Raw genomic sequence first — 143,392 nt, 5'->3', positions numbered from 1 at the left:
GGTGGAGAGAGCCCCTACCTGGTAGTGCTCAGGGCTTATTCCTGACTGTGCTCAGGGATCACTCCTGCTGGGGCTTGGAGTGCCATATGTGGTACCAGGGACTGAACCCAGGTTGGCCATATGCAAGGCAGTGCCCCAGCCACTGTACTATCTCTTCAGCTCCAGAAACAGAATTTTTAAAAATAATTTTTATTAGTGAAACACCATGAGGTACAGTTGTAGACTTACAAATTTTTGTGCTTGGGTTTCAATTATATGATGATCAAATACCCATCCCTCCACCAGTGCCCACCCTCCACCACCATGTATCCCAGTATCCCTCCTACCCCCATCCTCCCCATCCCACCATGCCTCTGTGGCAGGGCATTCCCTTTTGTTCTCTCTCTCTCCTTTTGGGTGCTGTGGTTTGCAAAAGAGGCATTGAGTGGCAATCATGTTTGGTTTATAGTCTACATTCAGCATGCTTCTCCCATCCTGGGAGAATCCTCCCAACACCCTTTTTTTGGTGCTCCCTTTTCTATCTGAGCTCCCTTTTCCCTTAGCATGTGTAGCTGGCCTCCAGGTCATGGAGCAAAATTCCTGGTACTAATATTAGGCACTCTTGGATGTTAGTCTCCTATTTTGTTACTTTATGTTCCCCAGATGAATGCAATCTTTCTATGTCTATCCCACTCTTTCTGACTCATTTTACTTAATATGATACTTTTCATGTAGTACCACTTGTGTGTAAAACAGAAATTTAACCCGAGAATAAAGCCCGAGAGCCTACACTTTTAATCACTTGACTACATCTCTGGTCCTTACGAAGGCCAACCGTGTGGCTGGTGGTGAGAGCAAATTATCTGTGTGGTACACTGAATTGACTCGCTGATCCCCACCTCCCTCCTTAACTCCTACCCCACGACTTCCCACCATTCCACCAGTTTCTGGGAAATAGTTGAAGGTTAAGAATAAAACATGGCACACAGTTCGTATCCAGAGTGATCATTTCCAACTATCTTTGTCATAGTGGCCCCTTCTCTATTCCAGCTGTTAGGTAAAGGAACAAACAGGATAACCTCTCAGTATCTGTATTGCAAACCATAATGCCCAAAAGGACAGAGAAGGAGACAGAGAGAGAAGGAAAGTGTCTGCCATAGAGACAGGCTGAGGGGAGGGTGTTGGGAGGGAAAATGGGAACATTGGTGGTGGGAAATGTACACTGGTGGAGGGATGGTGGAGGGATGGGTGTTGGAACACTGTACGACTGAAACCCTATGGTGAACGACTTTGTAACTGTGTATCTCATGGGGAAGGAAGGAAGGAAGGTAGGAAGGAAGGAAGGAAGGAAGGAGGGAGGGAGGGAGGGAGGGAGGGAGGGAGGGAGGGAGGGAGGGGACAGAGGGAGGGAGGGAGGGAGGGAGGGAGGGAGGGAGGGAGGGAGGTGGTGTGACTCATGAAAACTACAGTATCATCCCTTTGAGATGCAAATATTCAGATCTTTGGAAGAGAAACTGAGGCACCACCCAGAGAAAGGTGAACCTCTTCAGACAAGAAATTGCAAAAGAATCTAAAGGTCCTGATAATATGGAAAAGACCATCAACAATCCGTAACTCTTGCCCCGGACAACACCTCAGGCTACGCAGACAGTCTGGGAAAGGCCCTACTATAAAACCAAACTTCAAAAGCACACGGCGTTCATTCTCCACCTTGGAGGTTTGCCCACTTCTCAACCAAAGATATGCCGTTCGCTCATTTTACTTTGTGGTGGAATCACTAGCTTGGAGATGTGTCCACATTTGAACCTGAGGTATTTACTCCTGGCTTTGCCCCCTCTGGACAAGCCCCTGTTTGCTCTTGAACACTCTTCTCTTTTATCTCCCCACCCCTATAAATTCCTCGAAATAAATTATAAATTTCTCTCTCTCTCTGTCTCTGCCTCTGTCTCTGTTTCTCTCTCTGTCTCTCTCTCTCCCTCATCCTCTCTCCCACTAAATAAATTTCTTCAAAAGCAAACAAAGGTGATGCCGTTTCCTCAGATGCCTTGAGTGGAAATATTACAGATGTACAGATGGAGCCTTGCAAAATGGGGCAAGGCCAGGAAAAGAGGCAACAGTGTTAGAGTCCAAGGCACCAGAGCGATAGTCAATGAGTAGGGTGTTTGCCTTGCACGTAGCCAATCCGTGTTCAATCCCCAGCATCCCATATGATCCCCCATGCACAGCCAAGAACAATTCCTGAATGCAGAGGCAGGAGTAAACCATGAACATGGTCAGATGTGGCCCCCAAACAAAAGTCAAAACTAAACAGTGTTAGAGCCTGACACCTCACTTCTTTTTACTGCGACCTGTGGAATGGATCTCACTCACGTGAAAAAGAAGGAAAATACAACTTCTGGATTATTCTAGGGAAATAAAGCTGCCTCATAACTAATACTTCTTGGGGGGAGGGGCATCGGGGAAGAGAAAAAAGCAAAAGCAAATTCACTCCCAAATTCAAAACGGCAAAAAGCTTTATGAACAGGAGTGCACGCAGAGACAAAACCTCGAACAGGGGGTCCAAACAGAACAAGATTGGGGGTGCCCGGGCAGGGCTCTGTCTTGTTAAAGTTGGCCACCCCCACCACTGCTCTCGGGAGTCATTAACTCCTAGTCCTTCTCATCCAAAGCCGCAGGCACGTTCCTCTCTCAATTACAGCTCGAGAGGCCCAAGTCGTTCCTGAGACGCCAGGGCTCCAAAGTCTATTTGAAAATTAATAACACCTAAACGGAAGAGGGTTTGGAGTGGTTTGAAATGTGAAGCTGCCAACTCCGGCTGTTCTCAAATATTGTCCCATCCCTGCCCTAGAAAGCAGAGAGGACAAAATCCATCACCACAGAAGGACTTGGCTTTCTGCGAGTTATTTGAACAAGAAGCTGCACATCTTAGGAAATACAGCGAGGTAACAAGGCCCCATTGGTGGGTATGTGGCACAAAGCACCCATCCTGATCTTCTGTGTTGACTGTGGTGGATGACCTGTTTGCTAGGGAGAATCAGGGTGAGAGAGTCTTGACACGGAAGGGAAAGCACCAGGAATGCTGCTTTGTGCATTGGAGAAGGGCCCACCCCCCACCCCCTGACCCATCACACCCAATGACGCTCAGAGGTTTCTCCTAGCTCTGCACTCAGGAATCACTCCTGGCAGTGCTTGGGGACCACATGGGATGCCGGGGATTGAACCCAGGTCGGCCATATGCAAAGCAAACACCCTACCCGCTATACCATCGCTCTGGCCCCGAAAATGGAAGCATTCTTACCCACATGGAAGAAGTCTGTGTTCCAAGTCAACACCCAGCTCGGGGTTTCTAATGAAGCGGGCACAGTCTCATGTGCCCAGAAGGCTCGGGGGGAAACCAGAGGCCGCCAATTAGAGTGCTTAGAGGGGGGAGGGAGGAAAAGCAAACTGGTCCCGGCTAGGGTGGGAAGGCAGTCACGAAGTCACCCACACTCCATCAGAGCAAATGGGGGGGTGGACAGAGCTGCCCGAGCAGCAGGAAGAGAATCAGCCCTGGCAAGGCGGCACCGGTGCCTGCGGGCTGGGGGTGGCGTGGGGGTGGAAGGAACAGAGACTAACGAGACAAGGCACACCCAGCAGCCAGCCGGCCTGGAAACGCGGCTGAAGGAGCCAAGCCATCCGTGCAGGGGCTGGGAGATGGATGGCTCAGAGGGCTGGAGCTCAGGCTTTGCACACGGGAGCCCCGGGTTCAAACCCCAGATGGTTTCCTAGGCACCACGGAGTATGCAAACACCCGGCCCGAACAAATAAGCAATTGGGGGCTGGAGTGATAGCACAGCGGGTAGGGCATTTGCCTTGCACATGACCGACCCACTTTCGATTCCCGGCATCCCATATGGTCTCCCGAGCACCGCCAGGAGTAATTCCCGAGTGCAGAGCTGGGAGTAACCCCTGTGCATTGCTGGGTGTGACCCAAAAAGCAAAAAAATAAATAAATAAAACAAAAACAAATAAGCAATTGTTCCTTTCAGAGTCTCAAGAGCAAGGCAGAGTTCCCTGGGGGTCAGGACCCCCAGGAGATACTGTCATGGGGGGAGTGACCGAAGCCAATGGGAGAAGCCTTGGGAGAATGTGTCCTTCACCTTGCTTGCAAAGTTGGGGGTCTTGTTCCTTTGGTTCAAGGGAGCTAGCCAACTTGCTGCAGCCTCCCAGAGAGAACCATTGGGAACCATTCGCTCTTGGCCTCTGAACTCTTCCCATTCATTCCTGCCTACCAACCTGTAAGACTGACACTGTTATCCCATTTGACAGATCAAACAACTTTCACCCCAGGGGACTCAGCTGGTGTGGATGGTCCCCAGGTGGTACAGATCCATATTTATCCATTTCGTTTATCCGTTATGTTCCCCAAATCTCTCCCTCCCTCCCCCACTCCCCATCCCAAATGCTTTCACTTCCTCTAGTACCACAAATGCCCATTGGATTTGCAAGGTAGACAGGACCCACCAGGGTCCACCCAGCCCAGGTGACCATGAAGATTCTCAGGTCCTCCATTCCCCTCCTGCCCTGCCGAGGGCAGCTGAGCGGGAAGAGAATGGTGGGAACTTTCTCCAGGCCAATCACCAACCGAGAAGAAACTGCTCTCTACGAAGCATTTAGATCTTTTCGCTTAAGAGATGAAAATCCCTTCACCAACAGGTTTGGCTTCCCAGGCTCTAGACGACACCCATACATAAAACACCCACACAGACGCACACAGCAGTGTTTTAACACAGACATAACCATGAGTCACAAATAAGCATGGCTGGGGCAGAAAGCGCTCACCCAGAAGTTACATAAGCCGAGACGCTATGTGTGTCTTTGCTGAACCTGACGCGGGGTGTAGTGGAGATGAAGGGAACACGAGGCAGCATGGGTCGTTGCTTGGAACTAATTCCTGAAAGGAAGTTGGGAGGGGGAGTTGGGGGGGGGTCCCATCTTATCATCTTGAGGACACTGTGAGAGTATAATATTCCTCTCATTAACCATGGGCTCAATGATAGAGCCCAAAGGCATCCCACATGGCCTCCCCCAAGCACCACCAGGAGTCATTTTGGAGTGCAGGGCCAGGAATAACCCTTGAACACCTCCAGGTGTGCCCCCACCCCCCCAAAAAAAGATTGACATAAGGCACTGGAGAAATAGTACAGGGGTTAAGGCACTTGCCTTACACATGGCAAACTGCGCTTCAATTCCAGGACCATGTATAATCCCCCAGCACTACCAGAAGTAAGCCCTGGGCACTGTGTGTAGCTCACACACACACACACACACACACACACGGTGTCAAATAATTATGTTTCACTTGTATCACTTGTCGTCCTGTTGTTCATCGATTTGCTTGAGCGGGGTGCCAGTAATGTCCCCATTTGTCCCAGCCCTGAGATTTCAGTAGTCTCTCCTTACTCGCCCTTCTCAATGCTGCCGCATTGGGGGCTCTTTTGGGGTCAGGGGAATGTGACCCATTATTGTTACTGTTTTTGGCATATCGAATACATCATGGGGAGCTTGCCAGGCTCTGCCATGCGGGTGGGATACCCTTGGTAGCTTGCCGGGCTCTCCAAGAGGGACGGAGTAAAGAGATTCTGCCAGATTTCTGGAATTGTTTCACTGTCACTGTCACTGTCCTTCTGTTGTTCTTCGATTTGTTTGAGCAGGCCCAGTAACGTCTCCATTGTGAGATTCGTTGTTACTGTGTTTGGCATATCAAATACGTCATGGGGAGCTTGACAGGCTTTGCAGTGTGGGCGAGATACTCTCGGTATCTTGCCAGTCTCTCCGAGAGGGGCAGACGAATCAAACTTGGCTCAGTCTGGCCAGCCGCACGCAAGGCAAATGCCCTACCGCTGTGCCATCTCTCCAGCCCTGGAATTGTTTCAATTCTTAAAAAAAATATCCTTTGGAACCCTACACATCTGCCTCCTTCCCTCCTAACCACTGTTTTCCCCCACTAGATGCCCTCTGAGCTTTTTTGCTCTCCACCAACTGCTGCCACTGCCTGTCTATACCCGCAGACCCTCAGAGCGAGTCTTCACCCTGCAGTGTGAGCTCAGTGTTCTCAATCCCGCAAAGAACCATCGCATCCGAGTCCACGGCGCAGCTGATCCGTTCTGCTCTGAAGTTGGCAACTCTCCCCTCACCGTGATTCAACGATTTCCCACACGAGAAGCCTGTGAGCCCTCTGTGCCGGCCCCTCCATTCACCCTCTTTACCAGTTTGAGACTTACCCCCAGAGGGTGCCGTCTCTTTCTCAAGTCCATCATTCCTTTCCCGGCCTGAGTGCCAACACCTCATTCCCCCCGCCCCCCCATCATTCCTCTAGATGCCCCTAGCTCCAAAAGCAAAGCGTTTCCTGAGAGCCCACTTACATGAGATGCCAACTGACTCCTGTGCGGCTCTGCTTAAGTTTCCTCCCTAACCCCAGTGACGGGGGACCCTGTGCCAGTCTCAGAGTCATTTTACTCGGGGTTCTCTAAAACGGTGATCAGATCCTTCCTGCCAGCCCCACTTCCACCCTCAATACTGTGGACATTGTCCTGTTAGTTTTATTGGTTTGGTCTGGGAGCCACGCCTGGCAGTGCTCAGAGGCTGTGGGCGGGGAGTGAACGTGCGGGCTCCCTGCCAATCTTTTTTTTTTCCCTTTATTTTATTTTTTTTTTAAGTTGTAGATTTATAATTTTTTGTGCTTTGGTTTCAATTATACAATGATCAGATACCCATCCCTCCACCAGTGCCCATTTTCTACCACCATGGATAATATCCCTCCCACCCCCATCCCCCCATCCCCCCTGTCTCTGTGGCAGGGCAATCCCCTGTGTTCTCTCTCTCCTTTTGGGTGTTGTGGTCTGCAAAAGAGGCATTGAGTGGCAAACATGTTCAGTCCATAGTCTACTTTCGACATGCATCTCCCCTCCTGGGAGGATCCTCCAAACATCCTTTATTTGTTGTTTCCTTCTCTATCTGAGCTGCCCTTTCCTCTAGGATACCCGGCTGGCCTCTAAGTTATGGAGTAATCCTCCTGGTGCTGATCTCAGCTATTCTTGGGTATTAATCTCATACTTTGTTACTTTATATCCCCCAGATGAATGCAATCTTTCTATGTCTATCCCTCTCTTTCTGACTCATTTCGCTTAGCATGATACTTTCCATATTGTACCACTTGTATGTAAATTTCATGACTTCATCTTTTCTAACAGCTACATAGTACTCCATTGTGTCGATGTACCAAAGTTTCTTTAACCAGTCATCTGTTCTTGGGCATTCAGGTTTCTTCCAGTTTCTGGCTATTGTAAAGAGTGCTGCAATGAACAAACAAGTGCAGATGTCACTTCGACTATACATTTTTGCCTGTCTGGGATATATTCCCAGGAGTGGTATTGCTGGGTCAAATGGGAGCTCAATTTCTAATTTTTTGAGAATCGTCCATACTGTTTTCCAGAAGGGCTGAACCAGTGGACATTCCCACCAACAGTGAAGGAGTGTCCCTTTCTCGCCACATCCACGCCAGCATCGGTTGCTTTTGTTCTTTTGAATGTGGGCCAGTCTCTGAGGTGTGAGATGGTATCTCCCTGCCAATCTTAGGGAACCAGTGAGGGCCTGGGCTGGGGCTTGAACCAGGGCCTCCCGCAATGCGAAGCCTGCGTGCAGCCTGTTGAGCTATCTCTCCAGCCCCTTCGTAGAATTATTTTTGCTCAGACAGGTGAACAATTCTCAGAATAGAGCGAGCACGCAAGAGTCGCTCCTGTAGAAAACGCAGAGCAATTCCATCACAGGCAATTCCATCACAGAGTATCAGTCACGGTGTTTTTTGCAACATGCTGATGTTCGGAGGGATTTGTCAGAGGGATTTGCGGGATCCCTTTCATTCACAGGTCCCGATGCAGTCCAATCTCTTTCCCCTTCCTACTCCAAGAAGGTGATGGGTTGACTGACTTCACCTACGGGATTCCTCTCTCACCTGGTGGATGGGGGCATGTGGAGCAATCAGGTGAGGACTTCTACCTGGCCAGCTTGCCATTGGCTGACTCGCCCCGGAGGCCACGCCCCCTCAGGAAGCGCCTCTCCTAATGCTTCTATCTCTCCCCAAATTTTCTTGAAGTACTTGCTCAGCACTTCAATTGGCGTGTTTGGGAGCTGGTCCTCACTCTCTTTTTAAGCCTAGCGGTGGTACTGGATTTCAGGAGTGTTTGCTTTAAGATGTGCCACTCATCCATGGTGTTTGCCTAAAGCTCTCTGTATATGCCTAAAGCCCTCTCTCCCAATTACCCAGTTTGAAGAGCTATCTATTTTCGGCTAGTACCCTGACACAAGGACACCTTTTCTACCTCTGTAGATTCTCATCCAGCAGGTGAATTGCAAAAAATCTAGATGCGCTGTAATGAGTGGATAGATAAACATCTCACCCCATTGCATTCGCCAAGGCAGACCCAATGGTTTGAGATAACAGGAAGTCCTGGTCATCCACAAACTCACTGACCTTGTGTTCTAGAGGAGCTTAAAGTAACTGTGTCCAAAAGCAGAGGTAGGGGATAGAGAGAGTACAGGGACTAAGGCACTTGCCTTGCATGTGACTGATCTCAGGGCACCAACTGGAGCGACCCCTGAGCACAGAGCAAGGCATAGCCCCTGAGTGCCAATTGCTATAATGGAATCACCCCCCAATCCCCAAATTTTCTTTTTTATTATGTTTGGTTTTTTAGGTCACACCTGTAAGGTCACACCTGGCTCTGCACTCAGGAATTACTTCTGGCAGTGCTCGAGGGACCATAAAGGATGCCAGAAATCAAAGCTGGGTCAGCCGTGTGCAAGGTAAATGCCCTACTCGTTGTACTATCTCTCAGACCCCCCAAATGTTCTTGAAAAATATTTAAAATTAAATAATCACAGCAGGGGACCAGAGATATAGTACAGGGGTTAAGACACATGCACCAGACCCAGATTTCACCCCTACATCAACTACAGGTCCCCAAGCAACCAAAGTAGTGATCCCTGAGCACAGAGGCAGGAGTAAAATATAAGCACCACAGGGTGTGGTCCCAAAACTAAAATGCAGAAATTAAAAAAAACCCAAAAAGGTTAGAATTGGGAAAAAAAGGAGGCTCTAACAGCAGCTCACCTTTGAAATATGAAGACAGTAAGAATAATTGATGTGAAAAAATAGAATTAGATGTGAAAGATATGAAAGAAAAACTGTCCATTACCAGAGAAAGTTGGGAAAATGCTGTTATTTATTTGCATTTGCATATGTATCTGTTGTTTGTTTGCATTTGCATAAATGTTATATGCCAGAGCAGAATTTCTCTGATTTGGATGCAGGAATGGAAAATAATGTTGGGTGCAGGAAGCCCCGTGTGTCAGACTGGTGAAATTTGGAGACTGACTAATGAACGAATCAGACATAATTCCTCTCTTTTTATGGGGGGGATTGGGGTGGGCCTGGCAGGCAACAGAGCACCTGGGCTTGAACCCAGGGTAGTAAGGAAGTGTTATATTCTTCCATTAAGCTACACCCTCACCTACAACCCCAAGACAAACTTGTTTCTCTCCTCTTTCTGATATCATAGGAGGTCAAATCCAGAGCCTCACACATCAAAGTAATTGCATGACCACTGAGCCCCATTCCCAGCCCATGACATATTTATTTTTTATTAGTGAAACACCATGAGGTACAGTTATAGACTTACAAAGTTTTGTGCTTGGGTTTCAGTTATACAATGATCAAGTACCCATCCCTCCACCAGTGCCCATCCTCCACCACCACGGGTCCCAGTATCCCTCCCACCCCCTGTCCCCCCCATCCCACCCTGCCTCTGGGGCAGGGCATTCTTCTTGTTCTCTCTCTCTCTTCTCTTGGGTCCTGTGTTTTGCAAGAGAGGCATTGAGTGGCAATCATGTTTGGTCTATAGTCTACTTTCAACATGGCTCTCCCACCTTGGGAGGATCTCCCAATACCCTTTACTTGGTGCTCCCTTCTCTATCTGAGCTTCCTTTTCCCCTAACACGTGTGGCTGGCCTCCAAGTCATGGAGCAAAATTCCTGGTACTAATCTCAGCCACTCCTGGGTGTTATCTTCCCATTTTGTTGCTTTATGTTCCCCAGATGAATGCAATCTTTCTGTGTCTATCCTGCTCTTTCTGACTCATTTCACTTAATATGATATTTTCCATGTAGTACCACTTGTATGGCATATTTTTTTTATCCTCCAAAAGTTCACAGTAGAGAGGGAAGGACAGACCATTCGCTTCCAGGTCACCCGGTGATGCACTAGGGCTGGGCTGAGGTAGGGGACTGGGATAGGCGAGCACCCACAGACTCACAGAGGGCACTGTGGAGTAGCCAGGGGGGAGAGATTGGCTTTCTGGGCATCCAAAAGGACTCTGGGAGGTGTCCTGAAAGACTCAAAGAGATGAAGCAAGGCAGCTTAGCCCTGCATCCACAGTGAGGGGGGCAGACAAGGGGATTGTGAGTGCAGAATCCATACATGCAGGCCTGCTTGCGACAGCCTGGGTGGAAAACTGTTGCTATTTCATCATTAGTTTTCATTCCTGAAGACGTCATTAAAGCCTGTCTCTAAATAATTCAAAGACACCAAAACAGGTTTTCAGAGCAAAAATAGCAAGACGCTTCCACTTTACTATCAATCCCCCTCCTTGTCTTGAAGTGAGCCCTGCTAACAGTTAGGCAGGTTTCCCAGATTCTCTGTGTGTGGAATGGTAATATTTTGGCATATGAATCAGTGTGGTTTCATCTTTGATACGTTTATTTCCCGGATATTCTACTTTTTTGGTAAATCATGATTGTTTGTGTTTACATATATATGAATGTCTGTATTTTTACACCACCAATCATATTCCCCACATACACAGATACCACTCATTCAGGCCCAGGAGACATGGGAATTGCAGAAAGGTGATTTATGGCTTCTGAGTCCAAAGACCTGAAAAGAAGACATTGGCAGTGCCCGATCTTGAAGTTGTGGATCGAAATCAGAGCTCTGAAATACTGGGGCTTTTAACTCATGCTACAAATAGCCAAGTATAGAGACATTTTGATAGGTATTATCGAGTTCATCTCTTCAAGGAGCTGGAGTGATAGTACAGTGGGTAGGACATTTGCCTTGCATGTGGCTGACCCACGTTCAATCCTCAGCATCCCACATGGTTCCCCGAGCACCACCAGGAGTAATTCTGAGTGCAGAGTCAGTAGTAACCCCTGAGCATCACGAAATGTGACCCCCAAAACAAAACAAAACAAAACTCATGTCCCCCAAAGGTCCTATGTGCATTTGATGATCTGTTTTATTTGAGGCCACACCAGGTGTTTGGGGAGCCCATGCATGCTCCATGCTTCGTGGTGGTTCTCCTCTGTCACAGAGGAGCCCCATTCCCAGAATGCTCTAGTGCCGAGGCTGCCATGAATTCACTTTCGTCAAAGCATCTTCCCCAAATTTGGAGAGAGGACCAGAGAGATTGCTCAGCGTGGGCTGAGCACGCACTTTGATGCAGAAGGTCTGAGTTTGATCCCCAGCACTGGGTGGTCACTGACCCCAGCCAGGAGCTACCACCTAGCAGAGAGCCAGGAGAAGCCCCTGAGCATTGCCAGGTGTGGCCCCCCCAAACAAAACCAAACAAAACAACACACAAAAACCAAATTTAAAACTTGGATGCAGAGGCCGGAGCAATAGTAGAGCAGGTAGGGCATTTGCCTTGCACGCGGCCAATCCAAGTTCAATCCCCGGCAGCCCATATGGTCCCCCAAGCACTGTCAGGAATGATTCCTGAGTGCAGAGCCAGGAGTAACCCCTGAGCATCGCTGAGTGTGACCAAAAAAGAAAAAAAAAATTGGATGCAAGAAAAGACCCACTTCCTTTGTCATCTGAGACTAGCTAGGAACTGAGTGGTAAAAAGGCCTGGCTTGCAGGAGGCTCTGTGTGGCTCAGGCTGTGGACGAGACTTGAAGGACTCACCTCTATGGAAGAGGAAAGTGATACCTCCTAAGAGAGCAGCAGGACCACCAGGGATCCAGGCTGAAAGCAGAAAGCACAGCCCCCATATGGGGAAGCAGAGCCAAACTGGTTGCACAGAGGTAAAATCTTCCTATGAACAGCCGCTTGTAGGACAACCATTCATTTGTCATTTCTTTAGGGGCAGTGTGGGGGCTTCCTCAATGGTTCTGGACTGCACTTGGCAGTATTCAGGAGGCCATCTGGTGCCAAGGATAGAACTTGGGGCCTCATGCATGCCAAGCATGTACTCCAGCCCTGTGAGTTAGCTCCCTGGTCCAGAAAAATCATTCTTTGACTGGCAGATATAATTCCTGATTGTGGTCCTGACTTTCCCAAGGCCTTTGCAGAGACGGAGAGTAGAGTAGAGAGAGATGCAGCGGTGACATGGCAGAGCAGGTCCCAGCATCTGTATCCCAGCATCACAAGAGAGCCAGATTGAGACATTTCTATGACCAGAACAGAAAAGAGCACAACTCAATATGTATCTGTGCAAGGATATGGATTATTGATCACTCTTCACTCACACTACTTGGTTCATAATTACAGTCAGGACAAAACAGTCCCTTAGTGAATATTTGTTCAAGAGATAATCTCATCAACAGCCATGATCCAGGGACTTATTATAAGTCTCTCGAAAGAGAGCGCAAAATGACATGCCATAGCCGTGCTGCTGGACCCCACACCAGGCCGTTTCATTCGGGGCAACCCGGAAGGGGGTGGGGGTGCCCCTCCACACCCCAATTGACCCAGTCCCAGCAGCCAAAAGCCTCCAAAACTCAACCTCTGCCATGTTCACGGCCGCTCCCCACTGGCTTGGTGAACCTATTCCTGGACATTTAATATTCCTAGTGTAGTGTACCACATTTGATGAGGTTTAAAGTAGAAGGCAACCAATCTTAGAGGAAAATATACTTTTACAGATAGATATAGATAGAAAATAGATATAGGTATATAGGTATATATACCATACATATCTCTATATATGTATATATAGAAATATATATATATAAGCATATATATCTATATCGATGAACAACGGGAGGACAGTGACAGGTATATAGATAATAGATATAGGTATATATATACATATGTATGGCATATATACCTATATCTATTATCTATCTATATACCTGTCACTGTCTTCCCGTTGTTCATCGATTTGCTTGAGCAGGCCCAGTAATACTGTGAGACTTGTTACTGTGTTTGGCATATCGAATACGTCACAGGTAGCTTGCCAGGCTTTGCCGTGCGGGTGAAATACTCTCAGTAGCTTGCCGGACTCTCTGAGAGGGGCGGAGGAATCAAACTCTGTTCGGCCATGTTGGCTGCATGCAAGGCAAATGCCCTACCCACTGTGCTATCGCTCCAGCCCATCTATCTCTCTCTCTCTCTCTCTCTATATATATATAGTATACATATATATGTGCACACAAGGCTCAATATTTAACAACTTGTTAGTGATCTCTTATAGGAGGTCTTAATGGTCCCTGTGTGTAATACAACAATCTTCACACAATTGCCTCTAAAGAAACTTTTTTTAAAATCATCTTCAGTGGTTTATTCATAAACAATACAAAATAAATTATTTTGGGTCTGCTTTGGTGCAGGGGTTCATGTTCAGGATGGCAACATTTGAAATATGGTGTTGGGAAGGTGTAATGGTGGTGGAATTGGTGGAATATTTGTAATTACATTTAATTACAAATATTAAATGTAATCAAATATTGTGAACTAATGTATTAAAATTAAATTTAAAATAAATAAATATTTTTTCAATAGATGAATGACAGATGGATAATATTTTCATGCAAAACACACAGACTGCTACTTTTTCTTTAAAAAATATTCTATATATTTATTTAATCATTGTAACCCCAACATAATACATCAACACGTTTTCATGCATTTAGAGGGGAAATATTTCCTAGTTAGGTAGAAAATTGTGCAATGGCTTCTTCTGCAAGACCTTCATTTTAAGCAGTTTCGCAGATCTAACACTTTGTTTATAAGTCTGGACCTCCTTTCTTCAATTTGCTGTAATCTACAGACACTGCAAACACTTGTATTGACCATTTGGACCCAGTTTGTTCCAGGACTCTGTGTTACTCTTTCTGTCCCAACTGACATCCAGCTTGAACAATGTTAGGGAATGCCAGACAGTGCCACGCCACTACCCCCAGCTCCAGAAAAGATAAAGCAGACGAATCAAGCTTGGATGCTTCTTAGTCCAGCTGAAGATCTAGTGGAACATGGCTGTGGCAAAGGCTTCAAACTGGGAAGAAGAGAAGGGAAAATTCCCAATGCCTGAAGCCACGCACGCTCCCAGATCTCCACTTCTATTTGTTTGTTTTGAGTCCATACTGATGGTGCTCATGGGTGGGTGCTTGTGGGACTATGGGATGCTAGGGATCAAAACTAGGCCTCTCACATGCAAATCACAGGCTCTATTCCCTTCAGTCCTCTCTTCTGCCCCTTCATCATTCTCTTTATTGATGAACAGTACCTGATCACGTGATAGAGTGTTTCGGGCTTTTTTTTGGGGGGGGGGATTGTTTGCTTGTTTGTTTGTTTGCTTTTGGGATCCCACCCGGCAATGCTCAGGGGTTGCTCCTGGCTCTGCTCTTAGGAATTACCCCTCGCGGTGCTTGGGGGACCATATGGGATGCCAAGGTTGGCCGTGTGCAAAGCAAATGTTCTACCTGCTGCATTATCACTCTGGCCATGTGACAGAGTATTTTGAATCATTATTAATGGACATTTGGGCAAGTATTGTCCCATTCTTTAGATGCAAAGTACAACCGCTGAGCAGAGTATAGACATAATTTTGAAACTGCCAAGTTGCCCCCCCCCCCAAAGGATATGTCAATATATACTCTTGTTTAAAAAATTAATGGGAGTGGGGGGATTGGGCCACACCCAGCGATGCTCAGGGGTTACTCTTGGCTCTGCGCTCAGGAATTACTCCTCGTGGTGCTCCCGGTGCAGGTGATCATACCTAGATCCGCTGCGTGCAAGGCCAGAGCTTCTGTATTATTGCTCAGACCCCCTCAATATATATTCTTATCAAATGTAAGGGCTGAAGTGATAGCACAGTGGGGAGGGTGTTTCCCTTCCACACTGCCAACCAGGGTTCGATTCCTTCATCCCTCTCAGAGAGCCTGGCAAGCTACCAAGAGTATTCCACCCGCAAGGCAGAGCCTGGTGAGCTACCCATGGTGTGTTCGATATGCCAAAAACAGTAACAAGTCTCACATTGGAGTCGTTACTGGTGCCCGCTCGAGCAAATCGATGAACAATGGGAGGACAGTGCTACAGTGCTATCAAAGGTAAACACATTTGATGGTAAATGATATCCAGCGTTGATGAGTTGCAGCCAAAGTTCCTTCCCAAATACTCTGCATGAGTTGGTTTGTTTATCCTTTAAAAAAGCCAACTCTTTAAGTAAAGTGCTTTTCACAAGGTTCAACCTTTGACAACACATTAGTAATTCTCTTCTACAAGAGCTTAATGGCTCCAGGGTGAAATACAACAATCTTCACACACTTTCCTCTAGGGAAACTTTGGGGGATCTTTTTTAGCAGATTTTTCATAACAAGTAATACAAAATAAATTATTTAGGTCCTGCCTTGGGGGCAGGGTTTGGGGGTCAGGGTGGAAACATTCAAAATAAGGTGGCGGGTCGGTATAATGGTGGTGGGATTGGTGCTGGAATATTAAATGTAATCCAAAATTGTGAACAGCTTTATTAAAATAAAATTAAATTAAAAAAAAACAAAGAAAAGTGCTTTTATTTTGTCTTACAAGTTCAGAAACTGATGTCAAATAACTTGACCTGAGTCATGGATAAGTGAACCAGACTCCAGGACATATTTCCCTAATCATGGACCTGTCTAAGGAAAGGTTTCTCTCTCCCTATACATTCACTAACTATGAGCACAGGAGCATTTTTTTTTTTGGTCAAGCTCTCATGAGATAATGTGGTGAACACACTGTGAGAGATCTAAAGTGGAAGAAAAGGATAAAAGATTAGAGAGTGAACTCCACGTGGCTACTTTCTGCAGTTGACCCAGTTTTATTTTTTTAAAAAAACGTTTTGTGACTAAATAACAAACGGTAATGGGAGAGAATCAGGTAGGGAGTTGAGTTGCAGAGAGCAAAACCACCCAACCTAGCTTCAACAGAAATGGAAGTCTCAGGGCTCTGAGCCATGCTTGCAGAATTTCCAAGAGAACCAGCCCCAGGTGTGGGGATCACCTGGCCGGGCACTCTTCCTCTGGGGAAACACCTAACTGAAACTGTAGCTTGTCTAACACCTGCAAACCTCTCAACTGAACATTTGTTCTAGTGCCAGCTGCCCCTGAAGAATCTGTACTCACCACCACGAGATTCTATTTCCCCATAGATGCCAGCTCATTTTCCTCACTCCAACTTCTGATTTCTGGTGAAGCCCTCTCCAGAGGAGTCTGCGAAATGTATTTTTAGCTTTCTAGACTCTGGCGGTACGTCTCAATCCAGAAACGTTTAGATGATGGTTTTTGTTTGTTTTTGTTTGAGACTTGACTCCGCTGTGCTCAGGGCTTACTCCTGGCTCTGTGCTCAGGGATCTTTCCTGGCAGTGTGGGGGACCATATATGGTGTCGGGGATCAAACTTGTCTGCATGCAAGGGAGGGACTTAACCCCTGTCCGATCTTTCCAGCTCGAGATGCTAAATTTAGAGAAGGCTCAACATCAGAGTTGCTTAAGCTTTTTCCACTTATGTCCCCCCCCTTTTTTTTTGGAGTACTGCTATTTATTCAGCCATTGATTAAGCTGATTGAATTGGGCATGAACTCCACATTACAAGGTTTTTTTAATTCAGTATGTTCATTTTATTTTATTGTTATTATTGTTGTTGCTATTATTATTATTATTTGCTTTTGGGTCACACTCAGCGATGCTCAGAGGTTAGCCCTGGCTCCGTACTCAAGAATTACTCCTGGCAGTGCTTGGGGGACCATATGAAATGCCAGGGATCGAACCTGGGTTGGACATGCGCAAGGCAAATACCCTACCTGCTGTGCTATGGCACCCGCCCCCAACTTTATTTTATTATTTTTTAAATTACTTTTTAAAATTTTTTTAAAAATTTATTTATTGAATCACTGTCAGAACAGTTACAAAGATTTCAGGTTTAAGTCTCGGTTATACAATGATCAAACACCCATCCCTTCACCAGTACATATTTTCCACCACCAAGAACCCCAATATACCCCCCTTCCCACCCCTCCCCATGCCTGTAAAGCAGATGACTTCCATTTAACTTTCTCTCTACTTTGATTACATTATTTCGACAAAAGATGCACCATTATTATTTGGAATTTTCCCCCAACAATCAAACCTGCTGAAAAGGCATCGTAAAATAGTTTGTTTTCTATTGCTGGTTATAAAGACCATATGAAGACCATATGAAGACCGTATCCAACTGCGCATTTTGGATTTCTGATATTTTACTAATTAAGTCTGGAGGGATTTCTGCCAAAAGCCGCATAGTTCCGAGATTGGTTTGTGTGCCTCTGGGTCCATGGCCGTGCAGAAGAGTAGCTCGTGGGGGCAACTCGTGGTCTCGGCGGGGCAAGAAGGATGGGCCAGTTCCATCCCCCATCCCATGAGGCCGCAGTTGCCCCATCACTGCCGGCTCATACCTGGATGTCCAATAAATAAGCTTTGAAGCAGCGGCCACCATGCTGCCAGGGGTGGGGTGGGGGTAGGCGGTGGGGGAAGACAGAAGAGACAGACACTTTTTCCCTCCCAGGGGCAGGGCACGGTGCCATATATTAATGCACAGTTCATTCACATTTCTGCCTAAAGTTGCCGGGTTCCAAATTAGGTCTGTGTGCCTCTGGGGCCATGGTCATGCCAGAAAGCTGTTCATGGGGAGCAACTCGTGGTCTCGGCGGGGCAAGCTTAAATTACTTTTTTAAATCACGGTGAGATACAGATACAAAGCTTTCCTGCTTGATTTTCAGTCATACAATGATCGGTCACCAAACCCTCCACCAGTGCATATCTTCCACCACTGAGGTCTCCAGTATCCCCTCCCTGCATCCCATCCCTCCCCCTGCTTCTATGGCAGTCATGTCCCTTTTTTGCCCAAGGAATGGAACCCAGGTCAATGCTACCAGAAACATCTCAGACTTATTGCTCAGTTGATTTCATGATCAGAAACCTTTCACCGTTGCCATATTGTTTAAGTGCCCCCTCCCTCCCCCCCCCCCCCACACACACATACTTTTTTTTTTTGAGTCCACATATGAAAGTAGCATCCAAGTATTTACTTTTTGTTTTTAGGAGTTGGGGACCACACCCACAGTTCTTAGGGGCTACTCTTGACCCTGTGTTCAGGGTTCACTCCTGGTGATTGATGCTTGAGGAGACCGTATGTAGTGCTGGGGTCCAAGCCAGGTTCAACCAGAAGAAGGGCCAGCACCTTAATTTCTGTATTATTATTCCAATCCCAAGACCACCGTTTAAGAAGCTGGGCTCAATGAAACTTGCAGATTCTGCTACAAGTAAATGCATAGTTAGTTACCTCCTTCCCCCACAAGGATGCAAGTAAGTTCTGTTCTCTGTGAATGAAGGTGCAAGAGAAAACAGATGAGATCTATAAATATTTTTATTTTTTCTAAATGGACCTGCTCGCAATTCGTGCTAAACCTGGGGGCAGCGTTATAGGTGAAAATGGGGTAGTTCTAGTTACAAAGAAAGCAAAACTCAGGAACACAAAGCCAGTAAAGATCAAACATCCCAGGGTCTGAGAGAGAGCTAGTAGAGCGGGTAAGGTCCTTGCTTCGCATGTGGCTGAGCCAGGCTCCATCCCTGGCACCGCACACGGACCTGGAGACCTGGAGAGCTACCAGCAGTGATCCCTGACTTCAGAGCCAGGAGTGAGTCCTGAGCACAGTGGGATGTGACCTCCCCCAGCAAAAAAAAAAAAAAAAAAAAAAAAAAAAAAAAAAAAAAACAGAAAGATTCAACATCGCCAAATTGAGATGGCTATCACCTAATACTATCCACATGATGGTGGAGGACATGGGTGGCAAAGCCCACCCAGCACTGTGTTACCGAGAACTCCTTACTGCTACTCCTACTGAAACAGAGGGCATCAGACCATCCTAACTCACATATCCTCTTTGCAATTTTTTGGGTGGTGGGCATGGGGAGGGGGACATGGAGGGTGGAGGCCATACCTGACAGTGCTCAGGGCTTATTCCTGGCTCTTGCTCAAGGATCACTCTTGGTAGGGATTGAGGGACCATATGGGGTATTGAGGATTGAATTCAGGTCAGTCTCATGCAAGGCAAATGCCCAACCTGCTGGACTATGGCTCCAGCCCCTACTGTTCGCAACTCTTGACTGGCTACATGCCATCAGCCAGATGCAAACTGACCCAGGGTCAGTCAGTGAGTGCTTTTACTGACAGTTCTGAATTTGTGATTCCATGAAGGAACTGATAAAATATGAAACTAAAGAACTGTTGGTAGCCCTATCTCTTGGAACAAAAGGTAGACACCAATCTCAGTAAAATAAGATGCTGAGCTGGAGTAACATTGCAGTGGATAAGATGCTTACCTAGTACACAGCTGACCCAGGTTCGATCTCCAGCACACCCTGTGGTCCCTTACCTGCCAGGAGTGATCCCTGAGTGCACAGCCAGGAGCCAACCCTGAGCACAACCAGGTATGGCCCCCGAAAACAAAACAATAAAATAAAATAAAAGACAAGAGGTCAAGTAGGTCCTGAGACCCATCGGGGTTGTGACTTATCTGATCTAATTTAAGATGCCCTCAACTTAAAGATACACACTACAGAGCTGGGGAGATAATCGGTTAAGATATTTTCTTTGTACACAGTTCAATACCTGGCAAAGCATATGGTACCCTAAGCACTTCCAGGAGTGATCCCTGAGCACAGAGTTAAGAGTAAGCCCTGAACTTCACCCAGTAGAGGCCCCAACACCCAAAACATAAAATACATACTTTCTCATGCACATCTTTCTTTTTTATTGAATCACTGTGAAAACATTACAAAATTGTTCATGATTGTGTTTCAGTCATACAATGTTCTAACACCCATTCCTCCCCCAGTGTCATTTCCCAGCACCAGTGTCCCCAGGTTCCCTCCCACCCCTTCAAGCCACCTCCCACCCAGCCTGCCTCTATGGCAGGCACCTCTCTTTTCTTTCTTTCTCTCACTCATTTTAGGCTTTATGGTTTGCAATACAGATGCTGAAATGTTATAGTGTATATTACTTTACCTGCTTTCAACACTTAGTTCTTGTCCAGAGTGATCATTCATAACTAGTATTGTCATAATGGATCCTCCTCTATCTTAACTACCCTCCATCTCCCACACCATTAACCAACCATCGACCAGTCCTCCTGGCCCATTTTCCCTGGCATTGGATATTAGTATCATACATTTTTTAAAAATATACCACAAATAAACGCAGTCATTCTATATCTGTCTCTCTCCTTCTGACTCATTTCACTCAGCATGATACTCCCCAAGTCTATCCATTTATAGGCAAATTTCATGACCTCATTTTTCCTAACAGCTGTGTAGTATTCCATTGTGTAGATGTACTATGGTTTCTTTATCCATACGTCTGTTTTCGGGCATTCAGGTTGTTTCTAGCTTCTGGCTATTGTGAGTAGTGCTACAATGAACATAGAAGTCTCATTGTCATTGTCTTCCCATTGTTCATCGATTTGCTCGAGCGGGCCCAGTAATGTCTCCATCGTGAGACTTGTTGTTACTGTGTTTGGCATATTGAATACATCACGGGTAGCTTGCCAGGCTCTGCCGTGCGGGCGAGATACTCTTGGTAGCTTGCCAGGCTCTCCGAGAGGGGCGGAGGAATCGAACTCAGGTTGGCCATGTTGGCTGCATGCAAAGCAAATGCCTTACCCGCTGTGCTATCGCTCCAGCCCAGCATGCACATTTTGGCGGGGCGGGGGGGGGGGGGGGAGTCACACTCAGCGATGCTCAAGGTGACTCCTACCTCTAGATTCAGGAATTACACTTGGTGGTGCTTGGGGGACCATATGGGATGCCAGGGATTGAACTGGGGTCAGCCGCATGCAAGGTAAACAGACTACCCTCTGTACTATTGCTCCGACCCTCATGCACGTCTTTTATATAGCTGACAGGTCATTACACAGTAATGCACAGGCCTCCGGGACGAGCATAGTGGCTCAGAATGCTTGCCTAATAAACCTAATCTTTTGAGTTCAGTTTGAATGCCACCACATGCCCGGCAGCTCTGTCCTCCAGCAGGAGCAGGGAAGCAACATAAGGGGGTGCAAAGCCTGGCAGGCACGTATGTGAGCATGGCAGTGACCACCCTCCCCTCCCCTTTAGGGATCACTCCATCCAGAACATGTGTGCCTTGACTCAACAGTGAAATCACCAGGGAGCACCCGTGCAAGCCCAACCGGTATTGTATAACTGAAACCCAAGCACAAAAATTTGGAAGTCTACAACTGTACCTCATGGTGTTTCACTAATAAAAATTAAAAAATAAAAAAAAAGAAAAAAGAAAAAGAAAAAAACCTTCCATGAGCACTGTAACCACATGTCTGAGCACCTCGGGCTCCAGTGAGCACTGCAGTCAGGTATGTGTGACCTAGGTCTTTGCAATGACAATGTCAACAATGAAAGCAAGGGGAAGAGAGGAAGAACATTTTTTAAAATTAATTTATTTTTTATTATCGAGTTGCCGTGAGGTACATTGTTACAAACTGTTCAGTTATACAATCTCTCCAGGAGAGTGCATGTCCCAGCACCAATGTCCTCAGTTTCCCTCCTGCCTCTCCCTACCACCAGCCTGCAATGGCAGGCAATAAGAAAAAAATTTTTTTAAGTTATAAAAAAAGAGAATTGTATTTAGAACCAGAGAGATAATCTAATGGGTTAGATGCTTGCTTTGCTCCCAGCCAACCATATTTTGGTCCTCAGCACCACATATGGTCCCCTAAGCCCTACCAGGTATGATTCCTGAGCACAGAGCCAGGAGAAAGCCCTGTTACACAGGTGGGTGTGCCCTCCAAACAGGAGAGAATAATTTATTCAAAGAAAATTTAAAATAAAATAAATGATAGCATGCTCTAATTGTTAGGCATTTTATTTCAGAGATAGCTTTCAAATTGTAATGCAAATGTTTGAATCAATGAAATTGTGATGAACCCTTCTTTGGAGTCTACGCAAAATCAAGTTGGCTTGCTGTGTGACTTACAATCCCAAGTATATGAATACGTTGTGGAATTTACATAGGGGAATGTGTTGCAGAGGCAAGTTCTAACCTGGGAATAGAATAATATGAAAATGACATGGCACTTAGTATTTCTTAAGGGAAAAGTGATTTTCCTGCCAGAAGTATAATCTGCATAGAGACCCTAAAAGAAATTGTGAGAACCAGTGGCCTCATTTGCTCCAGTATTACTTGTAAACACTCTAGTGACCCATCTTCAGGTAATGAAATAATGACAGTAACAATCTTTTCAAACGAGTCAATTAAGCGGTTTCCCTATAATTATCAAACATAAATACAATTTTGAATATCGGTTAATGTACATGAGCATCTTCTTAAGAGTAAGAAACCCCTCAGAAATCATCTCCCTTACATAATGAAAGTACATTCTCATAGCTGGGGATGAAGGAACCATTCAAAGTGGGGAGAGCTTTGAAATGCCATAAAAAACACAAACTTTTCTTTGGTAATGAAACCATTTGGAAAGAGAATCTCCTTCCCACTGTGGGTGAAGGGCCCTCTCAGAAAGGATGCAGAGATTTACAAACTGTAAAGGGTGGTGATCTCACCTGAAAGAATTTACGGAGCGAAGAGAGAATTCTTTCTTAATGGTTGGACCATCTTGACTTGACATTTGGTCTTGTTTCTGCCATGGTGTGAGCTGTGAATTCCCTCCATGAGCCAGATGGCAGTGGGAGGCCTGTTAGTTATGCATGGCACGTCCTCATCAAAACAGAAAGAAATTACGCTTCCGTTGAGGAGAGATGCTGGGGAGTGAGACAATGATTGGGACTCTGCAGAAAAATTTCACATCATTGTTGCCCATGGATCCTCATTCCTATCGTCTGTGGACCCAAGTCTAGAATACCTTCCAGTGGAACATCCCCTCTCTTGGTTGGGATCAAAATGTGCACATCTTGGTGATTCTCACTCAAGAACATCGTACTGCTCATGCCTTTCAAGGTTACCACCAAGCCTGGAGTTCAAGGCTCAGCTAATACTTCAGATGTTGTGCATTTCCGAGAGTATCTGCTCTTTAGTAGGTGCAGGGGAAGAAATAGAGGAATGAAGTTACACAGGAAGATTATTAGAATCTAGTTTTTTATTCATTTAATAGTGATTGCATGCCTTTTGTGGCACTAGGTTCTTGTAACATTCTGAATGAATCCAACGTGGGGAGAGGGGTGCTGGGGACATACACTCCAGCAACCGACAAGCAATCTGCAGGACGTTTTCTGGGTGTCCTACGATTCAACTCAATTCTGACACTGCCCAGAGAGAGACCCTGTTTTCAGATTAAGGGATCAGTCTAACACTATCCCCAACTTCAGAAACCAATAGCAAATCTATCCATGAGAGGTTTCAAGAACACCTTCTTTCATTCAATTCATTTGCTAGAAAGCCTCACAGAACTCAGAGAAGCGCTTCACTGACTGATCACTGGTTTATTAGAAAAGGCTACAAGAGAAGCGCCAAAGAAATAGTACAGCGGTGAGGGCGTTTGCCTTGCACACGCAGCTGACCCGGGTTGGATCCTCCACATCCCATATGGTCCTCCAAGCATCACCAGGAGTAATACCTGAGTGTAGAGCCAGGAGTAACCCCTGAGCATCAATCAGGTTCCCCAAAAAGTCAAGGTGAGGGAAAGCTTACAAGACAGCAACGGGCAATAGGAGAGAAGGAAAGAGGAAGAAATTCAGAGTTTCCAAGCGCTCTCCCCAAATCTCTAGTTGGTCACCAACCACTCTAAGCTCTGCTTTGGGGCTATTTTGTTGTTGTTTGTTTTTGGTGTTTGAGGTGTGAGTGTGAGTGTGTGGGAGGAGGAAGCAGTGGTGATGGAAGTTGAGAACCGAAAATGTTGCTCTTTCTCTGCCCAGTGGTGCCTGGACACCCTGGCAGTACTCAGGGTCCTCCAAGGCCACTTCTAGCAGTGCTTTGGGCCCTCCAGGGCTGCACTTGTATGCGTGTATCCGAACCGCTGTGACATCTCGGTCTCGCTACTCCCTAAATTCTCTGAGCCTTGTCCTTTTGGGGTTTTGCAGAGGCTTCATTCTTTGGATGTGATTTGACAAAACCAGTGGCCATGGCAGAATGTGCTAGGCTTCCCCTCCTCTCCTATCCCTGGAAGTCTGGGGGTGGGGCCGGAAGTTCCACCCCCTCTGGTCACGTGGCCACGTCTCCTAGCAACCACCCCCCATCCTTAGAGGCAGTCCAAAAGTCACCTCCTTCACATATCAAAACACACCTTTCTCACTCTCCTTGCATTCCTAGGACATTCCAAGGGTTTTAGCTGCTGCGTGCCAGAAACAAGAGAGACCACGTATATCTATATTTTTTACTATATTGCACAAGATCACACGTCTCAGCCCTCCAAAGGACAAAAATCCCAACTCTATGACGTTACCACCAACATAAACTGGACATCCAAGTCTCCAGCTTTTTGACGGGTGGGTAGTAGGGGTGTGGGGAGTGACGTTTTGTTCTTTAACTGAACCAGATGTTCTCCCCATAATTCCACACATTCTTTCTCGCCCTCCCCCTTTCTGCCACCCTCTTTCCCCTAGAAAGCCCTTTCTATTTACTCGCCAACAACTCTTAGCCTTTGTTCATCTGAAGTGTATTAGTAGGTGTGTCTTCCTGCCATGGAACAGCCAAACACTGGAGTCTGCTGAGCACGTGCGGGCTGATTGCTTTGCTCGCTTCCGTTTCTTATTCAGCCTGACATGTGGGAAATTGGTCTGGGGCAGGATGTTTACGTGCATGTGCCTTGGGTAGCTGTGATTGGCTGGGCAACGCGGGGTTAGAATCAATCAGTCCACAAATATTTATGGAGACATTCCTGAGCTTACAAAGCGATGTCCTCGTTCTCCAGGAGCTAACTTTGTCTCCTGAGAGGAAAAAGCTCACTCAAAGGAGCTGAGCCCTCCTGCTTCTCATCCGTCCTCTGAGAGGAACAGGAAAGCTTTAGTACAATGATATGTTTGTTTGTTTGTTTTTGGTTGGGGGCCACACCCATCAGTGCTGTGGGTTTCTTCCGGCTCTGTGCTCAGGAGACCGTTCAGTGCTGAAGATCAAACCAGGCTTTCCTCATGCAAAACCTGCACTCAGTGAGGTGAGCTATCTCGCTGGGCCCAGAACAAGGAAGATTTGAAAAGTGACAGAAAGATTCTCTCTGTGTAATCTGTTCAATAGCAAAACCCCTATTGAACTCAATTCAGAGATCAAATTGCAGGGGTTGGAACAATAGCACAGCGGGTAGGCCGTTTGCCTTGCACACTGCCAACCCAGGTTTGATTTCCAGCATCCCATATGGTAAAATAAATAAATACATAAATACATAAATACTGTCCAGAGATCGAATTGGGCCACTAAAGTAATTCCTGAATCAGGTACCACCTCCTGTAGAAAGTAGAAGCCAGAGCAATAGTACGGTGTGGAGGGCACTTGCCTTGCATTTGGTCAAGCCATGTTTGATCTCTAGTACCACATAAGGTCCCTCAAGCCCGCCAAGAGTGATTCCTGACCACAAAGCTAGGAGTAAGTCCTGAGCACCTCTCGGTGTGACCCCCCCCCCCACTCCCTAAAAAAAGCAGAAAAAAGGCATAGAAAAAGATATGCAAAATGGAAGGGTTTTTATAGTTAGAAAAAAAAGATGATACAAGATGATAGTAAAATAAAAATCTGTCTCAGGCAAAGCCCCTCTTGCAAGAAAAGGGGGTGCGTCTGTGTGTGTGGTGGAAGGAGGGGTGTCTTATATGTTACTCAGTAGTACTAACCAGGAAACTATGTCCTTCAGTTAAAAATTCTACTTTCTAGGGAAGCGGTCACTATAATTGGAGTAGGGGTCATATCTTGGTGGGGATTGACATGAGCAAGTTCATTTTGGTCCTGTTGTTCCTTTTTTCTTTGAATAAATTCAAATCCCAAAGGATGACTGCATCATTTCCCCCCTTGTTCCTTCTTCTCCCCCTTATCTGGAATTCCTCATCAGCACCAGCTCCATCTTTCTTCTTTTCTTTTCTTTTCTTTTCTTTTCTTTTTTTTGGCTCATACCAAGTGATGCTCAGGGGTTACTCCTGACTGCACTCAGGAATTACTCCCAGTGGTGTTCGGGGAACCATATGGGATGCTGGGGATTGAACCTGAGTCAGCCACATGCAAGGCAAACACTCTACCTGTTGTACTATTGCTCCAGACCCACCAGTTCTATCTTTCTGCCCATTAGGACACGAATACACTCTGCATCCTTTCTCCTTGCAAGGACATAGCATTTGTGTCCAACAACTTCTTCTTTCATCAACACGGTGAAGCAGCTGCTCCCGGGAATGCGGGACTGTTCTCACCCCCATAACGCCCCCCCTCCACACACACATTCCCAGAACATTCTCCCAAAGCTGACTTGTCAAAAGAATAGGATGACTTTGCCAGATATAGAAGGCCCATTGCCCAGGTACAAAGCTACTGGTCTCTCCCCAAATAGTCCAAGCTCTTACTATTGTGTTTTCCCCACCATCTCATTTAGTCTCTCTGATCCTGGCTTTTGGTGCAGTTCATTCTTTGAACAAGTAAATTACAGTAAGTTCTCAACATTGACCCTCGATTCTTGGAAACTACAGTTTTAAGTGCAAGGATTTTTGACCAAAAATAACTGCTTTTTTGTTAATGCTGTTTGATTTGACGTTGATCAAGATTGTTTTTCTTCTCACCAGAGCTATAGCAATACAACATTACGTGAGCATATTGTTCTGTCAGTGGTAAAAGAACCTTGGAGAATCTAAACATGCACCCCACCCACTCTAGGTCATTTAAATTAGCACAACTTCTAAAGACAAGGTCCCAGCAAGGTCTCTAACCCAAAGAAATGATTCTTGAGAAGTGCTTTTACGACAGAGGAAGAAAGATGGGTGTTATTATAGAACAGAAAGGAACTTATGTCATACAATTACTTATAGCTCCTCAACCCAAGACAAGCTCAAAACATCTCCCCAATTCAACAACCTTCTTGAAAGCTCTCTTCTGCAATAAAAGGAAAAAAGAATATAGATTTTAAGTAGCACTTATAATTCACAAATTTTCCATCATGGATTAAATCTAGAACCTTTCTGAAACTTCTCACATGAAAATCAAAATTTGTATACTACCCCAATAAAGTGAGTTTAAAATATTATAGTAAAATACTGGAGAAAATAACTCTAGGAATTAAGCTATTATTTGATGCAAGAGCTAAAAAAAAAACCATTTTCTTTAAATTCTCAAACTATTGTTGAGAAACAAAGATAAAAATTATATTTATTTCAGGCTTTTTTCTGTTTTTCGTTTTGAGCAATTTATGATATAAACTGAGAGCCCAGGGATATAGCTCAATGTTGAAGTCGTGATTAAATCTTTGGACTGTGTGCGCACAGCACACATGCACTCTTATTTTTTTCTTCCTTCCCCTTCCTTCCTTCCTTCCTTCCTGCCTACTTCTTTCTTTTCTTTCTTTCTTTCTTTCTTTCTTTCTTTCTTTCTTTCTTTCTTTCTTTCTTTCTTTCATTCCTTTATTCCCTCCCTCTCTCCTTCCCTCCCTCCTTCCCTCCCTCCCTTCCTTCCTTCCTTCTTTCCTCCCTCCATTTCCTTCCCTTCCTTCCCTCTTTCCCTCCCTCCCCCCTCCCTCCTTCCCCCTTCCTTCCTTCCCTCCTTCCCTCCTTCCCTCCTTCCCTCCTTCCTTCCTTCCTTCCTTCCTTCCTTCCTTCCTTCTCTCTCATAAAGAATGCAATCACTTTTTGTTTCTTCATTTTTAAAGATAAGCACTTTGCAAAACTTTATGTAGAATTTATAACAGGCAGAAATTTACCTGTTAATTAATGTAGTAGGGCTGCTCTAACTTGATGGCTTAAAACAGACATATATTTTCTCACTGGTCCAAAGGTTAGAAGTTTGAAATGAAGATGTTTGCAGGACCGTACTATCTTTGAAACACCTTACCTGGCTCTTCTAGCTCCTGAGAATTCATAGGCTCTCTGGAGTCCTTTGTCTTGTAGTTGCATGCTCAGCTCTGTGCTGTGCTCATCACTAGGCCTCTGAATCTCTGTGTCCTCACGTGTCCACCTCACATGCTCTTGGACCTCTCTAGTCCACTCTTTCCTAGCAAGACCTCAGTTGACTTAATGAGTTATACCTTTAATGAATCTCTCCCTCTCTCACTCCCTTCCTCACCACCCACTCCAAAGGGTGATTTTCAAGATGATCCAGCTTTCTATCTTCCCAACTTCATTAAAAAACTTTCCCCTTGGTGATGGAGAAGTAGTACAGGGGTCAAGACACTTTGTCTTGCATGTGGCCAGTCTAGTTTGATACCAAGTACTTCTGGGTGTGCCCACCACCCACCCTCCTCCTCCAGCTATTCCTCGTATCTGTTTTTGTTGTTAAGATCAGGGTTACACATCCTTGTTTGAGGCGTGCTGAAGATTACACACTTTGTTGTGGCCTGGGGAAACCAAAATGGCAGTGCTACTTGGATGAAATTGTAGGTTGTTCTGCTAAATGGTTTAGAGAAAAAGGCAAACATCAGATCTCACTCATTTATAGTGTATAAAGAAACAAAGCAAAGGAGCCACGGCAAAAGTATAGCAGGTGGGTGTCTTGCTTTGCACGTAGCCAACCCATGTTCAATCCCTGATACCCCATATGGTTCCCTGAGCCTGCCAGGAGTTGATCCCTGAGCACAGATTCAGGAGTAAGCCCTGAGTACAACAGGTATGGCCCCAATATAGTAAAAACAACACAAAGCAAGGCTGGAGAGACAGTACATCAGGTCTGGTGCTGGCCTTGCACATGGCCAACCTGTGTTTGATCCCAAAGTACCACAGGAGTCATCCTTCGGTACGGAGCTAGGAATGAGCCCTGAGCACCCCTGGGTGTGGCCCAAAAAAGCAAACTAAAACAACAACCAAAAAAAGTGAAAATACTTGCTCTAACTTAAAGGACTGATTAGAAGGATCAAATGAAGTCAACTGCTTAAGAATCCTAAGATAAACTCTCTGAAAAAAGAAAGAAGTACTGAACAATGACAAACCCTTAGCACTGGAATACAAAAACGATTACCAAACAGTGGGAGAAGTGGGGATGGGGTGGGGAGGGAATCGTCTAGAAGAGACGTTACGTCATGGTGGAGAGTTGTGCGCACTTTGGTGGTGATGAGTGGTGATGACTTAGGCTTCTCTAAAGATACTCATGATTTTGTAAAAGAGAAATATAGAAAACTAAAATATCCAGAGTTAGTTGAGCATCGTTTTTGGTTTGTTTTTGGGCAATCCTGGTGGTGTTCAGGACTTACTCCTGGCTCTATGCTCAGGAATTATTCCTGATGGTGCTCGGGGGACCATATGGGATGCCAGGGATTGAACTCAGGTTGGCCGCGTGCAAGGCAAGCTCCTTGTCCACTGTTCTATTGTGCCAGCCCTGAGTTGAGCATCATTTTCATCCTCCGACTATGGAAAAGGAGAGGAGGTGCAAGTCAGCCCAGGTTGTCTGCTCCAGTTCACTATGACATTTGGTTCAGACATATCAGACTTGGCAACTGTTTCCCATAAAAGGCCTGATTGTAAATATTTCCAGTGAGGCAGGTTAAACTCTCTCTCTCTCTTGTGATATCTCCCCTCTGCCCTTTGTGGCCAAAAGCAGTCAGAGACAATATGTAAACAATGTGCTTGACTGTGCACTAATAAAACTTTATTAGTGGAAACTGGAACTCTCAATTTTAGTTGATGTCTCATGTGACCTGGAACCTATTCACGGTGTGCGTGTGCGTGTCCGTGCGTGTGTGTGTGTGTGTGTGTGTGTGTGTGTGTGTGTGTGACATCTAGTGATACTCAGGGTTTACTCCTGGCTCTGCTTAGAGGTCATAAGTGGTGCTGGAGATCAAATCCAGGTTGGCTGTGTGCAAAGCAAGCACCTCGAGAGTAGATGTCGAGGACCTACTCTCTTAACATTTACTTTAACTATTAAAAAATTACCCAAAATCTGTTGTTACATGTCAGGCTTTCTGAAAAGTAGGGGGCCTGTGTTGGCCCAGAGGCCCTCATTCATCACGGAGAGGATGGCCCCAGTCCAGCTCTTCCCAGGTAGAAAGATACTTGTAAGCCCAGATCTTATCCTGTCTCCTGTTCAGCTGACTTTTTATTGCCTGAGGGACAAAGTCCCAAGGTCACGATAAAGGTTCCTACATCCCCTGCTTCTCCGGGTTCATCTCCTCCCACAAGCTCTACATTCTGGTTCTCCACTCCCTTGAGTGCATCATCAAAATAATTCTACTCCTGGTTTCCTTCTCTAGGAAGCTTTCCGGGAACTCTCCTCAGCCTGGGGCTGGCTTCCTTCTGCAGTGTTTGAATATCACCCTGTATGCCTCGTATCCCAGCCCTGATTATGCGTGGTAATCATAGTTATTATACCATTATAACTTTGATTATTATCATCATCTCCTGCTTGCTAACCTGGATCTAGCTTCAAGCTTGAGGAGGATGCCCTTCAGTCTATCTCTCATTTTACAGCCACAGTTCCTAAATCCCAACCTGGCACAAAGTAGCTGCCTCATAAACATTTATGGGATGAATGAAGACTACGGTAGTCTGAGGAGGCTTCACAGAGGAGGCATTTCCTGAGTCTGTAAAGATGACCAATGGTCTATAATGCCGAGCAGGAGGTGTTTTCAAGCAGTGGCCACTCCCGCGGGCGTGGGAGAAAGACCGGAAGAACTCAGGGCACAAGACGAGCTCGGGGTGCACGTCACCTGGGGGAAAACAATGCAAAATGAGACTTGAGAGTTAACCTAAGATGTGGGGGGCTAAGATAAAGAGTTGACTCTTGGGGCTGGAGGGCTAAGTCTAGGAGGTAAGATATGAGACCTATGTGTGAGACTCCCAGCACAGCCTTGCATGCAGCTGACCCTGTTTCACACCTGCAACTCCACACATGGTTCTTTGCCCACCCCTGGGAGTCAGGCCCGAGTGCAGAGCCATGAGTGGACGCTGAGCACCACCAGGTGTGCTCCAACCCACCTACACCCCCAGCAGCAGCACCCCCCACCAAAAAAAAAAACAGAAAGAGAGAGGGGGAGAGAGAATAAAATCTGGAGACCCTACTTTGCATGTGGCTGACCTCGGTTTGATCCTCAACATTCCATAGTCTCCTAAGCCCCACCAAATGACCCTTCCACCAAAACACAAAACAAAAAAATGAATTTATCCTTTAAAAATAATTTTTATTTTGAGGCGTTGTGATTTCCAGTATGGTTAATGACAGGGTTTCACGCATACAATATTCCAATATCACACCCTCCACCATTGTCAAGGCACCCCCCCAACCATCCCCCACTAATTGCCCCCCATACTCTCCTCCTGTTCCCCACTGTGGCAAGTTTAGCTCTGTAGGCTAATTCTCATATTGTGGCCTTTGGGGATTGGAGATTGTTCTACCTCTGCCCCTCTCCTAAATTCACTCAGCATGATACTCTCCAGATCCATCCATAGCGAGGCAAATTGCATGGCTTCTTCTTTTCTTATAGCTGAGCAGTCTTCGAAAGGAATCTGTTCTTAATTATTCAGGTAAGGAAGAGCCTCCCAAAGACAAAGCGTGAAAGTGTGTTGGGTTTACTATTTCAGAGTGTTAGCTTAGATCTCATTGTCCCTGCAGACAGCCTAAATCTCATGAAAGTTGCTGGAAGAAACAGACAATTTCATCTTGGCAGTGAGGTTGACTGGAGGTTGACGCCAACTTCACACTGGCACAGAAGTCTGGAGACTGTAGCATCAATGTGTGGAAGAAATAAGGACCATATGAATGAAGGACCTGCTACTGGAAACCAGTGGAAGTGCGCACTTGAGACTTGGGGAAAATGGGCAGAAAAGAAATATTCTAGGGAACCAAGGGTGTTGCTCAGTGGTAGAGTACTTGCCTTGCACGTGTGAGACTCTGGGTTTGATTCCCAGCACTGCAATCAATCATCAAAGAAGTAAATAAAAATGTAGTGTTACAAGAAATCAAAGCTTATCTATGTATGCGGTCTGGTTCACAAGCTGATAGATCACCACTCCAATGAATCCAAATTAAATAGAACTGTAAGATCCAGTTCATTGATCTCACTAGTCACATGTGACGAATAAGCTTTAAAAACACAAGCTTTTTAAAGATCTAATGTTCAGGTGATTGTGTGGCTCCTTGTTTCTTTCTAGGCTGTACCCTTGACCAAACCCACATCCCCATTCCCAGAAGTAAATTTTTGCATGAGAGAAATATAAAGACGTGTTATGAAAATGGATGTACCTGGGAAATACGATGCTAAGTTAAATAAGTCAAACACAGAAGGACAAAGGTTTTTATGATTCATGCGTTGAGTTAGAAAGCAGAAAATGATTATCAGGGATTATCGGGAAAGAAAAGAAGGGTAAGGAAATTTATTGTTTAATGGGTTCAGGGTTTCTTTGGGGAGTAATAAAATGGTTTGGCATATAATAGTGGCGATGGTTTCACAACATTATGAATGTATTTAGTAGCTCTGAATTGGACATGTACAAATGGTTTAAGAGATCAATATTGTGTTGTAGATATTTTATCATACAAAAAAATAAAGATTTTCCAGTGAGAATGAATAGACAAGGCAGAGGAAAAAGTTGTTAAGAGATTTTTAAGGGGCTAAAGAAAATGAGCCCTGCAAGAAGTCAGCTCTTGACTAGAAAGACCTTAAAATACCAAAAATAAGAAGAAATTAAAGGCATGATATGAATATTAGGGATTCCACAGTAATTTCTGACAAATGTGAAGGAGTGAAAAAATAAAATAATTCCTAATTTGAAAATATTTTATAAAAATATTTTTATAATTTGTAAGTCTACAACTGTACCTCATGGTGTTTCACTAATAAAAAAATATTTATGTGTGTGGGGGGGGAAGGAGGGGAGGAGTATGGAAGGGAAGCCAAGACAGAGAGTTAGAGGAATTTTCTACCTACAGGCCCATTAGAGAGGTGTCACAGCAACGCTCCCTGCAGACGGCCCACAAGAGACCAGTAGACCGCTCCTTCCTCCTTCTCATCTTGCTTTTTCGACACTTTTTGTTTGTTGTTTTTTGAGTCACACCAGGCAGTGCTCAGGGATCACCCCTGGCCAGCTGGGGATCGAAGCCGGGTCATCCGCGTGCAAGGCACATGCCCTACCTGCTGCAATATGGCACTGGCCCTGTTCTTGTTTTTCTAATCATTCCCTCTGAACCATTATCTGGAGCAGAACCCTTTCTCAGATCCTCCTTTCCAGCTCTCTGAGAAATGAGAAACACCTCAGACCGTTCCCATTCCTCTTGGCGGCGGCCAGACACTCCTGTCCCTCTGGGTTGTGGCCTGGCTGCCTCCATGCCTTGGTTTCAATGCCATGGAGCAGTCACAGTAAATGCTTGAAAGGACAAAAATGACTTCTCCAGGGGCTGGAGTGATAGCACAGCGGGTAGGGCATTTGCCTTGCATGTGGCCGACCCAGGTTCGATTCCCAGCATCCCATATGGTCCCCTGAGCACCACCAGTAGTAATTCCTGAGTGCAAAGCCAGGAGTAACCCCTGAGCATTGCCGAGCTCTCCGAGTCTCTCCTTCCCCTTTCAGGAAGGCAGGAATGACTGCTGGAGGAGAAAACCAAGAGCTCAGGAACCACGTTGAAAGCAGAACTTGGGGACCAAGAATCCCATCACGGCTAACAAGGGGGGGACACCGCCTGAGAGTTGCATGATCTCAGCACCTGGTTGTGGGAAAACAAGCGAGAACTAGGTGGTGGGTGTCTGTCTGACCTAAGAACAGAAGAACCCTCAAAGGGCCCACAGACCTCTATGGGGATGAAAGTGGGCAGAAAACAAGAAGAAAGGTGGGGTGCAGATGGAATCTGGGTCTCCTGCAAGCAAAACACATGCTCAGCTTGCTGAACTCTCTCCAGCCTAAATAGTCTGTGGGCCAAAGGGACAGCGCAGGAGTTGGGGCGTGTGCTCTGCAGGCAGGTACCCCAGATTCGATCCCTTGGCATCGTATGGTTCCCTGAGCACAGCCAGGAGTGAATCCTGAGTCCGGAGCCAGGAATTGTCCCTGAACCCTCCCAAATGAAATCAAACAGGAACCCCACGAAACTGCGAGAATCCAAGAGTTCTGTGCCACTGAACACAACCATGGCTTTGGGAATAGCAAACTGCAGAGGAAGAGATCTGGACAGTTCTAACTGGTGATGAAGTGAAGGGACAAGGCAGGATCTGAAGAACAAACAGTTAAGCCCGATGCAGAAACTTTCTCTGTTGCCCAGACTTCTCGGCGCTGCCTCTCCTCCTTGGCCCTACCTGTAGGGAGCACTGGGCAGAGAGAAGCTGTGGAAGTGAAAGGCATGGCCCTGGGGCTGACTTCAGGATAGCAGGCACTGGCAACTTGACATTCTGTGCAAAATCAGTTACCAAGAGGCATCCCCGACTCAGCACCTACTGTGTTTTACCTTTGAACCTCCAATCTGTTCTTGCATGCCCCCCGCCCCCCGGGGAGTCAGTATCCACATCACCCAGGGCCTCCATTCTGGAAGCCCCAAGGTTCAAGAGGAACAAAGGCACATGGGTCCCGGGGGTGAGATCTCCAAGCCTGCTCGGATCGGGGCTGAGCATCCTCCACCCAGATCCTCCATCTTCCAGTAGGCAGGAGCCACGCCCACCAATTGGCCCCCTGGCGCAGTGTAATCCCATCAACAGCCAAGACCCAGAGACTATAAAACCCAGCTCCCGGAAGACATCTTATTATCTCATTCTTTCTTTGGACAACCTGGCAGGCTACCGAATGTAACCTGCCCCCACGGCAGAGTCTGGCAAACTCCCCATGGCATACCCAATATGCCAAATACCACTAACAATGATGGATCTCATTCTCCTAGCCCTGAAAGAGCCTTGACTATGGCACATTTTAAAATCTCAGGGCTAAGAAGAAGGAGACATTACTGGTGCCTGCTCAAGGCAATCGATGAACAACAGGATGATCATGATCGTGAAGGTTCATTTTTTTTTTTTATTGTTGGAGGGAGGGGTCCCAGAGGTGCTCAGAACTGACTCCTGGCAGTGCTCAGGGGAATCATATGGGGTGTCAGGGAGTGAATCCGGGTCAAAGGCAAGCACAGCAATTGCCCTAGTCCCTGTCCTATCTCTCTGGCCCCAAACTTCATTTTAGATGGCAACCTACCTCCAGGAGGAACTAAGAGAGTGGACTGGGTAGGGCTGTATGACAGGGCTAAAGGCGCTGGCCTTGTCTGCGTTGATCCGGTTTGATCCCTGGCACCGCATGGTCCACACATAAGCACAGAGGAACTAGAAGTAGTGGCTGTGACCCAACACTAGCCGCCCCATCACACACACACACACACACACACACACACACACACACACACACACACACACACCTCACCCGCCCTAGCCAGAAAGATGCAAGAGAGAAGGAGGACAGGCAATAAGGCAATCTCAGAAACTCATCCTTAGATGAGTGGAGGGAATTTGACTGCGGGTCCAAAGATGTGGGCCACCTGGCAGGAAGTGCAGAGACCAGCGAATACCAGCAGTGACCGAGCATTGGTCTGAAGGTGGAATGATCCCATCACATGCCTTGACTTCCTCTGACGCAAGCTGGATGCTGCAGATGGGGTGGACATCATGAAGAAGAGCCTGTGTTGGCCGCGGTCAACTAAGTCAGCAGTTTTACCTGCTCTGGGTCCCCAATTACAAGAGAATTCCTGTCCTTAATTAAAGAAATCCAGTCATAAAAAAAGAAATCCAGTCATAAAATCTTAAGTGTTCCAGGCTATCTAAAAGCAGGGGTTTTTTTGTTTTGTTTTTCATCTCTATGAATGATGTTTTGGATCATTCCTGGACGCTTTTTCTGGAAAGATGGAACAAGAGTTACTCCCAGCACCAAGCGGTGACCCAAGCACCTCAGGAGCAAAGCCTCAAGCGGAGAGTTCATGGTTATAACCCCTAAACATCACCTAAAAAAGATAAAAAATTCTAAAGCGATAGTATAGTGGATAGGGCATTTGCCCTGCACGTGAATGACCTATGTTCGATCCCTAGTATCCAATATGGTTCCCCGAACACCACCAGGAGTAATACCCGAGTGCAGAACCAGGAGGAACCCCTGTGCATTGCTCTGTGTGGTTTAAAAACAAATAATAATTTAAAAAAAAAAAAACCAAAGGGGAAAAGAAATAGAATGCGCTGTGCACTATTTTCACATGCCCACATGATTTAAGATTTGCATAACAGAATTAAATAAAACTGGATTTTTTCTTAAAGTAAATAGACCCCCCCAAACAAAATGGAATAAAGTTGTCTAGGTTCTTTCAGTTTTTTTGGAGCTGTTGCAACAAATATAAGCAAATTCAGTGATTTAGAACTCTAGTTCTGGTGGTCAGAAGCCCAAAGGTGTGAGCAGGGTTGGATCCTTCTGGAAAGGCCAGAGGGATGACTTGTTTTTTCCGAGTCTCTGCTAGTATCAGGTGAATTAGAGGCAATCCTTGCTGTTCCTTAGTTTGTAGATGTATGTTTTCAATCTCTGCCTCTTGTTTTCCAGTGAGCCCTTCCTTCTGTATAACCTTCTCCTTTTCTAGAATAACTGACATGGGGCCTTAAATCCTAGGCCAATCTTATCTTCACAGCCTCGCCTTTATCACCTCCTCCACCTCCTCCCCTCACCCCCACCCCGCACCCTTTCTAAATAAGACCAAGTCCATAGACATATTTCTGGAAAAAAACCCATTACTCAACCCAACACAATTTTTTTTTTCAGGATAAATGATAAGGTCAATTTAAAGAGCATGGATAAGAAACCATATATTAAAAGAAACTTAGGGATAGCAAGATAACACAGTGGTAGGGCTTTATCCTTGCACGCAGCCAACCAACCCATGTTTGGTCCCTGACATCCTACATGGTTCCCCGAGCACTGCCAGAAATGATCCCTGAGAACAGAGCTAGAAGTAACCCCTGAGTATTATTAGGTGTGGCCCAAAACTAAAAAGAAAAAAAATTTTTTTTTAAGAAACTTCAAAGACCTATCAGTAATTTTAGCTGGGCAACACTAATTTGCTAGAGATGTAATTCCTGGAGATGCACATTTGGATAATGAAACATTTTTAAACAGAAGAAAAGATTAAAAAATATCTGGGTAAGAGTTACTTTTGGTGGGTGAGAAGGGACTGTGATAAGGGTATGAAAGGGACTTTGGGGGTGCTGGGCAGGTTCTTTTTTTTTTAAGTCTGGGTGACAGTTCCAAGGGCATCCACCTTCTAACCCTTCATCCCCCCCCCCCCCCCATTCATTTGTTTTCTTTGGTTTTCTGTATCTATTTCTTTCCCTTGTTGTTACAACATAAATCTGGTTCAAACTGGCAAGAAAACACACACCTCTGAGATAATTCCTGTCTTTTCCGTCCAACATATTTTGTTTGAATCACATTGCTTGTTAGCAGAGCGGGAAGACTGGGCAGTTTGCAACCACGGTACAGTCTAAATAGCTACGCTAACAATGGTGACATTAGTCACTCCGAAGACTACGTACAAGAGACTTTTCTTGTGTTGGAGATGCCCAAGAAGTCAATTTAAAGGGCAGAGACTGTTAATCATGGATGTCTACCCAGCAGTGTTCCTCAAAGTGTGTTCCATGGAACTCCTGTGTTAGAATGAGCCTCTTTATGAATGCAGATTCCTGGGCTCTGGTCAGAGCTTTGGGCTCAGTAGATGTTTTGAACGCATTGCTAGTTTATTCTAGCTATTTGATTTTGTTTAGTTTTAGTTGTAGGGCCACATCTGGCAATGCTCAGTGACATCTCAGGATTTGGGATGGGACGGTGTGTGTGTGTGTGACATCTGAGGTGCTCAGGGGACTATGTGGTGCCAGGGATTGAACCTGCGTCTTACATGCAAAGCATGAGCTTCAGCCTGTTGAACTTCTCTCCAGCCCCTAGATTTATTTTGACATACAGGAACTCCATCCAGATAGTACTGTCCAAGTCAAAGGAGCAAAAGCTAGTTAGTAACTCTATACTGATAACTAAACCATTTTTAAACTAAACCACTTTTTGTAGAAACAATAATGGTCAGTTTTGCAGGATAAGTACTAGAAATTTTGTGATTTGTGTTTGATGTGGTATTGACTTAAAAACGTACCCATCTTGAAAATAGAAAAAAGAAAAAGATACTGTGTCTTTCTGATGAGAGCTCTTTCTGATTGAGAGGCGCTTTCTGATTAATCTGTGTGCAAGTGTGACAAGGAGAGCTACCGAGAGTATCTCGCCCGCATGGCAAAGCCTGGCAAGCTACCCATGACATATTCGATATGCCAAACACAGTAACAAGTCTCACATTGGAGATGTTACTGGTGCCCGCTCGAGCAAATCGATGAACAACGGGAGGACAGTGACAGTGACAGTGACTGTGTCATAGAGGTAGGTTGAGGGCCGGAGGAAAACTGGAACACTGGTGGGGAGAAGGGAACTGCTAAAGAGATTGATGCTCAAACACTGTAACCCTGAGGGGGCTGGAGTGATAGCACAGCAGGTAGGGTGTTGGCCTCGCACGCGGCTCTGTGCATTGCAGGTGTGACCCAAAAAGCAAAAAAAAAATCAAACTAACATTGTTACTCTGAAACTCAGTCATGGAAGGATTGGTAAAGTTGTTACTTATGGTGATTAAATTTTTAAAAATTTTAAAAGGTAAAGGTAAAGGCCCTCCCGTTGATCGTCGATTTGCTCGAGCGGGCCCAGTAACGTCTCCATTGGAGACTTTGTTGTTACTGTGTCTGGCATATCGAATACTCTCGGTAGCTTGCCAGGCTCTCCGAGAGGGGTGGAGGAATCGAACTCGGGTCGGCCATGTTGGCCGCTTGTAAGGCGAACGCCCTACCTGCTGTGCTATCGCTCCAGCGTACCCATCTTGCCAGATACGAGCCTGCGGTGACGGGGTAACTGCAGTCTCATGGGAAGGGGGGTGGTACCGGCACATCTTTCACACCCTACCAAGGTCACGAGTTACCTCCCACGAACGGCTCTCGGGCACAGCCATAACACCAGACACACAGAAACCAATCTCGTAATTATCTGGCTCTTTGCAAAAATCCAAAATTGTGGCCGCGTGACATTATATGATTCTCATAACCAGCTATAGAAAACAAAATATTTCACAATGCCTTTTCAGCAATTCTGATTGTTTGGGGGGAAATTCTAAACAATAATGGTGCATCTTTTGTCGAAATAATGAATGTAATCAATTTAGAGAAGAGTTAAGTGGAAATCATCTGCCTCACAGGCATTTGGAGGGGTGGGAGGGGGGATATACTGGGGTTCTTGGTGGTGAAAAATGAGTACTAGTGAAGGAAAAGGTGTTTGATCATTGTATGACCAAGACTTAAACCTGAAAGCTTAGTGACTTTTCCCACAGTGATTCCATAAATAAATATAAAAAAGAAAAAAAATTAAGGTGGAGTTCATGCCCAATTCAATCAGCTAATCAGTAGCTGAATAAATAGCAGTACTCCTACAAAAAAAAAAAAGTACCTATCTTTTTTCGTTACGATTTTTTTTTTCAGCTTTTGGGATCACACCCTGCAATGCTCAGGGGTTCCTCCTGGCTCTGCACTCAGGAATGACTCCTAGTGGTGCTCAGGGGACCATATGGGATGTCGGAGATAGAACCCAGATTGGCTGCAAGGCAAATGCCCTCTTCACTGTGCTATCGCTCAGGCCCCCCATCTTTCTTCTTAACCAGCAAAATAAAATGGAGATCATTATTTCTTTTTCTCTGTGGGAAACCAACTGTAATATTACAGTGTCTTCTCCAGGCTCTAAATTTAAAACTATATATACTAAAACCAATCTGACAACCAGATTTGGCCAAACTATATTAGAGGTGCAATTTAAATTCCGGGTGCTCCAAGGAATTGTTGAATTTGCAAGAGATTTCCTTAATCTCCTAAGCGTAAAATTTTTCTATTTGAAGGTTTTTACATATTGAGTGTCTTCAGGATTGTTTAATAGTATTGTTTCTTGGGAGTTACATAATCTTATGCACATTGGAAAAATTGCATTCTTGTTTTTATTTTTTACTTTTTTAAAAAAAATTTTAATAGTGAAACACATGAGGTACAGTTGTAGATTTACAAATTTTTGTGCTTGGGTTTCAATTATACAATGATCAAACACCCATCCTTCCACCAGTGTCCATTTTCCACCACTACGGGTCCCAGTATCCCTCCCACCACCCATCCCCCCATCCCTTTGGTGCCACATCCAGCAGTGCTCAGGGTTTACTCCTGGCTCTGTGCTCAGAGATCATTCCTGGTGGGTCTCAGGGGACCATATGTGGTGCCAGGAGATAAAACCCGGGTCAGCCAAAAGTAAGGCAAGCACCTTAACCTTTGTAATATCTCTCTGGTCAAGAAAAATAGTATCTTTTTCTTTTTTCTTTTTGGGTTACACCTAGTGATGCTCAGGGGTTATCCCTGGCTCTGCACTCTGGAATTACTCCTGGCGGTGCTCAGGGGACCATATGATATGCTGGGAATCGAACCCGAGTCAGCTGCTTGCAAGTCAAATGCCCTACCCACTGTGCTATTGTTCCAGCCCCGAAAAACAGTATCTTGAAACTGAAAATTTTTAGAGAAGAGTTTAACATCAAGCTACCTGTAGAGTGCACATGTATGTGCATAGGAGTAGATGTGTTTATATGTTTATGTGTGTGTATGCATGAGGATAGGAATTTAGAACTCATTAAATAAACTGCCAGGATGAGTCAACATGGAGATGAAAAGAATCAGCATGGAGATTAGAAAGTCACATCAAGGGTCCAAGGAATGGCATCTGAGGCAAAATGCACCTGCCTTGCAAGCCCAAGTCTGAGAAGCTGATCTCTGGTGCTGCTAACAAGTGCCAGGGTATGACTCCAGCAAGCTCTGTGCCTCAACACGGGGACATCACCGGCAGGTATGTGATGCGCGTGTGTGTCTTGTTTCAAGCACCACAAGGAACTGTGTGAGCAGCACAGCTGGGCACAATCCGGTGTACAACCCCCAGTTACTACAACAACGAGAAATGAAAGGAAGGGAAGGAAGCGGGGATAGATACGTGCATTGTCTTTAGGATAGAGTGACGATTCCAACTGTAGGAATGGGGAATCACGGGACAGAGCTTGAAGTCCCACGGACTGGTGCTGGCCCTCGGTGTTCAGTGCTTCAAGGCTTCAAGGAGGAAGTATCTGGAGGAATTTGCGAGATGCCTGGAATCTGTCTCAGAGGATGCTGATTCAGGAAGTTGGGGCAGAGCTCAGAAATCGAGGGGGTTTTGTTTGTTTGTTTGTTTGTTTTGGCTTTTTGGGTCACACCTGGGGATGCACAAGGGTTACTCCTGGCTTTTGTACTCAAGAATTACTCCTGATAGTGCTCAGGGGACCGTATGGGATGCTGGGAATTGAACCCGGGTCGGTCACGTGCAAGGCAAACGCCCCACCCGCTGTACTATTGCTCCAGTCCCCCAAATTGACATTTTTTATATACCTAAGCTGGGCAGGCAGCGGATCATCTTTTGAGAATCCTTAGCAAGCTTGATATCCAGGCTGGCATCAATGATATCCAGCAAGGAATGGTCTTTTTTTTTTTTTTTTTTTTGCTTTTTGGGTCACACCAGGCGATGCTCAGGTGTTACTCCTGGCTCATGCACTCAGGAATCACTCCTAGCGGTGCTCGGGGGACCATATGAGATGCTGGGAATCGAACCTATATCGGCCATGTTGGCTGCGTGCAAGGCAAACGCCCTGCCCGCTGTGCTATCGCTCCAGCCTGTGGAATGGTCTTTTTTTTTGACAGGGGAATAAAAGAAGAGGAAGAGGAGCTAAGAAGCTTGGGATTCAAGTAGGGGGCTGACAAACCATGCTGTTTTTCTAAGACTGCCAAAATAAATGACCACCAGCGGTTTAAGCTGAAAACAGCTGCAGTGTATTCTTTTATAGGTCTAGAGGTCAACAACTAAAATCAAGGTGCTGGCACACTCTTCTCTTTCCAGAAGCTTTAAGAGACGTTCGTTCGTTGCCTCTTACTGCTTTGGGTGGATGTTTGCATTCCTAAACTTCATTCCAACTTCTGTTTTAATTTAACTCATTCCAATCTCTGTCTTCATAAGGCCCTTCAATCTCTCCTTGGGGAGTGCTCACAGGGGCACTTGGCATTGGAATTAGTCCCCACCCAGATAACTTAGAAAGACCTCCTCTCAAGACCCTTATGACATCTGCAAAGACCCTTCTTTCCCCAAATGAGATCGCAGTCTCTGTTTCTGGAGATTAGGACAGATGAGTTTTTTGTGGGTTGCAGTTTAGGGACAATTGATTTGCCCCTAGGCCACTGTCAGAGTAAGGGAAAGGGGTGAAGGGAAGAGAGACTGGCAAGACACGAGCCCCTTTTTATCTTAATCTCACAATTGGGGGATGGCAATTAAACATAAGAGAAAACAGACATTTAAAACTGAATGTCTACAATAACATTAAAATTTATTTTTAATTTTTTTTTTTTTGCAAGGCAAGTGCTCTACTGATGAGCCATGTCTCTGGCTGTGACAAAGTGCTTCATAAAATAATGCATATCTTATATGTAGCACTGTAGCACTGTCCTCCCGTTGTTCATCGATTTTCTCGAGCATGCCTACTAATGTCTTCATTGTGAGACTTGTTGCTGTTTTTTGGCATATCGAATAAGTCACGGGTAGCTTGCCAGGCTTTGCCGTGCAGGTGAGATACTCTTGGTATCTTTGCAGGGATCTCCAAGAGGGATGTCGGAATCGAACCCAGGTCGGCCGCATGGAAGGCAAACATCCTACCCGACCTTATATGTACTTTACCTAAATATATAAGGTACTTTGTTAATGCACTGGTGTATGCAATATAATGGTACAGAGATGATACAGAGAATATTTCTGTCAGCAAAGATGAAAACTAATAATGGTGATTATCCCTTATACAGGAATCTGAGTGGTTGACGGACAGGGGTCACTGTCACTGTCCGTCACTGTCACTGTTCATCAATTTGCTCGAGAGTGCACCCACCAGTAACGTCTCCATTGTGAGACTTGTTGTTACTGTGTTTGGCATATTGAATACGCCATGGGGAGCTTTCCAGCCTCTGCCGTGCAGGCAGGATACTCTCAGTAGCTTGCTGGGCTTTCCGAGAGGGACAGAGGAATTGAACTCGGGTCAGCTGTGTGCAAGGCAAATGCCCTACCCGCTGTGGGGTAAAAGCATATTTTAATATCCTACATGTCTTTTGAACTATGTGTTTATACTGCCTGTATTTCTAAGCCATGGCCCCCCCCCCCACATGAATAAGAATAAAATAGAATAATTGAAAAAAAGAGTTCTGAATGTCTAGGAATTGGTGACAAGACCTACTTTAAACTCTGACCTCACTGGCTCTAAAGCCCATTTCCTTTCAACCAAAGTGGGGGTTCCCTTTTTCTTTCTTTCTTTTTTTTTTTGCGGGGGTTCCCTTTTATAAGTTAATACGTCTGCCTCAGATTTTTGCATTTTATCTTCCAACATCCTCTTTTTTGTGTGTGTGTTTGTGTGTGTCCTTCCCTCTCCTTCTTCCTCTTGGGTTCACCAGTCATAAGATAACAAGACCTGTTTCTCCACCTAATGGCTTCAAGTATGTACCTTGGCTATGGTAGAACGATAAATGTTCCAGAGCTTTCTAACCACAGCCTTACAGGAGGGGATCTGGACAGTGAATGTTCCCTCCCTCGGCACTGTGTCCTGTTAATCTCACTGTTATCCAGAGGAGGGAATTGTTAGAGGAATTCTATGCTCAGTCCCCCAAATCCCGGGCTTGTCTCTCCGGGTCTTAGAATGTAGGTCTCTAACAACTGCTTCAGTTCTGGTGCCTTCCAACCCTCACCACCGCCACCAAATGCAGGCTGCCAGGGTTCTGCAGGTGGCTCTAGCCAAGTCATTACAGTAACACTTTTCTTCATAGTGACCCACAGTGGAAAGGAACAGTGATGGAGCAAAACCAAAGAAGCTGCTTGCTTGCTCAGCCTCTCGGCCAACCAGGAATTGAAGCCCTTTAAATGTGACCTAATCTACACTAAAGATAATGTCCCTGCCTGGATGGGGTATCTGGAAACGTCGCCTACACATGCCCCCCCCCCCGCCCCCATCGGCCACTAGCTTGAAAGCAAGTCGAGAATATTCCTGAGCCTGGCATTTGTTCCTCGGCAAGGTTTTAATAATACTTTCAGCACCGCCCATTGTCTTTATTTTTCTTTTTCTTTATTTTTAAACATAAGGTAACAACAGCACTGAGCATGAAGGAATCCTATATAGACATATGTCTTCAGTCTTTCCCTAAGACTGAGTATGTTCATATTAGGAAATTACTAAGAGGATCAGTGATAGTAACAGGGGCTTTTCCCGCAAGCCAAGCCTGGTTAGATCCCCACTGTGCCGCCCTATCAAAGAGCCAGGAGTGGCCCCGGGCACCGCTGGGTGTGGCCCAACCCCTCCCCCCAGGCAATGATGAATAATAATGCAGCTGTTGAACTTTTGCAAAAGGGCTTGAGGTACCCTAACCCTCTCCCCTTCTCCCCCTCCGCGGCCGGCCGACGGAGACACACTCCAGCCGCGATTTGGTGCAGTTCTCAGGGACCGGGACCTGCGCAGGAGGATCCGGATCCCTTTTCCCACATTCCCACCGGGCAGTGGGGGGTGGGGGGCTTTTCCTGCTCAGCCTCACGTGAGCAGTCTTCGGCTCTAAGACCCATGAACACGCAGAAGTCAGGCCGACGAGAATGTAAGAAGAATCTTTTTCCCGACGACTGTTTCTAGTGTAGCAGCCCCCCCCCCCCGCCAAAAAAAAAAGTCTTCATTTTTTATTTTTTTACCCCCCAAGAAAAAGAAAGCTGTCTCAGAATGCATCTGATCTCCGGCGTGCTCGCTTTTTTAGCGCGAGGACTTGCATGGGAAAAAGCCAGATCGTGCCAGCGCTTAGGAAGGAGCAAAAAAGAAGAAAAAAAAAAAGAAAGAAAGAAACGTCGTCGCGGGCAGCGAGTACTTCTTCGCATTCCTGCTAGGCGGATTAGAAACCCGCCGATGAGACCTCGGTTGCCCCAGATTTAATAAAGCCCGGGGTGCTTGTGGGCCACAGAGGGTGGGGGCAGGGAGTGCCTGCTGGCCTCAAACCAACACTCGTGGCAACAACACGCAGAATTGTTTCTCTTAAAAAAAAAAAAAAGAAAAGCAAACTTTAACCGAACACGGGCTGATAAAACGAAGCTCCTAGGCGCGATCGGGGTTGCAATTTAGCAACGTGAGCTAAACGCTGCCCGCCACCGCGTCCGGGGAGCCTTCGGCCCCCTCCGCGCTCTTCCATCTGCCCACATGCTTCTGTCTGTCAGCCTCGGCCTCGCCTGCAGCCCTGCCCGCAGCACTGGTTGGATTTCAGGAAGCGAGAACCCCACGATTTAAAGGGCTCCGCTGGCACCTGCCAAGGCAGATTCCCCAAACGGGCCAAGTTGCCTTTGGAACAGCGCTTGGGAGAAACTCCCGCTGGAGTGCAGCGAGGACTGGGGCTGGCCCGAGAGAAGAAAAGAGTTCCCCACCCCCACCCCCACCCCCCAAAGTGTCCCCTTGGTCACCTTGACAATTTCCAAAAGCGAAACTCACAGTGGCGCGCAGATCCACACTGAGTCTGCGGGGCGCGGAGTCCCAGCCCAGGTCAGCAGCGCCCGCCCGGCGCGGGGGCGGGGACGGGGGGGCGGAGCCCAACCAGGCGTGGTCTATCCGTGGGAAGCGAAGCGCCGGCCTCGCCCCTCCCCGTAACCCGCCCTGCTCTTCTTCCCAACCAATCGAGGCGGGGTATGCAAATAGGGTCCCTGTCGCCCCGGTAACCGTGATGCACGGCAACCAATGAAAACCGGCAGGCCGGCGCCCCCGGCTCCGCGATTGGAACCGAAGGGAGCCGCCCGCGGCCCAATGGGCTGCGCGCACGGGCCTCGGCGGGCTGAGGGGCGGGGATATGCAAATGTCATTTGAAAAGCCGGCGGGAAATCTGAGTTTCGCGGGAGGACCTTGGCGCGTAAACCGTATCCCTTCATTCATTGTCAGCAGCAGCTTCCTGGAGCCATTTTTCAGCTGCCGGCCGCAGCACCCGGGCTGCCGCCGCCGCCTCGCAATCCGTTGCATCGGCCGCCCCCGACGCCTCCATCCCCCCTCGGGGCCCGATATCCGTGCGGCCGGGACCCTCCTCTCTCCAGAGCCCCGATTATTTTTGGCCCCGGGGGCCCGTGCGGTGCGGAAAACAATAAAAAAAGAAAAGCGCGAGCGCGCGCGAGAGAAAGGGGCTCGCAACGCGCCGGGCGGGGAGGAGAGAAGGAGGAGAGAGACTTGGAAACTCCGGCTGCAAATAATAAAAGACATTGAAAACAATCTCTTTCCTAGACCGTAGCCCTAGAGAGAGAGAGACAGAGACAGAGACAGAGAGAGCAGGAGCGAGAGATGAGAAAGGGGATCCAGCCCGCCCTGGAGCAGTACCTGGTGACCGCCGGGGGTGGGGAGGGGGCGGCTGTCGCCGCCACCGCCGCCGCCGCCGCTGCAGCCTCCATGGACAAAAGGGCACTGCTGGCCAGCCCCGGCTTCCCCGCCGCCGCCGCCGCCGCCGCCGCCTCGGGCGCGTACATCCAGATCCTCAGCACCAACACTTCCACCACCTCCTGCTCCTCCTCCCTCCAAAGCGGCCCCCTCCTCCCCAGTGCCCCCGGCGCGGAGCCGGGCGCCGGCAGCTTCCTCTACACCACGCCGCACGGACCCTCCGGCACGGCCGGGCTGCTGCGACAGCCTCCAGCGCCGGGACGCGGCGGCGGCGGCGGCGGCGGCGGCCCTCCGGTAATGCCCTGCGCTCCCCACCCCACCCCCCACCCGTGTCCCCTTGCCCCGCGGGGGGTGGGCCCCGGCGCGGGGTGGCGGTGGGCCCTCGCTGCCCACGAGGGTCATTGTTCGCGAGCGGCGCGCGCGTGCGCTCGCATCCCCGCATCCCACCCCGGCCCGGTCCCCCGCGCCCACGCGGGTCGGGGGTCGCTCGCTCGGGGCGGGGGCGGCGGGGACCACCGCGTTCAACACTCGGAAACTTTTCGCTGCCCCCGCCCCATCCCACCCCTCACTTCTTTTTCCTCCACTTTCCCCTCCACGAACCCCCCCACCCCCCCTCTCTCCTCCCCTCCAACTCGATGCTTCCTCTTTCTCGGGCGTAGGAAGGGGTCACGCCCCGGATGAAGAAGAGGGTGGGGGGAGGGAGTGGTGGAACTGGGGAGTTGTTCGGGGGGCTCCGCGGGGGAGGGGATGCGAACCCAGAGGGAGGGGATTCGGGGCGATCGGCCTCCGAGGCCCTGGGTGTGTGTGTGTGTGTTGGAGGAGGGGGGGTGGGTCCCTCGCCTGCTGCGTGCTCGCCTGGCGGGGTGCGCTTGACATTTGGGGGCGGGTGGGGGGATCGGGAACTCCCGGCTACAAAGCGGGGGCTGCGGAGCCGGGGTGGGGGGTCGAGAGGCGGGCGCGGGGCTGGGGCGTGGGCTTGTCTCGCGGGGTGCGGGGCCGCGCGCGCCCCGGCCCCGGCCCCGGGCGCATCCTAGCGGTGGCAGCGGCGTGGCCCGAGCGCCCGGGCCTTGCCTCGCCGGGCCCCGGGCCTGCCCTTGACCCGCCTCTCCCCTTGCCCCTTCCTTCCCCGCCCTGTCCCCCCGCTCCCCGCCCCCCGGCGCCGGAGGGCGGGGGCAGCCGTGTTCCCGTCCCGCCGCGCGCGGGTCTGTCCCTCTCCCCGGGACCCGCCGGTGACGTTTCGCACACGTGCGCGGAGGACGCGCCTGTGACTGGGGAGGAGGCGGCGGCGGGAGGGGGCGCTGGAGGGGGAGCGGGGGGCACCCACTTCCTCCTGCTCGCCGGCTCCCCGGCCTGGGACGGTCCCGGCGCCCTCCCCCTCCCCCCTGGCACGGCCGCCCTCCCCTCCTCTCCCTGGACCCCCTCCCTCCTCACCCCCGCCCCGGGCGGCCGCCCTCGCCCGGCGCCGCCGCTCGGCTCGGCCCTCCGGGCCCCCTCTCGGGCCGGGCCCCCCGCCGTCCCCCCGGAGCCCGGCTGCTTTCGGAAATGCCCTTACAGCAGCAGGTTAGTGACCGCGACGGCCGGGCCGCCGCCGCCGCCGCCGCCGCCGCCGGGTCCCCTCCCCCTCCCCACCCCCCCTCCCACCCACCGCCCGGCCGGCCGCCCCCCGCGCGCCCCGGATCCCGCGGGGGGCCGAGAGCCGCCCGGGGTAGGCGGCGGCGGCGGCGGCGCGGGGTTTGGGAGTGGGAACGGGGGGTTGGGTGCTCGAGGGAAATGAGTAAGCAAGAAAAATCGAACTAAGTAAATGCCCCGGCCTCCGCGGGCCGGCCTCGCGGGCCGGGAGTGGCCGCCCCAGGGGGTGGGCACGGTGTTGCCGGGGATTATTTCCCGGGGATGGAGGCGGTGGGGGGCGCGGTGGAGGGGGCGAGCGGGCAGCAGCCCCCGGGGGGCTTGCACGCTCGTGGGGGAGCCCCCCCACGAGTTGGGGCTCCCCGGTGCGCCGCCCGCCTTTCCCTTGGGGTGCTGGCAGGGTGCGGGGGGGTCAGCGGCGAGGGGGTCTGCAGGGTGCCCAGAGTCCAACCCCCCCCCCCGCCACCCCCTTTCCCTTTGTCCCCGGAATTTATAAAGCGCCTTTGAGAGATGATTTAGGTCAGTATGCGGCTTCTCCTCTCTCTCTTTCTCTCTCTCTCTCTCTCTCTCTCTCTTTTTTTTTTGTTGTTGCTACTAGAAAGAAGTGTGGCCCGAGGTCTGGCCCCGGCTGGCTCTCCTTTGCTCTCTCCGCCTTTTCTCTCTCCTTCCTTCCCTGCCTCCATGCCTTCGCCCTCGTGGTGAGGCTCGCCTGGCCCCCACGAGGCGAGAAACCAGTCCCGGTCGGCTCTGTTGGTCGGTGCGGGGTGGGCCGGGTCCGGAGCCGCCCGCCTGCACACCCACCGGGCGGGGACTGACCTCACCTGGGCGCAGCTCCGCCCCGGCTCGCGCTCGGGTTGATTTGGGGGGAGACGCGCAGACGATGCGGAGCGGGGGAGGGGGGTCTTGAACAAAAGTCACTTTGAGACCCGGGAGATGGATTGGGGAATAAAGGCTATTTTCAGGTCCTGGCCCTTCCCTGCCTGATCTCCCGGCTGGCAGGCGCCCGGCTTTTTCCCATCCACCCCTGGGATACTTGCTGGGGAGTGGGTGGGGGTGGGGGGTGTGCCCACTTGTCTTGGGGAGAAGTAGCTGGGTCTGCCAGCCTTGGGGGAAAGCCAGGAGAGCTGATGCCCCTCGCGGTGGGCAGGAGACAGTCTGGACGCAACCTCATGGCTTGATTAGCCTTAACTACTCTTAACTGCCTCCCCCTAAGCGGGCTTGGACCTATTTTCAGGGTCCCTCTCGCAGGGGGTTCTATTAGATCCCAACCCGGGTCTGAAACAATCAGCTCTTCCACGTGCTCCTTGGACTGCACTCAGATTTCAGGGAGGGAAATTTCCATCATGGCTATTGGAGAGACCCCCAGGTTGCTTTTTTCGTTTTGTTTTTTGGAGTTTTTATTTATTTATTTAATCGCAGCCTGTTGGTTGGACCAGTTCTTCCAAATTCTGGCCAGATTTATATGTAGTTCATTGTACTCAAAGTCCTTAAAAAATGAAACTCACTTCTTCCGAGTTGGTTGTAAAACTTTAGCTCTTTGTCGGGAGAGACTTATATTCCAGAGTCCTCCTCCAACACTGAATTAGCAGTTGGGTTTCTTTTCTTTTGTACTTTTGGGGGGGTGGGGTGGGTCTCACCTGGTGGTGCTCAGGGCCTGCTCCTGGCTTGGAGCTCAGGGATCACTCCTGGTGGCACTCAGGGGATTGAATTGGGGTCAGCCTCATGCAAGGCAAGTGCCTAGGCCCCTGTATTAGTTCTCTGGGCCCGAGCTCCTTTGAACTTGTATTGAAACTTGGCTGTAAGACTCAGAATTGTGTGGCTAGGCCTTTCTTGGGCGGGAGGGGGAGGTGGGCCTAGCTCGGAGACTGTTCGTCTGCCTAGGAAGCGGTGGAGACCGCACTGGCAGGACCCCGGGACTCTGTCTCTTGGGTTCTGTCTCAGAAACATCCAAGGACTTAACCGGTAGCAAAATTTTCATCTTTTTTTTTTTTTTCCTTTTCTTTTCCAAAGGGGTGGGGGGAGAAACGCGGAATAGATTATTAGCTGGCTTATCTCTCTCATTTACAAGTTGTCCGATCTTAGACAAATGATAATCTCTCAAGCTTCCTCTTCTGTAGAACTGGGGCAGTAGCATACCAGCTCTCAGGGAGGGGGTGTGGGCTGCCTCCCAGACGCAGCGGAGGTGCGAATGACTCCTAAGAATACTTGGCCCATCCTGCAGGTTCAATGTAAAGGCCTCCAGAAGCAGTGTTTGGAGGGGTCTCCAGGGCTCTACACCCCAGTCATGCTGGGGCAGCAGGTGGGAGGATCCACCCCTGGCAACCTCCCTCCCCACCACGCCCCCAACTATCTGTATCTGGCCTTTTGGTTGTTACTGTTAAGTGTTTGGCTCACACCTGGCAGAGCTCAGGGCTCGCTCATGGCAATGCTTGGGAGACTTTTTGTGGCATGGGGGAATTGAGCCCCATGTGGATTATGAGCAAGGCAAGTACTTTTTGTTTGTTTGTTTTGCTTTTTGGGGTCATACTCGGCGATGCACAGGGGGTTACTCCTGGCTCTGCACTCAGGAATTACTCCTAAAGGTGCTCCCTATGGGAATGCTGGGAATCGAACCCGAATCGGCTTCGTGCAAGGCCAACGCCCTACGCGCTGTGCTATCGCTCCAGCCTCAAGGCAAGTGCTTTAGCCCCTGTAGACTCTGGCCTGTCTGGTTCCTTTTATGCGTGCGTTAGATAGAAGGACTCGTGTGAGACGTGTGAGACGCTGGACAGGGCGCCTGGCTGGTGTTAGAAGGCCGTTTGTTGGGGGGCCACACCACACCCAGAGGTGCTTGGAGCTTATTCCTGCTCTGCACTCAGGGATCATTCCTGGCAGACTCGAGGGACCCTGTGGGGTGTTGGGGCTGGAACCTGGGTCAGCCGCATGTCAGGCAAACACCCTAACCACTGTCCTATTGCTCCAGTGCCTCAGAAATGTTCCTTTCTGTGTCTGACTTAGGGAAATAGTAGCAGGCCAGCTGTGTGTGCCCCTTTGATGGGGGGGGGGGGGGGGGGGAGTAAAGTGGGAGACCATTCCTAAAGTGCTGTGTCACTGATGACTGCCCCCATCCCACTTGGGACATCGGCAAGGCGCGCTCTTGGGGCAGTGTTGTAGACCAGTCTTGTGCCTGCGGGGGTCAGGCCGGGATGGACAGGGTAGCCACGCTCTGCCCCGGCCTGAGCCTGGAGTTGGGACAGATTTATGTCGCATCCTCCTCACTTTTGTGCCCGGAGACCTGTCCATATGTCACCGCCGCCGACCTGCTGGCATAGGGGTGCAGATTATGCTTCATGGCTTTTCGTCCAGCCACTGAGTCAGACACTGAAATTTTCATGTCAGATGGGGGAGCGGCTGGCCACGAGGGCCTCGAAGCCATGGATGGGCCCAAGGGCCCTTTTTGCTAAAAGAGAAAGGGCCGGGTCGTTGACTCTTCTTCCCGAAGAGAGAAATTGTTGCCTTCTACTTGTAGAAAATTGGGAATCTATTCATCCGAGAGCCCAGGCCTGTGGCATGTGCTTTGATTTCCTCCAATCCTGGCAGCCTACTGCTGCTACTGGGGACAAGGTTGAGAGTTTCTGTTGGAACGGAGAAACCATTCTAGATGCTGAAGCCAGACCTGTCTGTCTGTCTCTCTCTCTCTTTCTTTTTGTCCTGTGCAAGCAAGTATAAAAGAAGAAAAACGCTGGGTTCCTATGGTTCTGTACTCAATAATCTTGCTTCTGCTGAGATATATGACTGATGCCAAGTTTAAGCAAAGAGAGAATTTTCAGTCACTCCATACCCCAAAATGGAAGTTCTCATACCACGCAAGGCCCAGACGCGGGCAGTCCAGACAACTCCTCTGTAATTGGTAGCGAGGGCGCGGCACTCCCTAATCACCCCCTGAAACAAAGCACCCTGAAATGTGGCGGCATCGTCGGTGAGCCCCGGGACCCAGGTCTGCCTGCACGCAGGAAAGGAATTTTTTTTGTTTGTTTGTTTTTGTCGTTGTTCTATAAATCGTCACCTTGTGTAATACTTGGAAGAATAGATTCTGAGATTAATGTTTTGTGGTGTAAAGCTAACTTGAAAACAGAAAATAATACTCTAAGCTTAGACACGAATAAATAACAGCACCTGGAGATTGAAAGACTGGGGGGAAGGAGGGGGTGGCCCTGTGTTGCTTTTATATTTGTTTCTCCAAGATAAAGAGTACTTTACTCTGAGCTCTACTGGCCGCTGCCACCCCAGAGATGTCCCGGAGATGTGCCATCCGCCCTTCTAACCCCTTTTCAAAGGACTTGAGCCCGTTTGACTGAGCATCAAATCCTCTTAGTTCATTTTCTGGCTGGTTTTCTAACTTAATGTGATTTATTATCCCATTCCTAGTGCCTCATTTGCATCCGCTCTCTCAGGTTAACCAAGTCCTACTTTTAGGCCCTGTTCTCCATCTGACGTTATGCGCTAGAATCAACAGTTGCCTCTGCTCGTCAAATCCAGCCTCGCAGACTCCTCAGAACTGCCCCAAATCCTGTAAGATGAGGAAGGTTGACTTCGGGGTTTATCACGCCCTCTGCTGCCCTGGGGTTTGTCAGAGAGGAACTTCTCTGGATCCTTGGAGGTAACAAACATGTGGTTTAATGCATATTTTTATGCTTATTAGGTGCTTAAACATAGTGTTTCAGGGGCTGTATTTACAGTTGGCAAACGGCGTCGTTTCTCTCCTAATCATTTTTCATGGGGCTGAGCCGGGGCCATAACTGGGAAAGCCGTGAGTTCTAGGAGACCGCCACTGCAACCAACCCCCCCCCCCCCCAACCCCACCCCTCTTCCTCCTCGGGATCCTTCTTTGGCTTCCAAAGAATTGACTTGCAAAATGTATCGTGAGCAAAAAAAGATGCACAATGCCAGGAGTACAGAGAAACAACCTTCGCAATGGGGTTAGGGAGGAAACCGGTTTGTTTTTTTCTGTTCACTTTTGCTTTGGATGCTTTTTCTGGTGGGAAGATGATGTTTAGAAGTCAAAGCATGTATGAGTTGTAAGAATTTTCTGTGTCCCTGAGCCTTCCTGGGAAAAATTGGGGGGCTAGGGGGTGGGTGGCCAGTCTGGTGGACCAGGCCACTGCAAATGTCGGTGCTAGAACTTTGAACAAGAGGAGATGAAGGACTCTGGTTACCAGGTGGAACCCCAGAACCCTTGCTCCTTTCTTTGTCCGAGGATGTAAGCCAGGCAGACCAGTGCTTTGCTTTGTAAACCAAGGCAGGGCGTTTCTGGCAGCGGGGGAGCTTGATAAGATAGGAGAGAGGGAACATAAAGAATGATTGGCTTTAATGTGTTTCCTATTAATGCAGCCCAGCTGTCTGGGCGTTTTGTGTGGTTCAGGTCCTTAGAACTTTGTATTTATTTATTTGTTTTCTAGTGCAATGGCGTGATGTGATTTACCAAGTCGTTCGTAATATAGTTGTTTCAGGCATACAGCGTTCCCATTCCTCCACCAAGGTGCCCTTCCCTCCACCCGTGATCCCACTTTTCCACCCACCCCCACCTCCAACCTGCCCCTTACAGGTTGACTTCATGTTGTCGGTTACAGGACATGGAGGCAAATGGAGCGATCAGCTCTTCGATCAGTTAAGAGTCAACTTGTCGTTCTTGTTCCATCTCGCCGTGGTGGGACTAAAGACGTTATCTGGGGCTCCCCCGCGCTGCTCGGTACTCCTGGTGTCTTCTGCGTGACGGTTTAGGCTCACTGAGCTGGCTGGGCAGCCCAGATTCGCTGGGATGCTACTGGGCTGATAGGACTCTGAAACTTGGAGGTGTCCACTCTAGAGAGCGGGAACATTTTGGTGGCTGGGCATTTTGAGGAGATTCTCTGGTGAAGCGGAGCCGTTTCTCTGTCGGAGAGTGTCAAGTCTGGCTGTCAAGAGAATCTGCCCATTCCGAGAAGGCCTCAAAGTTCTCGGCATGGACCAGTCTGCCTTGGGTTCTTCTACCTTGACAGTCACCGAGAACAGTGCTCTAGGTCAGCCAAGACTGATCTCTGATGTGTAAGATGCTCTTGGCCTGGAAAGAGCTCAGAGCTGTCTCAAGAGGCACCTGCTGACCCTGTCTCCACTCTCGGGCTGAGGCGGATTTCCAGTGTGCGTCCGTGAGGTCAGGCGTGTGGCGGGTAGTGAAGCCAGAACTGCAGCTGGATGGAGACTGAGTCCTTCACAGATGCTGCTTCGTTCCCCCGATGAAAGGCGACTTGCCCTCTTTGGGGAAATTGGGGTGTATGGGGTTCTTTTAGATTGTTTCTGAAGCAGTCTCGTTCTTGTAAGAGGTACACAACTTACAAGAAGACATGAGATAAATGATGCTGCATTAGATAGTAAATGTAAGGGGCTTTGATGGGGGCGGGGGGGCGGGGCGAGGCAGCTGGCCCCAGCCAAAGGGTGCCCAAGTTCAAACCCAGGGTCTTGCTCGAGACGGCTCTCTGACCTCTCTCTTCAGCAGCTCAAAGGGGATTGAAGAAAGGGAAGCAGTGACTGAGGACGTGGCGGTCAGTGGCTTTACAAACTCATTGTGTCATTTGCAAATTCAGTGGTTCTCTGTGTGTTTCTGGAGCGCGCTGAGGGAGCCTTGTACTTCTCAGGGATTGCAGTAGCTGAAAGAGTTTGTGGCATGTCACCCAGAGGGATAGGGTTGGGATGAATGAATGCACCGGCCTCGTGTAGCAGAGCATGTTTCCCCTGGATTGCTGGGACGGAGCTCAGAGCATTACGGGGTGTGCTCTGGTGTGCTCAAACACCCCATCTTCTCTCCACAAAACCAAGCAGGGGAAGGCCTGTGTGCTTGCTCTAGCATCAGAACGAGTGTTCTTCCCAGGCCCAGCTCCAGGAAGATTTTTTTTTAAAAAACTAATTTTTATTTGGCCACACCCAGTGGTGCCCAGGGGTTACTCCTGGCTCCGCATTCAGGGATCACCTGAGTGATGGTATCGGGGGTGGGGGGGGGAATGGAATGGGATGTCGGGGATTGAACCCAGGCCAACCGCACGAAGCACCTTACTCCCTGTACTATTGCTCCGCCCCAGAAGGTGCTACTTTATTTATTTATTTATTACTTTTTTTGGTCACACCCAGTGATGCTCAGGGGTTACTCCTGGCTTTGCACTCAGGAATTACCCCGGGCAGTGCTCAGGGGACCATATGGGTTGCTGGGAATCGAACTGTGGTCGGCCGCATGCAAGGCAAACGCCCTACCCCCTGCGCTATTGCTCCAGCCCCGAAGATGCTGCTTTAAAGATTCAGTGAGCTCTCTCCTCACCGGAAGTCATCCTCCAGGACAAGCCGGAACGAATTTACTTAACATGTCTTTTTTTTTTTTTTTTTAATGGGTGGACTCGAGAAAGCTTAAAAATAGAATCAGTCCAAGCCCTGAAGCCTGGAAGTGAAACATAATCCCACATGGCTGAGTTCATCCACTCGTTAGGGGCAGGCTGGCCTGGAACCCCCTGACCAGGCAGCAGCCGGGGAGAGGCACCCAGCGAGCTGCTGTCTTCCCAGGGAGGAGTGGACGGAGTCGCTTTCCCTGACTACACGCCCTGGGTCCTCTTTCCTCTGTGCGCAAGAATCAGTGTCCCAAATCAGGGGGCCAGAGTGGGCCCCCAGGATATTGCAGGGTGGGGTGGGGGGCACATGGGGAGAGTCAACGAAGGGCCTTTGGAAGGAGAGAAGCTCCGAGGGTTGCCAGAGTCAGAGACGGTCTAAGAAAGCTCTGGGTCACAGGTTCCCAAACTCCTTGGACCGAATGCCCCCTCTGCAGAAAGATAAAGAAAGCACTCAGCACCCCTACCCAAGTCCTGCCTCCTTCTTCTTCTCTTTCTTCTTTTTTTTTTTTTGTATTGAGATACACAGTTGCAAAATTGTTCACCACTGGGTTTCAGTCATACAATGTTCCAGCACCCATCCCTCCACCAGGATACAGTGTCCCCAGGTGCCCTCCCAGCACCCCACACCCTCTTCCCCACCGTTTAATGGACAAAGGGCCTCCCAGTGGCCCCAGAGGCGACTCTTCCCCCAGTCCCAACTTCCCAGCACCTTGTGAAGGGGTGGGGGTGGGGACGGGGTTTTGCTCACTCGGGAGAACCCAGTGTAGACTTTGGAAGTAGAGCATCAGCGTAGACGGCAGTGTAGAGCCGGAAGGATTTCCCGCCCAGTTTGAGCTTTCACCACCCTCCAGGGGAGGACTCTGGACCCCGGGTTGCTGAATCCAGAGCCTGCAGAGCGCACCCCTGCCCTGTCCTTTCCATCTCGGGTGCCCTGCCCCCCTCCCCCCTTCTGAGTCTTTCTGATATGGATACACACATGCATGCATGCAGTGCATACACGAACATGTGAACACACAAGAATAACTGCGTGAGGGCGGGCATTTGTATGCGCTCTGTCTCTGTCTGTCTCTCTCTCTCTCTCTCTCTCTCTGCCTGTCTCTGTCTCTGTCTCTGTCTCTCTAGCTGTGTGGCTTTGGGAGAATCACTTTAGCTCTCAGCCCCACTTCTTGTCGGGGGGGTGTCGGTCTAACAGCCTGCATTGTGGGGTGCCTGGCTTGCAGGCAGGATGCCCTGAGTGTTCAGCAGGTCATTGGTGGGGTCGCCTTGCCCCTCCCCCTGGCGTCTCTGTGACTGCCCCTTACCTACCAGCCCCAATCTGGGTTTCGGGGGGCCCAGACTCACCTCTCTCGTGACGCGGCTGGGGACGAGGAGCGGAGATTGGCAGCACCCTGCCGGTGCCGCCCCCTCCACCCCCCCCCCCCCCCCGTCTTTAGGGTCTTTATCTCTCCTGATAACTTGTCCATTGACTTAGGACCCGGGCCCCGAAGAATCAGCTCATTATGGTGGCAATAGTTCCATGACTAAAATCTTTATTTGCGCGATGAAACGTGGGTTAATAAAGTTGTACGAGGAGCATGAATCGCACTATTAACAGTTTTGCACTTAGGCCCCCCCCGGAACGGCAGCCCGCTGGCCTGGCCCGGGCGGTGGAACTCGGGATTCATGAGTTGGGGTTGGGAGGGAGGGAGGGAGGGAGGGAAGTGTGGGCCTCTCCCCCGCCGCCTTCCTCTCTTCACCCCGTGTTTCCAGTTGGCCATCTAGCTCTCCACTAGCTCGCTCTAACCTGCTTTTAGAAGGATGCCAGAATTGCAGGCCTCTCGCACTGCTTCCTCAACTTATCAAATTAATTACCACCTTTTCCTGGCATTGCAGGTATGGGGGGCGGGGGAGGGGGGAGGAGGGGAGCCTTGCCCTTCCCGTTTGGCTTCCCAGCCCTGCCTGCTCCCTGCAGTGTTCAAGGTTGTCCTGGCTTCAGCGTGCACCCGGCTCCTGCCTTCTTTCTCCTCCCGCTCTAACTCACTGATCCCGAGGGGTTCAGGTCCCTCCGTCTCATCCTCTCTCAGGCCAGACTCCTTGCAGCCTCGCTGGCCATCTGGGCTGTGAGCCCCCAGCAACCAGCCCTTCCTCTTTTCCCCCTCGAAGACGCCGCCGGAGTTTCTGCACCCAAAGACCCGCCGATCTGAGGGAGGAGGCCTTTTCAGTCAGTGCCCAGCGTGTGCTGGGCAGAGCCCCGCCATCCCGCTGGGGGTGCGGCCCCCAGGATGGGGTGCCATCCGCCCACTCGCGAGTTTGCAGTCTGGCGGGGAGGTTGGCTTTCAACTCAGCGTGGTTCCCAAGCAAGACCCAACAGGAGTCAGGAGGCAGACAAGACTCATCCAGCCCCGAGGGGTGCGGTGGGCCCCTCCAGGGGCCAGCTGGGCCTCATGGAGGCACGGCAGAGGACAGGAGAGGCCGGGGTTCTCGGGCCCACCAGCGGGACCTGGAAGCATGAAGGGCTCACGTTTGAATCCCCCAGGCAATTGGGAGAAACACTTGGACAGCCTCGAGCTGCATCTCACCCCAACTACTGACCATCTCAGAGTGAGGGTTGCAGATTTGGGGGTTTGATTTATTTTGCTGGCATCAAACCCACGTTCTCGTTCATAAAAGGCAAGAGCGCTATCAAGGAGCCCCATCCGGCCTGGAGAGATAGTACAGTAGGGAGGGTGCTTGCTTGTTTTGCACGCAGCTAACTCTGTTTTCCCGTCACTGATCCCTCTTATCTCATAAGGTTCCCCAAGTACCACCAGGAGTAATCCCCAAGTGCAGCGCCAGGAGCATCAATGGGTGCAACCCCAGAACCAAAACAGAGAGGCACGTCCCCAGTCCCAGGATTGGGGATTCAGACGGTCCCCAGAGTGTAAACCTTGTAGTGGCCTTCCAGTGATCGAGGTAGAGTGGATAGATGGACTAGAGGGTCACCGGAAGACTCAGGTCGGGGGTCTGAGGCGTGTGCAGAGAGTTGGTTAGGTGAGGCCAGAGAAGCAGGACTCCAGTCATCGGGGAAACAGTAGGGTATGTCACTGGATTTGTTGGAAGAGTTGGTCTAGGGCAGAGATTGTTTCCTAGGAGGGCCGGGGAGGGAGTTAGGTGCTGCGTGGATCGGGGACACTTGTAAGTGCTGTGGGGGACTGTGCTTGATCGAAGGAGGTGGACCCTGTCGATAGAAATGGGGCTTGGGGACCCCAGGCAGGGGTTCCGGCTGGTACGAGTAGGCGGTGGGGAGGGTCCCAGCTCTCGCATCCCCGAATTGTCGAAAGTTCTTAAAATACCAAGAACCTAGCTAGCCCTTTTCGGAGATTGGCTCCGTTCTGAAGGAAAATGCGCAGGCCAAACAAAATAGGTCTCCGGGCCAGATCGGGCTTAAGGGCTGCCACTCAGCAGTCTCTGGCCTACGGGACAATAATAGCTAATGTTTATCGAGTGCCTGCGTGCGTGGAGGCCACGAAACTAAGTACTTCACGCGCATTAGCACATTATCCGCCTAACAGCCCATCAAGTGGCGGTTACCCTGCTCGTCCCGCGCAGGAAGAAAGAGATGCTGAGGGGGCGGGCTCCAAGGCCGGCAGAGGGCCCCACGGATGAGTGGGGTGACCGAAACCGAGCCCAAGGGGCCGCCCTGCCCCCCTCCCAAGTCTCCGCTCCTGTCCTCCGGCCTCTGCGTGGAATGAGTTAGGTCCCAGGGACCCCAGGGGTCTGTGGCAAAGGAGCAACCCAGCGCTTTTCCAAGCCGGCCTGATGAGTGGAAGAGCCGAGAGCCCTTATTCCAGATGTGGATTCCCTCACCCCCAGCTCCACTGTCAGAAAAGCCGCCAGAGATGCGGAGTTTCTGGACGCGGACCAAGATGGGTGAACCCTGCCGAGAGAGAGCGTTGGCTTCTTTCTCGTCCCAGGGCTTAAAGCCCTGGAACCCCCATGCCCAACCTCGGGGTGCCAGCATCTGCATTTCCAGGTCATTGGGGAGATGAAACTGCAAGGGGTTCATCCCGAGGCTCTGAGAGCCCTGGTGGGCACTAACGCTGTCTGCCCAGGGCGGGCCCACTGGGGGCCATGGTCACACGTGGCCAGATAGCTGGGCCGTGAGAGGCTTGCTTTGCTGTGTCGCTGGGAGCCTGTCCTGCTGCCGGGAGCACAGATAACCTGGCAAACCGGAAGCTAGAACTTTCTGTAGGACAAGATCCAGGACACAGGGCTGGTGTGGGAAGAACAAGGTGCTAGCGAGGATGAGAAGTACCCGTGCCTCACAACCTGGAGCTGCAGGATGGGGCGATTTGGGCCCCTCTGGGTGGGTGCAAGCCACCCAAGGGGGGTGGGCTCCTGGGAACAACCCGGAGGCTGCCCAATTTTCTTTTTTCTTTTTTTGGCTTTTTAGGGTCACACCTGGCAATGCACAGGGGTTACTCCTGGCGGCGCTCGGGGGACCCTAGGGGATGCTGGGAATTGAACCCAGGTCGGCTGCGTGCCAGGCAAACACCCTACCCACTGTGGTATCACCCCAGCCCGCCACCCCATGTTCTAAGAGGCCCAGCCCCGGTGCTGGAGCCTGGTGGCTTTGGCACGGAGAGATTCCAGTGGCAGCCTCGATGATGGAAAGCCAGCCAAGAGCTGGTCTCCCCTGGCTTTCCAAAAATTAATGTGGTGCCAAGGAAATCTTTCTTCCTGCTCACTTTGTCCCTCTGTAATATGGAAACGAGACAGATTCATCAGGTTGATTTGGAGGGATCAATACCGCCGGGGCACCCGAAGAGCACTCGTCGCGTGGTATTTATTATATGCATATTCCAGGGCTGGGGCCTGCTTCTGTAAGGGCCCTGCCCTTTGCGACCCCTGGAAGCAGAGGGACACCTGGAGAACCTGGGCATTAGCGAAGGTCGCGGGCTTTAGTCCTGACCAAGGATGATGGCTCTGCGGCCAACGGGGTCCAGGCAGGCTTCGGGTATTCTGTGTGGGGAGGAACGGAGGCATCCCGGGGATTTATTCTCTCAAGCCCTGGCATATTAAAGCTCTGAAGAAAAAAAAAATGAGTCTTGAAGTACTCCTGGGGATGTCATATAAATTCTAAGTACATCGTAATTGCTGATTTTCAAATAGGAAGCTTGAGTTTAGAGTCTCTTTGCAGGGGCTGAAGAGATCGTGCAGCCGGCCAGGCATTTGCTGTGTGTGCGGCTAGATTACAGGTTACATCCCCGGCGTCCCATATGGCTCCATGAGCACTGCCAGGAGTATCCCCTGAGCACTGCCAGGTGTGACCTCAAAACAACAACAACAATAATCATAATAAAAAAACCTCTTCAGGGCGCAGTGGTGGCTGACAGGTTTGGGTTACCGTGTTAGGTCCCAGAGCTTGTGATCATCACATTAGTAAAGGGGTCAAGTTTTCTTTCTTTTTTTAAAAAATTGAATCATCATGAGGTAGAGCATTACAAAGCTGCTCATGATTGGGTTTCAGTCATACAGTGCTCCAACGCCCGTCCCTCCACCAGTGTAATTTTCCAGCGCCAATGTTCCCGGTTTCCCTCCCACCTTACACACACACACACACACACACACACACACACACACACAGCCTGCCTTTATGGCAATTATGGCAGGCTCTCTCTCTCTCTCTCTCTCTTTCTCTCTCTCTCTCTCTCTCTCTCCCTCCCTCCCTCATTTTGGGCATTACGGTTTGCAATACAGATCCTGAAAGGTTATTTACCCTATATCCCTTCTTTATCTACTTAGCTACTTTCAACACTCAGCTCTTGTCCACTGTGATGATCTTCCCAGCTATTACTGTCATACCGGTCCCTACTCCGTATTACCTGCCCTCCGCCCCACACACACTTGTGGGAGATTCCAACCACTGACCAGTCCTCCTCGCCCCTCTTTTCCCCTGGATATGGGTATTAGTCTCATACTTTTTTTTTTTTAAATAGCCCACAACTGCGTGCAGTCATTCTTTATCTGTCAGTGGTCTGGTTTTCACCCTTTTGTGTTATTTTTTGCCGCCGTAGCATCTCAGACGCCCTAATTGTGAGCCTGGACTGTAGATGGCAGGGAGGCCCGGCGTAGGCGCCCTGGTGCTGGCAGAAATGTGCTCTCGGGACTGGAGCCATAGCACAGCAGGGAGGGCTGTTTGCCTTGCACGCGGCGGACCTGGGTTCGATTCCCAGCATCCCATATGGTCCCCCGAGCACCGCCGGGAGTAATTCCTGAGTCCAGAGCCAGGAGTAACCCGTGTACATCACCGGGTGTGACCCCTCCCCCCCCCAAAAAAAACCTAGAAATGTGTACTGTCATTTCGGAGCCGCTGACCACGGGCAGTCTGTCCTCTGAGCCATGTTCACTGGGGGATTTGCTCCAGTGTCTTCCAGTGGCACTGAAAGAATTTAGTGGGAGCGTTTCTGGGAAAGGAGCCACGTGCGCTTGAGCGCCCACCTTGCCAACCCTGACCGTAGGGGCGCCGGAGTGTTGGTGGGACTCAGCATCCCTACTCAGCTACTCCAGGGAGAACCCGTGATGGGGTGAACTCTCACCGGCCCCGCTGTCCCGGGTCCAGAGCAGAAGGAAGGCAGGCAGGAAGGCGCAAGGAACTCAGGGAGATTTCTCAGGTTGTGGGATGCGGCCCAGGATGGAACCTGGTCAGCCACAGGTGAGGCAACGGCCTGGATCCTCCACTTTGTCTTGGGCCCCGGAGAGTCGGTTGTTTCCTGAAGGTGCTGGCTGGGTCTCAACCTTGGGGTGGGGTCCCGGCTCAGGGACAAAGTGTCTCGGTGCCCCTGGGCTCCTTCACATGGTACACATGTGCCTGCCCTTTGTTTGGCCTCGTTCTCTGGCTGGGTCCTTGTTTTACCAGCAGGTGTTCTGGGATCTTTGGGGCCACTTCCTACTCCAGGGAAAGGCGGGGAGCATCTACCACGGGCATCGTTGGGGGCTCAGCCCCGTTTTTTGGCCTCCACACAAAGATGTCAGGAGCTCCCCCAGTTAAGATGATCTCTGGAGAAGGGAAGGGCTGGCATGATAGCCCAGCGGGTAGGGCATTTGCTCTGCTCACAGCTGACCCGGGTTCAATCCCCGGCATCCCACACGGTCCTCTGAGTACTGCCAGGAGTAATTCTTGAGTGCAGAGTCAGGAGTAATCTGTGAGCATCACCAGGTTTGGCCCCCAAACAAACAAAACCAAACAGAACAAAAGTCTGTGTGTTGGGGGGGGTGTTGCAAAATCCATCTTCATCCCTCTCTGCTCCCCGAACCCTCCTGGAGGACCACAGAGGCAGGTCTTTGACCAAGGCAGACATAGAGAACCACATGCACACGTATTCTACATACAGTTACAGAACAGTTTTGAATGAAGTATATGTGTTTTTATTTTATTTATTTATTTATTTATTTATTTTTTGCTTTGTTTTTTGGATCACACCCGGCAATGCTCAGGGGTTAGTCCTGGTTCATGCACTCAGGAATTACTCCTGGTGGTGCTCAGGGGACCATATGGGATGCTGGGAATCGAACCAGGGTCGGCCATGTTGGCTGCGTGCAAGGCAAACACCCTACCCGCCCTCCCGCTGTGCTATCGCTCCAGCCCCGTGTTTTTATTTTCATTAATTAATTTTTTTCCTGCTTTTTGGGTCACACCCGGCGATGCTCAGGGGTTATGCCTGGCTCTGCACTCAGGAATTACGCCTGGCGGTGCTGGTAATCGAACCCGGATCGACCTGTGCAAGGCAAAACGCCCTACCCGTGTGCTATCGCTCCAGCCCCATATACATGTTTTTAAACATTAAAATGGAATTTTTCCCCCCACAGCCGGCAGTGCTCAGGGATCACACCTGACCGGGCACGGGGGGGCGGAGGGGTCAAGTAGGGTGCCAGGGAATAGACCGGGTGGGCTGTGCGCCAGGCAGAAGGCTTCCCTGTTGGCTTTTCCGCGGTTCCAGTGGCATAACTGGCCGTGGACTTGGGCGAACCTGGTTGCCCACCAGAACCACTGGACTGGGTCTCACGGCTTCCGGGCTTAGGTAGTGAGGGTGGGGGCTCGCCCTTCAGGGCCTGGAGGAAAGGAGTGAAGTAGGCACCCGGCAGAGCTGGGACTGGTTGGGTGTCCCATTGTCTGTCCGTACTGTTCCCAAGCTGGGCTCCCCCTGCCTGTGTCCCCCACCCCAGCCGGCCCCTCCCCCAGTCCTTCCTGCTGTGGTCAGCCTCCACCAAGGCCGACTGGCCCTTTGTGCTGGGGTATCACAATATCAACACAGACCCTGCCCCCCTGGCCAGTGGCGTCCCTGGGGAGGGCCTTGCTAGGCCACAACCTTCCTGCTCCTGGCATGGGTGGCATCTAGTCAGATTTTATTTCGGGCATCCACACTCAGCAGTGCTCAGTGATTACTCCTGGCTCTGTGCTCAGGGGTCACTTCCTAGTGGTGTGACTGAGGGGCGGTGCTGGGACTCGAACTCGAGTCCACTGCCTGCAAGGCAAGCACCCTGCCCGCTGTACCAACCCTCTGGGCCCCTATTCTGGCCGGGTGTTAGGATATTGATGGCTGCAAGTGTGATCCTGAATCAGCAGCCACATTTGGGAGCAGCTTAGAAACGCACTTTGAGAGCCCAGAGACAGGCCAGCATGGAGGGTGCTGGCCCAGCCTATGCCCGGCTTGGATTTGCACCCTGGAGCCATGAGGCCTCTCAAGCAGCACTGGCTGGTCCCTGGCAGCACCAAGCAGGGCCCAGGCAGCAGCACCCCCTGAGGGCCTGGCCCTGACCAAGTGGCTCAGTATCACCAGAGGCCACCAGAAGCAGGACGAAGGAGCCAGAGGGATGGGGCATCAGGGAAGGTGCTTCTCTTGCACATCGCGAACCCTGACCCCGGCGCCCCATATGGTCACCCCGTTCCCTCCAGGTGTGATCCCTGAGTATGATCAGAAGTAACTGGCTGCCAGGTGTGGCCCACCATAGCATTATAACACTGTCCTCCCGTTGTTCATCGGTTTGCTTGAACGGGCCCAGTAACATCTCCATCGTGAGACTTGTTACTGTGTTTGGCTTATCGAATACGCCATGGGGAGCTTGCCAGGCTCTGCCGTGCAGGTGTGGGATATTCTCGGTAACTTGCCGGGCTCTCCAAGAGGAATGGAGGACTCGAACCCAGGTCAGCCGCGTGCAAGGCAAACGCCCTACCCACTCTGCGATATATCGCTCCAGCCCAGAAAGATAAAAAGGCCAGGAGGAACCTTCCTTACTTCACTTTCCTTACTTCAATAAAGGGCGGGAATTTGTTGGCACAAGTTGGGAAGCAGCCTGAGTCTGGCCTGGGCCCTAGACATGGTACTCGTTGAGCTGAAAGCCGTGAAGGCAGAAACTCTCGGGAGGGATTGGGCAGTGGGCACCGGACCCGGGCTAGCTCGGTCCCCTGCACCCCACTAGAGGGTGGCAAGGAAAACCCAGGTGATGGAGAGGCCGCCGTACCTCGTATATTGCTGTGACCCCGGTCCCAGCAACGCCGGGGACCGCAACTATCTGTGTTTCTCCCACCCACGTACTCCTTGGACCCGTCGATGGGATAGAACACCATCTTAGCCACAGGAACCAAGGATGCTGGGAATTGAACCCGGGTCGGCCGCATGCAGGGCAAACACCCTACCCGCTGTGCTATCACTCCAGCCCCAGCCTCCTTCGTGTTTGGCTCCCTTAAAGAGACGTACATCTAGAGCCTGAGACAGGGTTCAATCCCTGACACTGCAGAGGGTCACCCGAGCACCTGCAGGAGTGATCCCTGAGCACAGAGAGCCAGGACTAACCCCCTGATGACAGCTGGGTGAGGCTTCCTGAAGACAAACGAACAATCTGGACACCTGTAACTGCATTTGCAACCGCACGGATCGCTTCTGTGGGAGAGAAATATGACTGTCCCCCTGCCAGGGTGGGTGATGAGGGTATTTAAGTGTGTGGGGCAGAATGAAATAGAGACCAGGAACAGAATACAGCCCATATCCATTCCTGTCCTAGCTCCAACTCGCCACCCAACCCAGTGAAGGTGGGAGAGACCCCACGAAGGGGTACAAAGCTCTGGGCTCTTCCCTGCCCCCATAGTTGAGTATGAATAACCAGCTGGGAAGTAATAGCCATGGTGGAGGCCCCGCAGCCGTGATGATCGAAGGGTTCCTGAGTTCCATATGTCAAATACAGACCCATCCAAGTTGCTCCCCGATTTCTGTTTTCCTGAAGACCCAGGGACGGGAGGGGTTCCCGAGTCTGATGAGTGGAAATTCATTCTCTTTTTGTGTTGGCCCAAACCTGGGTCTGTGTGAGTACAACCTGGTATTTTAACAGCCAGCTTCCATCGGCAAACGCTGATGAATTGTTGCAGTGGAACAAGGCATATTTGGGACGGATTGACAGATCCTCTTTGGGAAAAAAAGGGGCATCTTGAGAAATGACAGATGTGGGGCTGGAGCGATAGTACGGCAGGGAGGGTGTTTGCCTTGCACACGGCCGACCCAGGTTCGATCCCCAGCATCCCATATGGTCTCCTGAGCACCGCCAGGGGTAATTGCTGAGTGCAGGGCCAGGATTAACCCCTGAGCATTGCCGGATGCGACCCCCCCCCCCAAAAAAAAAAGACAGATGTGTACCAAACAGTTTTCAGGCCTAGGTTGGTCTATCTGGGTGCTTTAAAAAAAAAAAAAAAACAATGTCCCTCCCACTTGGGGGCCATGGTTTACTGAACAGCTAGCGATGTGCTTTGCACTTGGGAATCCTGGTTTCAAACCCCAGTACCGCCATGGTTCCCAAGCCACCAATCAGCGACTGCCACTCTATGCAAAAATGTACTTCTCACCATCGCTGACTATTACTTCCTTGTCACTTTCCACTTTCGGCCGAAACAACTTCAAGGTAAAGGACAACCAACCGTTAGAAATTTGCCATCGTGGTTCATGGTACTCTAGCAGCTGGTACCTCAAGCAAGCCGTAGACTCATTTCTTGCTTCCTGTTTTGCTTGAGAGTCCGGGGCCCCGCTTTGCTCAGGCCCTCGGCTTCGAGAATTTGTGGCTTCATGTCCGAGGGCAGGTGAGGCATGGCCCCTTACCGTCAGTGCTTTGTGCTATGACACATCCTTGCCGGAACTGGGTCTGGGACCAGACAGGTGGGCCGCTCCTGCCTTCCACCCAGTGGGCTGTAGGCATGTTTGTTAGATGGATCAGGAGGTACATTGCTATTTATTTATTTTATTTATTTATCTGTTTATTTATTTTGCATTTTGGGCCACACCCGGCGATGTACAGGGGTTGCTCCTGGCTCTGCACTCAGGAATCACTCCTGGCAGTGCCCGGGGAACCATATGGAATGCTGGGAATCGAACCTGGGTCGGCCGCTTGCAAGGGAAAGGCCCTCCCCACTGTACTATGGCTCCGGGCCCGCGATGTTAATATTAGACCCTAGCAATTTTGCCTTGGGTGTAACCTAGGAGGCTCTGTTACATGCCCTCTGGGGGCTAAGGCCAGTGTCCTGCACTTTTTGCACACTAGTGAGCTCTCTAGGGGGTTCAGCGTGACCAGCAGCTCCAGTGTGTGTCTTCGGAGTTCCCGAAGCCCCAGCCCCGACACCGTGAGCTTGCTGTGCATTCTCGTCGCGGAAAGCAACTGCCAGAGATGCAGGCGGGGATGCTGGGCTTGGCTTATGCTCCTGATCGAAAGGTTATGAGCCGAGGGAGAAGACAGTCACGGCCTGAGTCCCCGAGGGGGCAGAGGGACTGACTGTTTAAGGAACACCGTGGACACAGCGTTTATCCGGCCCCGTGCCGAGTACCCACACATTGATTTTCTTTGTGGTCGCCCGAGCTTGTTTATTTATTTAAGAAAATGCTGATTATAGTGGGTAGGTTGGTTGCCTCGCGTGCAGCTGACCCAGGGCTGATCCCCAGCACCACGAATGGTCCCCAAGCCCGTCAGGAGTGATCCCTGAGAGCGGAATTAAGAGGCACCCCTGGGTGTGGCCCAAAAACCCAAGAAGGAAGGGAGGGAGAGAAGGGAGAAGAAGAAAACACTTCTGGGCTTAGGGATTGCTGGTGTGGGAGAGCTCGTGCTTAGTGTGTGAGAGACACAGTTTGAGCCTCTTCCTGTCCCTCCGGGACTTTTGGAAGTAGCCCTGGAAGCCCCCAGCACCCCAGGGCCAAAGCATTCCCAAGGGCGGTCCCGATCATAAAACTCTCGTTTCTAGTCCTAATATTGTCGAAGGAAATCCACGACTACATAAATACATGAACAGAGTCAAACTGAAAATCCTTCCCTCCTGGTCTTGCTTCCTTCCCAGGCTGTATCCACAATAACAGCTTGGCCTTTGCCTTGTAAATCCGTGTGCAAATGTATCTTTTATGTAAAGATGTGGATTTCAGCTGCAGTTCCTACCCCAGCGGGTGCCCGCGCGACCCCGTTTCCATATTGATGCTGGTCATTCTTGGTGGTGGCACGCACCGCCACCCACTAACATGGGCATGTTAACCGCATGTAGTTAGAATGTAGTAAGCTCTTCCCGTCTGGCAGTTAGTGCCGTTATTTCTAATTTTAACTCGGTGTTATTGGCAGTGCTACCCTGAATATCCTTGCACATATGTTTTTCTGCATGTGTGTTAAGTATTTCTGTACACTTGCTTTCTCCAGGCTGAATTTTGTTGTCTGGGGGGCAAAATTGCTCTTAGATACGGCCAAGCTGCTCTCCAAAAAAAGGCCGAACCAGCGTGTATCCAGCCACTGTTGGACAGCGTCTGTTTTCTTCTTTGATTTGTTTTGTTTTGTTTGGGGGGCCACATCCAGCGATGCTCAGAAGCTACCCCAGTACTATCGCTCTAGCCCCCCGGTGTCCGTTTTCTTATACTCATGTTCTCCTGCTCTTTCCAGTGCTGGAGAAAACTCTTTCTCTCAAGGCTTCCTCCTGGCTTTGGGCTCAGGGGTCAGTCCTGGCAGTGCTGGGGGGGTTGAACTGGGGTCGTCTGCATGCGAGGCAAACACCATAACACCCCTGTCCTTTCTCTCTAGTCCAGAAGACATATCATTGAGCAGTTTGCTAGGCATCCATTTGGCCAGTGATCCTCAGTTGGGTGCTCTGGGTTTTTAAAATTTTTTTTATTTTTTGGTGCGTGTTTCTTTCATTCTGACCGCAAAGCTGCCACCATCACACCGTTGGGCTCTTGGCTAACGGTGATGGGTTGTTTTCTCAGCTAGGAGTGTTTGAAGCACTTCGCAGAGGCTTTAGCAATCTGGGCTCCAACTTCCCGAAGACTTGAGTATCGTCCTCATCAGGCAGTGCTGCAGAGATAGAGTGAAAAAGGGAAAAGATTTGGACATTTAAGCCTCTCTTCCCTGGTTTGCGTCTTTGTGAATTTTCTCTTGGAATCCCTTTTTGTTTTTTTTAGTTTTGTTTACAAGGCTTGAATTTATTGAATGACTGCAAGCCTCCAATGAATTACAGGCACTAAACTTCCTCTGCAGTGTGCTTCCATGCATGTGTGTATAGTAAAGTTTTTCCGTCTGTCACTTTTAATTTTATCGAAGAAACGTATTTTTCTAGAGAAGTTTTAAGCAATTGCGTCTATTTAAATATGTGTAACGACAGTCTTTACAGTTTATGAGTTTGGCGACTTGTTTGGGGAACGCTCCTCCTAATCCCCCGTTTCTAACTGCGCTGATCTTTTTTTTTTTCATACCCAGCGCCTGACTTCATTTAACATCATTTCCCTCTCAAACCTCTTGTCAAGTATTTGCGTGTGCCGGGGAAGCCTTGAAGGGGCCAGAGAGACAGTGCGGGGCCTAAGCCACACGTCCTGGGTCCTTGCAGTGACCCGGAGGCCCCTTTGGCTGGGGATCGCTGGGAAGTGCTCCTTGAGCACCATTTGGGAGTTTCCCCCCTCCTCTATTAAAAACCATTAAAGATCTGACTTCAGATTTTTCCTAAAATGGACAGCCAGTTTTACAAGTGCTGCCTTTTTTTTATTATTATTTTTAATTAATGGTTCGACCTTGACACCGCTAATTGAGAAGGTCCTATCATAAGTGCTACCCATAATAAACTTGGTTTTCTGAAACTTCCTTTCGACACAGGAACCTTAGGTGGACCCCACTGTCGGGAAAGGCTCTGCTTCTTCCTGTGTGTATCCCCTGCACACCAGGGCTTGTCTCATTGTTGGGGAAGCTCTTGCACTTTTTGGGATGTCTGCGGGATACCTTCTGGTAGATCCTCAAGGAGGGCAGATGCAATCTCTGCAGCCTCGTCCTCTCGTGGAGGTTTTTAGCAGGAAATACCTGGCTTCCCTGGCCAGGAGTGATGAAAAACACACACACACACACAAAAAACATAAAAAGGATGGTGTCAAAACTGGGCCCTGTGTGTCACTGTGGCTGTGGGTCTCGGCCTTCTCCTTTGCCCCACTGATAATTTTTGTTTTGGGGGTCGTAGCTGGTGGTGCTCAGGGCTTGCTCCGGGCTCTGTGGGCAGCGATCCCCCTGTCCTATCTCTCCATCCCCTTGATCTCTCTCTCTCTCTCTCTCTCTCTCTCTCTCTCTCTCTCCCCTCTCTTCTTTTTGGGCCACACCCAGTGATACTCAAGGGATTACTCCTGGCTCTGTGCTCAGGAATTATTGCTCCTGGCGGTACACGGGGGACCCTATGGGATGCCAGGACTCGAACCCCCATTGACTGCGTGCAAGGCAAACACCCTGCCCACTGGACAGTCACTCCGGCCCCGGGTTTCCTTCTGAGGAAATGCACTCTGTCACCGTCTTTACATTTTAAACTATTTTTCTTTTCAATTAAAGTGAGTTTTGTTTTTTGGTTTTTGTTTTTTCAGTCATGACGCTCTTGGAATTTTACAAATTGGGGTTCTAGCTCCTTCCTCCACTGTGAATGTAGGATAACGAGGAAGGCAGTTAATCGCGTGTTTGTAGAACGGCTCGTGGTGGTCAGCGTTTTGGGCAGTGTTGCATCTGACATGGCGCCTCCTGCCTCCGCGGCTGAGGAGCCGTAAGCGATTGTTCAGGCTACATTTCTAGATGGAAGTTCCACGTGGCTCGCCCCTCTCGCAACCCTGTGCTTCCCCGGGCACCTCACCAGAACTGTTGTTGTTGGGCGTTTCTTGTTGGTTTCCATGTTAGGGTCACAGCTCAGGGGTGACCCCCAACTCTGGGGTCGCTCCCACGGGAGTCTGAGGGGACTGTGCGGTGCCAAGGGTGGAACCCAGGCTTCCCGCACACTCGGCCCTTTCAGCCATCCCTCCGACCGCATCCTCGGCAGCCCTTTACAGGCCCTGCTCGGGGAGGGTTCCTGGGCCTGGGAGGGCCTCCCCGTGTGGAGTCCACAGAAGGTGCATTCAAGGCATGAAACGCTCTGCCGGTGCCAGAGGCCCTTGTTCTGAGGGAGGATGTGAGTGAAGAGGGACACACACACACACACACACACACACACACACACACACACACACACACAAACATCTCGTTATTTTGAGGGAAGATGTGAGTGAAAGGACACACACACACACACACACACACACACACACACACACACACACCCTTGTCCTGAGGGAAGATGTGAGTGAAGGGACACACACACCCCCACAGACACCCACAGACAGACAGACACACACACGCATGCCCTTGTTCTGAAGGAGGATGTGATTGAAGGGACACACACACACACATACACACACACACACCACATGAGATGCTGGAGAGAGGAAGTGAAACCAGTCAGCAAGAGCCTCCTACTCCGACGATGCCGGCCAAGCCTTTCCAGGTGCCTGAGTGCTGGGCCCGGCCCTGAGGAGATGGGCGTCCTGGCGGGAGAGCCCTCGCTCTCCACCCTGGCACTTCTGCCTTTGCAAGGAAGAGCCTGTGAGTTCGCCACAGATTCGGGGAGCACCTCTGGGTACCCCTGGAAGGCGTCTCGGGAGAGGCACTCTGTGCCTCTCAGCGGCCTTCGGTGGCTTCTCACGGGCCACCTCAGGAAAGTCGTTTTTCTTGGGAGGACTTTGAATCATTCTCCCAAAATACCAGTCCGGCCGAGTTCCCACCGGGAGCCTTGGAAAAGTAATCCTATTTATTAGTAGTCGTATATTGATTTTGTGTGTGAAATGGACCCAGAGGCCTGTGACAATGAGTCCATTTGAAATTATAATTTTAAATATTCTAACGTAAGAGCTGTGCAGAAAGAAAAGGCTCGCCGAGAATATAAATGATTAGACGCTTAGTGAATTTCTTGTGCGCATGTAATTAAATTGGCAGTTGGTAGGTCAAGTTTGTTTTCCAACCCTAAATTCGTCTAATTTACTATTTTATTTTATTTATTTATTTTTTGCCTTCCCCCTGCCACCACTATTGGTGTAAGGACAGAGGAGAAGCTCTTAAATCTTCCAGGCCTTTATAAAAACACATACTCAGGCTGCGTCCCTCATTTCTTTCTTTAACGAGTCCACATTAACCACTTTCTTGTATTATAAATAGAAGGCAGCTCATCAGATAATTCTAGTTTTTACTGCATAAACCGTACTCGCAATTTTGTAAAAAGCCTGGAGAGGTCCCTTCCACAGAGGTAGACGGATGGTTTTCTTTTATGGCGTTTTTTTTTAGCCCATGCGGCCTTGACCTTGTTCTACTGCCTGCCATTCTGGGGGGACTCGAGCAGAGACCCCAGGCTGTCCCTGACACCCCCAGCTAGTGCACTCAGCGCTCAGAAGCCCAGGTGATGGGGCTGTTTTCTTTCAGATGTCCTTACTGCTGCTTCTCAATGCACCCCCCCATACACACACACACACACACACACACACACACACACACATATACACACACACAGCCTAGCACAACTGCCCTACCATCCTGGCTTTTTCCATTCTTGACAAACGATCTTCCTGCTGTAACTGTAGCCCCGTCGTGCTGGTACCTGTTGAAATGAGACCTAATAAATGTGGCTTCACCAACCGGTGGGCGAGACATTTTTCTCTTCAGATCATTTGTGGTCCAGACTCCACCTTCTCCACCACTGTGTGTGTGTGTGTGTGTGTGTGTGTGGTGGTCGGGATCGGGGGGGGGGGGGGGTGTGGGAACCAGGGATTGTTGCACCTGAGAGTGACTTAGCGGGGACAGTTTCTACGTTGGGGTGCAGTGGTTGCTGGGGTCTGGCCAGTGTGCTAAGCGGGCAGGGGTGCTCCCTGCCAATGCTGTTGTGCTCCTTGGCTTACTCCCAGAGTCGGGAGTGTTTTCCTGGTGCCTGGACTGGGGCGTCCACACGCTTTTTGTGCTGGCCACTGAAACTGCTCCTGCACACTGGGGTCTCACAGGTATGAGCAGGAGGCCGCCGGCCAGTCTTGGGGGGCTACTGGGGAGAGGGGGCCCACTTGGGGCCTGACGGGGCAGTGGTGCAGGGCCCCGTATTGTCCTATCAAGGCTGTCTGGAGAAAGGGTCCCACGCGGGGTCCCATGCGGATAGGTCAAGGTTGGTTTGTTGTCTCCTTCTCTCTAGTCCGTTTTCTCATCAGTCAGCTGGGGGGGGGGGGGGGCACTTTCTTTCCCTTGCACCTTGTGTCACTTTGTCCTGGGAACTCAGCCCACAGCCCCTTAGATCTAGTGGGTTGGGGGTGGGGTGGCCCACCTTCCCTTGGGTGCTGCACCCCCAGAAAGGGACTTTGGTTGTGTTTTGTTTTGTTTTTTGCGGTTTTTATACATTTTCGTTTTCATAAAGTAGTTCGCAATACTTCGTTTCAGATGATTATTCAAACACCAATCCCACCAATGAGCACCTCCCCACCACAATAAGAGGGAAGTGTGTGAAGGTGGTTGTATTTCATTCTGGAGCCGTTTAAGCCGGTAGATAAAGAGACTGCAAGCAAGTAATGTTAAAGCCAAACAAATGTGTGCTACTTTTGGTACCTACGTGGGCTAGCGCATAGGAGGTCCGCTTCTGTGTCAGCTCTCTTCCGGAAGCTTTAGTTTATGGTCTCTGGGTCTTGGCTGTTGATGAAATTACATGGTGTGGCGGGCGGGCAATTTGTGGGTGTGACTGCCAAGCTACTGGAAAACTGGGGATCTGCGGGGAGGAAGCCCAGTCTGTCAGAGCCAGCTTGGAGATCTCAGCCCCAGGTCCCACAAACCTGGGTTTTTCTGCTGGTTTCTTCATGGGTGAGGCTCTTCCGAGCTTGTGGCCTTGAGCATGGCCTCGGTTGGGTTCTGGAGGTTTTCGGCTGCGGGGTGCTGCTTGGGGCCGGGAGGGAAACTCAACCCGCCACTGCTGGGGGGGGGGGGGGGACTTTGTAAAAGCAGGGGCCACCCGACCAGCCCAGCCAGAATCCATACTTCGCCGCTCTCCCCTTTTACGAGCCCTCGGTCCTTAGGGCTGCTGGGTCTACACTTGCACCCAGCTGGCTCGCGCCCCCAGTGAGCTAGGGCCTGTCCGTCCCGCGCTGCTCTCTGCTCCATTCGGGCAGGGTTCTGGCCTTTGAGACTTTGAGACTCAAAGGGCACTTGTTACCCGCCTTCCCAGCAACCTGCCGAACTGCACCTTTATTTATTTATTTATTTTGGGCCGCACCCAAAATAATTCTCAGGGGTTGCCCCTGGCTCTGCACTCAGCAGTTCCTCCTGGCAGTGCTGGGGGAACAAGATGGGATGCTGGGGATCGAACCCCGGTCTGCCAGGTCGGCCACATGCCAGGCAAGCGCTCCTCCTGCTGTACTGTCACGCCCTGCCTCCAAACCGCAGCCTTTTAAAGACCAAGTCTTGGCCTGGAGGTCGCCCAAGGCCCTGAGTTAGATCCCTGGCACTGAGCCCACTCTGCCCACCAGCTGTGCTGGGTGTGCCCCCCTTGAAACAAATAAACCAACAAGAACCTTATAGAAAGGGCCTGGGGTTGGGTCCCTAGAACCGCACCCCATCTGTCTCACATGCCCTGAGCTTGATTCCTAGTGAAGCTGAAAGGAAAAAAAAAAAGTTTTATGTTTTGAAAACTCAAGATCTTGTTGTGCCTTAGAATTCAGGATGTCTCCAAATGTTGCTTCTGGGTTCCAGGGGAGGAGGCCGTGGGCTGAAGGTCAGAGACAGGGAGTGACTTTTCTCCCCTCACCCCCACCTTCCCAAGGTGACAGACACCGGAGGTGGGTTTAAAACTCTCTGGATCGGAGAAGAAAAGAACCTGGGGGGGGGGGGGGGGTGATGGGAGAGAACCCGGGGACACAAGTGCTGGGAAATATACACTGGTGGAGGGATGGGTGTTGGAATCTTGTATGACTAAAACCCAACAGCTTCGTAAGGTTCGATTTCAGAGTGATTCAATTTTTTAAATCTTTACAAATAAATAAATAAGTAAAACTCTCTGGATCTGTGGGTGCTCAGGAAAGTGCCTTTCTCTTTTCGGGGCCTATTTTCTTCCTCCTCTACTTGGATCAATTCAGACTCTCCCTCTCCAGCTGGCAAGGGAAACTGAGGAAAAACTCAGTTTTGGGACGTGAGACACCACAGAAAGCCACTTCACAGGGACCTGAGTGATAGTCCAGCCAGGAGGGCATTTGCCTTGTATGTGGCCGACCCAGGTTCGATCCCTGGCATCCCACAGGGTCCCCCTGAGCACTGCCAAAGTGATTCCTGAGTGCAGAGCCAGGAGTAACCCCTGAGCATCGCCAGGTATGACCCAAAAAGCCAAAAAAGAAAAGAAAGAAAAAGAAAGAAAGAAAGCCACCTCACTTTGTTATGGTGAGCGGGTGGGAGAGGGGATAGGAACAGGGGTGACTGTAAAGAGAACGCAGGGCCGGGGAGAGAATTCAGGGGTGGAGGCGTGTGCCTTGCATGCGGCAAACCCAGGTTTAATCCCCGCCATCCCTGTGGTCTCCTGAGCACTGCTGGGTGTGGCCTTTCCTCCAAAAAATTTAAAAATAAAGAAAACCAAGAGTGTCTCTTAGCTCCACCTGTTGACTTCCATTAGGCTTGACTTTCATTAGGGTATAAACATGAATGGTCTGGAGCGATAGCACAGCGGGTAGGGCGTTTGCCTTGCACACCGCCCACGTGGCCGACCCGAGTTCGATTCCTCCACCCCTCTCAGAGAGCCCGTCAAGCTTCCGAGAATATCTCGCCCACACCGCAAAGCCTGGCAAGCTCCCCGTGACGTATTCAATAGGCCAAACACAGTAACAACAAGTCTCACGATGGAGACGTTACTGGGCCCGCTCGAGCAAATCGATGAACAACGGGAGGACAGTGCTACAGTGCTATAAACATGAATAATTTTGATCAACAAGGACTTGGTGCAAATTGCAAGTCTCATGTCAGTTAGGGTTTTTGTCTCCCTTGTGATTCTAAGCTGCCTGCAATCTTTTGAAAACAAAAACCAAAAATGCACTACCCCAGGCATGAAAGTTTCTCCAGGCCCAGGGCATGGGTCTGTCTTCCCACCCCACCCCCCACCCCCTCACCGGGGTCATTCGGGGAGGTCTGCAGACACTCGTTGTCGTCATAACTGCAAACGGGGTCGATGCTGCATCTGGAGCACAGAGGCTGGCTGCTCGGAAACAGCCCCGAGGCCCAGGACAGCCTTGCCACGGGGCAGCTCAGCGCAGCGCCGCCCCAGTTGTGAAGTGCACACTCGGGCAGAAGTGGGGGGGTCACCCGACCAGGTCAGGCCCAAATCAAGGCGTCTTCATTTCCTAAGGCAGATTGGTTTCTGCGGGAAAAGTCTTCAGAGACCTAAAAATCGAGGGGCAGAAGAGGCTGGAGGGGCAAGTGGTTAATTCCACCCTGTAGTTTGAGGTGTATAAAGCTTCTGGATCCAATTGTGTGTGTGTGTGTGTGTGTGTGTGTGCGTGTGTGTGTGTGCATGTATGCGTGCTTCCAGTATCCTGTGTGTGTGTGTGTGCATGTGTGTGTGTGTGCACATGGGTGCAGGGCGCGCGCGCGCGTGTGTGTGTGTGCATGTATGAGTGCTTCCAGTATCCTGTGTGTGTGTGCGTCTGCTTCCAGTATCCTGTGTATGTGTGTGTTAGTGTGTGCATGTGTGTGTGCTTCCAGTATCCTGTGTATGTGTGTGTTTTTGTGTGTGTGCGTGCTTCCAGTATCCTGTGTGTGCGTGTGCTTCCAGTGTCCTGCATATCTGTGTGTTTGTGTGTGCATGTGTGTGTGCTTCTAGTATCCTGCATATGTGTGTATGCACACGCACGCGTGTGTGCTTCCAGTATCCTGTGTGTTTGTGTGTGTGTGCTTCCAGTATCCTGCATATGTGTGTGTTAGTGTGTGCATGTGTGTGTGCTTCCAGTATCCTGTGTATGTGTATGTGCGTGCTTCCAGTATCCTGTGTGTGTGCGTGTGCTTCCAGTGTCCTGCATATCTGTGTGTTTGTGTGTGCATGTGTGTGTGCTTCTAGTATCCTGCATATGTGTGTATGCACACGCACGCGTGTGTGTGCTTCCAGTATCCTGTGTGTTTGTGTGTGTGTGCTTCCAGTATCCTGCGTATGTGTGTGTTAGTGTGTGCATGTGTGTGTGCTTCCAGTATCCTATGTATGTGTGTGTGTTTGCGTGTGCGTGTGTGTGTGCTTCCAGTATCCTGTGTATGTGTGTGGGTTTGTGTGTGCGCATGTGTGTTTCCAGCATCACATGTTGATGTCTTCGTTTTGTAAGCACTAAGTACATTTTTAAAAATTTGCAGCGGCGTACTATACAGATGGGTGGCTGCGTACATTTTAATTGTTCCTTTGAATGCAGAGCAATGCATGACTCTTTATGACTTATTGTTCTGACACACTGAATTCTAGCGGAATTTCGGTGTTTGCTCATTTGCTTTTGGGTTTGAGGGGTCCTCTGGGACCCCTGCTGGCAATGTTGGGGGCCCTGTGGTACTGGGGAGTGAACCCAAGGCTCCCACATGCAAAAAGCATCTGCTTCAGCCCACTGAGCTCTTCCTTAGCTCGAGTATTTGTTTATGAAACTTCAGTTTCAAATTGAGCAGCCCTCCCATTTCTGTTCCAGTGGCTTCTGGTTTAACCTGTCAGGCTTTGGATCACCACTTGGTGGTTTGTTGAAGTTAAAACTGGACGTTTAAGGGCCAGAGCAACTGCACAGTGGGCAGGGCATTTGCCTTGCACGCGGCCAGCCCAGGTTCGATCCTCAGCATCCCATATGGTCCCCTGAACCCAACAGCAGTGACCCCTGAGCGCAGAGCCAGGAGTACAGGTGTAAGCCCTGAGCACAGCTGGGTGAGGCCCCAAACCAAAAAAAAAAAAAAAGGTAAACAAAAACAACAACAACAACAAAAGTTCCTGGAAGTTTCTATTTTAAATATAAATTCTACTTTCTTAAATTCTGATTTTGTGACTTTCCCATTTCGGAATAAAAAACCAGGTAGAATTGCTTTATAAGCCAGAGGCTGCCCTTGCTGCAGAGTTAGCCCATAGAACTGAGTTTGAGGAGGGAGGACGAGGCTCTGGGTGGGACGGGTCTCTGGGACCTGGGTGGAGGGTGTGCTTTTGGAATGATTCTACAGCGAGATACCAAGCCATCATCATTAACAGCTTTGTGAATCAGAGTACCTCAGTAAAGATTTTTTAAAAGTTATTTTATTTAATTTTATTTATTTGTATGTCAGAGTCAGGAGAAATAAATAAAAATAATTTCCCCCAACCCTGAAAGAGCCCCCAGTACTCCATCAGGCTACACTAGCATGCAACAGGGACAAATGGAGACGTTACTAGCGCCCACTCAAGCAAATCAATGAACAATGGGATGACAGTGATATGGTGATTTATTTTTATTAATTTTTTTGCTTTTGGGGTCACACCCAGCGATGCTCAGGGGTTACTCCTGGTGGTGCTTGAGGGACCATATGGGATGCTGGGGATTGAACCCGGCTCGGCAGCATGCAAGGCAAAAGCCCTACCCACTATACTATCACTCCAGCCCCCCTAAAAGTTATTTTAAAAGTCATAGACTACCACATTTAATTTGAATTCCAGATAAGCAGTGCACACTTTAAGCATGGTCCATTCAAGACACACAGACACACACACAATATTGAAGTGAAGTAAAATAGATTTTTTTTAATTGGGGGTGGGGCATACTTGGCAGTACACGGGGCTTACTCCTGGCTGTGTGCTCAGGAATTATGCCTGACTCTGCACTCAGGGTTTACTTCTGCTGGTGCTCAGGTATGGGGCATGGGGAATCAAACCTGGGTCAGCCACACGCAAGGCAAGAGCTCTACCCACTGTACGATCTTTCTCATCCAGTACAGTAGTTTCAATTAGGGGATATGAGGAGGGAGACAGGAGAAATGAACACATTCAAGAACGAACGTGAGCATCTCCAGAGTGAAGGGAGCCGGGGAAACCCCAGAAAGTAAAAAAGAATTACACATCCCAAGTGAAGATGGGAGAAGTGGAGATGGTACGAGTATTTGGGACACACTTATAGTAAAAGTATTCGTTGTTTGTCTAAATTTATAATTCTGGTGGTTCGGCATTTTGGATTGGCTAAATCTGGCAACCCTAAACTTAGAACACAAGAGTAATTGGAAAAAACCAGGAAAATACCATTCCAGCCTGGCATCTCCCTGCAAAACTTCATCTTGGATATCGTGCTTTAATACCAAGTGCTGAATAATAAATGATGCAACCCATGCCAGGAAAGAAGGAGATGCTTTTCTGGAGGTCGTTTGGAATGTTGGCTCTTTGAATCATCTGGATTTGCGGTTCCATTCCTACCTGCTAGTTAGAAATGTTTGAACCCAACTCTCCAAACCAGAGGCGAAACTGGTAGGGAAGAGTGAATCCTTTGCACGGACTGCCTTCCGTGGATTTACCTGCAATTTACAGGGAGGTGGCGGGCCAGACGGGATTCAAACTCATGCTGCTTTCGGTGGAATCCGTTTGAGAGCTAAAGGACTGGGTTATCCCAAGTTAGCCACCTGTTGACAGTAAGAGAATTAGAGTCGCTTTGGAAAAGAACGATGCCCCAAAGGCCCCGCCCAGATGTTCATTTCAAACACCAAAGGGGCTGGCGGGTTCTTCTCTGCTCTGCTGCCTCAGGACCCTTCATCCCACCAACCTAGTTGCATCCTTCCATCTTCCCAGCACCAAAATGCAGTCAATCAATTTCCTAGTCAAGGGTCTGGAACTATAGTACAGCGGGTAGGACCTTGCCTGCGGCCAACCTGGGTTCCCAGCATCCCATATGGTCCCCCGAGCACCGCCAGGAGTAATTCCTGAGTGCATGAGCCAGGAGTAACCCCCACTTCAGGGTGTGGCCCAAAAAGCAAAATAAATAAATAAATAAAATTTTTTGAATTTATTTTTTATTCCATGCTTATCAATGTAACTTGCTCAATGCCCATGCAAGGCAACCTGCATCCCACCAACACATGAGTTTGAGGAAAATAAAAGGGCAGCCGACCCAGGTTTGATCCCCAGCATCCCATATGATCCCCCGATCACTGCCAGGAGTAATTCCTGAGTGCAGAGCCAGGAGTAACCCCTGTGCATCGCCGAGTGTGACCCCTAGTAAATCGAGTGTGACCCAAAAAGTAAAAAACAAACAAACAAAAAACTCTAGAAATCTCTTCTCAGTTTCTCAGTTCTGGGCTCTGATAAGTCCAAGGCCCAGGTGGGCTCCATCCAGGCTGAATGTGTGCCCCCCAGACCCCTGGTCAAGGGTCTTCCCTTGTGGCTTCACAGCTCTTGATGGAACACCTGTCGGTGTAGATTCAAACCCACCCAGATGACCTTCCTTAACTTTGGGTTGGGGCAGTCACAGCTGGCAGGCCGAAGGCTGCCCTTTGCTCTGTGCTCAGGGGGTGATGGCTGCCTTTGGAAGCACAGCCCTGGTCCCCCAGGCGGCCTCTCTTTGCCTCCGTCACCTCTCTCACGGCTGTCTCAGGACGCAGTCACTCCGTGGGCACTTGGGGGTGAGCCCTTCCCCCTCGGGATGGCGGGGGGGGACGACAGACGTCAGCTATGAGTAGCCATATGGAGTAGGACAAACTTGGGTGAGGGAGGAAAGCAGGAAGGGCTAGGGCACGTCACGGGTGGGAGAGCCAGTTCAACCCCGGGCTCCCATAGATGACACGCACAGAGCCCCACGGAAACAAGAAGACGAAGAAGCTCAGTCTAGAGTATCCGGAACACGAGCTACCCCAACAGAATTTTGGGTGGCGGGTCTCCCCTGGGTGCTTATTTTTTGTTGTTCGTTTCAGGGCTACACCCAGCAGTGCTCATTGGTCAGGCCTGGCTCTGCACTCCGGGATCACTTCCTGGCGGTGCTCGGGGGACCCTATGGGATGCTGGGCATTGAACCCGGGTCTGTGCCCTACCCGCTGGACTCTCTGTGCTGCCCTTGTACTCTGGTTTGATAGAAGTTTTCCATTTGTCTACAGCGAGCTTCCCTGGAAGGAGGAGCTTTTGTGGGTGTGGACAGGGGATTTCTACCTCCCTGTAAGTCCAGTGGCCTATGGCACACAGAGTTTTTATGACGGCAGGCGAGACCAGGTGGCTGCCAGCTTCCCACTGCATGGACTGGCTCTGCCCCTGGCACCTGTTATCCGTGACCTGTCATCAGCTGATACCCCCAAAAGGACCCTTGCTGTCACCGGTCTGCAATGCCCCTTCTTTACTGATCACTTTGTATCCCATTTTGTACTTCATTTTCCTTTTCACATTCATACACACACACACACACACACACACACACACACACACACACACATCTGTATGTATTGGGGGCATACCCGGGCGTCTCAGAAGTCACCAGGGCTACAATCATGCAGTGCTCAGGGCACCCTGTCGTGCCAGGGATCAAACTCGGGGCCTTGCACACGCTAGCCACAAGAGCCACCTCCTCAGCCTGTGTCTTCGAGTCTTACTGTTGGCTGGCGTCGCAAGTTCGGGCCCGTGTTTGCCCAGTGAACAGTGAACCTCGAAGTCAGCTGACCACTGCAGCCTGGCTGAGGCCTGGGAGTTTGGAGGTCACCAAGTCACCTCCGGGGCTCAGCCTTCCCGACTGCCAATCTTGTGCTTTGTGTTATCCCAGTTGCAGCTCAGGAAGACCTTGGCCCACAGTTCACTGGGTCCCCGAAGACCAGCCATCACTGCGCAGCGGCTCTCTACCTTCTTTTCCTTTTTCTTTCCTTTTTTTTTTTATTTTATTATTTTTGGGTCACACCCAGTGATGCTCAGGGGTTCCTCCTGGGTCTGCATTCAGGAATGCACCATAAGGGACGCCAGGAATTAAATCTGGGTCTGTTGTAGGCAAGGCAAATGCCCTACTTGCTGGACTATCGCTCCAGCCTGTTTTTTTTTTTTTTTGCGATTTTTATACATTTTATTTTCATAAAGTAGTTCACAATAGTTCATTACAGATAATATTCAAACGTCCACCCCACCAGCGAGCATCTTTCCACCACAATAAGAGGGAAGTGTGTGAAGGTTGTTGTATTTCATTCTGGAGCCATTTAAGCCCGTATATAAGAGAACACAAGGAAGTATGTTAAAACCAAACAAATGTGGGCTACTTTAGGCAAACCGCCGGGCTAGAGTATAAGGGGTCACGTGGCCGCATTCGGCCATGTATCACGCTCTTCTGGGAGCTTTGTTTTAATAGTCTCTGGATCTTGACCGTTGATGAGATTACATGGTGCCGGGGTGGGGAGGGGGGGGAGTGGACAGACTGTGAGTGTGATTGCCAAGGTACTAGAAAAGTGGGGGTCTGGGTGGAGGAGGCCCAGACCCTATCCAAGCAGGCTTGGAGATCTCAGCCATGTGTCCCGCGTACCTGGGTTCCTCTGCCGGTTCCTTCATGTGTGGAGAGTGGCCTTGAGCATGGCTGTGGCTGGGTTTTGGAGGTTTTTGGCTGCTGGGATTCTGCTTGGGGCAGGGAGGGAAACTCAACCCGTCCCCCCACCCCCGTAACTTTTTCTTTTGTACCTGAAGGCCATAAGCTGTAGCAGGACTGTCAGCACTTCTCTAGGATTTTGTCACCCACAGAAATCACTAATATTGTCATATCTTGTGGATAACTTGAAATACCGTATCTGTAGCACTGCCCTCCCATTGTTCATCGATTTGCTCAAGGGAGCACCAGTAACATCTCCATTGTGAGACTTGTTCCTGTTTTTGGCATATCGAATATATCACGGGGAGCTTGCCAGGCTCTGCCGTGCGGGTGAGATACTCTCGGCAGCTTGCTGCGCTCTCCGAGAGGGATGGAGAAATCGAACCCAGATCGGCCACGTGCAACGCAAACGCCCTACCTGCTGTGTTATCACTCCAGCCCTTCCAAATCAACAGTCATTTTTGACCTGTGCCTGGGTCTTTTTATTTAGTGTGTAGCTTCCCGAATACAGGTTTCTTTTAGATGGATCTTTTTTATTTTTTTTTCTTTTGGGGTCACACCTGGTGATGCACAGGGGTTAACTGCTGGCTCATGCACTTAGGAATTACCCCTGGCGGTGCTCAGGGGACCATATGGGATGCTGGGAATCAAACTGGGGTCGGCTGCGTGCAAGGCAAACGCCCTACCCTCTGTGCTATCGCTCCAGCCCCTTAAATGGATCTTGATATTTGCGAGGGAAGAATAATTGGGATGGTGGTCTGCCAGGGATGCCCAGGGGAAGACCTGTAGTAGTGCGAGGGGAAGGACACCGGATGCCAGGGACAGACACACACACACACACACATACACACACACACACACACACGGCACATGAGCACATGCTCCAGTACCTGAGTCTGTCGTGTTCTGAATAGCCCCATTTCAACACTGACTGTCTGACTGTTCAGTTAGCCTGAGAAGCTGCCCGCTGGTCCTTCCAGAAGGCCAAGGCATCCCCGGCATCCACTGTAGCGATGGACAGCCTGAAAGGAGAGGGCCCTGGTAAATGACCCCTGGCCGGGCTCTGGGGCTGGCTTCGGAGCGGTGGTTCTGCTTTCGGCCGGAGCTCACAGCACTCACCTTGTGGGGCCTGTAAGAGGATATTATTGCAGCAGGCCGGGATGATCGAGCAGAAAGAATCTTAGGACAGCTGGTCAAAACAAGCTTGTCTTGCCCTGTGGGAGGGACGGGGCTTTTCCAGAAGATCTGCTGGTTGAAGGCCTTAATTAAAAACAGCCTGAAGCCACTGGTGGCCAGGATTTATTAAAGGGAAACAGCCAGGAGCAAATCCACATGGGGCATAAAGAAAGGGGCGCCCCCGTGGGAGGCAGGGTGCTTCAGTGCTGGCGACCTTGGCACCTGCAACCCAGAGTCCAGGCACCCCTAGTATATGAACCACTTAGTTAGGGCTGGAAGAATCTCGAAGAGCTGAGAATCTCGGGGCTGGAGTGATAGCACAGCGAGTAGGGCGTTTGCCTTGCATGAGGCCGACCCGGGTTTGATTCCCCGCATCCCATAGGGTCCCCCCAGCACCACCAGGAGTAATTCCTGAGTTCAAAGCCGGGAGTAACCCCTCTGCATCGCTGGGTGTGACTCGAAAAGCAAGGAAAAAAGAAAAAAAAAAGAGCTGAGAATCTCAGGTCTGCAGAACCCCAGGCTGAAAGGCTTCATTCCAGTTTCTGTGGGTTTGGTGGGTTTGCTCTGGTTTAGGGGCTGCACCTGGCAGGGCTCCAAGCCTAAACTTGTGGCTCTGCGCTCAGGGATCCACGCCAGGTGTTGTTTAGGGGACCGTATGTGGCGCCAGGGATCATAGTGGAGTCCGCCACCTGCGAAGCAAGCGCCCTTCTTCTTGTGGGTCTGAATTGGAACTGTGATTTCAAGGTGTCGGAAGGAAACTGAAGAGATGCTCCCGCCTCCCCGGTACCCCTGAAATCTCAGAGCAGTGTCATGGGTCCTCAGCATCAGCACAGAGGGGGTGCCCCTTTGACTGTGGGCTTCCCTTCCGGGCTTGCGGTCAGCTAAGGAGAGAGCTGGCCCAATACAGCAGGGGGTTGGGGAGATGCGGGGGGAGGGGAGAGTCAGAGACAGAGACAGAAAGAGATGTCACTCACATCCATATAATTTTTTTCTCACCACATATTGTGACATTATTAGTGTTCCTCTCTGCTACTGGCTAATTTATTATAAGTAAAGCAATATAGGTAGATGGGACATGGAATAAAACTGTGGCAGCCGTCCGCTGAAATGTCTTGAGATGTACCCTTCAGAGATAAGGGGCACCCCACGTTACCCCACCACGATGTTCTGCTGCTCCTTGTAGAGTATACAGGCCACCCAGGTTTCTCCCAGAATGCCATTGCCCTGTTGAATTTTCTCCCCCCGTGCAGCCGCTCTTTGTTCACTGAGGACCAGACGGGGGCCAGTTAACTGCCCGGACCCTTCAAGGCCCAGACCCTCCCCCTCTCCGGCTGCCCGCTGGTCCCTGCTGCCAGCCTCATAGCTGGTGGTCCTCCCAGCCTGGAGGGCACCAGGCCCCCAGGTCCTGGCCACAGCCGAGCACCGCCAGAAGCTTCTGCACCCCAGGAGCCCTGGCAGATGGAGAGGGGGCGGGCATCGGGAGCAGCGCTGGGTTCCAGGCCCAGGGACACCAACCCGGGGCTGAGTGGTTGGCACCTGCCCACCCGCCCTGGAGCCCTTGGCAGCTGGGTGTGGCCTTGGGCCAGCGGGTCCCGCTGGATGACTTCTTCTATTTCGGCACAGTTCGTGGAGGGTTCTTGTTGGCTCTTCCTAGCAGCCTCCCTGAGGAGCGGCTTCAGGCCCTTGGGGAGGGCAGAGATGGACACTGGGGGCCCAGGTTGGCCCTGACTTGCCCCAAGTCATGTGAGAAGCTGATCGCCAGCCGCCGAGGCATGGGAGACCCTGGCCTGGTTGCCTTTTATTTGATAGTGAGGCCGGACCCCCCTCCCCTCACTAGCATCAATTTATGGATCTTAAAAGGTGTGTGTGTCTGGTGGATGAGCATGACTAAAATTCCTTGAATTGTTGTATACCATAATTAAAGGCATACCAGAGGTGCCAAGCATGCGTTCCTTTTTTTTTTTTTAAATAATAATAATAGCACAGTAGCACTATAGCACTGTCCTCCCGTTGTTCATTGATTTGCTCAAGCGGGCCCCGTAACATCTCCATTGTGAGACTTGTTGTTATTGTGTTTGGCATAATACATCACAGGGAGCTTGTCAGGCTCTGCCGTGCGGGCGAGATACTCTCAGTAGCTTCCCAGACCCTCCAAGAGGGGCCGAGGAATCGAACCCGGGTCAGCCACATGCAAGGCAAATGCCCTACCCACTGTGCTATCGCTCCAGCCCAATAATTCATCATCATCATCATCATCATCATCGTCGTCGTCGTCGTCATCATTGTCATCATTGTCCTCCCCTTGTTCATTGATTTGCTCGAGCGGGCCCAGTAACATCTCCATTTTGAGACTTGTTGTTACTGTGTTTGGCATATCGAATACGTCACGGGTAGCTTGCCAGGCTTTGCTGTGTGGGCGCGATATTCTCGGTAGCTTGCCGGGCTCTCCGAGAGGGGCGGAGGAATCAAACCCGGCTTGGCCGGGCAGGCTGCATGCAAGGCAAACACCCTATCACTGTACTATCGCTGCAGCCTAATAATAATAATAATAATAATAGCTTTTTCTCGACTACCTTGTTCCTCAACTCCCACCCCCACCCCCATCCCCTCCCCCGGGGAAAAGACAGAACTAGTCCAAACTATGGCCAAACACCCAAAAGTATGTCTTTCAGAAAGAGACATGTTGGCCATTTCTCTCCTTGAGTGTTCATCAGCCCCTTTCCTCATTGATAGCTCTGATTTCCCTCCTCCCTTGAACAGCAGTGCCAGGCAGAGAATATTAAAAAAAAAAAAAAAAAAAAAAAAGACACTCCTTGACCCCCCACTAGTGAAGTTCTAATAAGGGCTTGGATGAGAATCTAACTGCTGGGCCTGGAATGATATAGCAGATAGGGGGTTTGCCTGCAAACACTGACCTGGATTCAGTCCCCTCCATCACATGGTCCCCAAGAGCCACCAGGAGTAAGTCCTGAGCACAGCTGGGTGTAGCCCCAACAGTTGAGTGCCTCAGGGGCTGCGTCTTCACCAATGGGACTTTTCAAACTACCTGTGGAAGGAAAGTGGAACTGGACTCCAGCTGGGCCGGGCCTTTTGTGCACAGTCAATCTCCTTGGAAAGTGACCTCGCCGGCTCCAGCTCCAGCGATAGCACCGCGAGTAGGGCATTTGCCTGGCACATGGCCGACCTGGGTTCGATTCCTCCGCCCCTCTTGTAGAACCCCGGCAAGCTACCCATGACGTATTTGATATGCCAAAACCAGTAACAACTGGGAGAGTATAAAAAAAAAAAAAAGACTGGTGCCGGGGGCTGGAGAGATAGTGGCGAGATAGTACAGCGAGTAGGACACTTGCCTTGCACGCAGCCTCTCAGGTTCAGTTCCTGGTGTCCCAAATGTTCCCCCGAGCGCTTCCACAGGAAGAATCTCAGGGTGTGGCCCCGGATCAAAACAAGCCAGAAATGTCTGGTGCTGGAGGCTGGAGAGAGAGTGCAAAGGTCGCCTTGCCTTGCACGCAGCAGCCCCTCGTGGGAGTGATCCTGAATGCAGAGCCCGTGGTAAAGGGGGCCTGAGCACCGCGCCTGGGACTGCCCAAAAACAAAAACAGAAAAATGGCTTTTGTAAATGAGTTTAGAAAAAAGGAACTGAGGTTAATACACACACACCCTCTCTCTCTCTCTCTCTCTCTCTCTCTCTCTCACACACACACACACACACACACACACACACACACCTGTAGCCTTCCAGAAAATATCCCGGGCACCCAGGAGATACCAGTAGGTAGCATTTCACACACACACACACACACACACACACACACACACACACACACACACACCCCTGTAGTCTTCCAGAAAATATCCCGGGCACCCAGGAGATACCAGTAGGCAGCGTTCCTGTGCCCGTGGCAGCTTGGGTGGGGCAGATAAAGTTGACCCAGGGCGTCGCAGAGCAGGCTTGCTTCATCACTGCTGGACACAGAGCCGAAGGCCAGGCCCAGCCACCCACCCCGAGCCGAGCAAGGCAGATGCTGCAGGCTGAGTGGGCAACTGCAGAGGAAAGAGAGAAGCTGCGGGGTTTCCTCATCAGCCTGGCTTGCACCAGAGCGAGGCGCTGGGGGCTCGGGAAACCCCTTCCCCAGCACCGGGTGGTCTCCAGCCACGTGTGTGTGCGCGTGCGTTGTAGGGGAGATTGATGGAACCACGTGCATCGGCACTGCCTCCGTGTGCGATGGGGGGGATACCTCGGATTTGCCTGGGTAACGTGATCTTCCCCGTTTGCTTTAGGTTAGTTTAACTTTAGCCTTTCTGGGGACGCATCGGAAAAGGCCACTCGCCTTGGGCCCAGAGGACTCTGGCTTCAAGTTTCAGCTTCCACATGGCAGGTCTCCGCCCCATTTTTCTTAATCCGAGCGAAGGGCCATGGGGCTGCCCACTTACCTTGGCCAGCTGCGCAGCTCACTCACCGCCAGGCTTTGCGAGGGCAGCCCGCGGACTGGAGGCTGAGCTGGTTTCAGATGTTGGCTGCTTTTGTGTCCCTGGGACTTGCTTTCTCCGGTTTTGTTTTGTTTGGGGGCAGGGCCTGGCGATGCTCTGCTTGGGTGGGGGGTTCCTTCTGGCTCTGCACTCAGGAATCACTCCTGGCAGTGTCCCAGGAGACCCTATGGAATGCCAGGGATTGAACCCAGGTCAAATTGGGTTGGATGCATGCAAGGCCAAACCCTACCTATTGTACTCTCTTGACCCCTCTTTCTCCTTTTTTTATTTTTTATTTTATTTTTATTTTTTTATTTTTTTTTGCTTTTTGGGTCATACCTGGCGATGCACAGGGGTTACTCCTGGCTTTGCACTCAGGAGTTACTCCTGGCGGTGCTCAGGGGACCATATGTGATGCTGGGAATCGAACCCGGGTCAGCTGCGTGCAAGGCAAACGCCCTACCTGCTGTGCTATCTCTCCAGCCCCGTCTTTCTCCTTTTCTTTCTTCTTCTTCTTCTTTTTTTTTTTTTTTAAGTCATGAGGCTATTCCCGTTCCCAGCCTTTAGGGATGTCTTGTTAGAAACAGGAGCTTGTCCCAGGATGAGGACCCTGGTCTCAAAGTGTAGGATGTGAAGAAGCATTGAAGAGCCATAGATGTCTGTCTACACCTGTGACATCAGTAGCATCCCCTTTCCCGTCCGTGGAGGGCTGAAAACAGGCCGCAGTGCTATCACCACCTGTGAACCTAGGCCTCCCCTCCCCACACCCCCCAGCTCAGATTGGAAGGAGATTGGGTAATTACACTCTTTAGTTCTTCTGTGAATGTAGCCTGTCTGGGTGCTGTGGGCACCAGAGTGAATTTTCAGGCATGAATTATCTGGTTAAGTTAGCCAGATAATTGCCAGCAAACTCCTTTGCGCTCTGCTCTGCCCCGTAGACCCCAGTCTGAATAATTGTCTACTGTTTACTCATGCAAGCAAGCCACTGGTTTCCATTTCCAAACAAGAATGAACTCCACGTAGAACCAGTGGTATTCTAATTGAGCTGTTTTTGCTGCTGATTCAACGATGTTCCCGCCCTGGCTGAAGGAGTTACCCAGAGGAGAACCCCCTGGGTTTCTTTGATGAGGGGGGCTTCCCTTGGCTGACTTTGGGGAAGCCATAAATAGAGTCTGAGAGATTTGGAAGTTGATGGCATGAGGTTTTCTGAAACATTCAAAACTTACCAGCCAAACACGTCTCTACTAATTTTCCTAACTAAATGAAGGCCCCAGCTGTATAAATAGTGATTTTTTTTGTTTGAAAATATTTCTGCCCTTGTTTTTAGAACCACCAAGGGAATTAAATTATAAATAAGTAGCAGCAAAGTCCTTCTCTGTCGATGCAAAACAGAATGCACCATTTTCCTCACATTTTTCACGGAGTTCCAGAGAGTCGAGACCACCCCTTAGCCAGGGCTGATGGCAGCCACTTTTTCCTCTGGAAAGAGGAAGAAACTCACTTGGGTGCGTCCTTTTGTTCTTCTGATTTCATTTCCTGTTATATCTGCCCATTTCTCTGTCAGATGGGCTTTTAAAGCTGCAGTTCTTCCCCTATATACTGAACTGATTACAGATGTTTTAAAATGAATGCTCCCTTGTAATGGACTTTCTCTCTCTGTCTCTCTCCTCATAACATGGGGGATCGAACCCAGGCATTTGACTGCTAAGCTACACCCTTGGCCCCTGTTATTTTGCTCTTAAAGGAAAGGGGCATGTGGGAGTATGCCTTACCCACAGGACAAGGTGGGGGTGGGGGTGGGATGGGGGCAATCCTTATATGTTCCCCCAAGCACCACTAGGTGTAATCTGTGAGCACACGAGCAAGGAGTGAGCCCTGAGCACAGCCAGGTGTGTCCCAAAGCAAACCGAAACATTAAAAATGTTTTCAAAGGGAGGAGACTGCGCCTTTTGTGGAACTCAGAGACCTCGTCCTACGTCAGCCTCATGGAAAGACGGCAGATTCTGTACTTGCTATGTTTTTTGGGTTTTTGTTGTTGTTGTTTGTTTGTTTGTTTTCAGGGGCCACGGCCCAGTGCTCCAGGCCTACTCCTCGGGTTGCTTGGGGGGCTCCGTGGCACTGGGAGGGGGGGATGCGGGACCCCTGTTTGGCTGAGACACACCCCCGCTCCTGTGTCCCCGACCCACGGGGATCATTCTGTGCGCGTCTTGTTTTGTTCATCCACCTGGAACCTCACGCAGCCTTGCCGCGCGCTTCCTCCCTCCTGGTGGAATCTTTTCGGGCCTCCTCCAGGAGACAGCAAAGACCAGGACCGACCCATGGGATTGAATAGGGGTGGACGGCGCAGAGCTGGAGCTCAGCCATCCTTGATTGGTTTGCTCAGGGTTTGCTCCAGGCCCTGTCATCAGGCGATGCTGGGCACCCTCCCGTGCAGGGGACTGAACCGAGCTCAGAAATGCGTGCAATGGGGCTGGAGCAATAGCACAGCGGGTAGGGCGTTTGCCTTGCACGTGGCCGACCCGGGTTCGATTCCCAGCATCCCATATGGTCCCCCAAGCATCGCCAGGAGTAATTCCTGAGTGCAGAGCCAGGAGTAACCCCTGTGCATCACCAGGTGTGACCCAAAAAGAAAAAAAAAAAGAAAAGAAATACGTGCAAGGCAGGCGCCTTAGCCCCCAGATGGTCATTCCCGCCCCTCTGCTGTTGCTTAGAGAAATTTGCCTGCACCATCCCTGGTTCCACAGATACTTTGACCTGTAGGTACTTTATGACAGCACACTTCTAACAAAGAAATGATGGTGATTATTTAATATAGTTACCTGGCGGGAGAGGGGGAATAATAGCTTAGGTGGGTACATTATCTCCTGGAGGTGGTTTCTCCAGAATGTTCCACGGGAGCAGCTAGATGCTGGGGATTTTTTTTTTTTCCAACTGGAGCGATAGCACAGTGGTAGGGCGTTTGCCTTGCACGCAGCCAACATGGCCGACCCGAGTCCGATTCCTCCGCCCCTCTCGGAGAGCCCGGCAAGCTACCGAGAGTATCTCGCCCGCACAGCAGAGCCTGGCAAGCTCCCCGTGATGTATTCGATATGCCAGACACAGTAACAACAAAGTCTCCAATGAGACATTACTGGGCCCACTCGAGCAAATCGATGAACAACGGGAGGGCCTATTATTTAGCCTCAGCTGACTGACTTCCTACCAATAGGCAGAGAAAATCCATGTTTCTCTTCCTGGAGAGGAGGGCCGTGGGCCCTGAGTCAGGGAATTGCTTCACCAACACCTGGGAGCCAGTATGTGGGACGCCCGACCCCTTTTCTATCTTGGGCTAAGTCTTCGCAAGGTCAGTGATAAGAACAGGAAAAAAAACAAAAATATTTGGCCGGAGACGTAGGACAGCAGGTAAAGTGCTTTCCTTGCACACTTTTGACCTTCTGACCCAGACTTGATCTCCAAGACCCACAGGGTCCCCCCAAGACCCAACAGGAGCCATCTCTGAGCACAGAGCCAGGAGTAAGTCCTGAGCACTGCCATATGGAGTCCACCCCCACCCCACACACCAAAAAATGCCCTCTGCACCCCCTACACCCCACCCTGATGCACCTTAGGAGGGTTCTGTTCTCAGGCCCCCACTGAACGCACTTAAATTTTCTTCCCAGATCTTTGAGGTATTGGCCATCGAGTCCCTGAACCTCAGGGAGAAAGATTTCTTTTCCTGTGGAAGGGGATGCTCCTGGGGTGAGGGACAGGGAAATTTCCAGACCACGGAGCCTAAGGCACCTGCCTGTGCTCTGGTTCCCACATCCCGTAGGTGGGAGCAGGGCTTGGGGATGGAGAGGCAGAAGGAAGGACAGGGCACCCCGCGTGCGGGAGGGACCGGGCCGGGTGAGGGCGACCTCGAGGGAATCCTTGTTGGCTTTATCGTGGAGAATATCCAGAGAATTAAGATTCACTCTTTCTCATGCAGCTCAGCATCCGGAAGTCCACTGACAATTCTGTCCCCATAACCATCACCTCTCTTCCTTGGTAAGAGAAGTCACCATCCCTAGCAGGAACCAGATGCCAGAAGCGATAATTCTGCCCCGTGATCATCACTGTTCTGCTTGTGGCCTAGGAATTTGGCTCTTACAGCCTCATAATGTGGGGGCATAGAATATTTGTCCCTGGGTGTCCGTCTTCATTTATCATAGTGTCTCTGAGGTTTATTCATGCTGTGGCATAGATCAAAAGTCTGTTCCTTTACTTGGTGGTGAGGGGAAGGGAGGGATTGCACACCCGGTGGTGCTCAGGGCTTGCTCTTGGCTCTGCACTCAGGAATCACTCCTGGCAGGCTCAGTGGACCCTACGGGGTGCCGGGAATCGAACACAGATCAGTCATGTGCAAGACAAAAGCCCTACCGTTTTATTATTGCTCTGACCCCAAGTGCTTTCCATTTTTAAGGGTGAATAATTGTGTGTGTGTGTGTGTGTGTGTGTGTGTGTGTGTATCTCATGGCACTTGTCCATTCATCTGCTGATAGTTATTTGGGTAGTTTCCACTGATGGTCTATCGTGAATAATGGTCTTCAGTGCTCTCTCTCTCTCTCTCTCTCTCTCTCTCTCTCTCTCTCTCTCTCTCTCTCTCTCTCTCCCTCCCTCTCCCTCTTCTTTCCTCACTCCATCTCTCCCTCTCTCCCTCTTCTCCCTCGCTCCCTCCCTTTGAGCCTAAATTCAGAAATGGGATTGTTGGCCATATGGAATTTTGAAGCTTTGCTTTCTGCGGAACTACCACACTTTTATTTTTTTTTTTTTAACAGAAACTGTGGGCTGGAGCGATAGCACAGCGGGTAGGGCATTTGCCTTGCACGCAGCCAACATGGCTTACCCGAGTTCAATTCCTCCGCCCCTCTCGGAGGGCCCGGCAAGCTACCGAGAGTATCTTGCCCACATGGTAGAGCCTAGCAAGCTCCCCGTGATGTATTCGATATGCCAAACACAGTAACAGTTGTCACAATGGAGACGTTACTGGGCCCACTCGAGCAAATCGATGAACAACAGGAGGACAGTGACAGAATCTGCATCCTTTTTCGTTTCTGTGGTCCCTGCATAAAGTAAGGAACGCTTGACTTGACCCCCGTGAATGTCACCTAACGTGATTTGGCTTGCTCACGATGGAGACGTTACTGGGCCCGCTCGAGCAAATTGATGAATAACGGGAGGAGCGTGACCGTGACCGTTCATTCCTGAGCATTTCATGGGTTCTTGGGTAAATTGGCTTTGCCTGGGGAGAGAAGAACATGCCTGGTCTGTTGGCTATGTTTATGGCTGCAGGGAAGCTTCTTAAGGCTGCCTTGTTTGAGGTACCATGCACCGCTGTAGGGGGGTAGGCAGAGAGAGACGCCCCTCTAGAAACTATCCCTAGGGGCGTCTTTTCATTCCCCTCGTCTTCTCGATGGCCACTAATCGCAAAATGAAAACTTCGTTTTTTGCCACTACCCCAAAGGAAAGACCTCCCTCGCTGTCAGACGTTATTTTGCCAGTTATCTTGGCAACTCGTGTAGCTTTTACATCTAAGAGCAAATTTTATGTGAGTTTCTATAGCAATCAGCTCTTGAGCCTTTTTCTCATTGTGGAGTAACAACAAATTAAGCGAAGTTTAGAATTCTCTGAAATGTTCCAACACATTTAATTATCGGTGTATTTCTTTGTTGAAATCATTCTTCTAATTGGCCAATATAGACAGACTTTGTTGAACATTTAGATTTCTCAAATAATCTTTTTTTTTTTTTTTAGTTAAAAAATTTCTTTTTATTTGGGGGCCATACCCAGCAGTTTTGGGACTCCTGATCAAATGACATATTTGTGTTTTGATGGTGTTTTGTACTGTAAGTACAGTTCACTTTTTTTTTCTTTTTTGGGGTCACACCCGGTGATACACAGGGGTTACTCCTGGCTCTACACTCAGGATTACCCCTGGCGTTGCTCAGGAGACCATATGGGATGCTGGGAATCGAACCCACATCGGTTGCATGCAAGGCAAACACCCTACACGCTGTGCTATTGCTCCAGCCCCACAATTCAAGTATTTATTACGGTACTTTTACAAAAAGGCAAAGAAGGCTTTTGTATTAGCCACTTCTGATTTAAAACAATTTCCATGTTTGTGAAATAAGTACTTTATTCAAGCCCTTGAGATGTCAGCTTTGGTTTTGTTTTGTTTTTTTTCCATAGCTGCATAATTAACACCTTGGACAGATGAAAGGTTTGTCTGTTTCTTACCTCATTCCATTACAAAACAAGAACTTCTTCTAGTTAATATAAGCCTTGGTGAGTCCTTAAAAACCAGCAGTCTCCACCCGCCCGGAGGTTGGCCCCGCTTCCCTCTAACCCTTGGTGTGAGCTCCTTTGATTCTGCACCGTTCATTTCATCTTCACCCAGAAGATCCCTGGACATGAAGAAAAAAGGAAAAAAATAAGCAAAACATCATCAAACAAAAGGAACAGAGAAACATGTTCTGAATAAGTTGATGCAAGTCATTGTTAATCAGTTGGGGATTAACAATTGTAAATCGATCAAAGATCCTGAAAGGTTCTCTGCCCCCATACACCTCTCTCTCTCTCTCTCTCTCTCTCTCTCTCTCTCTCTCTCTCCTCTCTCTCCCCTTCTCTTTGCCTCTCTCTGCCTCTCTTTCCCTCTCTGTCTCTCGCTCTTTTTGGGGGGGTCACACTCCTGGCTCTGTACTTAGGAATCACTCCTGGCAGTGCCTGGGGACCATATGGGATGCCGGGGATCGAATCTGGGTCAGCCGCGTGCAAGGCAAACGCCCTATCCACTGTGCTATCGCTCCAGCCCTCTGTCTCTCTTTTATCTCCTGGTTGCTCCTCAGTCCCCAAACAGATCAGTTCTTCCTCCTCTTTTCCCCTTCCCTCTCCTCCTCCTTCTCTTCCATGAGCCCATTCCTGAGGCTCCTTTCATTTTTTAAATCCTGTGTGCCCGTTCCCTCAATGCTGATCTCTCTCGCTTTCCATTCATTTATGGGATTATGCTCTGTGCGGCTCTCAGAAGCTTCCTAGAGCCAAGGCCTTGCTTCTCCTCTCGCCCTTGGAGCCAAACTGGGGGCTGAGAGGGGCTCCTGGTCCCACTTGGCCATGTCCCAGCCGAGATCTAAGTCCTGTTTCCTCGCCTGTGATGAAACTTAGGGAAGAGGAAGGTGAATTGTCATGTTGCCCAAGCCTCCGCAACTGTCTGCTATAGTCATCAGACCCTGAGATTAGGGACTTGCAGGTGAAGGTGTTAGGGGTATATACACGGGTGTGGTTGACACCAGGGATTAGCAGGATATATATATATATATATATATATATATATATATATAAAACGATCACGACCATCCTCCTGTTGTTCGTCGATTGCCTCGAGCAGGCCCCAGTAACGTTTCCTTCATCCTAGCCCTGAGATTTTTTAAAAAGTGCCATATTCAAGGCTCTTTCAGAGTTAGGAGAATGAGACCCATCATTGTTACTGGTATTTGGCATATTGGGTACGCCACAGGGACTTTGCCAGACTCTGCCGTGTGGGCAGGTTACATTCAGTAGCCTGCCAGGTTGTCCAAAATAGGAATGAGATGATAAGATGTCGCGCGGCCGCAAATGCGGCCTCGCGCTTCCGGGAGCTGGGTTTTATAGTCTCTGATTCTTGGCCGTTAATGGGAATTACACGGCGCCTGGGGGCCAGTTGGTGGGTGTGACCCCCACCTACTGGAATTTGGAGGATGCTCAGACCCGATCTGAGCAGGCTTGGAGATCTCAGCCCCAGGACCCGCATGCCTTTGTTCCTCTGCCGGTACCTTTATGTGTGCGGAGAGTGGTCTCAGCATGGTGGTGGCTGGTTCTGGAGGTCTTCGGCTGCCGGAGCCCTGGTCGGGGTGGGGCGGGAAACTCAACCCACTCCCCTCCCAGGGGCCCTGGCGAGGACAGCCAGGCGTGGGGGCAGGAGACTCCACTGGAAATATGTATATATATATATATATATATATGTATATGTATATTTTTTTAATTGAAGAGCTGTGGTTTACAAAGTTATTGACAGCTGAGCTTCAGGCATATAATATTTCAGCACCGATCCCTCCACCAGTGTCAGCTTCCCTCCACCAGATTCCCTTCCCACCCCAGTCCCCATCCCACCCCCGTCAGCTTGACAGACACATTACAGAGTTTCCCTGGTTGCCGCTTAGATCTCATGTCTTACGTGCGGTTGAATGTGTGTTTTGGATGTATGGCTATTCTCCTCACTCAACTCGGGTACAATAAAGCCCTGATGCCTTGTTCATCCATTACTTCCCATTCTCTTCATTCCCCTCGATTTCTTTCCTTCCCTGTCCCTTTCTTCTCTAAACCTGGGCTGAAGGGTGATCTAGGTATTCCCCTTTCGGTGCATTTCCTCATCCAGTATCCTCTGTTCCACAGATAATTGGGATCATCCTGTGTTTGTCTTTCTTCTTCTGGCTTACTTCACTCAACATGACGTCTTTCAGTTCCAACCACGTGGCGGTAAATTGCACAATTCCAACGTTGCTTGCAGCTGCATAGTATGTCTGTTGTGTCTAGATACCAGATATTCATAATCCGTGCATCCATCATTGAACACCTAGGTTGATTCCATTTCTTCGCGATTGCACTGAGTGTAGACATGAATAATGGCGTGCGTATGTCCTTTTGAGAGAGTGTTTTTGTGTCTTGGGGGTAAATGCCCCAAAGTGGAATGGCAGCTCAATTCTAAGTTGACTGAGAACTCGCCATATTGTTTTCCACAGGGATAGCAGGATTAGTTTTGACGGCATTCAGGAACTTATAGCTAGATGAAACCTGCAAAGTTGAAAGTGAAAACAAACCTTTGTTGTTGTTGTTGTTGTTGACTTTATTTGGGAGCTATACCTGGAGAGTGTTGGAGTTACAAGGGAACATTTTGGTGCCCTGGATTGAACCAGAGTCCAGAACTCACGTTGCTTACACCTTAACGTCTCTTCTTTCTCGCCGGCCTAAAAACAAATTGTAGTGACATCAAGACCGCTTCATAAAGGGCCAGTGTTTTTGCTGCGTCTTTCTAGAGAAATGTGGTCCCCCTTGGGTCAGAGGATGATGTTTTGAAAAAAAATTCACTGTTCCGAGCTCTGAGGATGATGTTTTGAAAAAAAAAAAAATCACTGTTCTGAGCTCTGATCAGGATGCAGGTGAATAAGTTAAGTTGTGTCTTGTAGGGGAGACGAGGTGGATTCCCAGAGTCCGAAGGAAAGTGGAACCTGCGCATTCTCCTGCTCAGTGCCCCTTGGAAAGGGAATACGACCAGCCTATGGCCACTGTGTGGCAGCTGTGGACACAGAGGGAGGAGGGAGTGTGTCTCGTGAGATGTCTTGCCTAAGGGACAAATGAATCAAGCAATATTGCATGAGAACATGAGAGAGGGGAAGGAAGGAGAAAGAGACAGAGAGAGACAGAGAGAAAATACTCAGTCCAAGCCAGATGGTCTTTCCATTTTGCTTAGTATTCAGCACCAGTAGAAGACTATCCCTGTAACCTAGGCCTGTGTCTCTCTCTGAACCTAAGGGCTAGAGAGAGAGTTCAAAAGGGCCAGCTTGCTGTGTCCAGCCCTAGTTTAACACCCCTGCACCACTGAATCTCACCCCCACCCCCCCACCCCCAAGTGAGCAAACACACTGAAACGGGTGTGGGAGAAAATTCTCCAACCTCATCAGACAGACCCCAAGAAATCTTCTGGGATTCTCTCTCTTGTCTGTCTCTTGTCCCGGAATGTGGGCAGGTTGGGATAGAGATTTTCTCTCTGTCGTCGTGTTCCTCGCCACCACAGCTGGATCTAAAGGACAGACTGGGAAGTCATTTCGTCCACCAGTTGGGTATGACGCAAACTTGTCATAAGCTTGTCACGGGCAGAAGAACCCCACAGTCGTTGCCACCATCTTTATTTTGTTTTCTTTTGTTTTCATGGGGCTTTCAAGTGACGGGGCCACCTGGAGTGGCGTTCTCTATGGGGGAGAGCTGAGAAAGGTCTTTCTAAGACACGTCGTGGAGATGGGCCCAGAGGAGGAAAGCGACTCACCCAGGGTCACCCAGCGAGAGTCCTGGGAGGGAGAGAAACCCTGGGGCTTCTCGTCGTTGGTGGGTCTGTGCGTGACACAGGGGCAGGAGGCCCACGGAGCTCAGCTCGACTGGTGGATGGAGAAGGGGGTCTCGCTCATCCAACCCCATCTGCCCTTTTCTGGAAGATTCCAGGTGGGGGTTTCCGGAGGCGGAGAAGCGGGTTTGTGTGGTGGCTGTTTTTGACGTGGTTGTCAGTGTGTTGGACGCGCAGCTTGGAGACTTCTCCAGAGAAACCAGAGTCCGCTCTCCCAGATGAGGGCGTGCAGACGGCTGGTCCCCGGCACGCCCCGGCACTCTATCTAGCAGATGTCACAAAAACCTACCTGGTGCCCTGACACGGGCCCAGAGGAAGTGAAATGTGTTTGTTTTTCTTTCTCCTCTTCATTATATAATGTTTATATAAATTTTATATAACAGCACTTTCTGAGCAGTGGGGGGGGGATCTTAAAATACAGTATTTTAAGGAAGGTCCAAAACCCGGCAGCTTAAGGTGATACAGAGGCACCCAAAACCTCCGGGGTTCTGACTGATGCCCCCTAGTCTGAAGGTGTCCTCTTGGCTTAGAAGTAAGATTGCAGGCTGGGTGGGAGGGTGTGGGGCTGGCTAGATTGTATTTCTCTTCTGGTCCAAGGAATTGTGATTTCCAAAGTCTGTGATTTCCGAGGTCTTTATGGCGATTAGTGCCTAAACAAACACGTGTGTGTGTGTGTGTGTGTGTGTGTGTGTATGTGTGTGTATGTGGGGTGGGTGGAGGTAGGGGCTGAGGGCACATGCACGAGGTGGAAAACATTCTCCAGCCAGCATCAGGGCTTTGCATAAAAGCCTGGGCTGCAAAGAGATGTAGATTCATTGGCTCCAATGGAAGAGAGTATTTATAGAAAGCGACTATGCAGTAAGGCAAAGACTGGCTTCTCTCGGCGTCAGGGAACTGCCCTGAGGAGCCCTCCTGTTTAATAACTGTCTTCTTATTTATTTGTTTGTTTGTCTAGTTGAAAGCACATAAAGGAAACTATTTCTTTGCCATTTCCGGAATGGGAGATACAGTGCGGGGGTAAAGGGGCTTGTTTGCTCTGCCAGGCTGAGTGAGTTCCATACCTGTACCCTGACCCCACACTGCCTCCAGGGGTCGCTCCTGAGCACAGCCAGAAACAGCCCCTGAGCACCTCTGGGTGTAGCCTCAGCCCCCCTAACCCGCTCCCCAAAGGAAAAGAAAAAGTTGCTCACGTAGACTTAATGTTCTCTCTCTCTCTCTCTCTCTCTCTCTCTCTCTCTCTCTCTCTCTCTCTCTCTCTATCTCGCTCGCTCGCTCTCGCTCTTGCATAGTTTCTGAAGGAATTTCCAGAAGGAGGTGCGCCTGAAACTCTCCTGCTCGGGCCAGTTCGCACACACACTGACCACGGCCAGGGCCTTCCACGGCTCTCCCTGTCCATTGGTTTCTGGCCGTTCCTTCGGATGTGTCCGCACGTCCAGAGGCTTTTCTGATTCACACCTCCTCACCCCCCACCCCGCATGCTTCTTTTCCTCGGAAGTCATGCCGGAAGCCTATATCATCCTGCACCTCGTTTTCCCTGGATGGATGCATGGATCCGTGTCTGTTACTCGGTTCCTTGTTCTCTGGTAGACTGACGCTGGTCACTGTCTGTTATTCTGCGCCTTGTTTGCCCATGGATGATGGGTCAGTTGCCGTCTTGTTACTTGGCACCTCGTTTGCCCGTGGACTGATGCCGGTCACTGTCTGGTACTCAGTCGGCACCTTCTTTGCCCGCAGCCTGACATGACATGCATGATGGGCGCACAGGGCTGCCTTGTGTCCTTTTATGCCCCACGGATCCTTTATTGGACAGATGTGCCCAGGAGTCCATTGTTGGCAGGCTCAGATTCTTTCCCTCTCGTGGAGTTACAGACCAGGTGACATGTGTCTCCCTGTCTGCATGGGCAGGTAACTCCAAAGGAGCAGGGAAGGGTCTCCCACAAGGTGGGCTACTTACTGGGCTGTGGGCCCGAGGACAGGCACACCTGAGCGGGGGCGTGTCAGGGACCCCTCCCTCAGGATGGTCTCATGTTCTGCTCACCCAACCAGTCACCAGAGGAGTCACCCACAGCCTGGATTGCCACAACTCTGGGCCGGAGCCAATCTGATAGCCGGACTGGAGTGATAGTACAGTGGGGAAGGCACTTGCCTTGGACAGGGGCTGACTTGGGTCCCGTCCCTGGCACCCACTCCGGTCCCCCGAACCCCACCAGGAGTGATCCCTGAGCCAAAGCCAGAAGTAAGTCCTGAGCACTGCTTAGGGTGGGCCCCACCAAAAACCCAAAATGGACAGGTTAGATAAATACACGTATCTTTTTATTACTGGGTGTGACCCCCCCCAAAAAAAAAGGATTCCTGAGAATCACCAGGAGTGGCCCCTGGGACCCCCTGCACAACAGTTGAGAGGTAACTCACCAAAGATGGGAAACCATGGGTAGCCAGAATGCTCTTCTTCTTCTTCTTCTTTTCTTCTTCTTCTTCTTCTTCTTCTTCTTCTTCTTCTTCTTCTTCTTCTTCTTCTTCTTCTTCTCCTTCTCCTTCTCCTTCTCCTTCTCCTTCTCCTCCTCCTCCTCCTCCTCCTCCTCCTCCTCCTCCTCCTCCTTCTTCCTTCTTCCTTCTTCCTTCCTTCTTCTTCTTCCTTCTTCTTTCTTCTCCTTCTTTCTTCTTCTTCTTCATCCAGGCTGGAACGATAGCACAGCGGGTAGGGCAGCCCTGTTCAATTCCTCCACCCCTCTCGGAGAACCCAGCAAGCTACCGAGAGTATCTTGCCAGCACAGCAAAGCCTGGCAAGCTACCTGTGACGTATTCGATATGCCAAAAACAGTAACAAGTCTCACAATGGAGACATTACTGGTGCCTGCTCAAACAAATTGATGAACAACGGGAGGACAGTGCAGTGCTACTATCTTTTGGGAGGGAAAATAAAAAACATGTGGATTAGAATCCACCTTTGTTTAAAGGCGAATTTTGTTTGTGGAGAGCTGTGTGTTCCTGTCCTTGACCTTCCTCTTCTGAGTCAGTGGGCTTTGTTTCTTGTAGACAGATTTGCGGGACAGTACAATGAGATCCGTAAGTTCCGAGTTCGAGAGCTGACATCCAGATGCTTTCCTCAGCTCATCATCTTTACTCTCTGACATGTTTGCCCCATACAGAAGCTGCTCCTTCTGCTTCATATTTTTCCATCCTTTTGAAGCGTCCAGATTTTGAGGCGCAGTTGGAAATACTTAACCCAGGAACCGATCTTTGGACTTCTGCAGAATTTCTGTGGGCTTTTTCACTATTTAAAAAAAAACTAATAAAATACTTGCCTCATTTGAGGCTTCTCTTGCTATCTTGTAGAGCAGAAAAATATAGATTTTCATGCTCCGTTTTTGTTTTGGACTCCTACAAATGCGGCTTTGCAGATGTTAACTTGGGCATCCCAACGAGTTAGTCCTTGAGCCGTGCTCAAGTGCGGCATTATGAAATAAATCCTCTGTGAATGAGACCCAGCCAGTAGGCCCTTGTGAAACAGGAAAACAAGTTCGTGTCCTCTGGGGGAGAATGTTCAGCTCCCTCTGTTTGAACCCCAGGCAGCTCCTGCCTCACCCCCCAGAGGTACCACTTACTCATGAGTGGAGGGAGGAAGTGGGCGGAACACATCTGCTCCTCCACAGTGGGTTGATGGAACGTTGCCTTTTGGCATAAATCTCTGGAGTGTGTGTGTGTGTGTGTGTGTGTGTGTGTGTGTGTGTGTGTGTGTTGGGGGTGGGGAGGAATGCTGGAGAACAATACCCAGGGATGCTCAGGGGCCCTGGCTCCGTACTCGGGAACTACTGCTGGTACTTGGGGGACCATACGGGATGCCAGGGATCGAACCCGGGTGAGCCACATGCAAGGCAAGTGCTGTCCCCGCTGTATTATCTCCTGGGCCTGCGTCCAGGGATATAGCCAAGCTGGCTACTCCCTTTGTACAAAGGAGAAAACTGAGAGAGACCAACTGGACCCATATTTCTCAGACCCATGTTTCCTGTTATTCCTCCGTAAGTCTCACAGCGGCTCCACAAACGGAGCTGGGGTGCCTTCCAGGCAGTGCTGGGGACCGTACCCAGTGGTGCAGGGATGCCAGGAGGTACCAGGGATGGAACTTGGGGCTTGAAGAGGAGCTTTACTACTTGAACCACATCCCCAGCCCGCCCCCTCTGCCCCACCCCGCCTTAACCCCAGTGGCTTTTTTAAAACATTTTTTGTTCTTTGGGTCACACCTGGAGATGCTCAGGGGTTACTCCTGGTTCTACACTTTTGGCAGTGCTCGGGGGGGCACACAGAGGACGGGGAGGCCATATGGGATGCTGGGGATCGAACCCAGGTCAGGATGTTGGGGATCAAACCCCAGGTCAATTGCATGCAAGGTAAATATCCTACCCATTGTACCATCACTTCAGCCCTGGTGTTTTGTTTTGTTTTCCCTTTTTGGGTTGCACCCAGCGATGCAGTGTTTACTTCTGGCTCTGCACTCAGGAATTACTCCTGGCGGTGCTGGGGGACCATGTGGGATGCTGGGAATCAAACCCCGGTGGGCCATGTGCAAGGCAAACACCCTACCTGCTGTGCTATGCCCAGCCCCGCCCCTAAGGCATCATTTGCAAAGGAATTCTGGGCTGATAGGGCGGGAAGAGCCTCATTTTCTTACCGTACCTGTTCTGTACTCTCTTCTTCACCTCTCTAAGCCTGAGAAGGTCCCAATATACAGCGTTTGCCCTAAATTGGAGTGAGATTCAGACGGTCCTGTCTTCCCCTGTCCACTGTGGGCTCACCTATGCCACTGCCCACACACACACATATTTTAGTGAGCAGCGGGATGTGTGAGTACAAACTGAAATAGATTTTGTAAGAGATTAATGTCGGGCCATTAGTTGAGAAAAAAAAAGTAAATTACAAGATTGATTTAATCATATGTTTAATGAAGCTAAACGCTTCTGTTTTAGAGTGGTTACTTTTATTTACAAAGGTCCCATGTTTTCAGATCTGTAAACTTCAGCTGATTTGTGGAGATCGGAAAGTCTTACTTATCACACAGATCACTGTATCACTGTCATCCTGTTGTTCATCGATTTCCTCGAGCAGGCACCAGTAACGTCCTAGCCCTGAGATTTTTAGAAAGTGCCACATTCGAGGCTCTTTCAGGATCAGGGGAATGAGACCCATCATTGTTACTGGTTTTGGCCTATCGAATACGCCACGGGGAGTTTGCCAGACTCTGCCGTGCAGGCAAGATACTCTCGGTAGCCTGCCGGGTTCTCCAAGAGCAAGAACTAGATAATAAGAGGTCGCGCCCAGTCCCAATCCGAGCAGGCTTGGAGATCTCAGCCCCAGGTCCCGCACACCTGGGTTCCTCTGCCAGTCCCTTCACGCGTGAGGCTCGTCCTAACATGTGGAGAGTGGTCTTAAGCATGGCTGTGGCTGGTTCCGGAGGTCCTTGGCTGCTGGGGCTCACACAGATAATTTTTTTTTTTAAACCAGGTCCTTGTCTTACAGTTGTAATGATTAATTGCAAAAGCACAAACATTGGTAACAGGAGCCTCTGGAGGAGTTCTTAAGTCAGGATTCATGAAGAGACCTTGAAGTTCACTTGGGCTCGTGGCAAGACCCTCAGTTGAGGTTTGTGAATTCCCTTTGCCCACAGGGAGAGATGCAGGCTGAGGGCCAGCAGTGAGCAAGGCAGGTGGTGGACCTGATGGGTGTAGTAGGACTCCTACTCATACACCACGCCCCATCCTCCTGCCCGCCCCCGCCCCCATCGCCTACATTTGAAAATAAGCATATGAGCCAGTGAGGTAGTACAGGGGGTAGGATGTTTGCCTTCCGCGGAGCTCACCCAGGTTTGATCCCCGGCACTCCAGGGAGCACTGCCAGGAGTGATCCCTGAGTGCAGAGCCAAGAGTCACCCCGGAGCATTGCCAGGTGTGGCCCCGACCTCCCTTCTTCAAAAAAGAAGAAAGTAAATAGAGACCAGAGAAGAATTCTCCAATTTACAGTATCGACGAGAATACTTTGAGATCAGTAATTCTTTCTCTCTCTTCTTTCTCTCTTTCTCATTCTTTCTCTCCCCCAACCCCCCCTCCCCCCATGAACAGTTATAGTGGAGTAAAGTTTAGTACCAAGAATTGTTGTAACTATTGCAGAATTGCTTGGGATGCCAATGACTAGAAGTGATGAGATAAAGACACAGGAAAATAAACACTTATGAAAAAAGAGACGGTCAGCTTCTCCCGTAACCAGGGAGTTTGGGGCAGAACTGAGGCCCTTGGTAAACTGTGAGGTGTGTTACTGATTTCTTTCCTGTACAACGCAAGCATGGATTTTTTTTTTTTTTGCAAGACTTGTTTCCCTAAAGCACATTTGTTGTCTTTGTCTACACCTTCTCCGAGTTCAGCAATATCACGTTTGTGTATTTTTAGAGCCATGGTATTGCCGCCACAGCATCCCACACTTTTTTATAACATTTACTCCTAGTATGTTTTCAAACACTTTTTGTGTGCACTTGGACTGTGAGTGCGATTTCATATGTATTCATCAGCAGTCACTGCCACAAGCCATTCTGGGTGGATTTTTGGCGTTTTTGTTTTGTTTTCTGTGCCAAAAGGAGCTCATTGTGGAGTAGAAAAGGCCAAGGCTCTGTCGTGAACCCTTTGTGGGCCAGTCAGATGCTTCAGAGCCTGGTGAACACAGGGCAGTGTGGAGGAATTGGACTCCTTTCAAAGAGCCAAGCTGTCCTCCCTCCCTCCCTCCCTCCCTCCCTCCCTCCCTCCCTCCCTCCCTTCCTTTCTTCCTTCCTTCCTTCCTTCCTTCCTCCTGCTTTCCTTCCTTCCTTCCTTCCTTCCTCCTTTCCTTCCTTCCATCCTTCCATCCTTCCATCCTTCCTTCTTCTCCTTCTTCCTCCCTTCCTTCTTCTCCTTCTTCCTCCCTTCCTTTCTTCATCTCTTCCTCCCTCCCTTCCTCCTTCCTCTCATCCTTCTTTCTTCTTTATCCCTCCCTTCTTTCCTTCCTTCCTACCTTTCCTTCCTTCCATCCTTCCCCCCTCCCTCCCTCCCTTCCTTCCTTCCTTCCTTCCTTCCTTCCTTCCTTCCTTCCTTCCTTCCTTCCTCCTGCTTTCCTTCCTTCCTTCCTTCCTCCTTTCCTTCCTTCCATCCTTCCATCCTTCCTTCTTCTCCTTCTTCCTCCCTTCCTTTCTTCATCTCTTCCTCCCTCCCTTCCTCCTTCCTCTCGTCCTTCTTTCTTCTTTATCCCTCCCTTCTTTCCTTCCTTCCTACCTTTCCTTCCTTCCTTCCTTCCATCCTTCCCCCCTCCCTCCCTCCCTCCCTTTCGTTCCTCCCTCCCTCCCTCCCCCGTCCCTCTAACAGAGACAGGCTCTCTACTCTGTCCTCTGGATCATTGGGTCTGTCAGTCATTGAGCCCTGAAGTCCCTTCCTAAGCAGAAATTTGCAGTGCAAGCAGCCATGGTCCTATTTGGAGATCAATTTCTGTTCTTTTTCATTTCTTTTAACAAAGTTGAGTTCTCCTCCTCAAGTCAGAGCATGACTTATCAGTGTAACCGGATTCCAAGTCTGTCCTCTCATCTCTAGATTTCTCAAAAAATAAGGAGACCAGTTGATAAACCCTGTGGTTACAAAGGTGCTGACCTTGCTTTCCTGTGTGAGTTGTGCCCTATTCAATATCCTTTCCTTTTCCAACCAGAAACTTAAGTTTCATGCTGCTTCTCTGGGAGTTATGGGGGGTGGGAGGGTGAGGGAGAATAAGGGCGACTTCTGCATCCTTCACCAGGTCTGGGCTGTTTTTTCACCTAACAGTACTTAATTCTGTATGTACCTTCTTGGGCTGGAGCGATAGCACAACAGGTAGGGCATTTGCCTTGCACATGGCAGACCAGGCCAACTAGAGTTCGATTCCTCTGCCCCTCTCAGAGAGTCCGGCAAGTTACCGAGGGTATTCTCACCCACATGGCAAAGCCTGGCAAGCTCCCCGTGACGTATTCGATATGCCAAACACAGTAACAACAAGTCTCACCATGGAGACGTTACTGGGCCCTCTGAGCAAATTGATGAACAACGGGAGGACAGTGACAGTGACAGTCTTGGGGATCCTAAGAAGCCGACTTGGTTGAAGATTCCCTACAGTTTGTGCTGGGAAGATGGCTGAGGGCTGGAGTGCCTGCAACCAGAGTCCCCTCTTGGGCCCCACAGCATCCCTGAGCCTCTGCCCGGGGTGTGGCTTCCCCCTTCCCCCTTCATTAGATTAAGAGGCCGCTTTGCAGCTCTTCTGCTACCGATATATCATGTTAAATATTGTCCTTCAGAATGATCCCAGCGTCTACAGTTGACTTGACTGAGTTCGCATTGATTTTTTCATCTTAACAAATTAAAGGTTTGCTTGGGAGGATCTACTTTTTCTCCACTGGAATCTATTCAAGTACATAGTAGCAGTACCGCTCAGTGGGCAAATCAATGTTTCGCATGTGCCAAGTCCTGGTTTCCAGTTGCCTTGCCTTGATGCCATTACTGGTATATATTTCACTTAAGTATATGTCATAAAAGCTCCACCTGGTAGTTTACCTTTTTTTTTTTTTGATCAGGTATCTTTTAAGAGGCTTAAACATACACTATGATGAGCAGAATTCTTCTAGTTTCCTTTCTAAAAAGTTGGGAGTGACTTAATTATAGAGAAGGAGAGGGCCAGGGTTAGAGAAATGGGGAGCAGTGCTGTGCGGAGGGTCCCACCTTTGCTTTCTTACTCTCCTCGCCCGATTCTTGCTCTCAGTGTAGGCTTCACCCTTCTCCATTCCGGGGTGGGGGGGGGGGGGGCGGGTATCCTCAGAGGCTGATTCCCAGCATCTCCGACCCATCTTCCCTCAACCTGCTGCTTCTCGTCAACTGCGTCAGACTCTTTCTCAGCCCTTAGACTTGGTAAAAGTGGTTATTATCAACGCGTGTGTTTTCCTGTGTTTATTGTTTTTGAACGAGTACAAAGATACCGTGTTCTCCACCACTGCCGGAGGTTATGTATTAACTTTCTCACCCCCTCACCTTCCTCCTCAACAAAAAGCTTCCGTCACACTGAAAGTACATATTTTCTGTGTTTTCTTTTTATTATTTTCCTTCTTTTTTTTTTTTGGCGATCCTTGGGGGTTCCTCCTGGCTCTGCACTCGGGAATTACACCTGGCAGTGCTTGGGGGACCATATGGGATGCCAGGGATCGAACTTGAGTCGGCTGCATGCAAGGCAAATGCCCTCCCCACTGTACTATCGCTTCGGCCCCTCTATGTTTTCAACTGTGGGTATTTATGCTTCACATCGAAGAGCACCCTACATATTTTGTTCTCACTGGCTTTTCTTTTCTATTTTTTCCCCCCTTACTATGTAAAAGGCTAAATTGTACCTTTTCACAGGTTATCACATCTTCCATAATCTGGGTGTCTGCTATGGAACAGTTTCTCCGCTAATAACTGACATTTGAGGTTTGTCTGTTACAGCTCCCTTTCTTCTCCCCATTAAATAGGACGCTGTAACAAACATCTTTGTACATCCCTCTGTGCACTGTTGCTCATGGAGTAGAACAAACTCATTCCCAGAAGCGCCATGTAAGATCAAAAGAACACGTGTGCTTCAAATGTTCGTCCTGCCGCCAGATTACTCTCCAAAAGGGTAGTCATATACTTACTCATCCCTCATTAACTGACTGGTGCTCATTAATTGTTTTAATTCACTGTAAAATGTTTTTGAAGGATAGGAATTATCTGTACTGGCAATAATAAGGGCCAAGACTGTCTTATTTCTCTCTTCTCTCTCTCTCTCTCTCTCTCTCTCTCATCTCTCTCTCGGGGCTGGGGGCAGCGCAGTTGGATTGCCTGCCTTGGTGCCTTGGTACTGTTCGGGGCTTACTCCTGCATCTGTGCTCAGAGGTCCCTCATGATGCTTGGGGCACTACATGTGGTGCCAGGGAGCAAACCAGGACCATCAGCCTCAAGTCTTTGTCCCTGTATTATTATTTCTCTGACCCACACTTCTCTCTTTTTCTGCACTTCCTGTTTCTCGTGCTTTTCTATGTATTATTAAGTATGTAGACTTTAACCACATCAGTCTATTCTGACGCTTTTGAGTGGTTTCCACATTAAGCATTTTTTATGTTAAGTCTACCACGTATGCAAGATACCATGAATGCAAGTCTATCATGTATGTAAGAATGCCATGTATGTTCCGTATCATTTCTTTCCTCAATATTTTTGTGGTTCATCCATCCTGGTAACTCCAACCTGGTTTTGTGCGGCTATGAAAATTCATGTCCCTGCCCCTTCTTGCACATATGTTCAAGAAGTCTAGTGTACACACTGAGAAATTCGTGGTTTTTGGTAAATATTTATAGAGGGTTTTCCGCCGCCCCCCCCCCCCCCCGCCAAAGGAATGACATTCCCTACCCGTCTCCCCCATTAGTCACTGTGACAGTTTGACGTGCTTTTAACATGGGATATTTTCAGAATTTGGTTTTTGTGTGTCAGTCTGGTGAGTGTGAAAATAAGTAAATTCACTTTACAGTGGTAGGGCGTTCGCCTTACAAGCGGCCAACATGGCCGACCTGAGTTCGATTCCTCCGCCCCTCTCGGAGAGCCCGGCAAGCTACCGAGAGTATTCGATATGCCAGACACAGTAACAACAAAGTCTCCAATGGAGACGTTACTGGGTCCGCTCGAGCAAATCGACGATCAACGGGAGGGCCACTTTAATTTACTTATTTTACAGACACGTCATATTTTCATACTTTGATTCTGCTTAAAATTAAACTACTTGCCTCTTGTATAAATGGAAGTAGGACATTCTTCACTTCTCCTCATAACCCCACTAGACCTTCATGCAATTTGGGACGACAGATTTTTGCCCAATGACTTTTTAAGAGATTTAAATATAAGGGAAGGGCAGGGGCAGCCTCACCTATATTTACCCTTGGAATCCCTGTTTCTTGTGCTCTTAATCGTTTCCTGCTGCTGACCCACGTTTCTACCTGGCTGCCGGTAGGGCAGCGGGGAACCTCTTTCCCTTTGACCAGTTGGGCTACTTCTTGGCTAGACTTGTTGTCAAGAAATAACAGTCTCGGGCTGGAGCGAGAGCATAGTGGGCAGGATGTTTGCCTCCTCTCCAGCCTCTCTTTGGCTTTAAAATTTTCCCCCCTCTTGTCATTGATTTTGAGCAGTTTGGTGTTGATGTTACCTGGCTGTAATGGTCTGCTTTCTTTGTATGTGGGATTTCAGGGCCGGAGCGATAGCTCAGCGGGTAGGGCATTTGCCTTGCACGCAGCCGACCCGGGTTCAATTCCCAGCATCCCATGTGGTCCCCTAAGCACCGCCAGGAGTAATTCCTGAGTGCAGAGTCAGGAGTAACCCCTGTGCATTGCCGGGTGTGACCCAAAAAGCAAAACAACAAGAAAAAAAACTATAAGTGGGATTTTTTGAGCTTCTGAAGTCTGTAGGTTTATAGCCTCCTTATACCTACTTAATTTTTTGAATATATGTACAACAGTCATACTAAGTTTTTTTTCTATGTCCTCAATAGGCTAATTTTTGCATTCGTTTGGGCCTTGTTTGTTTCCCACGGATTTTTCTTCTCCCGAAGATGGGGCCTCGTTTGGTTTCCTGGTTCCTTTAAAGCCTGGCAGTCTGAATGGAGGGTAGTCATTGTTGGTGCTAGACATTCATATTTCTGCAAATATGCATCACTCTCGTTCTGAGAGGTAGTTACATTTCTTGATCTTTCAGGCCTTGCTTTTGTTGGATGAAATGAGAGCAGTATTTATTCCAGGGCTATTTTTTGCCCTGCTAATGGAACAACAGCCCCCTGAGCACTCTAGGCTGTGCTTCATGAATTCTCAGGGTTTCGTTGGCTCCCCTTCCTCCACCCCCCCATCCTCTCTCCCCCCAGCCCCAACCCCCGTCCCCCAGCTTGGTTGATAGGAACAATTGGTAAGAGCAGTATGCCTGCAATTTCAGGCCCTGTGGGAGTCCCTGGCTGTTTCTGTTCCATTCTGACTTCTGTTATTCCTGTCCTCGGGTGGTTCTCCCAGAAACTTTGATGAATAGTCTTGTGGATGCTGAAAAGGAATCTTGTGTAGGTTTCCTAGAGTGTCTCCGATTACGTCTCTCCCCTTTGATGGGCTGTTCAACGTCTAGCTGCCCTGCTCTCCCCAAACCCTTAATCGCATCTTCTCAGCTCAGGATGTTTTTCGGTCTCCGCGTGGGTTCTCCTGACTGCAGTGCGGCCTGGATCTTCCCATCCTTACAATGACAGGAGTTGAGTTCGCCCCTCATCGAAGGACAGTGCAGGAAAGCAAGACAGGTGGACCCTTCAAATCCAGTGGTACAAGTGTTGAATATTCCCGGCCTTGTGTGAAGCTGGTGGGTGTCTTTGCTCTGCGCTTCTTAAAAGGACATGATGCTGGGCTGGAGCGATAGCACAGCGGGTAGGGCGTTTGCCTTGCACACAGCCGACCCGGGTTCGATTCCCAGCATCCCATAGGGTCCCCTGAGCACCACCAGGAGTGATTCCTGAGTGCAGAGCCAGCCCAGAGGAACCCCTGAGCATCACTGGGTGTGACCCAAAAAAAGCAGAAAAAAAATATTTTAAAGAAGGACACAATATTCCTTTTAACAGGAAGCACTGCGATTACTTCTTGGGTTCTTAAATCTTCTCCAAGTGTTCTGAGTTCTCAGGGACTGTTTATCACGCGCACGCTCCCGCCCGCTGTGAGACTACGGTTCCCCAGAGCCATAGGGATCAGGCTGGTAATTCAGTACAGGCTCCTTTTCTCAAGTCTAAGATATTCGCGTGGTGCTGCGAAGTTCTCTGAGCGCACTGATTTAGATTCAGAACAGTTACCCGGTGTGCTGGAGCGATAGCACAGTGGTAGGGCATTTGCCTTGCACGCAGCCAACATGGCCGACCCGAGTTCGATTCCTCCGCCCCTCTCGGAGAGCCCGGCAAGCTACCGAGAGTATCTCGCCCGCACGGCAGAGCCTGGCAAGCTCCCCGTGACGTATTCGATATGCCAGACACAGTAACAACAAAGTCTCCAATGGAGACGTTACTGGGCCCGCTCGAGTAAATCGATGATCAACGGGAGGGCCTTTACTTTACTTACTTTTTACCCGGCGTGCCAACAATCTCAATGGGGGAAAGTTTTCTTTGAGAGGGTTTTTTTTTTTTTATAACCCCCCCCCCCTTTGGGGGAGAGGGAGGATTTATCATGAAGCAGTTGAATTACAGCTCTCCAAAACGGATCAGTGGACCCCATGGAAATTGCGTGCGGCTGTCCAGTGCACCTGTGAACTATCTTTTTAGTTGTGGTTGGTTCAGGACATGAAGGGGAGTCTTCGGAGAGGTCGCTATCAGGTTCAGGGGTGGGCTGGGGTCCAGCTCTTCAGAAGGCTACACCCAGGTTGCTTTTATCCTTTCTGCTTCTGCTCCTCACCCTGTAGCACAGAGCATCCACAGAGCATCAAAGATGACCAGTTCCCTCACCTTAATATTTGGTGACAGTAACAATGTAGATTTCCCTGATCCAGAACATAAGTTGATGGTGGGCAGAGAACGGCCGGGCCAAACTGGTCCCCTGCCTATTTCCAAAGTAGATGTGGACTGGAATTTGGGAAACCCAGTTCATCTGTATTGTGGCTACTTTCTTGCTACAGTAGCGGAACTGAGTAGTAGCTATAATGTCCTGTTCCCCAAGGTCGGAAATATTTGCTGCCTGGTCATTTTCAGAAAACGTGAGTCAACTCGTGGCTTTTTCTCCTTGGTATCCAAATGAGGTAAAATGAGGTAAAACCAAACACAGTAGGAACTGGGAAGGGCAGTGGGAAAAAGCTAAGTGGTACCGCGGGTGCTCTGCATTTACTCTTGCATGGAGGCACCTGAAGTACGGAGCTGCAGTTCCATAATGCAGTTCCATAACTGCCCGTTACTGAATCTATGTGAAATACCTGGGCCGGCTTCCAAGCTGGAGAGGCAGATGCCTGAAGAGATCAATTCTAATTTCTGGGCATTAACCTCATGTTTGAAGATTGTCATTCATTCAAATGAAAGAAAACACATTATAAGTTTGGTCACAGAAGACAGTTTTATATGCCTTCTCTTAAAGTAGCAATTGGATTGCATCTTTCCCTTCCATTCCCCCCCCCCCACACACCATTTATTTTTTTTTCTACAGAAGCATAAAAATTTTAGACTGTGAAGGGAATAATAAAGCTTAATCATCGTATGGGGGAGAAAATCCTTTTGTTCACCGACTGTGATTAAGAGACTTGACTCACTGACATAAGCCCTTAACGTGGCATCAATGCGGCATCAATCTCTCACAGCTTCAATGGCCCTTTCTTTTTGAGATCAACATGCCATCATCGGGGTAGAGACCCAGGTCTTCAGCCATTATTTTGCGAAGAAGGCGTGGTGGGTCGCCTCTGTGATTTCAGTGTGTTTACTCATGTATCAGTGATCAAGTGTTGATTATTCTCTTGGCATCTGAGTTCATTCACAAAGTGCTGGGCACACCGGGGGCAGCAGTGTCACCTGCCTGCTCACAATTGACAATTAGGCACCTACAGACCCTCTTCCGGTCTAGAAAGGTGCCTGGTCTCCTCTCTTTCTCTTTTCCTTGGAGGCCATGTCAGACAAAGAGAGTGTCACTCTGCTCAGGGAGCCATGGGACCTCGATGACAAAACCAAGGCCGGCAAGTGGGGGGATACGTGTGAAGATCTTTCTTTATATGTAGGATAATGTCCATTTTCCAGGAGTCTTTTCCATTGGAGACTTTGTTGTTACTGTGTTTGGCATATCGAATACATCACGGGTGGCTTGCCAGGCTCTGCCGTGTGGGCGAGATACTCTCGATAGCTTGCCGGGCTCTCCGACAGGGGCGGAGGAATCGAACTTGGGTGGGCCATGTTGGCTGCGTGCAAGGCAAACGCCCTACCACTGTGCTATCGCTCCAGCCCAAGTAAGTAAAAGATTTTGTTTATATACTTTTTATTTTATTTTATTTTGCTTTTTTTGGGTCACACCCCCCGTGGCACAGGGGTTACTTCTGGCTCATGCACTCTGAAATTATTCCTGGCGGTGCTCAGGAGACCATATGGGATTCTGGGAATCGAACTGGGGTTGGCCACATGCAAGGCAAATGCCCTACCCACTGTGCTATCACTCCAGCTCCCAAGATTTTTTTTTTAATCTATAGATGTAAGAAAAAATAAAAATCACCTTACTAGATAAAAGGTTGGAGTGATAGCACAGCATGTAGGGCATTTGCCTTGCATGCGGACGACCCAGGTTTGATTCCTCCACCCCTCTCGGAGAGCCAGGAGTAACCCCTGAGCATCGCCGGGTGTGACCCAAAAAGCAGGAAAAAAAAAAGAACATCTAATGTAAGAGAAATACGAATTCATTGTTGAAAAAGTATAAAACCCTTGTCAAACTAGGAATATACAGATCTTCTTAATCTCATAGAAGGCCATGAGTCAGTGCCACACTCAGTGGCAGAGTGCTGGGAAGTTTGTCTTGTCTTTGAAAGAAGCTCCTTTCTCGCTTCTTTCAAAACTGGTTTCAAGGCTCTGCGTTTCCTAAGCAGTTTCTGGTCCATGAAACTTGGTATCATTCCTTCAGATCTGAGAAGATAAAATCAAGCTAGAAATTCTTGGTGAGGTGCTCATTTCATTGAGTCATATTGGAGTTTTTGTTGCTGCTGTTGTTGTTGTTGTTCGTACTGTATTCCACCATTATCTTCTGGCCTGTAGTGTCTCGTGTGATCTCTTTGAATCTCATATGAGCTCCGTAGTATGTTAAGGAGCTCATCTGAGAGCTTCTTCGGTCTTGCTGCTTCCAGTATTCTCTCCCTCTGTCTTGGGCTCTTGAGTACAGCGTGTCTTGAAGTTTTTCTGTTTGGTGTTGGATAACATTGGTTTGTCCTGGCTCCTCCCGCAGGGAGCTTATATTTATTGAGTTACTCCCATCACAGTGCTTCTGAGGCACACCCAACTCCCATCAGGCACTCCTAATCCTAGGTTGCTTTTCTCTTTCTTTTATGTCCTTTGCATGGTTTAACGATTTTTGTATAGACACAGGAAGACAGTTGATGCTATACTTTCGTAACATGGGAGTTAATGGACTCCAAATGATATTTACTCCTGGGCATCTATCATATTTACTTGACTTAAGCCTCAGTGGCCCTTATTTCCTAATACCTCAAAACGGGGGTTCCTCAGAGGGACAAGGATGGACCCAGGGCAAGCCTCAAGCTACCCTGACATCAAAAAGAGACAGGCTAAGTGCCATAAGAAGTATTAATAAATTAAGAGCATGGTCATGGAACAAACTCTGTCATGACCCCAAAAGTAGTAACTGATTAAGGACCCTACTGGGGTTAGGAAAGACTAACCTGGCCTGAGGACTATAGTCTGGGATCTATAGTGAGATGTCCCCAGGAAGAGCCAACTTTTAAGCTTAATATATCTCTTATTGTGTTTATACAAAATGACTAGAAATATTTGTAAGAAACCAATTTAATATGATTGTTTGAATGGATTACTAGCTAAGGAAAGGATAAAGCAATACACCCTTAGATGGAATTCCACTGTTGAGGGATCTCCTAGTAATCTAGAGTGCTGAGGGCCCAGATGAGATTTTGTCTTTGAGTTCTTCTCCTAGAAGAACTTCCCCTGAAGGAAAGGCTTTACCTCTTTTTATTGTTATAATAATGTTCAGCCGCACCTGTGTGTATCCCCTACCCTTCACGGTTTCTGTATAACTGTGCTGTAAGGGAGAAGTAAGGATGAAATAAAGGGTCACTGATTACCAACCAGCCTGTGACCCCCCTTCCTTCATTCACTGCCGGCCGTCCTGGGGAATGGTTCTTGGTTCAGGCACCAAACACACTCACATTCGTACTCACAGCTTGGGTCTGTCTTAACATGTTGGGACTCTTCAACCTCTTGTTTCTAGGTGCCTGCACTCCTTAACTCTAGTACATTCTTGTCTGTGATTTCTTTAACTTGTGTTTGATTATCGAACCTGTCTTCCCGTTCATCGGGGACACCGTGTTCCTCTTTGACTCATCCCATAGTTCTCTGGCGTACCCTCCATTTCTCTTCAGACTGTTTTCCATCCTGTGTTGTTTTCTGGAGTTTTCCTGCATCTCATCTTGGAGCTCACCAGTCTTTTCTTTAACTGTGTTTTGTTATGCTGCTTAGACCTTCTGTTGAGTGTGTGTGTGTGTGTGTGTGTGTGTGTGTGTGTGTGTGTGTGGTTTTGCTTTGAGAAATTACAAAGTAAATAAGTAGGCAGGCATCACATTTCACCTCTCCCTGTACCTCATCCCCACCCGTCATCTTCAGGGAGACTTTCCCTGCCAAGCTTCGTCTAACTCTCTCAGCTCCCCATTGTCCTGGCAGTGGTCTATTCCAAATATTAAACAGACTCTCATAGACTTTCGAGAATAAGTTGTAAAGTCGAGTGAAGCCAGGGTATTTTTATATACAGAAATGAGAGGCTGGGAGATAGGACAGTGGCTAAGGCATGTGCCTAGCATGGTCCTTCCTGGCCCGGGTTCAGTTCCCAACACTCTTGTCCCCTGCATGGCACTAATGGCCATGGGGAGCCCTGAAAGCAGTTCACTGTCAGTCCCTTGCACTGAAGCAATGGTTTGGATGGAAGAATCATCAGTGGGGGCCCCCAAGTCTCCTGATTGCTGGCTTGGAGCCCCCTACCCAAAAATAATAAAAGGGCCAGGAATAAGAAAGAAGGAAAGGAAGGATGGACGGAAGAGAGGGAGGGAGGGAGGGAGGGATGGAGGGAGGGAAGGAAGGAAGGAAGGAAGGAAAGGAAAGAAGGAAGGAAGGAAGGAAGGAAGGAAGGAAGGAAGGAAGGAAGGAGATGAACAATGGAGAAGACATACTAAAAAGAATAAACACATCTTAGAAGAAGTAATTTGTGAAATCAGAGAAACCATCGTGTTCATAAGGCAAGGACATAGGTCTGAATTTTACAGGATAGTTCACTAAAGTAGAAGCTAAATTTGATGGAAGGACAAGTTACATTATGATCCATTTAATGGAAACTAGATAATGTGAGCTTGAAGGATCAATCCTAGAGGAATAGGAGTTCCAGAGAGATCAGACAATGAGAGGAAATGATTTACTACATGGATGTTTCTGGTAGCTGAAGGCGAAGCATGTAGAGTCTTAAGACCCTGCGATTTCTCACACAGTAAGAAAAGATTCCTATCTAAGTACATGTTTCAAAATTTTACAATAGATGTGAGACCAACCGGGAAGCTCTCGGAGAGGTTAAAAGTCAAATAGCTTCAAAGGAGTGAGACTCGGTGGTCACGGGTTTCTCGGCTGGAATGAGGGCCCTGGAGCAGAGCCTGGCCGAGTACGGAGGGCAGCTGGTGGTCAGCCTGATCTTCTTCTCCCAGCCGGACCCAGCATAAGGCCAAGAGACACCTCTGCATATGCAGAAGGACTCCAAGATGTCGCCCTTCCATACTGCGTCCACATGTGTTCTGTGAAAAGAGTGGATTTTTGCAAGCAGCAGAAACCAACTCTGGCTCATGTAAGCAGAAGGGCAACCTATTTAAGGGAGATCAGATCACTCACAAGATCCTGGGCGGTTCAGGATCCAGGCAGGAATAGGGAAGAATCTTATCAGTAGCCATAACCTCAGGTAAAACACCCAACCAACAGTTAAAAAAAAGAGTCCCACCATGCCAGTTTCTTCTGTTGGATATTTTGTCTTGGGAGCCACACCTGGCAGTGCACAGGGATCTGCTCGGGATTACTCCTGATGGCCTTTAGGGGGACCTTATGTGGTGGCGGGAATTGAACTTGGGTCGGGTGCATGCAAGGCCTTCCCCACTGTACTGTCTCCCTGGCCTTCGCTCCAGTCATTTCTGAAACTGGCCCTCCGGGCTCCTGAGAGCATCCACCCTGCCAAGCCCAATGGGGAGCACAGAGGAACTGCATGTGCCCACTGGAAGTCAGCTCACATTCCAGGGGATCTGGGGAGGAGCACAGGAGTCTTGAGCTCTGACTTTAGGGAGGTGGCCACACCTTCTGCCCAGACTGATGACGCGGGGGGGGGGGGGGGGGGGGGGCGTTCAGCCAGTGTGCAGACAAGCAGACAAGGCAGCAATGCACATTCACAGCCCTGGCCTGTCGCAGGATGAGAGCCACATGGCTGGCCTGGAGACCTGTGCAGGAGCAAACGTGGGACTGGTAAGAGATCTGATCAGATGGGGAGTTGGGAAAAGTTGAAGGTGTAGTAAGAGACGAATATGGCGCCAGCAAGTGGGAAGGACACTGGAAATGCCAAAGAAAACAAACAAGTCCGTGCACCCAAAGCATCTCTGAACATTCTACGGACATTCACGTTCTGAGAAATTGGTCCTGGGGCAATTTCATCTGGCCCCACATCAGATATCACAGAGGGAATGTTTACCTCTGAACAAGGAGCATTCCAGAGGATTTCCGAGAAGAGAAGTGGGGCCATCATAATTTCTGGTGTGCCCTACGTGAGCCAGAACACCAGGAAGCTGGAGGATTGTGGCGACCAACCCACCAGCAGCCACAAAACATGACTTCTGGCAGCCCAAATGTAGCACCTCAGTCTCTTCACTATGGCTAATTGGTATAGTCATGGAGTCAAACTACATCTCTGGGGTTTTTTGTTTGTTGGTTTTTGGCTTTTGGGGTCACCCAGCAATGCTCAGGGGTTACTCCTAACTTCGCACTCAGGAATTACTCCTGGTGGTGCTCAAGGGACCATATGGGATGCTGGGGATCGAACCTGGGTTGACCGGGTGCAAGGCAAACACTCTACCCACTAAACTATCAAGCCAGGTTGAGGATTTTTAATTTACCTATCAAGAGACTTTGGAACTCTATCCCTTGACAAGTCGCCATGACTGAGTACTTTCCATCTGCACAACTTTGAAAATAGAGGCACTTTTTTTATTGCCTGGTCTCTCTTGTCCAGTAAAGAAAGCTGGAGCACATGTGTCTTGGGGTGGTAAAATCATGAGTGGGCATTGGTAGAAGAAAGATATCTTGGTTAGTGAAGGGAAATCGTGATCACAGATATTTTTACTCTTCTTATAGCCTTTCAAGGATGAACCAAGAAGAAAAACATCCCACCGAAACAGACCAGTAATTATTAAGGAAGTAGAAATGGTAAACAAAAGTATCCCCCAGAATAAAAGCCTGGATCCAGATGGCTTTACTAGTGAATTCTTCCAAACCTTCAAAGATCACCTGCTCCCGGTCCTTTTCAATCTCTTGCAGAACTTGCTGTGAAAACGGCAATCCTCCCAAACTGATCTTAGGAGGCAAACATTACCCTGAACCCAAAAAACGGAGAGCCATGCCACTAAAAAAGGAAGACCAATCGTAGATCAGTATCCCAGAAAATATAGATGCAAATGTCCTTACACTCAGCATACAAATTTAACAATACATCAAAAAGACAATACAGAGTAACCCAGCAGGATTTCAATCCAGGATGCAAGGATGGTTTCATATAATTAAATTATCAACATAAGATACCATATCATTAGAAGGAAAAAATAAAAAGCATATGATCATATCACTAGATGCGGAGAAAGCATTTGTCAAGATCCAATACTCATTCATGACAAAAAAATCCCAGTAAAATAGGAATAGATGGAACTTACCTCAATGTAGTTAAAATCATTTACCATGAACCCACAACAGATTTACACAACAGTGAAAAACTGAAAGCTTTCTCTCTCAGATCAGATACAAGGTTGCCCACTCTCATCACTATTACTTGATATAATTTTGGAAGTGCTGCTCATAGCAATTAGGCAAGAAAGATATATGAAAAGCATTTAGATTAGGAAAGAAATCAAACTATCACTCTTTGCATATGACATGATAATATACTTAAGAACCCTAAAGATTCTACAAACAAAAAGAATCTTGAATCAATAAGCTAATACAGTAATGTGGCAGGCTACAAAATCAACATGCAGAAATCTATGACATTTCTATATGCAAGCAATAAAAGGGAAGAGGGAAAATAATTTTAAATACAACTCACAATTATAGCTCAAAATATATCATGCTTGGGGCTGGAGCAATAGTAGGTCATTTGCCTTGCACTCGTCTGACCCAGGTTCAATTCCCAGCATCCCATATGGTCCCCTAAGCACCGCCAGGAGTAATTCCTGAGTGTGAAGCCAGGAGTAATCCCTGTGCATTGCTTGCTAGGTGTGACTCAAAAAGAAGAAAAAAAAAATCACACTCTTGGGAATCAGCTTAACAAACGTTGTTAAAGACTTAATACAAAGAAAGCTACATATCACTACTAAAAGAAATGAAGACACAAATCCTGGTATGCATAAATCACCAAATGGACTTATGATATAAAGGAGACTTTTAAAATTATGAATTAAGACTATCCTAAATTGACAATAATGGCAATTTCGTTTAATTAACCACATTTTTCCCCCTGATGAATTGTGGCCTGGGAAAATTCTCATCCTTGATCACAGTCCGTGCCCGGGTTTGGCTCTCCTTGGGAACTGCACATTTTGTGGTGTTCTAACACCCCAATAACAAGGCAGCTGAGATCACATTTGGTCTTGGGAGGTGAGACTGGGGCTCAGACTTACGGCCTGATGCTAAAGAGCCATCTTGACGACCACCAAACTGTCCTTGAGCCTTTGGCCTAATACTTTTGCGTATCCGTTTTTCACAGTCATTTTTATGATGTCAGCTTGGACTTTGGAGGAGACATACTTACTAGTTGTGGTGTAGAGTTGGAGTTGTTGTGCGGCCGCGAATGCGGACTTGGCGCAGTGATGTAGTGAGTGGTCGGTGCTCCGCCTCCAATGAGGCCTGGGGCTTCTCTATCGGAGGTCACTGTCCTCACGGAGAGCTGAGAGCTGGCCACGTGTACCACGCATCCTTCCCATCAGTCTCCCGGGGTGGAGAAGCCGAGCCAACCTGGGTGCTTTGATTCACTGTGCGGGTCCGAGAGGGTAGTGGGGTGCAGCCTCAGAGTCCAGAGGTCCCAGCATACAGGCTTTCTCCTTGTGACCTGCCATCTGCGGTTGGACATTGCAGGCCAAGCAGGGCATCTGCGGACACCGTTTTATCCTTCTGCATCTCTGGCGATGCTGTGTCCCACGTGGTAGTGTCCCAAAGGCCACAGTTGTGCCCCCCACTTCCTGCCGCTGTTCCCCCAACTCCCCAAGAGTCTGGGGAAGACCCTCTCCCTCCCGCAGGACTGGAGAGTGAAGGAGGTGCTTTTCTTTTTGTTTGTTTGATTTGAGCTAGGGAACTAACTCCTGGCTCTACACTCAGGTGACCCTACGGGATGCCAGCGGTCAAATACGGGTCGGCCTTGTGTGAGGCAAGTGTCCTGCCCGCTGTACTGATGCTCCAACTGCAGAAGGAAGTGGTTTTTCTTTTTTTGTTTTGTTTTGTTTTGTTTTGGGGTCACCCCCAGCAATGCTCATCGATTACTCCTGGAGGTGCTCTGGGGACCATATGAGATGCCAGGGGTCGAACCAGGTCTGCTGCACGCAATACAAATGCCCTACCTGCTGCACTGTCTCTCCGGCCTCAAGGAGGTGGTTTCAGTGGCATCCTTTCTACTCTGGCCTCCCCTGTGGAGTCTCCGTTCTAGCCCCTCGCTTCGCAGATGCCCGGCTCCACCCCCACAAAGGCCATTCCATGAAAACTCTTGGGCATGGCCCTTGGTTCAATCAGGCTGGTCATGAGCACCTCAACCCAGGCTCCGGGGGATCTAGAAGGCAAGGGCCTGGAAGCCAGGACCAGGTCCCCCTGTGTTCAGAGAAGGCCTTAGTTGAGGGACTGTTCCCCGGGATAAATAGGGAATGTTTGCATGACCAAACAACAGCCCACGCAAGGATGTGGCCAAGTCTTAGGGTGGAAAAGAGAAGTACTGCACTGCCCTGTCCTACTGTGTTTGGCATATCGAATACATCATGGGGAGCTTGCCAGGCTCTGCCATGCGGGCGAGATACTCTTGGTAGCTTGCCGGGCTCTCCAAGAGGGGCAGAGGAATCGAACCTGGGTCAGCCGGGCCAGCCACGTGCAAGGCAAGTGCCTTACCGCTGTGCTATCACTCAAAGAGAAGTAGAGAAAAAAAAAATGAACCCTTTGTTGTCATCCCATCCCATTCCGTCCCCCCACCCACTCACCCACACACACACCTGCTCCTGGGATTCGAGAGTGGTATTTCACTTTGTGCTGATCCACCAATGATAGTGAGGCCAGAAATGCATAAGAACTGGTATGAAAGGAGTGGCCTTAATCCCTCCCAAGGTCCTGAGTGTGGTAGGATGCTGAAATGTGATTGTTCCCCCTGTCATCCACATACAATTGGGGGTGAGATGCTCTCTCCCCTCTTCTGGGTACCACGTTTCCGCAATCCACCATGCATTTCAGGTTGACAACATAGTTCAGTTGGCTGAGTCCCGGAACTTGTGGCCACTGTTGGCTGGTCTCTTCATAGAGAGGCCGGGTGCTGGGAACCAGCCATTATTACTTGTTTTTCTGGGTTGTGGGGAACCTTTGGACTTGTGGGTCTCCAGCCCAAGCATCAGCCCTCATCTGAGCCTAAGTGTACGCATTCTGTCACTGGGGACCACTCCCAGGCACCCCCATCATGCCATATACTTAGGAGGCATCAACAGATTTCATTGTTCTCTCTCAACTGGCTTTGCTGCCTCTGAGCCCGAAGCCCAGTACTCAGTTGAGTATATGAGATACTAAGTGGATTTTGTTGTTGTTGTTGTTTGGGGGGGGGGAGGCACATCCAGCAGTACCCAGGGCTTACTCCTGGTGCTGTGCTCAAGGTTCACTCCTGGCAGGGCTCAGGGAACCATATGAGGTGCGGGAGGGGAGGGGGGTTTGCACCGGAGTTGGCCACTAGCAAGACCAGCGCTTTACCCAATGTCATATCTCTCCAACCCCAGAGTGGGTTTGTTTGTTTGTTTGATTTTTAAATGAAAATGCATAGGAAACTTGGGTGAGGACTTCTCCTTTGCCTATGTTAAACGACAATGCTAATTGAAGGGCAAGATGGAGCGTGTGCCATATTCGTTATTCTGAATTCTTGTCTGTTACTAGCCAGGTTATTCTGCTGTCACTCTTTCTTCCGTTGGCTCTTTCATGAGACTGTGACTGAGTCCCTTCTGGAAACCCAGGCTCCTCCAAAGCCTCCCAGCATGGGGATCCAAAGTCAGATGGGAATTCAGTCGCCACTGTATTGGAGACAAGAGTCTGGGACGTAGAAGAGTTCGTAGCCAGTAGCGAGTATGATAATACCAGCACTCACTGAGTTTTTGGGGGGCAACAGTGATGGTCAGGGACAGAGGCTGCCGGGGCTGGCCAGGAAAACGCGCCTGCAAATCCCATCACGTGCACGGGGTCGTGACTGAGTTGGTGAACCACAGCACCTCACCCTGAAGGAAAATGACTGGTCTGTCTGGCTTGGACAGAGCATCACCGGGTGGATGCCCAGCCCCGGGCCTACGTCTCGTCTCATTTGTCCCTTGCACCGGTGACAAGCACTTGTCCTTTCTTATTCCAGGCAAAGCGAAGGCTGGAGCTCGGAGAAAGCGGTCACCAGTACCTCTCCGATGGTCTGAAAACCCCCAAGGGCAAGGGCAGAGCTGCACTCCGAAGTCCGGACAGTCCCAAAAGTAAGGGTCCCTGCCGCCCCCCCATCCCGTCCTCTCCTCTCGGGTGTCCTCACCCCGACCTGCAATACTGGTGGCCCCGAGAATGCCATGGTGGGGGTCTCAGGGGCATGCCTCATCCTCCTTCTTCGCTTCCTGTGCCTCTCTGTGAGGCTCCCGGGGAATGCCCAAAGTTGGGGGACACTAGGGCCTTTTCACTCTCCCGGGGTGCCGGGGAGAATCCTCGAAGGAGGAGGAGGCAGGCAGGAGTGCCCCTTTTGGCCAGGGTCTATGCAGGCCCCAATCTCCAGCTTCCATGACGGACCGGAAGAAAGGCCAAGAGCAGCTGTCACCACTCGTCTCGTCTCTCTGAGTGGGGGCGTAGGTTGGAAAGAGCCGCCTAGCCCGGTACGTCCCGAAAGGCCAAACTAGACTCTTACCTCCGGTCTCATTTACCCACCAACACGTGCTTCCGCCTCTCCGGGGGTACAAGGATAGTCACTCATCAGACTTCCAAGACGGAGGGGAGATTGGGTCGAAATGATTCTTCTCGGATTCACCGAGAAAAAAATAAAAATGGGTGAACTCATCCTTTCGGCATGGGGCCCCTAGGGACCCCTGCGTCTGGGCCCTGCTAGACCAAGACCTACAGAGACCAAGACCTGCGTTTAAGCTCCTGGGGTGCCAATGCCCCAAGGACCGTGGCCCTTCCTCATGCATGCAGCACCCGCCCCCCACCCCGGTGAGCAGGGTCAGCCAAGACCGAAAGTCCTGTGAAGTCCGGCCACCCAGCAGGAATCCACACCTGCCCAGAGAAGGCACTTACTTGGTCCCTTCTGCTGCCTTGACTCACCCCCCTGGCCACGGGGCTCTGCACTGCTCGGGGAGAGGGCTGGAGGGGCCGCAGAGACGCCCTTCATGTCTTTACCTCCCCCCCACCCCACCTCTACCCCACTCCCCCCTCCCCCACACCCGGTCGGGTTTTTGTTTTGTTTTGTTTTTCTTTAAGCTCCAAAATCTCCCTCAGAAAAAACGCGGTATGATACGTCCCTTGGTCTGCTCACCAAGAAGTTCATTCAGCTCCTGAGCCAGTCGCCCGACGGGGTCCTGGATCTGAACAAGGCGGCCGAGGTGTTGAAGGTGCAGAAGCGGAGGATCTATGACATCACCAACGTGCTGGAGGGCATCCACCTCATCAAGAAGAAGTCCAAGAACAACGTGCAGTGGATGTGAGTCGGCCCCACCCGGGGTCCCGCCTCCCCGGTCCCTCCCCAATGCCCCGTCCATACAAGGGTGGGGGGAGGTTGACTTGTCTCTGTGGGCATTTGGGAAAGGATGGAAATGGTGGTCCAGTGGCATCGTCACTCACCACCACGTAGCTCCGGCCCTGGGTTTCCTGGCGGATGAACTCAACCTGTGTTACTTGAGGTGAGGCATCCGTGCTGGAATTTCCAGTGCCTTCTAGAAAGCAGGGTTCTTGTCATCACCTGCCACCTGCGCGCCCACGGGGTATAATTCCGTATAAGATCATGTCATTGGCGAACAGCAGCAGCCCCCAAACCCCGCCCCCCCCAACCCTGGCCCATCTTTCAGAAGTCACTTTGGGGGCCTTATTGAACCTGGGCTCAGCATGTGTCTCATTGAGACCCCAGGTTCCATCCCTACCATCACCAACCAAAGTAATAAATAAAGAAGTACTGGAAAGAATGCGTCTTTTTTTTTTTTAATTATTGTTTGTTTTGCTTTGTTTTCTTTGGGGGTGTATTTTATTGGGGAGATGAGAGCGGTAGGTTTTTTTCGGGCCATACCAAACTGCTCAGGGCTGACTCCTGGCTCTACGCTCAGGGTTCCCTCCTGGTGGTGTTCAAGGGACCTTATGCGGAGTTAGGATGGAACCCAGTTGCATGCCCTACCCATTAGACTATCTCTCCGGCCCCAGAATATATTTTTTTAATGGGAATGACTTTGAAAGCACATTTAAAACCGGGTAACATGAGCGTGATAACTCGTTTGACATGTGTGCTATTTTGGAATTTGGTGATGATCGTGTGACCCATTTGTAACCCATTGGGGTTTGGTCTTTTTTTTTTTTTTTTGACCATCACACATCCCTTAGGATTTTTTTAGCTGCCTGTTCTTTCTCATTGTTGGTGTAAGGCTGGGGCTAGAGAGATAGTACAGCGGGTAAGGCACTTGCTTGGCATGTCGCCGGCCCAGATTCAGTCCCCAGCAACCCATATGGTCCCCTGAGCACCACCAAGACTAATTCCCTGAGTGAATTACTACAGAGCCAGAAGTAACCCTTAGCAATGCTGGGTGTGACCACAACTCCTCCACCCCCCCCCCCCAAAAAATCAATAAATCACCTGGGTTGTTGGTGTTTTTTCTGGAGGACATTTCTTTTTCATCTTATATCTTTGCAATATTTTTCTTTTATTTTACCTCTTATCTTTCTGTCCCGCACCACCACAATTTTTTGTAAACTCCTCGGGAGGCATACAACCTGGAGGAATTGCCTCCATAGAAATGAAAGTCCGCAGATAGGTGCTGTCATGAGAACACTGAGCTAACAAGCGGTGTGTGGCCTGCCATGTCCCAGGGGGCCTTCCCCTGAACACCTGTTCCTCAGAGCGCTCCCTTCCTCTGTCCCCTCGTGAGTAGCCATGAAAGGTCTCTGTTTGGGTTTCCAGGGGCTGCAGTCTGTCTGAGGATGGGGGCATGCTGGCCCAGTGCCAAGGCCTATCCAAGGAAGTGACCGAGCTCAGTCAGGAGGAGAAGAAATTAGACGAATTGATCCAAAGCTGCACCCTGGACCTCAGACTGTTAACCGAGGATTCAGAGAATCAAAGATATCCTTTGCGCCTGCGCTTCGGGAGTTGATGTCTCATAGACTATTTCCAGAGTCAACGAAGCAACATTCATGCACGCCAGGGAGAACGTACTCAGGGTATCATACGTGTACGTGTGTGAGTGGATACACACGTGTGTGTAAGCCCCGCTTACCGTTGCCTTAAAGTCTCTGAGAACCGTGTGTGTTTGGGACATATGCAGACACTCATAGCACAAGGCAGCGCTATTCTAAGATACATAAGGTGTCGGCATTAATATTAATGACAACATTTACCAGACTCGCCCTGCGCTCCCCAGATTTCGGGTGGGAGTTAGCTGTCACTGTTGGGGTTCTCACGTTCTATTTTCTTTTCATCAGATATTAGAGAAATTGCAATTTGTTGGATCTGTTGGAGCCATAGCTGAAAGGTTGAAAAGAGTATAGAGAAATCTTGCTCTAATTTTGAAAGTGTATCAGGCTGATTGACAATACCAGACACAGATTTCTGAAGCACCCCTAGGGCCTGAGAAATCCCGGTTGATGCGTTCACCGGCAAGCATGCGTTTAGGGAATTTTTTTTTTAAATTTAAAAATGTAAAATAGCCAGTTCTTGTTCTCAACAGGCTGACGATCTGTTGGCTATCTCGGGAAAACTCATTACAAGCAAAAAGAGACAACTTCATGAGATTGATGAGAACATTTCGCAATCTTCTCGGTTATTGGCGAAGAGAAAAAAAAGAATTTTTTTTTTTCAGTTATATCATCTCTGATTCCAGTCTCAAACTTCTCTACCTTTATCTCTTGTGAAAGAGAATAGAAACCCAGGGATACCCTTCCTCTTCTGTCTCATCTCAAATAGAGGCTAAGGGATCCCAGAGGTTGTGAGGACATTCATTTTCTGATTCGTCCTTTTTTTTTTGCAACTAAGGTTTACTTCCTGTTGGCCAAAGGAAGTAAAACTTTGCCAGCTAGCAATTTAAGGAGATGGAGAAGAGGTGTGACGGTTTGAACCCCCAAAAGTGGCTAGAGTGGGCTTATCGGGCAAGGAATAAAAATAGCTTCAGTTGGGCTGTTTCCTTTATTGTTTCGGTAGACCCCCGCCCCCCCATCTCCTCGGGGGTGGTTTTCCATGATTGGCAGCTTTCTGGAACATGCTGCTTACAGCCGTGTCACCTACATTAGCTTTCTCTGGCGCCTTTGTTGCAGAAAAAGAAAGCTTTCTTGCAGGGGGGCTGCTGAAACCAGAAAGAAGCTAATTCAGGAGGGAACCACTTTTCTAAGTGTGAATGATCAGAGAACATTCACAAAGGGGTTTGCACACCCCTTACATTGGTGTGCACCTTAAATTTGGTGCAGCTGGCTCATCCAGCTGTTGGGATTATCCCTCCCACAGGACATGGAGTAATTGTAGCTAGGGTTTTTGTTTGTTTGTCTGTTTGTTTTTTAATTTTATTGAATCACCGTGAGATATTTACAAGCTTTCATGTTTGGGTTACAATCACACAATGATCAAACACCCATCCCTCTACCAGCGCACATTCCTCACCACCAGTATCCCCGGTATAACCCCCTTTTCCCACCCTCCCCCTGCCTCCATGGCAGACAATATCCCCCTTACTCTCTCTTTCTCTCTCTCTACTTTTGGGCATTGTGGTTTGCAATACAGACACTGAGAAGTTATCATTTTTGGTCCAATATCTGCTGTCAGCACACATCTCCCATCCCGACCAATTCCTCCAGCCATCATTTTCTTAGTGAGCCCTTCTCTATTCCAGCTGCCTTCTTCCCTCCGTTCATGAGGCAGGCTGGAGCTAGGTTTTTTAATTGTTGCAATGGCTTTGGGCAGCTCATCTGGTTTTCAGTTTCTTCTGTTTTCTCAGGGAAAGTTCAGGACTGCCGGGTCTTCTGCAGAGGGCCCAGTTGGCTTTCTGGGGACCAGAACCCCCCGTGTTCCACCCATACTGTTCTCACAGGCTCAGTGCTGAGACTAGCTCAAGGCTCAACTCTTGAGACGTGCAAAAGAAGACACAGCAGGTGAACTTACCTGCAGGCATGGGGTGGATATGTTCTTTGGTGTTTTTAGTTTGCTGGGTTCCCAGCTTCTTTGAATTTGAAAGAATTTCATCTTCCTTGCAGCGCTGTCAAATGAACTCCCACTGTCAAATGAATGGCACTGTCCACTGTCCGCTCTTAGCCTCCCTGGAGACACGCACCCATGCAGTCGCCCTCTGCGTTTTCCCTTCAGGTGTTCTTCACCCTTCCCTGTGGCCACGGTGAGGATAACTGGAGGTGTCACGCACACACCAGGAGTTGCTCACACTTGGGGTCGCACTCATTTCATTGCGGCATTTACTCAGGTTCCGATTCTAGTGCCGGTGCGCTGGTCCCTGGAATTCCCTCTCTGGGGGTGATGCTCTCATTATCCACCTGTAGGTTGTAGTGCGGCAATATTTTTGTGGGTTAATATTTTAAAAGCCACTGGTTAAAGTCGTGGTACTCAAATTATGTTCCTCCACGGTCCTTTGATGAAAGCTGTGCCACCAGTTGTCTTTCCACTTGGGGCGAAAGGTTTTCTGTTGGGGCTGGAGCGATAGCACAGCAGGTAGGGCATTTGCCTTGCACGCGGCCAACCCAGGTTCGATTCCCAGCATCCCACAGGATTCCCTGAGCACTGCCAGGAGTAATTCCTGAGTGCAGAGCCAGGAGTAACCCCTGTGCATCTCCAGGTGTGACCCAAAAAGCCAAAAAAAGAATTTGTTTATCTCTTTAGGAAAATATTTTACCATATGTTAACACAGAGATTTCACCAAGGCCCTCCTTTAGCTTCGGCTTCCAGACTACCTGAAAGAATTGTTCAGTGCTCAGAAGTAACTCTCGAGAAGACTAAAGCGTTATCTTCCTGTCCTTTCCTGAATCAGCATTTCCCAAATACATTCAGGCTGCAGAGCATCTGGAAGCCGCATCCGCCTCATGAAGGCAGAGAGAGTTAATAACACGCAGAGAATGATTCTTCTCTCAGAGGAAGAATGACACTTATCCATAGGTGACAGACAATCACAGCCAGTCTCTGCGCACCCCAGGAAACAATGCTGCCTGCCCAAGCACTATCTGAGTTCTTCTGCTCAGACATCTCTTGGTGAGCTCACTGGGGTGGTTGCTTGGCCCTTGCTAACAATCGAGTTGCAGAAAGAAGTAACTGACAGGGGGCTGGAGCGATAGCACAGCGGGGAGGGCATTTGCCTTGCACGCAGCTGACCTGAGTTCGATTCCCAGCATCCCATATGGTCCCCTGAGCACCACCAGGAGTAATTCCTGAGTGCAGAGCCAGGAGTAATTCCTGAGTGCAGAGCCAGGAGTAACCCCTGTGCATTGCCGGGTGTGACCCAAACAGCGAAAAAATAAATGAATAACTAACAAGGACTGGAAATGGGGTCCAGTGAGGTAGACCATATGCTCTTCATGGCCCTGGAAAGGAAAAAGAGAAGAAATCTGAAAAATACATAAATGTACCAATAGGGCTTAAATCCTCTTTTGTGACTTGAGATCTGTCATTTAATTTTGGACACTTGATTGGCATGCAGTGGAATAGCTGTGCTCCAGGCAGAAAGGCTGGTTCGAAATTCCCTAATCAACCAGCTTTGGGTTTTCTTCTGAGAGCTTAACGATTCTGTTTGTGTGTTCGTATTAATAATTTAGAACGGACAGGGAAAACCTATACATTTCTTCAGTTGTTTAGAAGAGCAGCAAGATTTATGGGAGTCTCTCATATCAGATATCTAGAAGGGGAGACATCCGTGTTCTTAGAAGTCATGAAATATTTAAAATGTTTCCATGCATCGCTTTGTTGTCTTTATGATGTTCTCAGCTCGAGCAATTACAAGATTTCCTTAACCCTCATTTACGTTAGCTTATGTTACATATCAAGATATTCAAAAAATTAGTGGCCTTAAAGACCAAACTGTTATAGTTGTGAAAGCCCCTCCAGAAACAAGACTTGAAGTGCCTGACCCAGTAGAGGTAAGGAAATCACACGTTTGTTTGTTCGTAATGAAGGGATTAAGAGGGGGATGGGGGAGGAGAGGACTTGGGAGGGGGGATGCTGGGATTGAAAAACCATTGAGATTCATGGTTGAAGTTGGCATCCTTCGAGAAACTTGGGAGTTCTTTTCCATCTATTTTATTTAACCCTGCGTTTCTAACACATTTCCACCCTTTGATAGATGTTGAGTATCCACAAAGCCTAATTTGAACGTAGGTCGTTCAATGCAAAGCAGAATATGATGAGTTATGCCTTTTACACCTTTTCTTTTTCATAAATCTAGTTGCTAGTAGTTCTGATCAGTTTGAACCATTGTGGGATCTTATGTTTATTGCCTTGCTGACGGCTCCTGCTGACAGTTTTACCACGTTTCTAAAATGTATCATTTATGAAGATTTTGCTTTCAGGAAATCAAAGGGGGGTGGTGGGTTCATTGGCGAACTGGAATAGGGCAAGAATGAAGAGAGCTCATTCTTGTAATTGGTTTCACCTAAGTAATTGACCCTTGAACACCAGAGGTTCTGAACGGGAAGGCCCATTTGCAGGTGGATGTCTCAGTAAACATATACTGTCCACTCAGAGTGACAGCAAATTCAGTCCCACTCTGCAAATGGCTTCGTCTGTCTTCCTCTGACTTCCTTAATGGCCTTTTCTTCTCTCTAGCTTACTTTATTTAAGGAAACCATATATAAAACAAACACTGTCCTCCTGTTGTTCATCGATTTGCTTGAGCAGGTCCAGTAATGTCTCCATTTTGAGACTTGTTGTTACTGTGTTTGGCATATTGAATACGTCACGGGTAGCTTGCCAGGCTTTGCCGTGTGGGCAAGATACTTGCAGTAGCTTGCCAGGCTCTCCGAGAGGGGCAAAGGAATCGAACCCAGCTTGCCCGGGCTGGCTGCGTGCAAGGCAAACGCCCTACCGCTATGCTATCGCCCCAGCCCCAACCATATGTAATATGACATAAAATATCTATTTTCAACTGCACAGTGGCTCAGCGTGTGTTGGTCCACGGTCAGCTGGCCTTGGGTAATATTGGCCTATAGACTAGAAATACCAGAAGACCGAAACATTCAGTAAGAAGGAAATGCATTAAAAAGATCAAGGGAGGATGAAATATGCAAGCACCCCATTGAGGGTAGAATTCCCACCAGAAACGATAATGAGCTAGATTATGAACTAGATTAAGGAGAATTTTAAAATTAGTATGCTGCATTCCCTTCTTGAACTCAGTTCCAAATACTTAAGACTTCTAGATTCATTTAGTGTTCAGTAGTTTGGCATAAAAAGCCCCAACTTACAGAACCAACAACACAGAAATCCGGCATTTGGAATACTTTCAGGAACTTTTAATGACTAGCATGAAGGAAATGTTAAAGACCCTAATTCATATCACCCATAGTATCTTTTTCACAAACTGAAAACCTTACCGCTCCCCCTTCCCCACCCCCCAACCCCCAAATAGTCTCTTCCTTTAGGGCACAGCCCATCAAGTTTTTCTTTAGAGGCCCAAGCAGTAGTAAATTTACTGATTCAGTGAAACAGTCTTTGCAGAGTCTTCTCATCTGTGCAACTCTGCTCTTGTAGCATTAAATAGGGAAGGAGAAAAAATTAAAAGTCAGAGGGGGCTGCAACAGTTGTATAGCAGGTAGTGTGCTTGCCTTGTACACAGCCAGCCTGGGTTCAGTCCCTGGCCCCATGAGTCCTACCAACTCATTCCTGAGCACAGAACCAGCAGTAAGCCCTGTGCACCAGGTATAGCTCAAAAAATGAGGGACGGGAGAAGTAGTGTGTAATCAACATGACAGTATCAATAAAACTTTATTTGCAAAACCAGCTGTCAGACTGAATTTCACCCCCAGGTGATGATTTGCTGATTCCTGCCCTAAAGGATGAGAGTGACTAAGCTAGACTCCCGCGAAGGGGGCAGAGAGCATTATCTTCCATTCTTTGGATGAAAATCTCTATAGCTTTCATTTCTAAATGATTTTCCGTTCAAAATCCTGTTTCTTGTCTTCCTAGAACCTACAAATACGTTTGGCAAGTACCCAAGGGCCCATTGAGGTTTATTTGTGTCCAGAAGAGACTGAAACGCACAGTCCAATGAAAACAAACACCCAAGACCACAATGGGAACATCCCTAAACCCACTTCCAAAGGTAAAAATTCCACTCTGTCATTTGGAAACTATGTCAGAAATGAAAGGTGACTAGAAGGATCCTGTATCAGAAATACAGGTCCAGGCAAGAATGAAAGGCTTTGTGTGATTACTGTTATCAAGGGAACATCTTTGAAAGAGCATTCTGGCCAGTGTACGGAATAAAATCCTGATCTTGGGCACATGACTCCTCTCCTCGCCAATGGCGTCCCTCCCTTTAGGCTTTTGCTACTGGCGCGTTTCCTTGCCGTGTTCCTGGAAAACCAGCTGAAGTGATGAGTGAAACTCAGCTGCCCCGGTGAATCATCAAGTATACTTGGCCGCACACCTTTGAATGATGCTGCAGAGATCATTAAGAGAGAAAGCAAAGGGAAAATATCGGTGGAGGGGAGGGGAGGGAGACTTTATTTATTTATCTATTTGCAATAACAGTTTCGCCTAAAATTTTCCCCCAATGTGAAGGAGAGAGGATGTGGAAAAACATCAGGAAAATAAATGTAGCCCCTTGGGGCTGGAGCAATAGCACAGCGGATAGGGCCTTGGACGTAGCCAACCCGGGTTCGATCCCCAGCATCCCATATGGTCCCCTGAGCACCGCCAGGAGTAATTCCTGAGTGTGGAGCCAGGAGTAACCCCTGAGCATCGCCGGGTATGATGCAAAAAGCAAAAAATAAAATAAAAATTAATAAAAGTAAATAAATGTAGCACCTTCCTCCTCGGCCCCCAGAGCAAAGGAATCTCTTTGCTGTCCATTTATTTATTTATTTATTTACTTATTTATTGGTTGGGCCATGGAAATACCCAGGGGGTCACTCCTGGTGGTGTTCAGAACCCAATGGAATGGGGGGGATCGAACCCAGGTCAGCCACATGGAAGGAAAAGGCCGTACCTACTGTATACTATTGCTCCAATCCCTTCAGTGTCATCTTATGTAATTAAATTTTCCCCCCTTCTCTCTACCAATCCAACAGCAAGAATAGGAATGATTTTAAGTGAATTGGCCTGGTTTTAAGACCAAACAACAGTAAAAATACAGCACTTCAGGGGCTGGAGTGATAGCACAGCAGGTAGGGCGTTTGCTTGCACGCAACTGACCCGGGTTCGATTCTCAGCATCCCATATGGCCCCCTGAGCACCACCAGGAGTAATTCCTTAGTGCAGAGCCAGGAGGAACCCCTGAGCATCGCTGGGTGTGACCCAAAAGGAAAAAAAAAATGCAACACTTCAGGTGGTACAACAAAACGGCCTTTCTTTCATCATAGAAATTCTGTGCCTGACCTGTACTTTAGAGGTATCTTGAATAAGCTGGTTGTCCAAAAAAAAAGCCTGAGTTAAAATCAGTGAACTAGAGCCGGATCGATAGGACGTCAGGTAGGGTGTTTGCCTTGCACACGCTGACCTGGGTTCAATTCCCGGCATCCCATGTGGTCCCCCAAGCACCACCAGGAGTGATTCCTGAGTTTTTTTTTTTTTTTTGGTAGGAGTACTGTTATTTATTCAGCCACTGATTAGATGACTGAATTGGGCATGAACTCCACCTTACTTTTTTTTTTTCGTTTTTCATAATTTTATTTATTGAATCACCATGAGACCAGTTGTAAAGCTTTCAGGTTTAAGTCTTGGTCACACAATGAAACTCCCATACCTTCACCAGTGCCCATTCTCCACCCCCAAAAACCCCAGTATAACCCCATCCCACGCCCTCCCCCTACCTGTGGGGCAGATGATTTTCCACATTACTCTCTCTCTACTTTGATTATATTCAATATTTTGACACCAGACCCACTATGATTATTTGGGATTTTACCCCAATACTCAGATCTGCCGAAAAGGCAACAGTAGGCAATTTGTTTTCTATTTCTGGTTCTGAATAACATATGATGTTGCGTGGCTGCAGTAGTGGCCACGTGATTTTGAAATTTTGAAATTTTAACAATTAAATCTTGAAGGATTTCGGCCAAAACCTGCAGTGTTCCGAGATTTGTTCCTGAGTCTCTGGGATCATGGCTGTTAAGCAGCTTGATCAGGAGCCACAAAGGCTGTTCATGGGTGGCGACTCGGGGTCTCGTTGGGACAGGGACGAAAGGGCCGGCTCCATCCTGTGAGGTCCCACGTGTCTCATCACTGCAGGCCCAAACTTGACTGTCCAGTGGTCTCTGGAGGATGGCAGCCACCAAGCTGCCTAGGGGGAGCAGGTGGAGGGACAGCACCCTTTTCCCCCTGTGGTGGCCTGATGACAGTAACCTACTGCACGGTCCGGACGCATTTCTGCCAAAAGCCGTTGGGTTTCGAGAATTGTTTCTGAGTCTCTGGGATCATGGCAGTTAAGCAGCTTGATCAGGAGCCAGAGAGGCTGTTCATGGGGGGCGTCTCAGGATCCCTTTGGGGTGGGGAGGAAAGGGCCGGCTCCACCCCCATCTCATGAGGCTCCACTTGTCTCGTCACTGTGGGCCCAAACCTGACTGTCCAGTGGCCTCTGGAGGATGGCAACCACAGGGCCGCCAGGGGGAACAGGTCAAGGCACAAAACCTATTCCCACCTGGGGTGCCCAGTGCTGGTAACCTACTGCAGGGACCGGACGCATTTCTGCCAAAAGCCGCTGGGTTTCAAGATTTGTTTCTGAGTCTCTGGGATCATGGCCGTTAAGCAATTCAATCAGGAACCAGAGAGGCCATGCCTCCAATTATATAGCTGAGCCAGAGGTGGTTCGTGGGTGTGTTTCCCACATACCTAACTTTTGGCCATTTCCTTTTTTGGTAAACTTTGCCCCAAGTTTTTGAGGTCTGGCCAAAGGTACAGCAGCAATTTTGGGGTATCTGGAAGTCTGAACGTGCCATCAGGCTGCTGATGCACTTGCCTCACAGGTACAGACTGACCTGCTGGCGGCACCATACCCCCCAATTCCTGAGTTTTAAAGCCAAGCGTAACCCCTAAGCATCACTGGGTATGACCCAAAAAGCAAAAAAAAAAAAAAAAAAAAAAGCAGTGAACTTAGGCTATGAGCGATAGAACAGCATGTAAGGCACCTTGGCCTTGCCTTGAACCCAAGTTCAATCCCCCACATCGCAAACAATCCTCTGAGCACTGCCTGGTGTGACCAAAAAATAAATTAAAAAAAAGAAGAGGTGATACCTAATTGTCCTTAGCAATGGGAGCGAGGACCTTTCCAGAACAGCAGCATTGGAGAACCATTGCATTCTCTCCTGACCCATTTTATTAAAAGTAACCTCCACCTTGGAGGCTGGAGCAGTAGTACAGCGGGTAGGGCGTTTGCCTTGCACCGGCCAACCAGGGTTCGATTCCCAGCATCCCATATGTTCCCCCGAGCACCGCCAGGAGTCATTCCTGAGTGCATGAGCCAGGAGGAACCCCTGAGCATCGCCGGGTGTGAGCCAAAAAGAAAAAAAAAAATAGTAACCTCCACCCATTTCTTCCTTCCCCCCTCCCTTCCAGACTTGGCTTCAACCAACTCAGGACATAATGACAGCTCGATTTCCATGGCGACCCTTTCTCCTCTCCCCTCCCCTGCCAACCTTCTGCAGCAGACGGACGACCAAATCCCTTCCAGCCTGGAAGGGCCGTTTGTGAACTTGCTGCCTCCGCTGCTCCAAGAAGACTATCTGCTCAGCCTGGCCGAGGGCGAGGGCATCAGCGACCTCTTCGACGCCTACGACCTGGAGAAGCTCCCGCTGGTGGAAGACTTCATGTGCAGTTGATCAGGCCGGCGGGTGGCGCGCGGAACTCCCTCTTCTAGAAACCAATTATTTTTTTAATCATCGAACCAGAACATCTGTCATGCAGTGTTGTCCGCCCTCCGCCCTTCCTTCTTCCTCCAAGACGGTATCATGAAGTCCACGACGGAAAACTTCGGAGCAAAGCTGACATTTTCATGAATTTTTAAAAAGTTTCATGAGGTGGGGAGGGGAAGAAAAAAAAAAAGAAAAATAGCTTTTTTTTTTTTTTGGTCTAAAACGCACAGTTTGCAGGCTCCCTTGGGAATGCCCTGCTTTGTCCTCTCTCCCCCACCCCCCAAACCCACCGACTCCCACCCCCAGGCTCCAAAAACCCCTCCCCGGACGAGTCAGCAAGTGAGCAAATGTGCAATCAGTTGTCCTCACCGCCTCTGCCCCCATCTCCCGGATTGGCTTGCTGTGCCTGGCGGACGGGCTGTGGGTTCCTTAATAGCATTTCAAGCCGTGCCTTCTCTGCAGAATGCATGTCTTCGGGCCGGGGGGTGGGGGTGGGGGGTCTGCCACTAGTGAACGGAACGACAGGAGCTGTACACACTTGGAGTCATGCAACAAACGAGACAAAAAAAGAAAGAAAGAACACAGTGAAATGGAATTCTTCCGCTCTTCTTAGGAATCCTTGGATGTACTCTCAGAATGCAGTGTAAGCTAACGGGGTCACGACCTCTCGGGGGTTCCAGTGTCCGGGTTTCCAGCGATTTGGTTGCAGATGCAGAAGAACACAGTGGCGAGCTCGGCCGCCCCTGTCGTGACTTGGCGCAGTCTCCAACTCCTGCTCCCGTGGCGCCGCCGCCCCCACGCGCGCGCCTCTGCAGGTTTGCCGCTGGCTGGCTGGCTGGCTGGCGTGGAGTGAGGAGTTCTCCTTGGGCTGCTTTAGACGTTTTTTGGTTTTTTGTTTTTTTTTTTAATCTCTCCTTTTTAGCTGCCGTTGAAGCATTCCTGTGGTACCCATCACCATTTCAACCCAATTGTTTATTTCAATGAGCTTTTTGGGGTTTTTTTTGGTTGGTTGGTTGGTTTGGTGGTTTTTTTTTTTTTTTGGCTTATTCACATTATTTAAGCAGAAGCAGGGAGGGGGTCCCTCTCCCAACCTGAGCATGTCACCTCTGCACCCTCTTAAGGTCTTAAGGTCTGAACCGTCTCTGCCGCAGTATTGCACCCCGTTATTGCTTCCTTTCCCTGGAAGGGGTGCTCGGAGCTGTTGGGGTGGGTGCATGGGAGGTCGGGGAGGGGTGCTGACTCTGGTGGCCCTGGGGAAAGAGACTCAGGGCCACTGACTCAGCAACCCCCAGGCGTGGATCCCACCCAGCCTGCACTCCCCCCTCCACACACACACCATCCCCCCAATTTGGACTTCCCAGAGGGGGGCCCCCACCCCCGCCACCGGGGAAAGGGCTCTCTTAGACTCACTCAGGGAGACCACTTCTCAGGATGGGGTCGGAGGAAGAGGCCTGGGGTGGGGGGCGGGGGGAGAAAGGCCACCCAAGGGGCACTGACTCAGGCCGGTGAGAGCAGGGAGCGCCCCCCGCTGGGGGAATTAGGGAGCTGGAGTGGAGGGGGGGGTGCAGGTGCAGCCTTGGCCCCATCCCACCCCACCCCACCCTCCTTCCCCCTGTGGGGTCCCAAGTCAGCTGGACCAAGGCAAGTAGAGAGTGAAGCCGCCCCAAGGTCCTGGGGTCTGCATGGTCCTCTTCAGGAATGGTCCTCTTCAGCTGGAGGCTTGGCACAGGGACACATCCCACCCAGAGTGCAGGGGGAGGTGACTCCGTCAACCCCAGTTCCAGCCCTTGGAGATGCCAGATTCAAGGAATGAGGATTGGGGTGGGGGGGGGGGAGGCTGGGAGTGAGGGGGGAGGGCATCGTATACCCAAACAAACCTCAAAAAAGCAACAGTTCCCTGCAGGTGCCCAGCCACAGGGGGGCAGGGCCAGTGAGGGAGGGCGCCAAGGACAAGGAATCGTGGCCTTGCAGGTCTCCCTTAGGAACTCAGCCGAACAGCCAACCATCAACTGTTGTTTTTAAAAGATGATGATGAAGTGAAAACCACAGGCTCCCACCCCAGCCAGATCAACGCCCCCTCCCTCCCATCCCTTCCCCCCACCTCCCCCAACCCCTAGATTTCCACAATTATGCAGAGTGGTGGTGGGGTGGAAAAAAAAAACAAACAAACCAAGAGCGACACCAGCACTTTAAACTCTCTGTGTAGGTATGTATGGGTGTGTGTGTGGGAAGAAAAAAAAAACACAAAGGTGCAAATGAGCTTCCCTCTTCCTTCTGGGGCTTCTTCCACCCCCAGCCTTCCTAACCCCCTCGACACGCAACTGAACTTGGTACGAAAATGACCCTGTGTGGCGTCCCGGCTGAAGCGGTGGGGTGGGGGGTGCGGGGGGTTAGGGAGCTTTGTGTCAAGTGCCTATTCGAAATGCACTGTGGGGTCTTCTGCGCCCCCCCCCCTCGTCTGGGGAACCATTTCTGCCAAGCTTGTCCCCATTTTCCCGTATTTATCCCATCGGGCGAAGTCGCTCGCGCGCCCAGCTGGTGGTGTCCGTGGTCTCTTCACCAGCTGCACAAAACCCATTTCTTCCAAAGTCTCAAGACAGAGCTCGCCTTGGCGGATTGTGTGTTTTGTTAACTTTCTCGTTGAACCTTTTTGTCATGTCATGCCATATTTATTGTTTTTTTTTTTTTGAACGAAAGGAATAGTAATAAGTCTCTAAAAAAAAGTTCCTTCTTCCATAAGGTTTCCTTCCCAGTTACTAGTCCTAACGGGTGCGCGTTTGCGAGATGTCCAGCCGTGGTGTGGTGGCATTGGTCATCGCTGTCCTCGAGCTAGTACCTGGCACACAAAGTGGATTAATACTACAGTATTTTGTGTTCCCTCCATGTACTAAGTATGCCGGTTTCCCCATTGAGTTGCTGCTATTCAAGGTCACACACGAAATGGCTGAATTACAAGTGTGCGAGTTAATGACTGCGTGAGCCTTAGAACTTAAAATGTATAAAGGGCAACCCATGAACTGTCAAACAGTGTTAGATGTGTGTTTATATGTACAGACTCGTGCGTAGAGATCGTTGTTGTTGGTTTTTTTTTTATTTAAGTTGACACGTACTCCCGTTTTCATTATCTTAACGATTTTGTACCAAAAAAAAAAAAAAAAACAAACAGCAAAAAAGATAGGAATTCATTTGTAAACACTGCCAGAATATTTTCTAGCTGGTTTGTAATTTTTTTTTTTAAAGAACGTTTTCATTTTGTTTGGGGTTTTGTTTGTTTCTTTGTTGTGGTTCTTGTGTTCATTTTTTTGTTGTTGTTGTTGTCGTCCGTGTAGATCTGTAAATAAAATCGCAGTATTTAAAGCTTTAGCTTTCAGGAAAAAGAAAGGAAGAACCTGAGTGTGTGCGTAGCCACATGTGCGTCTGAGAGGAGCAGCCGGAAGGAAAATGTCTTGTTCGGTTAGCTGGGTGGCAGTTAGCGGATTGTGAGAATTTCTTTTCCTCTGGGGTACACGATTTTGTAAAAAGGAAATATTCCTCCCAAAATTGGGAGTAGGGAAACTACTAATCAGTTTAGCTTTGTGTTGTATGCTAGTTTAAAAAAAAAGAAGAAGAAAGAAATATGTAATATACTGTAAAAAAAAAAACAAATAAAGCTTTTATGATGGATTTTTGTAAATAGATTTGTTACAGGGTTACCTGTTCTCTAGCTGTGATCTTACCACTTCAAATGGGTGTAATTTGAATAAATTTTGTATGGTAAAGGATCAATAAAAATGATTTTTTTTAAGAGTTCAGGCCTGTGAATGGCTTTCCGGAACATTCTCTGATGCTCCTGTGTTATTTTCCGCTTTTAAAAACAAGCTGCCATGGTTGAGGGGAATGGTTAGACACAGACCGTGGTGTCCTCAGTCTTGAGACTTGGGAACACTGGGCAAATATTTGTGGTGCACCTGTGTCGGGTTCTGTGCCCTGAGAATCACTGCCAGGGCCCGGTTTTCACACTGAGAAAGTGGCCAGTCAAGTTTGATTCTCATAAGAACTCGAAGCCAAGGTTACAGAGATAATACAGGAGTTAAGGTCCTTGCCTTGCATGTGGCCAACCTCCAGATGAATCCCCACCCCCACCCCCCACGGTCCCCCGAGCACCGCCCGGAGTGGCCCTTGAGCACAAAGCCAGGAGTAAGTCCTGAGCACTGCTGGGTGCGGGCCCCAAACCAAAAAAGTAAAAAGGATTTGAAGCAACCCGTTTCATTTTTCAAGACCAGTAAGGACCTCTCCTGTTCGAGAATTGGTAATTCTTCCAATGTTCCCTCGGAGTGAATTAAGTTTTGGTTTTATTTTGTTGTGTTGGTTCATTTGTTTAGTTTGGGCCTAACCAGCACAACTCACTTTTTTTTTCTTTTTGGGTCACACCCGGTATTGCACAGGGGTTACTCCTGGCTCATGCACTCAGGAATTACTCCTGGTGGTGCTCAGGGGACCATATGGGATGCTGGGGATCAAACCCAGGTCAGCCGCGTGCAAGGCAAACGCCCTACCTGCTGTGCTATCACTCCAGCCCCACAACTCACTTCTATGGAGACAGGAAACCCAGATCTAGGTGCTGGTTGCTGGCCGTGGTCAGGCCCCATGCTTGATGCCCCTTCCTAGGTCCTCTGCACACCCCGGGCTATACTCTAAGCTTACCTACAAGTTCCAGAATGCGGGTTGTTTGGTTCGGTTTGGGGGCTACACCCAGTGATGCTCAGGCCTTAGTCGTGGCTCGGTGGAGCTCAGGGATCCCTCCTGGCTGAGCTTGGAGACCCTGAAGGTACTAGAGAGCACACCCAAGTCGGCTGGTTGCATGCAAGGTGAGCGCCCTCTCTGCTGTGCTGTTGAGCAGCCCAGGAAACCTGTGTTGTTGACACACACAGTGAGAACAGCAGAGTCTGAACTACAAAGAAGAAACTTCCCCAGGCCCCAATGCTTGCCTCGGCCTCCGGCCTCAACTCTGTCAAGTGGGCTCGGACAAGCACTGCGGTGTATATCCATCTCAACACGAGGCATACTGAGTGCATGATTAGCCTAATTCTTTTCCACTAACTATATCTGGGACATCTTTCCATGTATATCCCCAGAGGTCATGGGCATTCCTTTTTGAGGGCTGCCCAATTTAACATGTCAGTGGGTAAAATTGTATTTAGGGCCAGAGAGATAGTACAGTGGGTAGGAAACTTGCCCTGTACATGGATTCGATCTCGGCATCCCATATGGTTCCCTCAAGCACCTCCAGGAGTGATTGATTCCTGAGTACAGAGATAGCTATTGCTAGCACAGCGGTAGGGCGTTTGCCTTGCACACAGCCAATATAGCCAACCCGAGTTCGATTCTTCCTCCCCTCTCGGAGAGCCCGGCAGCATGGCAGAGCCTGGCAAGCTACCTGGCAAGCTACCCGTGACGTATTCAATATTCCTAACACAGTAACAACAAAGTCTCCAATGGAGACATTACTGGGCCCGCTGGAGGAAATCGATGAACAACGGGAGGACTGTGACCATGACTGAGTACAGAGCCAGGAGTTACCCCTTAGGATCTCAGATGTGGCAATCAAACACCAGCCACCACCCCCCCCCCACACACACACACAATTGCATTTACTAAAATTTACTTAGTGTCTTCTTTGAGAAATTTTTGTTTCTCAAAGAAACAATATTTGAGAAATTAAGAAAAAGGGACGTGTGTAAAAATGCCCCGGAATCTTTATACAGGCTTTTAAATTTGATATGGTAAATAAAATAGAACAGAATTTACTTAGTGATTTGGATGGGGGCACATACATCAAGAAGAGCTCAGGTCTGTCTTTGGGGTATCTTTTGTATCTGCCCTTTTCACTTTACAGATATCCTTCAGGTTGATTCTTATCATCATGCTTTTATTCCTCTTTTTGATGCCTGTATAATATTCTCTTTTCTGGTAGATGCATAATAGTATTCCAAAAGTGGTACCACATTTGAGTTTATTTGTTCATTAGTCCATTAGTTGTTCAGTCAAGAAACTGAACATTAATTCATGTTTCAGTCTCTCGGCCCATCCAAAATCACCTTCGGGCTATTGGCATGTCAACGTGTCCTCAATATGTATTGTACTTTCCCGGCCCATATATACCTGCTGGCCTGACATAATCTCTTCTCCCCTCTGGAGCTAAGCTCATGAAGAGAGCTTTGGATTGCTCCTCAGTTCCTTGCAGCCTAGAACATGTGTCAGCACTGAATACATATTTGAATAAGTTATTTCTGTTTTGAATAGGAGGAATCTGAGGTTTAAGAATGAACACAAAAGTTCCTTCTCTTTTGGATGGAGGCAATTTTTGAACCACATCCAGCAATGCTCAGGTTTCTCCCAGCACATGGCTCAGTGGTGCCTGGGAGACTGTGTGGTTCCAGAGAGTGACCCCAGTGTTCTAGCGGGCAAAGCATGTGCACTAACCCTTTGCATTACTTCCTTTGCCTTATTATTATTTCCTTTGCATTAAAGACTCTTGCAAAGTCTTTTTCACCTGAGCTATCTTCTTCCTCATTATGTTTCTTGTTCTGGAAATTTTTAAACATTTTTTGTATTTTTTCATTTTCATGTCATTTTTATTTTTTATCTTTGTACTTTTTTTTTTAATTACAAAGTTGTTCTTAATACAGTTGTTACAGGCATTCATTGTTCCAACAACAAGCCCACCACCAGAGTGACCTTCTATGCACCATTTTTCACATTTCCCACCCGCCTTTCCCAAGCGGGTCCCCTTAGCAGGCAGGCACACAATAATTTATGTTATACTGCATGTTAGTAACTCAATGGCTAATGGGATTATCAAAAATATTTCCATAAGAATATCTGTGAAAATTGTTACATCTCACCTCAGGGTCATTAAGTCGTTGTCTGAGAATTTACTAAGATGTTTGTTGCTGGTTAAGCCGTGTGTGTTATTTTTTGAGTTTGGTTGACTTCTCTATTACTTTCCCATCTAATTTGGTGTGTTCCTCCTGGGATGTCGGTATTGTGGAAATTGGGGGTGTTGCACAGCCTCGTATGTGGCCTTATGGTCTACAAACTTGAGGATCTGTAAAACTGGGCTGATGGATAAGTCGATATGACAGAGGCTGTGGAAGGTGGGTGTGGTTTCTGGGGCTTCTAAAAGTAAGGAGGAGTTGGGGAAGGCTGTCTGCCCCCACTCCTAGAAGACCCCAGAGTTCTCAGTCCGAAAGCCA

At 49.3% G+C, this 143,392-nt stretch overlaps 1 protein-coding gene across 1 annotated transcript; it reads left to right on the top strand.

Moving 5' to 3' along the window:
* The first annotated feature begins 46,845 nt into the window (after positions 1–46,845).
* On the top strand, positions 46,846–136,310 carry E2F3 (E2F transcription factor 3). Its single transcript, XM_056132480.1, has 7 exons — positions 46,846–47,250; positions 123,295–123,406; positions 124,392–124,611; positions 126,073–126,231; positions 130,115–130,229; positions 132,274–132,409; positions 135,862–136,310. Exons 1-7 carry the CDS (start codon positions 46,864–46,866, stop codon positions 136,122–136,124), a joined length of 1,392 nt encoding a protein of 463 aa, XP_055988455.1. The 5' UTR covers positions 46,846–46,863; the 3' UTR covers positions 136,125–136,310.
* The last annotated feature ends 7,082 nt before the right edge of the window (positions 136,311–143,392 follow it).

The sequence above is a fragment of the Sorex fumeus genome, unplaced genomic scaffold (genome assembly GCF_029834395.1).
Source record: "Sorex fumeus unplaced genomic scaffold, SorFum_2.1 ptg000094l, whole genome shotgun sequence".
Lineage (NCBI taxonomy): Eukaryota > Metazoa > Chordata > Mammalia > Eulipotyphla > Soricidae > Sorex > Sorex fumeus.
Note: the sequence above shows the minus strand (reverse complement) of the source record. Positions and strands in the feature narration are given on the sequence as shown.

Bases quoted from the DNA above. Each gene is read 5' to 3' on its own strand.
- E2F3 (XM_056132480.1), top strand. From the start codon at position 46,864: ATGAGAAAGGGGATCCAGCCCGCCCTGGAGCAGTACCTGGTGACCGCC. The intron at 123,407-124,391 runs GTAAGGGTCCCT...TTTTTCTTTAAG, and splicing joins AAGTCCGGACAGTCCCAAAA to CTCCAAAATCTCCCTCAGAA. The intron at 126,232-130,114 runs ATATCCTTTGCG...ACCCTCATTTAC, and splicing joins GAGGATTCAGAGAATCAAAG to GTTAGCTTATGTTACATATC.